Source organism: Oncorhynchus kisutch, linkage group LG6 (assembly GCF_002021735.2).
Source record: "Oncorhynchus kisutch isolate 150728-3 linkage group LG6, Okis_V2, whole genome shotgun sequence".
Lineage (NCBI taxonomy): Eukaryota > Metazoa > Chordata > Actinopteri > Salmoniformes > Salmonidae > Oncorhynchus > Oncorhynchus kisutch.
In genome coordinates this window covers 61,536,730-61,679,885 of record NC_034179.2, presented here as the reverse complement: position 1 = coordinate 61,679,885, position 143,156 = coordinate 61,536,730, and the positions used below count along the sequence as shown (strand labels likewise).

General features: G+C 42.2%; 7 protein-coding genes across 25 annotated transcripts; 6 read left to right on the top strand and 1 right to left on the bottom strand.

Moving 5' to 3' along the window:
- The first annotated feature begins 24,755 nt into the window (after positions 1-24,755).
- srrm2 (serine/arginine repetitive matrix 2) lies at positions 24,756-38,413 on the top strand. 4 transcript variants are annotated; one of them, XM_031827058.1, is made up of 14 exons: positions 24,756-25,100; positions 26,388-26,655; positions 27,242-27,337; positions 32,168-32,353; positions 32,487-32,573; positions 32,686-32,748; positions 33,167-33,199; positions 33,283-33,396; positions 33,604-33,739; positions 33,871-35,996; positions 36,190-36,909; positions 37,045-37,128; positions 37,334-37,441; positions 37,745-38,413. In XM_031827058.1, exons 2-14 carry the CDS (start codon positions 26,408-26,410, stop codon positions 37,797-37,799), a joined length of 4,056 nt encoding a protein of 1,351 aa, XP_031682918.1. In that variant the 5' UTR covers positions 24,756-25,100; positions 26,388-26,407; the 3' UTR covers positions 37,800-38,413. The 4 variants fall into 4 exon arrangements, with proteins under 4 accessions (XP_031682918.1, XP_031682919.1, XP_031682917.1 ...); XM_031827059.1 differs by having other exon boundaries at positions 25,000-25,223; positions 26,401-26,655; XM_031827057.1 differs by having other exon boundaries at positions 25,000-25,223.
- A 3,902-nt stretch (positions 38,414-42,315) lies between these two features.
- Positions 42,316-47,829, top strand: thoc6 (THO complex 6). The gene is made up of 13 exons (XM_020486163.2): positions 42,316-42,449; positions 42,787-42,878; positions 43,096-43,160; positions 43,368-43,471; positions 43,595-43,632; positions 43,801-43,849; positions 43,940-44,011; positions 44,213-44,315; positions 44,453-44,502; positions 46,373-46,435; positions 46,773-46,883; positions 47,032-47,160; positions 47,581-47,829. Exons 1-13 carry the CDS (start codon positions 42,435-42,437, stop codon positions 47,659-47,661), a joined length of 972 nt encoding a protein of 323 aa, XP_020341752.1. The 5' UTR covers positions 42,316-42,434; the 3' UTR covers positions 47,662-47,829.
- Positions 47,830-48,117: 288 nt separating this feature from the next.
- Positions 48,118-53,950, top strand: si:dkey-16l2.16 (ras-related protein Rab-35). 7 transcript variants are annotated; one of them, XM_031827078.1, is made up of 8 exons: positions 48,122-48,594; positions 49,401-50,155; positions 50,314-50,485; positions 50,966-51,016; positions 51,171-51,294; positions 51,585-51,709; positions 52,871-52,995; positions 53,398-53,950. In XM_031827078.1, exons 3-8 carry the CDS (start codon positions 50,425-50,427, stop codon positions 53,545-53,547), a joined length of 636 nt encoding a protein of 211 aa, XP_031682938.1. In that variant the 5' UTR covers positions 48,122-48,594; positions 49,401-50,155; positions 50,314-50,424; the 3' UTR covers positions 53,548-53,950. The 7 variants fall into 7 exon arrangements, with proteins under 7 accessions (XP_031682944.1, XP_031682943.1, XP_031682938.1 ...); XM_031827081.1 differs by having other exon boundaries at positions 48,138-48,594; positions 49,386-50,155; XM_020486182.2 differs by having other exon boundaries at positions 48,138-48,598.
- Positions 53,951-61,061: 7,111 nt separating this feature from the next.
- rnf25 (ring finger protein 25) lies at positions 61,062-67,597 on the top strand. 2 transcript variants are annotated; one of them, XM_020486140.2, is made up of 10 exons: positions 61,062-61,158; positions 63,916-63,984; positions 64,580-64,676; positions 65,073-65,140; positions 65,267-65,336; positions 65,574-65,645; positions 65,851-65,997; positions 66,181-66,270; positions 66,440-66,577; positions 66,692-67,597. In XM_020486140.2, the coding sequence occupies exons 1-10, from the start codon at positions 61,085-61,087 to the stop codon at positions 67,493-67,495; spliced, it is 1,629 nt and encodes a 542-aa protein (XP_020341729.2). In that variant the 5' UTR covers positions 61,062-61,084; the 3' UTR covers positions 67,496-67,597. The 2 variants fall into 2 exon arrangements, with proteins under 2 accessions (XP_020341729.2, XP_020341730.1); XM_020486141.2 differs by lacking the exon at positions 63,916-63,984 and having other exon boundaries at positions 61,120-61,158.
- A 106-nt stretch (positions 67,598-67,703) lies between these two features.
- Positions 67,704-77,047, bottom strand: LOC109891872 (carbonic anhydrase 4). The gene is made up of 9 exons (XM_020484348.2): positions 77,033-77,047; positions 76,856-76,901; positions 76,732-76,758; positions 76,440-76,616; positions 76,094-76,245; positions 71,607-71,696; positions 71,234-71,306; positions 70,863-71,026; positions 67,704-68,055 (listed from the first exon to the last, which is right to left on the bottom strand). Exons 1-9 carry the CDS (start codon positions 77,045-77,047, stop codon positions 67,864-67,866), a joined length of 936 nt encoding a protein of 311 aa, XP_020339937.1. The 3' UTR covers positions 67,704-67,863.
- A 1,950-nt stretch (positions 77,048-78,997) lies between these two features.
- kat8 (K(lysine) acetyltransferase 8) lies at positions 78,998-92,711 on the top strand. Of its 2 annotated transcripts, XM_031827068.1 has the most exons (12): positions 78,998-79,060; positions 80,939-81,196; positions 81,533-81,607; positions 81,738-81,916; positions 82,081-82,134; positions 83,754-83,918; positions 84,119-84,208; positions 84,465-84,605; positions 85,286-85,379; positions 85,761-85,911; positions 90,001-90,155; positions 92,440-92,711. In XM_031827068.1, the coding sequence occupies exons 2-12, from the start codon at positions 80,947-80,949 to the stop codon at positions 92,502-92,504; spliced, it is 1,419 nt and encodes a 472-aa protein (XP_031682928.1). In that variant the 5' UTR covers positions 78,998-79,060; positions 80,939-80,946; the 3' UTR covers positions 92,505-92,711. The 2 variants fall into 2 exon arrangements, with proteins under 2 accessions (XP_031682928.1, XP_020341734.1); XM_020486145.2 differs by lacking the exon at positions 78,998-79,060 and having other exon boundaries at positions 80,806-81,196.
- An 18,286-nt stretch (positions 92,712-110,997) lies between these two features.
- fus (FUS RNA binding protein) lies at positions 110,998-132,871 on the top strand. 8 transcript variants are annotated; one of them, XM_031827063.1, is made up of 15 exons: positions 110,998-111,161; positions 115,903-115,927; positions 116,244-116,407; positions 116,651-116,816; positions 116,990-117,228; positions 117,350-117,533; positions 122,160-122,194; positions 128,404-128,439; positions 128,720-128,829; positions 129,157-129,286; positions 129,439-129,543; positions 130,378-130,495; positions 130,688-130,791; positions 131,077-131,215; positions 132,482-132,871. In XM_031827063.1, the coding sequence occupies exons 1-15, from the start codon at positions 111,149-111,151 to the stop codon at positions 132,519-132,521; spliced, it is 1,608 nt and encodes a 535-aa protein (XP_031682923.1). In that variant the 5' UTR covers positions 110,998-111,148; the 3' UTR covers positions 132,522-132,871. The 8 variants fall into 8 exon arrangements, with proteins under 8 accessions (XP_031682923.1, XP_020341726.1, XP_031682927.1 ...); XM_020486137.2 differs by having other exon boundaries at positions 129,439-129,561; XM_020486138.2 differs by having other exon boundaries at positions 110,999-111,161; positions 116,987-117,228.
- The last annotated feature ends 10,285 nt before the right edge of the window (positions 132,872-143,156 follow it).

Sequence of the window (143,156 nt, the reverse complement as noted above, 5' to 3'; positions counted from 1 at the left end):
ACTATATATATATTTTTAGTAAGTATCAAATAATATTTTTCAGTAATACACATACCAGCAATACATTAAGATAGAAATAGCAAATGCATAATACCAGAGTCTTTATGAAATAGACAACTATCTCCAGTCCTTACGAATTGTATTCTTAAAGTCTCTTATTAGCTGTTCACAAGGCTAGGACCACCTCCAAACACCTTGACTTGTACTTGCGTGTCTGACTTTCCTGTTAGTCTTGACCTTATGTTGCCTCACGATGCTTCCTTATGTGGAGATTTTCTTCTTAGTTTGCAGGTAGGTGCAAAACTCTTATCTGGCAGATGACAGGGTCTACCAGGATTTGGGAATCTTGTAGACGTTTTACAGCTGGATGAGATTCTTCTTTCTCTCTTGCTCGTGAAGAGCATTGAGTTCTCACTGTAGCTCCCTTCAGTAACCACGAGCACAACCGTTCCTTGATTTTAACTGGCGGCTTTATTCTGTAGTTTTAGTCAGAATTGTCACCTTCCGTGAGAACTATAAAGTAAATGAAAAATACAGTTAAGCACACTCTTACAACCTTATCTTACGAGTAACTTATTAGCTTGGTATAACTCTGAAGTGCTTACATACATAACAGTTTAACCGGCGTTATTACGGGTTCAGATTAAACACATGAATAAAGGAAAAAATACCTCATTGGCTGCTTATTACAGAAGGGAGGAAATCAAACTTCACACTTATTATTCCTGGTATGAATTCACACTTCATCCTAACATACACTCTTCAACCTTTATGAACTACACCCGATGACATGAAAACTTAGCTAACGCAGCGCAGGATTGCCTTCCCTCCAAAAGTGTGTTGCTACAATAAGGATCCCCGTTACAACAGTATTAGCTACTTAGTTCCGATTGTATTATCATTTCCCCCGCACAGCGGATACGTAAACAATTCAAACAAAAGACAACGACATAACCTGTAAGTCTAACTGTCAGTTACATGGTCTGTCTGCCAGAAGTGGTATAGGGCTCGTAGACCTTAACCACCAACTGTTTGGAACTTTTGTAGAAGATTTTCTGGTATTGCACATCTCCTGGAAAGACATGGTTGTGGTGTTACCATTTGACACTTTTTGTGGAAGGGAGGTATTGACACCTATTTGGCATAGGTGTCAACCGATTGGGACCTAAGTGTTTAGAGACAGACTATTGTATTTGGAGCTGCTTTTGAGAGAAGAGCAGTCAACAAAGTGAATGGGCTGGGGGGCTGCAGAGGGTTTGAAACGTCTTAGAAGTGCAGTATGTATTTCTGTGTGTTGGAGATTGAGGAGAAATGGCACCTTCAATCGTTCTCAAACACAACAATACATGTATTGTCTCTAAGCACAATCCTGCACAATCAAAAAAAATTACTTCCTTATCTCAAAGACCTATCTGTAAAACTCTCCCAGCCCATTGACATTGACAAATCATTCTTGTCAATAGTAGCCCTTTGCAGGGGATTTTTGCAGACATGTCTTTCTATTGTGTTTTGAGAATCTGCAGAGAAAAGAATGAGGTGATTGTGGCTTATTCTTTTAAGAATAATGTGCAAATATTGTACAATCCATGTGTGCAAAGCTTGCCCAGACTTTCCACGAAAGACTCACAGCTGTAATTGCTGCCCAATAGATTTTCAAAATTTTTAAAAACACGTTTCTACTTTGTCATTTTGCTGTGTTGTGTGTAGATGGAAAATGAATCAGTTTATCTCATTTGAATTCAGGCTGTAAAAAAACAAAATGTGGAATAAGTCAAGGGTTTTGAATACTTTCTGAAGGCACTGTACCAAGAGTATTCTTCCAAATACATTTCATAGGTGTCAATTTACCACCACAAACTGATGCTGGCACTAAGACAGCACTCAATGAGCTGTATAGGGTCATAAGCAAACAAGAAAATACACATCTAAAGGCGGCGCTCCTAGTGGCCGGTCGTTTTAATGCAGGGAAACTGAAACAAGTTCTACCTCATTTTTACCAGCATGTCACCTCATTACTCCACACATAGAAACCCATGCAAAGCAGTTTCCAAAACTGTTAAAAACACATTCAAAAACAGAATGATTGCAAATGTCATGCATTTCTGCCGTAACCAGATTGAAACATAGAAAATCTCAGCAGAATATTTAATCATTCCAATTGTAATTTCAGCTGAAAGCCGACCCAAGTGTCCTGTTTTTAGTCTCGTTACCAAACAGACAAAAGAGGACGGCTTCGGAATGGTTTAGTTTGGAAACATGGATCAAGGAAGACAGGTTGGTGGGGAAAGAAGAGTGGCAGGGAGAGGGAGAACGCATGGAGGACAAAGGAGAGGAAGACCAAGAGCAGTGGTCTCTGATGAGATAAGGGCCACAATTATTGACCATGTTGTAAACCATGGTCTCTCTTTGAGCATTTGAAAGGGCACAACCAAATCTGCGGCGTTCAACAGTTGCATCAATAGTAAGCATTTTCTGGCCAAACAACAGCTGTGATGTGCATCCTTCAATGATAATTGAACTACATATTACAGTACAATACATTATGTTCACATTTTTACATGTACTGACATTTTGAAATATATTGATTGTTTTGTGTTTTTCAGTAGGATCCAAAGTTTGCCTCCCACAGGAGGGAGAGACAGAATATTATCAGATGCGCAGGAAATTGCCATTGTTGACACGGTAATTGGCAACAATGCAATAAAACTGTGGGAAATTCAGGACAGAGTGGTGGCAGACAATATCACTTTTGGGAATGTGAGTCCTAGAGAAACATAAAATAAGGATGAAGCAGTGGTACGCTGTACCCTTTGAGAGGAATGTGTGAATGAACTCCGGTATCAATATGTCCAGGTAAGATGTCTGTTCAATAACCAAACAGGGTACATACACAGCTATGCATAATGTAAAGTACTGTAAAACTGTGGATTTACTGTATTTTAGAGTAATGGAGATGGAAGCCAGGCAAACTGCACATACATTCCTCTTTGTGGAAGAAGCTGGATTCAACCTGGCAAAAACATGCTGCGGGGGGAAAAAATGTGATTGGACAGAGAGCAACCGTGGAGGTCACAGGCCAGAGGAGCTAACATCACCATGTGTGCAGCACTGTCCAATGATGGTTTGCTGTTAGAGAAACCACTCATTGGCCCCGAAAATACAGAGAGGCTCATTTATTTGCTGGATGACCTGCATAATCGACTTGTGCCGGCATAGGGGAGAGGGGCAAGAAACTTCCATACCTTCATTGTTGTGTGGGATAATGTGGCATTCCTCCACTCTGCTGCAGTCACAGACTGGTTTTGCTGCAGTCACAGACTGGTTTCCCACACATCCCAGGATGTCAGTACTATTCCTGCATCCATACTCCCCCCTTCCTAAACCCCATAGAGGAGGTTTTTTCTCTCCATGGAGGTGGAAGGTTTATGACTGCCATCCACATGACCAGATGTCCTTACTGGATGCCATGAATGCGGGGTGTGGAGACACTTCTCCTGAAGACTGCCAGGGTTGGATTAGGCACTCCAGAAGACACTTTCCAAGATGCATCACCAGAGAAGACACAAGATGTGATGTTGATGAGAACTTGTGGCCAGATGCAGGAGAGTGGGAGAACTAGAACCATCATGGTACTATACAGTATGAGTGATTATACTATACATGTAATTATTATTGCAGCCCTGGAATTTCAGGATTATAATTTTTTTCCCAACTTTTTATTTTTCACAAGTAAATGAGTTTCCCCAATTGTTTACACACTAAAATTGGAAGTTGAAATTGCAATCACCGAAACCTGAAACTCATGTACCAAATCCCGAAACCACGTCTGCAAAATTGCAGGCACAATTCCCGCTTTACAACTCAGTTTTCAATTTTATATCACACTTTTTGCAAAACACTACATACAGTTCTCTACATTAGGCACAACATTCAAAATTAAAATCTCCTTTGGAAAGCAACGCCAATCACAATGCCAAGCTCTACACCAATTGGCAGTTGTCTCCGATGCGATCAGGGAGTATGAGTTGAGGGAATAACACCATGTGCGCAGCCGTTAGCCAGCAAGGCATCCTCCATCACCATGCCAACCGCGGTCCCTACAACACGCCCTTCTCATCACATTGTCACGCCCTGACCTCAGAGATCCTTTTTATGTCTCTATTTTGGTTTGGTCAGGGCGTGAGTTGGGGTGGGCATTCTATGTTTTGGGGTGGGCATTCTATTTCTAAACGCATTGTATCCACATTTGTAGTTGTATTGTGTTATTAAATATTCAAATAAAATCAATCAATCAAGGAATACTAGTGCAGAGTATTGTATTCTACATTATACTACAACATTTTATAGTAAGCACGACACGATCGAGGGGGAACCTCGGCATGAGCTCCCCATGGACAGCACGTTCGAATCAAAACAGCATTGACAAAGCTAGCAACTAGCAGGAAAGCTAGCTAGAAGTTCAATTGATCTAAAAAATCTCAATGTGATCAAGGCATACTACAGTCTAGTATAGTATTCTCCAGTGTACCACAACATTCTATAGTAAGCACTACATAATCGAGGGATACTACAGTGCGTAGTATAGTATACTACACAATTCTAGTTCAAGTGCAAATTCGATTTTCACATCTGCAATTCACATGTGAGGTAAAAACATGTGTTAAAGGTGGTCTTAACATGAACTCTATATTAAATACATGTGAACATATGGTTTCACAAGTGAACAATGTCTCTTTTTGTTTTCACATGAAAATGTGAAAATGTCAGCTCAACATGTGAAAACGGTTATTTGTATTTTGTAAGGGAAGTAATTACATGGTATGGGGGTAGCAGGAAACACGTGAACCAAGAGGTTGTGAGTTCAAATCCCAGGTGAGGACATGTTGAATAATGATTACTGTATAAATTAACATACACATTGTAATCGTGTGTGTCAAATATGTAAGTGGAGAACACTGCGGCTATTTCGTGATGTTCCGGGGACATCCTAACATCTTTTGTTTGCAGGGCAACATGTAAAAATGTTCATCCACATGTGAAAGGTTATGTGATCACGTGACAATCTACGTGTGAAATATCATCACATGTGAATTGTTCCAAAACCACATGATTTCACATGTGCAAAACATGGAAATTCACGTGAAATCATGTTTTTTCCCCCGTAAGGGATAGTCATAGTCCCAAATGGCAACTTATTCCCTATATAAAATATACATTGTGTGTATATATAATGTATACCATTTATCAGACACTTTTATCCAAAGTGACTTACATTCAAGCATGCATAAACCTTTGCATAAGTGGTCCCAGCGGGAAACAAACCCACAGTCCTGGCAATGGTAAATCTAAGCGCTGGTGGTGGCGCCATAGACACGCTCAGGTATGGCAGAGATATTTTAGCTATTTTCACTGCTGGAATTATGGTCTTAGTAGCTGGTTGCGGCACGAAAGGGCTCGGGTTTGATGAATAAATACATTATAGGCGTGTTGAGGCTTGACCCATCACTGGACAATCAGAACATGCTCCATGGCGAAATATGTAGTTGTTGTGTCACGGATCCTCCCCGGTGCTGCTGCTCATTCCTTTCACCAGCTCCGGAGGTCTATGTCAAAGGCCTTCTATTCGTCACAGGCCTTCTACGCACACCTGGTTCCCATTCCCCCTGATTAGTGTGTGTATATATGTGCCCTCTGTTTCCAATTCTCGTTGTCGATTATTGTCCCCATGTCCTTTGGTCTTGTGAGTACCTGTGCTCTGTTGTATCGGCTTTCGTGTTATTGTGCACTTGTTATTACCGGTCTCGTCCCATGTATTATTTAGAGGTTTTACATCTCACTCTTTTGTTTGGATTACATCCCTGTGTTATATATTTACGTGTCTGTTTTGGGCTTCGTCCCTATCGTTTTCATGACATACTTTATTTTGGGGAGAAATAAAAGCCCCTATTACGTATTCCTGTGCCTGTCTCTTATCGTAATACAGCGTGACATTGCTTCAAGTTGTGTGTTTTATGTATTGCGTTGTCATCAACTCCAATTCGAATGTTAGTCCGTTATAGCCAAGCTGGTTGAATCAACATTGTTTCAGCATAATTTGTCAACGTATTGTGACGTGGGGTCTACATGTAAAACACATTTGGATTTGCAAAAAGTCATCAACCAGCATCAGGGGCAGACTGGGACAAAAATTCAGCCCTGACATTTAAGCCACATCAGCCCACATCACTGCACCCGCACACTTGAGCTCCTCTGTCACTCTGTCTGTGATTCTCCTTGTTGTCCTCTGACTTTTCTGGGGCATTTGCCTCTCTTTCCTCAACTTGATGATGGGCTTGAGCATCAACATTATCTGGTTCAATGTCTGTTAGGACTAGCATCATCGTGGTTGTGAATTAATAAATAATCCTTTTAGTCAATTATAGGGAACACACTTTATAAACTAATGTGCAGTTTTCAGGCTCTCCTTAACAGTGCCATACACATGCAGTGCATTCGGAAAGTATTCAGACCCGTTCCCGTTTTCCACATTTTGCTACGTTACAGCCTTGTTCTAAAATGGAATAAACTATTTTTTCCATCATTGACAAAGCGAAAACCGTTAAAAAAAAAAATCTTTGCAGATTTCTTAAACAGAAATACCTTATTTAAATAAGTGTGAGACACGAAATTGAGCTCAGGTGCATCCTGTTTCCATTGGTTATACCTGAGATGTTTCTACAACTGGATGGGAGTCAAAATTCTATTGACTGGACATGATTTGGAAAGGCACACACATGTCTATATAAGGTCCCACAGTTGATAGTGCATGTCAGAGCAAAAACCAAGCAATGAGGTCAAGGGAATTGTCCATAGAGCTCCGAGACAGGATTGCGTCAAGGCACAGATCTGGGGAAAGGTACCAAAAAATGTCTGCAGCATTGGATGGTCCCCAAGAACACAGTGGCCTCCATAATTCTTAAATGGAAGAAGTTTGGAACCACCAAGACTCTTCCTAGAGCTGGTTGCCCAGCCAAACTGAGCAATCAGGGGAGAAGGGCCTTGGTCAGGGAGGTGTGAGTTCGTCTGTGTAGATGGGAGAACCTTCCAGAAGGGTAACAATCTCTGCAGCACTCCAATCAGGCCTTTATGGTAGAGTGACCAGACAGAAGCCACTCCTCAGTAAAAGGCATATGACAGCCTGATTGGAGTTTGCCAAAAAGCACATAAAGGACTCTCAGACCATGAGAAGCAAGATAATCTTGTCTGATGAAACCAAGATTGAACTCTTTGGCCTTAATGCCAAGCGTTACATCTGGAGGAAACCTGGTAACATCCCTACGGTGAAGCATGGTAGTGCCAGCATCATGCTGTGGGGATGTTTTTCAGTGGTAGGGATTGGGAGACTAGTCAGGATCGAGGGAAAGATGAACGGTGCAAAGTACAGAGAGATCCTTGATGAAAACCTGCTCCAGAGCACTCAGGACTTCAGACTGGGGCGAAGGTTCATCTTCATCTTAAGCACACAGCCAAGACAACACAGGAGTGAAGAAACCTGAAAATAGCTGAGCAGTGACGCTCCCCTTCCAACCTGACAGAGCTTGAGAGGATCTGCAGATAAGAATGGGAGAAACTCCCCAAATACAGGTATGCCAAGCTTCTAGCATCATACCCAAGAAGACTCGAGGCTGTAATCACTGCCAAAGGTGCTTCAACAAAGTACAGAGTAAAGGGTCTGAATACTTACACTACTGTTCAAAAGTTTGGGGTCACTTAGAAATGTCCTTGTTGTCCATAAAAACATACATGAAATGAGTTGCAAGATGAATAGGAAATATAGTCAAGACGTTGACAAGGTTATAAATAAGGATTTTTAATTTAAATAATAATTGTGTCCTTCAAACTTTGCTTTCGTCAAATAATCCTCCATTTGCAGCAATTACAGCCTTGCAGACCTTTGGCATTCTAGTTGTCTATTTGTTAAGGTAATCTGAAGAGATTTCACCCCATGCTTAATTTTTTCTGCGTTTCACGAATGTTCTTCTTTGTGATCCGAACACCTCAAACTTAGATTTGTCTGTCCATAACACTTTTTTCCAATCTTCCTCTGTCCAGTGCCTGTATTCTTTTGCCCATCTTAATCTTTTTTTTTATTGGCCAGTCTGAGATTCGGCTTTTTCTTTACAACTCTGCCTAGAAGGCCAGAATGCCAGAGTCGCCTCTTCACTGTTGACGTTGAGACTGGTGTTTTGCGGGTACTATTTAATGAAGCTGCCAGTTGAGGACTTGTGAGGCGTCTGTTTTTCAAAGCTAGACACTCTAATGCACTTGTTCTCTTGCTCAGTTGTGTGTTCTGTGAAGGGAGTAGTACGAAGCGCTGTATGCAATCTTCAGTTTCTTGGCAATTTCTCATGGAAGAGCCTTCATTTCTCAGAACAAGAATAGACTGACGAGTTTCAGAAGAAAGTTCTTTGTTTCTGGCCATTTTGAGCCTGTAATCAAACCCACAAATGCTGATGCGCCAGATACTCAACTAGTCTATAGAAGGCCAGTTTTATTGTTGCTTTAATCAGAACAACAGTTTTCAACTGTGCTAACATAATTGCAAAATGTTTTTCTAATGATCAATTAGCCTTTTAAAATGATAACATTGGATTAGCTAACACAACGTGCCATTGGAACACAGGAGTGATGGTTGCTGATAATGGGCCTCTGTACACCTATGTAGATATTCCATAAAAAAATCTGCCGTTTCCAACTACAATAGTCATTTACAACATTAACAATGTCTACACTGTATTTCTGATAATTTTTATGTTATTTTAATGGGCAAAAATGTTTATTTTCTTTCAAGAACAAGGACATTTCTAAGTGACCACAAACCTTTGAACGGGGGTGTATGTAAATGTGATATTTCAGTTGTTGTTTTTTTATAAATATGCTAACATTTATAAAAATCTGTTTTTGCTTTGTCATTATGGGGTATTGTGTGAAGATTGATGAGGGGAAAAAACTATTTTATCACTTTTTGAATAAGGCTGTATTGTAACAAAATTTGAAAAAAGTCAAGGGATCTGAATACTTTACGAATGCACTGTGTCTATATACAAAAATGTCATGCCCTGATCTGTTTCACCTGTCGCTGTGACTGTCTTCACCCCCTCCAGGTGTTGCTTATTTTCCCCAGTGTTTTGTCCCTGTGTTTCCTGTATCTCTGTGCCAGTTCATCTTGAATATTTAGTCAAGTTTGTTTTTCCCCGTACCCCTTTTCTATTCTCTTCCCAATTTTGACCACTGCCCGACTCTGAACTACTTTCCTCCTGCCTGATCATTCTGCCTGCCCTGACCTTGAATCTGCCTGCCCTTCGGTACCTCTTGGACTTTGAACTGGTTTTGACCTTTTGCCTGTACACGACAATTCTCTTGCCTACCCCTTTTTGGATTAATAAACATTGTAAGACTCCAACCATCTGCCTCCTGTGTCTGCATCTGGGTCTCACCTTGTGCCTTGATACAAAAATACAACCAAGTAATAGACAAATCATGTTTTAAAGAAGAAGCAGGAAGGGTAATAGTAATATATACACAATGAATATGTTGAATATTTAAGTGGTAATGCCCGAGAAGCCGGTGTTTGGAGGGGTGTTGTGCCAATATATCCTCCATCACCGGCTTTGAGGGCATCATCATTTTTATACAACGGGTAGCATTTTCAAATAATGATTGACATATTTGAATGAAAAACGTTATTTTGAGAAATATTCATACTATTTCTTCCTTCCACAAGATATAGTCCCGGCAGGCTTGTCATTCCTTGTTCCAAGATGGCATAGCAGTTCAGACGTCTTTTGTCCTCGTCTTGTCGTGTCCCGTATATATATATATATATATATATATATAACTTTTTTCGCATACCTTTGTATATATATTTTTTAAATTTTCCATAAACTCATCTTCAAACCACTCTCCTGCAATCCGCCTCACCAATTTATATTTATATAAAAAATAAAAGTATTACCTCAAATCTGTAATCCTCCACAGAAGCTAACGAGAAGCTAATCCAGAAGCTAATCCAGAAGCTAGCCAGAAGCTAGCCAGAAGCTAATCAGAAGCTAATCAGAAGCTAGTTAGCTTCTTTACTGGTTAATCGTTAGTATTCAGCTAACCACGGTTTGTGGTCATCAGCTATCCTTTAACTCGAAAATCTATCACCAGTTTTGAACGGCGCGGCTCGGACTGGAACATACCGGACCTATTTTTCTCTCCATGTCCCTGGATTTCAACAGCTAACTCTGGACATTCATACCTGGATCTCGCAGCTAGCTAGCTGCTATCCGTGTGACGATCGGCTTTCATCGATTCCGGAGCAAACATCAATTATTCCGGAGCATCAAACATCAATTATCAATCACCTCTCCGGACCCAACGCGGAGCCCCACCGGGCCTTCACAACTGGACTTCCGACATTATCTACCCGAAGGAGTTATCCGGCTGGCTCCTCCATCGCGACGTTACCTGAACGCCCATCTGCGGTCCGCTAACCGTTAGCTGTCTTATCGGCTGCTATCTGAATAGACCTATCGGACAATTTATTTATTTTAATTTAATTTTTTCTTGGGCCTCTATAACTATATCTTTTGTTTTTTTGTGTGTGTGATTTGGATTCATCCCCTCTACCACTCGGAACACCACTAATCCTACCGACGGAAACGCACGAGGTGGCTAATAACAGACCTCCATCCTATGCTAGCTTGCTACTGATGGCCCGACAAGCTGTCTAAATCCCCAACCAACCTCTCTACTCACTGGACCCTTTTGATCACTCGACTAAGCTTGCCTCTCCTTAATGTCAATATGCCTTGTCCATTGCTGTTCTGGTTAGTGTTTATTGGCTTATTTCACTGTAGAGCTTCTAGTCCTGCTCACTATACCTTATCCAACCTATTAGTTCCACCTCCCACACATATAATGACCACTCCTGGTTTCAATGATGTTTCTAGAGACAATATCTCTCTCTTCATCACTCAATACCTAGGTTTACCTCCACTGTATTCACATCCTACCATACCTTTGTCTGTACATTATACCTTGAAGCTATTTTATCGCCCACAGAAAACGTCCTTTTACTCTCTGTTCCAGACATTCTAGACGACCAATTCTTATTGCTTTTAGCCGTACCCTTATCCTACTCCTCCTCTGTTCCTCTGGCGATGTAGAGGTGAATCCAGGCCCTGCAGTGCCTAGCTCCACTCCTATTCCCCAGGCGCTCTCTTTTGATGACTTCTGTAACCGTAATAGCCTTGGTTTCATGCATGTTAACATTAGAAGGCTCCTCCCTAAGTTTGTTCTATTCACTGCTTTAGCACACTCTGCCAACCCAGATGTTCTAGCTGTGTCTGAATCCTGGCTTAGGAAGACCACCAAAAATTCTGAAATTTTCATCCCAAACTACAACATTTTCAGACAAGATAGAACTACCAAAGGGGGCGGTGTTGCAATCTACTGCAAAGATAGCCTGCAGAGTTCTGTCCTACTATCCAGGTCTGTACCCAAACAATTTGAACTTCTACTTTTAAAAATCCACCCCTCTAAAAACAAGTCTCTCGTTGCCGCCTGCTATATAGACCACCCTCTGCCCCCAGCTGTGCTCTGGACACCATATGTGAACTGATTGCACCCCATCTATCTTCAGAGCTCGTGCTGCTAGGCGACCTAAACTGGAACATGATTAACACCCCAGCCATTCTACAATCTAAACTTGATGCCCTCAATCTCACACAAATTATCAATGAACCTACCAGGTACCTCCCCAAAGCCTTAAACACGGGCACCCTCATAGATATCATCCTAACCAACTTGCCCTCTAAATACACCTCTGCTGTCTTCAACCAAGATCTCAGCGATCACTGCCTCACTGCCTGCATCCGTAATGGGTCAGCGGTCAAACGACCTCCACTCATCACTGTCAAACGCTCCCTGAAACACTTCAGCGAGCAGGCCTTTCTAATCGACATGGCCGGGGTATCCTGGAAGGATATTGATCTCATCCCGTCAGTAGAGGATGCCTGGGTATTTTTTTTAAATGCCCTCCTAACCATCTTAAATAAGCATGCCCCATTCAAGAAATTTAGAACCAGGAACAGATATAGTCCTTGGTTCTCCCCAGACCTGACTGCCCTTAACCAACACAAAAACATCCTATGGCGTTCTGCATTAGCATCGAACAGCCCCCGTGATATGGAGCTGTTCAGGGAAGCTAGAAACCATTATACACAGGCAGTTAGAAAAGGCAAGGCTAGCTTTTTCAAGCAGAAATTTGCTTCCTGCAACACTAACTCAAAAAAGTTCTGGGACACTGTAAAGTCCATGGAGAATAAGAACACCTCCTCCCAGCTGCCCACTGCACTGAAGATAGGAAACACTGTCACCACTGATAAATCCACCATAATTGAGAATTTCAATAAGCATTTTTCTACGGCTGGCCATGCTTTCCACCTGGCTAATCCTACCCCGGTCAACAGCACTGCACCCCCCACAGCAACTCGCCCAAGCCTTCCCCATTTCTCCTTCTCACAAATCCAGTCAGCTGATGTTCTGAAAGAGCTGCAAAATCTGGACTCCTACAAATCAGCCGGGTTAGACAATCTGGACCCTTTCTCTCTAAAATTATCTGCCGAAATTGTTGCCACCCCTATTACTAGCCTGTTCAACCTCTCTTTCCAATCCCAAAGATTGGAAAGCAGCTGCGGTCATCCCCCTCTTCAAAGGGGGGGACACTCTTGACCCAAACTGCTACAGACCTATATCTATCCTACCCTGCCTTTCTAAGATCTTCGAAAGCCAAGTCAACAAACAGATTACCGACCATTTCGAATCTCACCATACCTTCTCTGCTTTTGCAATCTGGTTTCAGAGCTGGTCATGGGTGCACCTCAGCCACGCTCAAGGTCCTAAACGATATCTTAACCGCCATCGATAAGAAACATTACTGTGCAGCCGTATTCATTGATCTGGCCAAGGCTTTCGACTCTGTCAATCACCACGTCCTCATCGGCAGACTCGACAGCCTTGGTTTCTCAAATGATTGACTCGCCTGGTTCACCAACTACTTCTCTGATAGAGTTCAGTGTGTCAAATCGGAGGGTCTGCTGTCCGGACCTCTGGCAGTCTCTATGGGGGTGCCACAGGGTTAAATTCTTGGACCGACTCTCTTCTCTGTATACATCAATGATGTCACTCTTGCTGCTGGTGAGTCTCTGATCCACCTCTACGCAGACGACACCATTCTGTATACTTCTGTCACTTCTTTGGACACTGTGTTAACAACCCTCCAGGCATGCTTCAATGCCATACAACTCTCCTTCCGTGGCCTCCAATTGCTCTTAAATACAAGTAAAACTAAATGCATGCTCTTCAACCGATCGCTGCCTGCACCTGCCCGCCTGTCCAACATCACTACTCTGGACGGCTCTGACTTAGAATACGTGGACAACTACAAATACCTAGGTGTCTGGTTAGACTGTAAACTCTCCTTCCAGACTCACATCAAACATCTCCAATCCAAAGTTAAATCTAGAATTGGCTTCCTATTTCGCAACAAAGCATCCTTCACTCATGCTGCCAAACATACCCTTGTAAATCTGACCATCCTACCAATCCTCGACTTCGGCGATGTCATTTACAAAATAGCCTCCAATACCCTACTCAACAAATTGGATGCAGTCTATCACAGTGCAATCCGTTTTGTCACCAAAGCCCCATATACTACCCACCATTGCGACCTGTACGCTCTCGTTGGCTGGCCCTTGCTTCATACTCGTCGCCAAACCCACTGGCTCCATGTCATCTACAAGACCCAGCTAGGTAAAGTCCCCCCTTATCTCAGCTTGCTGGTCACCATAGCATCTCCCACCTGTAGCACACGCTCCAGCAGTTATATCTCTCTAGTCACCCCCAAAACCAATTCTTTTTTTTGGCCGCTTCTCCTTCCAGTTCTCTGCTGCCAATGACTGGAACGAACTACAAAAATCTCTGAAACTGGAAACACTTATCTCCCTCACTAGCTTTAAGCACCAACTGTCAGAGCAGCTCACAGATTACTGCACCTGTACATAGCCCACCTATAATTTAGACCAAACAACTACCTCTTTCCCTACTGTATTTATTTTATTTATTTATTTTGCTCATTTGCACCCCATTATCTTTATTTCTACTTTGCACATTCTTCCACTGCAAATCTACCATTCCAGTGTTGTACTTGCTATATTGTATTTACTTTCCACCATGGCCTTTTTTTTGCCTTTACCTCCCTTATCTCACCTCATTTGCTCACATCGTATATAGACTTGTTTATACTGTATTATTGACTGTATGTTTGTTTTACTCCATGTGTAACTCTGTGTCGTTGTATGTGTCGAACTGCTTTGCTTTATCTTGGCCAGGTCGCAATTGTAAATGAGAACTTGTTCTCAACTTGCCTACCTGGTTAAATAAAGGTGAAATAAAATAAATAAATACATTTGTTCTACTGGTTCAGTTGCTAGAGACGCGACCCAGTCGTTTAGTCTTTTTGTTCTGTATCTATGGATGCGACCCAATCATTCGTTCTAAATGTTCCACTGCCATACTGGCTGGCAATGTTCTTATCCCTTCCTTGCTAGCTAGCCAACTACGGCTAACTTACAGTCACGTCAAAAAGTGCAGCCAGAACAGCAAAGTAGCTGCATTTGCATTTGTTTAAGCTGTTTTCTAGTGACATTTATTTGCATACATCCATAAAAATTTGCTAATGATTTTGCCTGGCATATAAAATGTGCTCACTCGTCAGGACACTGTTGTTCAGAGGAGCTAGCCAACAACACAGCTAACACAATCACTTCAAACTGAAGCTGGAAAGACTGCAAAACTTTCACCTTTTTCTAATTTACATTTCTTTGTATATATACTAAAACTTATGCCAGCTGATTCAGGATTTCGATTGGCTGAGAAACACTGCCTGTCTGTCTCGTCCCGACTCCCGACACATTCATTACTATGGGACAGCTGGAGATGGAATTTGAATATTGAAACAATGTTGCAAATGTCGGAGAGACAGACAGCAAGGTTTATACAAATCTCCGCTGTCGAAAAAACTAAATGTTAGTCTAAAAGAAATGTGAGATACTGTCTGGATGCTTTTTACAGTGGACGTCAAGTTTATAAATTGCTTGGCTGGGCTGATGAGACAGTGGATTGCGCAGTCCGATGGAACAGAGTAAATAGTCATTTTATGGTCTAGATTTAGCCTGTGCTAACTTGTGGAATAGACACCTGCTGTAATGCAGTTTTAACCAATCAGCATTCAGGATTAGACCCACCCGTTATATAAACTATGAATATACTATGAATACTACAGAATATGGTGGTATGTGCAATAAAGTAAATATTAGCAGCAGTATTGACCGCGTGTGTGTGTCAGTGTGTGTGTCTCTCTCTGTTTAGTCTTCCTACCTCCACTGCACTTGACTCTGCTGCAGCAGCTGAGCTGTCTGTGCATCGTCTACCGTCACTGGGACCAGAAGATGAGGGGATCACACTGCCTGTACTGGGCCCAGCAACATCCTAGTGGTGAATGAATAAACACATACAGATTAGACAAATAAGAAAATCACTGAATAAATGCCTCATAGATCAGTGGTTCTCAAAGTGGGGTTTGGGGTGTCACACGTGAAACTCAGCAGCATTGCAGTTCTTGACACAAACCGGTGCGCCTCGTACCTACTATCATACCTGTTCAAAGGCACTTAAATATTTTGTCTTGCCCATTCACCCTCTGAATGGCACACACAAAATCCATGTCTCAATTGTCTCAAGGCTTAAAAAGCTTCTTCTTTTTACCTTTATTTAACCAGGTAAGTCAGTTAAGAACCAATTCTTATTTTCAATGACAGCCGAGGAACAGTGGGTTAACTTCAAGGGCAGAATGACAGATTTGTATCTCGTCAGCACGGGGGTTTGAACTTGCAACCTTCCGGTTACTAGTCCAACGCTCTAACCACTAGGCTACCCTGCCACTCCCCTTCATCTACACTGAATGAAGTGGACATCAATAAGGCATCATAGCTTTCACCTGGATTCACCTGGTCAGTCTCCGTCATGGAAAGAACTGTTCCTTATGTTTTGTACACTCAGTGTATATCTACTATATACTGTATCTACTGCTGATTAGGAGTTTGACTGAAGTGCCTATATCTGTGCAGCTTACAATGAGGAACCCTGTTGTGTCTGCCTGAGGGGAGAAGCTGAAATTCTAGGTGGAGTACATGGGAGGGTTAGTGTCATGATTGTTTGTTCATAAACACAGTCTGCAATGCAGAGCTACCTCACACCTACTGTATCACCTGCATGGCTGTCTGGACCAGGCAATTGATTTGTTATTTTAAAGTAACTGACAAGTTGCCAAACCAGGCTGAAATGCCATAGAATACTCTATATTTAATAGCCTGGTAGAATAGAATACTCTATATGGCAGCCTGGTAGAATAGGAGCATGCCCTTCTGTTTGACTCCAAAAACCCTGAACCTACGCAGAAAATAAAGGCATTGTTGGACACTAGAGCATTTGTAAGAGTGGACCTGAGTTTTGTCCACGTTATGGACCACCACAGGTGAGTGGTCACCAATTTGGGGTCAAAAAACATTGCCACAGTTTGCTGGACATTTAGGATGAGGTGGTGGTCATCACATCACTACACAAACCTTTGCATCTCTGACATATACATAGTAGTGTCAGTGACTATACATTAGACTGAGAATTGAAATATCAGAAAACTGGACAACATAGTCTACTTGTACATTAATTTGTATACTGTGTGAATAAGATGGGTGAACTCTCAGCCTGGGGGCACCTCAATGACCTTTGGCTCCTGTTGGTCAGAAATTAGTGATACCACCTGATGGTATAGGGTTTGACTGATATCTGTTTGAGTTTACTGAGGAGGATGTGTGGCTGCAAGATGTTAAATGCTGAACTAAAATTCACAAATAGCAGTCGAGCATAAGCCTTGGGGTTCTCCAGATGTTGCAGGATGAGATGCACTATGCTGAAGATTGCTTCATCAGTGCCACGCTTGTATTCTTAAGCAAACTGATGCAGGTAAAACAGTGTGTTGAGTCTGAGTGAAGCTTAAACACCATGATCTTTTCAAGACAATTGATTACAATGTAGGACAGAGCAACAGGTATACAGTCTTTGTTTTCTTTGGGAGAAGGCTTTAAGGGAAGAGGGGTGATGATTGCTTTCTTCTACAAAGGTGGAACCGTGTGGGAATGTACAGACCTCTGAAAGACCAGGACCCAGGCTGGTGTAACTAAGGGAATGGCATCGGCAAGTATAGCGGCCGTTTTACGGGCTCCTGACCAATGATGCTTTTTTGTTTTTGCATTGATCATAACTTTTTTTTGTACATAATGCTTCCGTCATAATTTCCTATGACTGAAAATAGCTTCTGGACATCAGAACAATTATCACTAACCTCGATTTGGATGAAGAATTCTACTTCAATGACATCTGTTCAACCGGGACCAGGTCCTAATCCCTGACACTGAGACAATGAAAAGATGAGCTCCGTTCGAGATTATTCTATTAACGGGACCTGGATTACCAAGACTCATGAGCTGACCAGCTGGCAAATGTCTTCACAGGCATTTTCAAACTCTCCCTGACCCTTTCTAAAGGACTATCGCACCGTAGCACTCACATCTGTAGCCATGAAATGCTTTGAAAGGTGGGTCAATGCTCACATTAGGCAACAACACATCCGCCACGCTGACCCTCAACACGGGGGCCCCTCAGGGGTGTATGCTTAGTTCCCTCCTGTACTCCCTGGTCACCCATGACTAAGTGGTCATGCACGACTCAGACGCCATCATTAAGTTTGCCGACAATGATGAGATTGCCTACAGGGATTAAGTCAGACACCTGGCAGTGTGGTGCCAGGACAACAACCTCTCCCTCAACGTCAGTAAGACAAAGGAGCTGATCGTGGACTACAGGAAACGGAGGGCCGAGCACGGCCCCATTCACATCAATGTTGATGTAGTGGATTGAGTAGAGAGCTTCAAGTTCCTCTGTGTCCATATCTGTCACGAACCGGTTCAAAGTTCATAACAAAAAGGTAGACAAATTGGAGATAAGGAATAACAAAATATATTTATTAACTGGAGTAAACTAAATACAATTAACAATGGTGTGTGTAATAAGTAATCAGTAGTGTAAGTGAGTGTTTGCGTGCATAAATGTGATAATGAGGGGTGTTGAAAGGTGCCAAAGCAAGCACACAAACAAACAAACAAACAAACAAACAAACAAACAAACAAACAAACAAACAAACAAACAAACAAAACAGCCACAAAAATGACACAACCAAACTCTATCAATGTGTCTACATGGAGAGTCTCCTCAATAAATGGGGAAGAGGTGTATTTATCCCAGGACACACCCGAGCCAAGGTGTGTCCCATTTCGCTGACGACCCTCCTGGCTCCGCCCACTGACATCCTATTAAGGAAAACAAGAGCAAAGAGAAATAATTTGGCAGACAGAGTGAGAGGGTCATCACACATCATTAAGGGTCTATCATGGTCCAAACACACCAACACAGTTGCGAAGAGGGCACGACAACGCCTCTTCCCCCTCCAGGAGGCTGAAAAGATTTTTCATGGGACCTCAGATTCTCAAAAAGTTCTACAGCTGCACCCTCGAGAGGATCTTGAGTGGCTGCATCACCACTTGGTATGGCAACAATTTGACATCCATAGTGGGTAGTGCGTACGGCCCAGTACATCATTGAGGCCAAGCTCCCTGCCATCCAGGACCTCTATACCAGTCGGTGTCAGAGGAAGGCCCAAAAAATTGTCAAACACTCCAGCCACCCAAGCTACAGACGGTTCGCTCTGCTACTGCACAGCAAGCAGTACCAATGCACCAAGTCTGGAACCAACAGGACCATGAACAGCTTCTACCCCCAGGCCATAAGACTTCTAAACAAAACTGCTAAATAGCTAATCAAATGACTTCCCGGACTACCTGCATTGACCCTTTTTGCACAAACTCTCTTGCACTGACTCTATGTACACATACTGGACCCTACCCACACACTCACACATACTTACACTGACACCCCAACACAGACATACACACACTGCATAAGCCCACAAAAACATAACATGCACACACATGTAAACTGATGCCACACACTCTAACACACACACACTTTCACACTCAGTGTAACCGATGTGAAATGGCTAGCTAGTTAGCGGTGGTGCGCGCTAATAGCATTTCGATCGGTGACGTCACTGGCTCTTGAAGTAGTGGTTCCCCTTGCTCTGCAAGGGCCATGGCTTTTGTGGAGCGATGGGTAACGATGCTTCGTGGGTGTCTGTTGTTGATGTGTGCAGAGGGTCCCTGGTTCGCGCCCGGGGCGAGGGGACGGACTAAAGTTATACTGTTACATTGATGCTGCTCATTGACACGTTACTGGTACTCGCTGTACAGTATATGGCCATGTTATTTTTACTCATTATTTGTATTCGTTATTCACTATGTATTTCTTTTCCATGTGTCACTATTTATGTGTTTTATCTTATCTTTAACTCTGTATTGTTGAAAATGGACCCGTAAGTAAGCAATTCACTGTTCGTCTACACCTGTTGTCTACAAAGCACGTGACAAATAACATTTTATTTTATTGGAAAGTTCCTCTGCACAAAGCAGAGACGCCATCGGGGCCTGTTTGTCAGGTTGCTTAAAGAGTCTTGTGGCCTCTCTAGGGTTACATTTTAACTTGAGGTCACAGCCATCATTAACAAAGGTGTTGAGCAATGAAGTATGCAGAAGTCATGACTTTAATTTGCCATTGTCTCTTTTTTCATCTGTTGAGTATACTGGCTTTCTGGTAGGACTCGTATAAGTGATGGATTTTTATTGTTAACCCTTGTCCTTGAATACTGTTCATTCTGGGCTGGTATGCTGCCAAATTCTACAATAGTGATTGCTGTATATTGAGCCAAACACAATTGTATTGTCATTATCTGATGATAATCAAATAGATGCCATGAGTTATAATAGTCAAACATTGATTTGTTGTTAAATAAAAAACAGTTGCCCATACTTGGAAAATAGAGCCCAAAGTGTCTTAATCGGGCATTGGGCCACCATTCGCTGCCAGAACATCTTTAATGCGCCTAGGCATAGATTCAACAAGTGTCTGGAACTCTATTGGAGGGATGCGACACCATTCTTCCGCGAGAAATTCCATAATTTGGTGGTTTGTTGATGGTGGTGGAAAGCGCTGCCTCAGGCACCGCTCCAAAATCTCCTAGAATTGTTCAATTGGGTTGAAATCTGGTGGCTGAGACAGCCATGGCATATGGCTCACATAATTGTCATGCTCATCAAACCATGCAGTGACCACTTGTGTGCTGTGGATGGGGGCATTGTCATCCTGGAAGAGACCACTCCCATCAGGATGGAAATGATTCACCATAGGTTGAAGGTGTTCACTCCGGATGGCTGTGTATTTATCGGGATTGAGTAGACCTAAACCATGGCATGAAAATGCACCCCACATACCATAACCGATCCGCCAGAACCCTCATTTACACAAGTGTTTCCTTTATTTTGCCAGTTGCCTGTAGCTATTACTACTCTGACTTTGGGGCGAAGCAGTATATACCGTCATCTTTGCTATATCACACTTACTCAAGTCTCCCCTGTTTGCGCTAGCAGGGTCTAGCCTAATCAAAAGTCAAATTTCCCCTCTTGCATTGCTGGAAGCTATTATTACTGTGACTTGTACTGTATATGGATAATATTCTAGAATAGAAATTATAGGAGGCCGTCTGCTCTCTTTAAACGTCCTTTATTTCAAATAGTGATGTTCCAGATGCGTATCAAAATAAAGAATAGTGGAAGAGAGTGTGCTGGTCCCCATATCTTCTAATATTCTGTAATAATAACATGTAAGAACATGGACTGTTGCACATCATTGCAAATGAAAATGTGTCGTTAGGATGTCCCCGGAACATCAGTAGGTTGTGTTATGGTCGCCGGGATGTCCTTAAGACGTCCACTTGTTTGCTTATATGTTTTTATACTTTTCTACTGGATATTTATTGCACTTAAAGACGAAAAACCTGTCAACTTTACCATGCTGCCTTTTTCTATATCTCTGAAAGCTTGTACATTTAATCCCACCAACAGAGGTAGTGATGATTTCAGTATTTCATTTCATCCCGCCATACACCTCTGTGTAAACCGAGCCATAAAAACATTTCCAGGCTTTGGGACGATGCTCACTTGTGAGCCAATCAGAAAGATTCACAGAAATGCTTTTATTCATTTATTCTCTCCATTTAAATGTATACAGTTCCGTCCTTGAGCTGTTCTTGTCTATTGTCGCAGAAATGCCTTGGCATTTAGCCTGGAGGAACGCACACAGTGCATCTGCCATTTCATCTGGTGGCTACATTCAGCCAGCTTCATCTCATTCTTGATACCATGTCTTGTTTTGAGATGTTTTGACTGACGTCACGTCTATGCTAATATTGGTTAAAAATTCGCTAGCTATTCAACAAGTGTAATGATGTGTTTAAGAGACAGGTGCTCATTGTGCAAACATATATATGTTTTCAATAAACATTGGAGACAAAATATAGTTTACATGTTGTCAAGAATCGTAGGCCAACGCTGTCTGTTTTGCTACATAGTTGCGCACACGTTGGTTTTGTTGCTAAACAATGCAGGCAAAGATATTTCTAACTAACCCAAGATAGTTAATTGATGTCATTTACGGTGGGAGCAAATTAATTGCATTAGCGGGCAGAATACGCGAGAAGGTGGACAAAGCCACACACGAGCTGTTGCAGCATATATTTCAATTCAAATCAAATTTGATCAGTCATATGCCCTGAATACAACAGGTGTGGACCTTACAGTGAAATGCTTACTTACGAGCCACTAACCAACAATGCAGTTTAAAAAAAATGAATCAGAATAAGAAATAAAAGTAATAAGTAATTAAAGAGAAGCAGTAAAATAACAATAGCGAGACTATATACAGGGGGGTACCGGTACAGTCAATGTGCGGGGCACCTGTTAGTTGAGATAATATGTACATGTAGGGAAATATATTAAAGTGACTATGTATAGATGATAACAACAGAGAGTAGCAGCGGTGTAAAGGGGTGGGGGGGGCAATGCAAATAGTCTGGGTGGCCATTTGAATAGATGTTCAGGAGTCTTATGGCTTGGGGTAGGAGCTGTTAAGAAGCCTCTTGGACCTAGACTTGGCGCTCCGGTAACATTGTTGTGCAGTAGCAGAGAGAACAGTCTATGACTAGAGTGGCTAGAGCTTTGACAATTTTTAGGGCCTTCTTCTGACACCACCTGGTATAGAGGTCCTGGATGGCAGGAAGCTTGGCCGCAGTGATGTAATGGGCCGTACGCACTACCCTCTGGCATCCTCCCTATATATAAGTCGTGCCTGGCCGTGCAGTCATGAGTGAACAGGGAGTACAGGAGGGGACTGAGCACGCACCCCTGAGGGGCCCCGGTGTTGTGATCAGCGTGGCGGATGTGTTGTTACCTACCCTTACCACCTGGGGGCAGCCCGTCAGGAATTCCAGGATCCAGTTGTGAGGGAGGTGTTTAGTCCAAGGGTCCTTAGCTTATTGATGAGCTTTGAGGGCACTATGCTGTTGAATGTTGAGCTGTAGTCATTGAATAGCATTCTCACATAGGTGTTCCTTTTGTCCAGGTGGGAAAGGGAAATGTGGAGTGCAATAGAGATTGCATAATCTGTGGATCTGTTAGGGCGGTATGCACATTGGAGTGGGTCTTAGGTTTCTGGGATAATGGTGTTGATGTGAGCCATGACCAGCCTTTCAAAGCACTTCATGGCTACAGACATGAGTGCTACTGGTCGGTAGTCATTTAGGCAGGTTACCATAGTGTTCTTGGGCACAGGGACTATGGTGGTCTGCTTAAAACATGTATGTATTACAGACAGGGAGAGGTTGAAAATGTCAGTGAAGACACTTGCCAGTTGGTCAGTGCATGCTCGCAGTACACGTCCTGGTAATCCGTCTGACCCTGCTGCCATGTGAATGTTGAACTGTTTAAAGATCTTACTCACATCGGCTGCGGAGAGCGTGATCACACAGTCTTCCGAAACAGCTGGTGCTCTCATGCATGTTGCAGTGTTATTTGCCTCGAAGTGAGCATAGAAGTAGTTTAGCTCATTTGCTAGACTTGTGTCACTAGGCAGCTCTCAGCTGTGCTTCCCTTTGTAGTCTGTAATGGTTTGCCACATCCGACGAGCATCGGAGCCGGTGTAGTACGATTCGATCTTAGTCCCATATTGACGCTTTGCCTGTTGATGGTTCGTCAGAGGGCACAGCGGGATTTCTTATACGCTTCCGGGTTAGAGTCCCGCTCCTTGAAAGCGGCAGCTCTAGACTTTAGCTCAGTGCGGATGTTGCCTGTAATCCATGGCTTCTGGTTGGGGTATGTACGTACAGTCACTGTGGGGAGGATGTTATCGATGCACTTATTGATGAAGCCAATGACTTATGTGGTGTACTCCTCAATGCCATCGGAGGAATCCCGGAACATATTCCAGACTGTGCTTGCAAAACAGTCCTGTAGTTTAGCATCTTTTTTTATTGATCGAGTCACTGGTGCTTCCTGCTTTAATTTTTTAATGTAAGCAGAAATCAGGAGGATAGAATTATGGTCAGATTTGTCAAATGGAGGGTGAAGGAGAGCTTTGTATGCATCTCTGTGTGTGAAGTCAAGGTGGTCCAGAGTTTCTTTTCCCTCTGGTTGCATCTTTAACATGCTGAAAGAAATTTGGTATGACAGATTTAAGTTTCCCTGCCTTAAAGTCCCCAGCTTCTAGGAGCGCAGCCTCTGGGTGAGCGTTTTCCTATTTGCTGATGGCGGAATACAGCTCATTCAGTGCGGTCTTAGTGCCAGCATCGGTCTGTGGTGATATGTAGACAGCTACAAAAATATTCAGATGAAAACTCTCTAGGTAGATAGTGTGGTCTACAGCTTATCGTGAGATACAAAAATGATTCAACGTGGATCAAACAAGCTCCCTTTTCAGAAAGAGATTTCTAAAGCACATACAAGTTTCTACGGTTTCTAAAGCACATACAAGTTTCTAAGGTTTCTAAAGCACATACAAGCACCTTGTTCCCACAAAATTCAAGTTGTTTGGGGAAAATATTATTAACATTTTATTCTATTATATTCTTATTATACAATATATGTGTTGACTGTTATCAGGGCAGGGGGATGTACGTGTGTCTTATCTGTTAAAGTAACAAAATAACAAACTATTGATTGTATTTGTATGGTATAGCCAAGTAGTCTATAGGCTGCACGGACCAGTAACATAATTAAACTCAAAATGACTATTATGTTATTTTGAAATAACATAACAAGAAATAGAGGAAAATGGGACTGTTTGAAAAGGGTTCATATAAACATTGCCTGTTTTTCTTTTACTGGCAAAAGGCTGTGAATTGTGTGTCAATTAGGTATTATATGGATAATCATGTTGATTCATGGGTGTCAGTAATATGAAAATAATTGTCCACTTATGAATTTGACAGTATAGGTGTAATTTCCCCAGCCCCATCATTTACCTTATTGTAAACAAGGTGGCAGGAATGCTGAAATTACAGATCGTGTCTTTAAATTAACTAGATAACCGGAAGATACAAGGGGGCTGTCATTCATGGCATGGACAATATGTCTTCACATTAGGCCACTCATACAGCAGATAAACTCATACGAAGGGTTGTTGTTCCTTGTGGCATCAAGTCAACAAGGTGAAAAGTTTATTCACCGATAGGTGTGTCGTCGGCCAGAAAACTTTGAAGAGGAAGAAGGAAAGTGTTAACGGGAAACATGGGAAATGTAGGGCGGTAACGCATCAAATTGAATGCCCACCGCCGTTAAACCTCATAGAAGAAGAAGATGGGAAATGTAGTTTAGATGCGGAGTCTGGGGTCGCCATCATCATCACGCGTGGTTTTCCCCCGATGTTCAACCAGTGACGATATCCGCAGGCATTAGGTGTTTGTTTTACGAATAAGTACTTGAAGTAGATTTGCTTTTGTTTCGATTGTCATTTTATTTAGTTTTTTTTGCCAGTGTATTTGCTTCCATTCATCGTCTCCGTTCGCGGGGAACTCAGAGGTAACGTTAGCTAGCTGGGTAGCATGTTAAATTGACTTGCAAATTATGAAACGTTACGTTAGCCACGGTAGTTGCTAGCTACCATGCGGGGTTAAACTATTTCGATATCTAGCTACTATAGCTGACAAAAAAATATAATGACCTGACTGCTGTCCAAATAACGTTAGATACCTATATTATTTTGATGCATTCCACAAGTGTATAGCGCACTGTAGCTGCCTACGTTAATTGCTAGCTAGCCTAGATAAAGGCCTATTTGGGCCAAAGTTTGGCCCGTAAGGCAGGGGGCTCGTTCCAAGCCTCGGTTCGATCCTTGTGGTTACTGGGGGAGATGACGCTCACAAATAGTGTGTTTGTCAAAACGTTGTCTTTATAAGTGCATTAACTAGCTAGTCAGGTAACGTTAACAACTGATTTCGACGTATTGCCCGCTAGTTCGCCAACATTAGTTATTTCGCTAGCTAGATATCCACGATTCATTGTAGCCGGCCATTTGCTCCTACTACTAGTTTAGTGCGTAACGTTAGCTAAATAAGTTAGCTAGCTAGCTATCTCAGTTTCTGACCAATCTCATACTACTAACGTTAGCTAGCTAGGCTTGTTTGTCTCTTTCCTGTTGCAAAGTGTTGTGGTATGGTACAGCAGTAGCTAGTTAGTTGGTTACCTAGAGATTGGTGGGTTCAAAAGCGGGTCACTGTTTTTTAAATAATTTTTTGGCTAGCTATCGGTGACTATTATTACGCTCTACTAAGCTAACTGTTGTATTCAGGAAGTAAACAGAATTTCAAATACCAAATGTTTATCATACTTCCTGAATTAAATCATTATTGACCCCAACTAGGTGTTTGGCGTTTATTACAGTGTAGCCTAGTTTGGAATCTCTTCTATATCATCAATATGGTTTATAGGGGAGGATTTTTATAGTTAACTATTTGTGCATTGCACCTACCCAATCCACTCCCATTTAGTCTTTATTGGCATGCCTAACTCCATAGTGCAGAGCGGATTGCTTATGGTACTATGACCAACATTTATTTTACAATAGTGTACTTCCTGATTTTTAGGCTGTCAATTCTGTTCTGTTCGGGACTGACAAATAGGCCTACCCTCTATCATTCCAGTCCCCATCATTTTAATACTCTCACTTATCTGACCATTGTCCAGTCTCTCTCCACAGAGGAGCCATGTACAACGGCATTGGCCTGACCACGCCACGAGGCAGCGGCACCAACGGCTATGTGCAGCGCAACCTGTCGAGTGTGCGGGCAAAGCGTCCACGGGACGAGCGCGGCGGCGAGCGAGACGAGAAGGACCGTGAGAGGCTGGAGAGCCAGCTGAACCGTCAGCCCAACGCCGAGATCCTGGAACACCAGAGAAAGAGGCAACTGGAGGTCAAGTGTGCAGAGCTGCAGGACATGATGGAAGAGCAGGGGTAAGAAAGAGGGATGGGTGGATAGGTGAGGGATGGGTGGATAGGTGAGGGAGGGATGGGCAGGGGTGGGGGGAGAGTAAGAGTGAGAGAGGGGATTTAATTAAGCTGGCCAGTGTTGCACTGGGCTATGGTCCGTCACGTGACCGGATGAAGCCGCTGAGGAAGGCGTTCCCTGGTCAAATTGAACGGTAATCTGCACCGCTCTGTCATATTGTCAACTATGCCGCGTGTTGTTCAATAAAATGTATATGTTTACATTTTCAGGCTAGTTTCCATTGGGAAGGCAGATGAAGCAATCACTTTCATATGTGGACACAGAATCCTACTCATTACTCCACATGCTTAACCAACATCACTTTTTTGGGGGGAGGCAATGTCGGCCAGAGCGGGGGCCCTGGTTCACGCCGGGGAAGCAGTCCGGTTCCAAAATGAATGCAGTCACTTTTCACCCAGTGCGAACTCCAGGCAGCCGGACCATTTTAATCAATTCCCCTCCGAGAGGAATGGGAGGGACTGAAATATTTGGAGAGAAAAGGGTGCAGAAGGGGAGAGTTATCTGCTGATCTGTGTGTGTGTTGGATGACAGGTATTCCGCTGAGGAAATTGAAGAGAAGGTGAACAGCTTCCGCATGATGCTGCAGGAGAAGCAGGAGCCGCCTTCGGCCCCCACCGAGAGACCATTGTAAGTACACTCCTCCACAGATCACTGTAGAGTAATGAAACCACCACAGATCTGGCCATCACTACGGACTAGTGACATTTCTACTGCAGACTACTACAGACCAGCATGGCTGCACAAACTTTAAATCAACTCAAATCTGGCTTTATTTATGCAGCACATTTCAGACATGGAAAAATCTAAGAAAATAAAAACTGAAATATTTACTCAACAAAGAGGATTAAAAAAAGAACAATTAACAAAAAAAACTGAATGACTAAAAAGCACCCTAAGGAAAAGTGAAGCTAAAAGGGTGTCTGTCTTTTTTTTTTTTAAGATCTCTTAATAAAATGTCAAAAGTTTCAGTCCCCTTCAGGTTCTCAGGCTGGGGGCATAGTAACGCTAGGCTGCCTGGCCATGCCTCTTGGTCCTAGTCTTTGGTATAGTTAAACGGCAAGTGCCAGGGGACCTACTGGGTACATACCTTAAAAACATGTCTAACATGTATTGGGGTGCACAGTTGTGGATTGATGATAAAACAACAGAAGAATCTTAATGTATTTTGAAACTCACAGGCAGCCAGTGCAGAGCCCTGAAACTGGTGTAATGTGTGCTCTCTGTCTGGTCTTGGTCAGTACCCGTGCTGCAGCATCCTGTATGTTTTGCAGTTGACCAATGGCATCCTTGGGTCGACCAGACAGGAGAACATTACAGTTGTCAATCCTGCTTGTAATAAAAGCGTGGATGATGAGTCTCTGTATCAGCCTGAGAGAGAAATGGCTGCACTGTGGCAATGTTCCTCAGGTGTTAAGTCTGTTTTGGTCACATAAATTATTATTATTGTTATTTTATTTCATTTACCTTTATTTAACTAGGCAAGTCAGTTTAGAACAAATTCTTATTTTCAATGACGGCCTAGGAACAGTGGGTTAACTGCCTGTTCAGTGGCAGAACGACAGATTTGTACCTTGTCAGCTCAGGGGTTTGAACTTTTAACCTTCCGGTTACTAGTCCAACACTCTGACCAGTAGGCTACCCTGCCGCCCCGAATCACACACTCCTAATGTGTGATTTGAAATTGAGTTCACAATCTAATAAACCACCTTGGTTTTTTACCTGGTGTTTGGTCTTTATTGCCTGTGAATTAAAATGTGCGGCCAGATACACTCTGTGCTTTGGCTCCAGAAATAAGTACCTCGGTCTTCTTGTCTTGGAGCTAAAATCCTCTTGTGACTGAAATGTAAAGTTGTGTATAGTCTGCTTAGCAGTGAAAATCAATGCTGTGCTTTCTGATAAAGCTGCCAAGGGGTGAAATATACAGTTGAAGTTTACATGTACCTTAGTCAAAAACATTTGAACTCAGTTTTTCACAATTCCTGACATTTAATCCTAGTAAAAAAATTCCACAATAAGGTGGGTCAATTTTGAACCATTCCTCCTGACAGAGCTGGTGTAACTGAGTCAAGTTTGTGGGCCTCCTTGCTTGCACACATATTTTTAGTTCTGCCCTCAAATTTTCTATGGGATTGAGATGGCCACTCCAATACCTTGACTTTGTGGTACTTAAGCCTTTTTGCCACAACTTTGGAAGTATGCTTGGGGTCATTGTCCATTTGGAAGACCCATTTGCGACCAAGCTTTAACTTCCTGACTGATGTCTTGAGATGTTGCTTTAATATATCCACATAATTTTCCTACCTCATGACACCATCTATTTTGTGAAGTGCACCAGACCCTCCTGCAGCAAAGCACCCCCGCAACATGATGCTGCCACCGTGCTTCATGGTTGGGATGGTGTTCTTCGGCTTGCAAGCCCCCCCCCCCCCCCTTTTTCCTCCAAACACAACGATGGTCATTATGGCCAAACAGTTAGATTTTTGTTTCATCGGACCAGAGAACATTTCTCCAAAAAGTACAATCTTTGTCCCCATGTGCAGTTGCAAACCGTAGTTGGCTGTTATATGGCGGTTTTGGAGCAGTGGCTTCTTCCTTGAGCGGCCTTTCAAGTTATGTCGATATACCACTCGTTTTACTGTGGATGTAGATACTTTTATACCTGTTTCCTCCAGCATTTTCACAAGGGGCTTTGCTGTTCTGGTATTCATTTACACTTTTTGCACCAAAGTACGTTCATCTCTAGGAGACAGAACGCATCTCCTTCCTGGGCAGTATGACAGCTGCGTGGTCCCACGGTGTTTATACTTGCATACTAGTGTTTGTATAGAATAGCATTGTACCTTCAGGCATTTGGAAATTGCTCCCAAGGATGAACCAATTTTTTTTCCTGAGGTCTTGGCTGATTTCTTTTGATTTTCCCATGATGTCAAGCAAAGAGGCACTGAGTTTCAAGGTAGGCCTTGAAATACATCCACAGGTACACCTCCAATTTACTCAAATTATGTCAATTAGCGTATCAGAAGCTTTTAAAGCCATGATATCATTTTCTGGAATTTTCCAAGCTGTTTAAAGGCGTAGGCAACTTAATGTATGTAAACGTCTAACCCACTGGAGTTATGATACAGTGAAATAATGTCTGTAAACAATTGTTGTAAAAATGACTTGTCATGCACAAAGTAGATGTCCTAACCGACCTGCCAAAACTATAGTTTGTGAACAAGAAATTTGTGGAGTGGTTGAAAAGTGAGTTTTTTTTTTTAATGACTCCAACCTAAGTGTATGTAAACCTCTGACTTCAACTGTATAAACTGAACAGTACCAGACCCAAAATTGAACTATGTGGAACCCCGCGCCGTGATAAGTATTTATGTTCACCAAGGGTGACAAACTCTCGACCGGTTAAATGGGTCCTAAACCAATTTAGAACTGGACCAGAGAGGCCAACCAACCTCTCCAATCTGTCCACAGTCTCGGTCAACAGTCTCCAAATGCACCACTTAAATCCAAGGACAGAATGGAGAGGGGGGTTGGTTTCGCCCTTGGTGTAATCGGTAAAGCAGTGCTTTGGTGGCCTTATACAGGGTTTTGGCCAACACTGGTGGCTGAAATTGAAACACTATAGCATGCTGCTTGAAAGACCCAACGTCACCAAATGAAATGTCCTTACAGCTGAGACCATAAATAGAAATAGATGCTGTCCCCACCCTTTTTCTTTTTAATGATGGTGTGAAAAGCTGTAGTCTGAGGGGAGAGTCTCTACTGTCAGCCATGTGTCAGTGTGAAACATGAAATCTACTTTGTGCTCAGTAATGAGGTCATTCACGAGAGAGGTTTTACTAGTGATTGCATTTAAGAGTGTCATATTCAATGTGTGGGCCACTCTTCACCTGGGGCATCTGCCTAGAGGTAACCAATGGAATAACAACCAAATTATTAACGTTACAGCCACGTTTTCTGACAGTCTCCAACCTATCAGAATGGTACGAGGTGAGTTTGTATAAACTCACTAGAAAGCAGAGTTAAAGGAACATAAAATTAGGTTACTTTGCAATAACCAAAGTGCCATTGTTGTCGGAGTTGATATTATTTCCTCTTCTGCTTATTCTGACAGGGAGAACTGGAGCACTACCAGACCCTGTCTGTCAGTCTGTAAAACAGTTTGATGTTGCTGGGACTGGAGCTCTACCAGAACCTGTCTGTCAGTCTCTAAAACAGTTTGATGTTGCTGGAAATTGGAACCCCTGCGGTTAGGGGGAATCTCATCTCTTTAAAAAAAAGTTCTGGTTGACATTCCTGTTGTTGCAAAGTTTCTTCAGGTACTCGTTTTGGGCAAAGAGTCAGCTGAAACGTTCCGAACCCCTTCGGTAGCACGGGAGAGGGCCAGGGATAATAATTATCTTCCCTCTGCTAGCAAGGGTCTTTAAAAAAAATATGTGTAATTCTCCCTCAGATCGCCTAAAACTAAGGTTGTTTAAACCTATGTGAGTGACGATGGTGTCTATTGGAGTAGTTGACCAGAACCGTGGGCAGGAGAGTTGATGTCATGGACACGGGCTCCTGGGTGACAGTGGACCTTAGTCGGTCTGTCAGACCAACATCTCTCACCATCGAGCTGCCCACAAGGATTGTGGTAGTGATGGAATCCGATGGGGAAACAACCTGCTGAACTGTGATGGCTATCAGGCTGTTGGTATACACCCATGCTCCGTGCGGATTCCGGGGGCTGCTAGGTCCATCTCAAGCGGTGCGAAGCTGTTTGATAGCTGGATCGGATCTTCTCGGCTAGATGGGTGACCTAACTGCCTCCCCGATCTCCTACGCCTATGTCCAGTCTCCCATGGGGCCGCGGAGTTGCGCTTCACATCTGTCCGTTGGATTGGGAGAGATCAACGCTGCCCGACTCATCAACAGCTTTGCTCTAGCAGCCATTTAAAACAGAGATTTGGGTTGCCTGGGTTACAGCAAGGTCAGTGTACATAGAAAGCAGGGTTTTCTTTTCTCGCAGCCAAGCTAACAGCCGGAGGATCTCTTCCCTAAGCTGCTTGATGCTGGTGCATTTAGGGCAGACTAATCCTTGTCCGTTTTCCACTTCCACCTTGTGATTGTGTGGAAATCATCTCACACCTGAAGCATTTGTGCCCAGCCTGGGATGGAAACACTGGTGGGCTAACACTGCTGATGTTCGCCTGCTCCACATGGCTAGCAGCTAACTGGAATCCGGGACACAAACTTGCAGTCCAAGGCGCAAAGACAGACCACGTTGCAGAATCAATAGCAATAAAAACAGCAAACCGAGTGTGGGCAGTGAAGTGTTCTGTTGCTTGGTGACGTGGCGCTTCCTACAGTTGCTGACCATTGAACAAGGTGGCGAAACACCACTGTTCCACTCTTTGGGGAGTAACCTAGCGTGACAATAATAGGACCTATTGAACAATGCCCCGCACATTTCTCTCTCAGGGCGACAGAGACTCACGCCCTGGCTGCAGCCAATCAGCAGAAGAACGACCGGCTGAAGGAGGCGTTCGGCATCGCGACAGACTACGTAGATGGCTCCTCCTTCCATCCGGAGCGCAAGGAGCGAGAGAAGGAGAAGAGGGAGCAGGAGAGGCTGGAGAGGGAGAAGCAACAGCATCAGAAATATGCGTAAGTCGGGGGGGGGGGGGGGGGTCTCGTAGCTAGCTAGCCTTTCTCGTGTAACTCTGATTTTCCTTTGTTTATCCCCTCTGTTACTTACCATCTCTTTATTTCTCTCTCTTCCTCGCCGTCTCTCTCTCAGGCTGGTAGAAGAGTCAGAGGACTCTGACTCCCCGGCCCGAAAACAGAGCCGCAAGAAGAAAAGGAAGAAAAACAAGAACAGAGACAGGTGAGAGAAGAGGGAGAAAGAATGGAATGAGACGGTCCTATTTTGTGTGCGTGCGTAAAAAATAATGCACAGCGTGTTTGATCGACATGTCACTTTACTCTCTTCTCTTCAGCTCAGAGAGCCCTTCCCCCTCTCCTAGACGGGTGAAAAAAACGAGAAAGAAGAAGAAGAAAAGGTTTACCGGTCGTTCTTTTTTCTTCATTTTGCAGTCAGTGAATGGACTTCATGTCCAGCGTAGTGTCACAATGCTAGTTATTTCAGAACATCTCAATTGCAGTGGATCAGAACCTCTTGTGTAAGAGATGTGTGCGCTTACAGCTTGACGATCACCTGTGCTCGCGAGGACTCCTTAGGGCTCAGACACACCAATACAATTTGCTGGCCCAGAGTACTTAGCACCTCTAAACGTAATTTGCGCACTGTGTGCGTACCGGTTTTACATGTGGAATCACGTACAGCGGGTGTTCCCTGAAAAAACGAAGCATGCTGAACGATTGACAGACAAACGCTAGATTCACGTTCGGGGTGATGTGTGTGAGCCTTTACCCTTTTTTTCAGCTTAATGAACAAAGACTCTGTGTTCTCTGTTCTAGGGATGGGTCGGAAGAAAAGGATGACAAAGATAGGTGGGTCCTACAGAACTTGGGTCCTACAGAACGTGGTTCATAGTGTGTGTGTACTAAAATACTTTCTTTGTTCCCCATCTCAGCTCCTCAGACGAGAAGCAGGCATCTAAGAAAAAACGCAAGAGAAGTGAAAATGAGACTCCACCCCAGAGTAAGACACGGCGCCATAGGAGTGGGTCCTCCAGCTCTGCTCACAGGTACTTCCGGGTCACCAGAACAATTGGGGGTTGTAACTTACTCTAAATTCCTAGGTTTTCCACAAATCCCCGCGAAGGTAGCGAAAATTTGCAATCCTACTCGCATCAATTCTAGTCATTCAATTCAGTAACTTAAAAGTCAAGGCAGTTTTGAGTTGCACCCCATGCTGTTATTCTATCTCTCATGCTATATCTCCATTTTATCAGCCAATCCCCTGCCCCGCTGAGAGAGAGGCAGAAGAACCAGCCTGTCAAGAGAGCAGAGGGGAGAAAGGGGCTATCTCCTGACAGGAGGGGGCGTGGTCGCGAGGACGGGAGTCCACAGCGTTCGGGAGGCAGAGCGGTAAGACCACATGTGATTGGTCTGGTGATCAGCTACCATTTCAAAACCTGCTTTGTGCTAATTGGGCATAATAAATGGCCTCCAGCACTCGCTAATTCTCTATTTTCTGCTTACCTCCTTTTCCCTCTCAGAGATCTCCCAGGTATCCCAGCTCCCCTGAACGCCGACCGAGGGCAGACAAGGAACGGGAGAAGGAGCGACTGAAGGACAAAGAGAAAGGAAGAGAGAAGGAGCGTGAGAAAGTGAAGCCTACCAGAACGAGACACGACTCCTCTTCCCCCTCTCCTCCTCGACTGGAACGAGAGAAAGGCAGGCGCTCCAGAAGTGGAGAGAGGGAGAGAGGAAAGGAGAGAACAATGCTGCAGAGGAGCAGACACGACTCTTCTTCATCCCCCTCTCCACCCCCGAAACAACTGGACACCAGGAAACAGAGGAGCGGAAAGGACAAACCACAAAGACGAGACTCCTCGTCTCCCTCTCCAGAAAGAGAGGGAGCAAGGAGAGGAAGGAGCGGAGAGGGGGAGCGAGGAAAGGAAAGAAATGCCCGAGCCCCAGCTGACAGAGAGAGGGGGAGGGAGAAAGAAGGATCTCCCCCTAGTCGGAAAAGTGATGGCGGGAGAGGTAGAAACTCATCCCGCGACTCCACATCCCCTGTCCCTCAGTCACCTCTCACCAATGGACGACAGAAAGAAAGGGAGCACGAGGGAAGGAGAGGGAAAGAGAGGAAACCGGAGGAGAGGGGGAAAGAGAGGAAACCGGAGGAGAGGGGGAAAGAGAGGAAACCGGAGGAGAGGGGGAAAGAGAGGAAACCGGAGGAGAGGGGGAAAGAGAGGAAACCGGAGGAGAGGGGGAAAGAGAGGGAGAGGGAATTGAGCAAAGAGAGGGAGAAACAAGAGGAGCAGAGGAAGCGGGAGATCGAAAGGGAAAAAGAGAGGGAGCGAAACCGAGATGGAGGGAGAGAGCGCGAGAGGTCCGGCAGACTGTCTTCTACCCAACAGCCATCTACCTGTTTGACTGAAGACCTCCGTGCAGAGGGTGAGGGGGAGAGGAGGGACAGAGAGAGGGGGGCAGGAGAGAAGGAGAGAAAAAGACAAGCAGAGGAGGACGACAGGCGGGAGAACCGAGACCGAAGCCTGCAGGAAAAGGAGCGAGAGAAGGAGTTGAAGGCAAAGGAAAGAGAGAAGGAGTTGAAGGCAAAGGAAAGAGAGAAGGAGTTGAAGGCAAAGGAAAGAGAGAAGGAGTTGAAGGCAAAGGAAAGAGAGAAGGAGTTGAAGGCAAAGGAAAGAGAGAAGGAGAAAGTGAATGAGAGCAGCAGTAGCAGCGGGAGTGACAGTGACAGCTCTTCCTCATCCTCCGACTCATCATCATCATCATCATCATCATCATCCTCCTCTTCTTCCTCGTCCTCCGAGGGAGAGAAGAAAAAGGGAACCGTGGTGAAGAGCAGCCCAGTGAAAAAAGCCCTCCCCGCTCTCATCTCCCCTCCCACTGTAGGTGCTGCCTTCCAGGGGTATCTGGCCAATGGGGGCAGAGAGAGCGCTTCAGAGAGTGACGGACAGAGAGCTACCGGGAGAGAGAAGGAACGTGAGAGAACAGGAGGGGACAGGTTCATGCTCTCTGAAAGGGAAAACCCGCCTCCTGCTCCCCAAAAAGCTCCTGTTTCCCAACTCCCCTCTGCTGCAGAGCGCTACCCCCTCACAGACAGAGAGAAGGAGCGAGGGAAGGGACAGGAGAGGTACAGCCCCACCGAGGTAGAGAGCTCCAGCCCTCCACCCTCTCCTCCCAGAAGAGGAGCACCCCAAGGCGGAGGCGAGAGGTACTCCCCCACTGAAGTGGAAAGAGAGAAGGAGCGAGAGAAGGAGAGAGAGGGAGGGGTGAAGAGCCAGGCCAGGAGGGCAGAGCAGTACAGCCCCTCTGAGCAGGAGAGAGAGTGGGAGAGGAGGAGGGCGCCCTCCCCAAAAGCGCCCGCAGCAGCAGTTGTCCCGCGGCCCTCTCCCCCTCGCCGCACCCCCCCACGGCAGTACCAGGACCCCCCCACTTGCTCCCCCAGCCCCCGACGACAAGCCGCCACCCGGAGAGCCTCCCCTCCGTCCCGCTCCCCGACTCGCCACTACGCCCCACGGCGGAGCCGCAGCCGGGAGGCAGAGCACAACCGAGAGAGGCAGAGAGCGAGGGATAGAGGGAGGGACCGTTCCAGAGACAGAGGAGCCAGAAGGAGCAGGTCGAGGAGTCCCAGAAGACGCAGTCCCTTCTACAGGTAGGACCAGGACCTATTCACACCAAATCAAACGCAACTCAACTATACACCCATCAATCAAACATCACACACAGTGGGGCAACTTCCTGTGTACATAAATCAATAATAACTCAATTCAAATCTGCCAAGACCTCAGATTGCCAAACCAGATTCTGAATTGTTTATTTAATTTATATTTTGTATTTGTTTTCAGGTCCCGGCGATCCCCCTCTCCCGTTCGACAAAGGAGAAGCAGTCACTCGCTATCCAGAGAAAGGCAGAGACACCAGGAAAGAGAGAAGAATAGAGAGCTGGAGAGAGCGAGGGAAAAAGAGCGGCAACGTGAAAAAGAGCAAGAGAGGCGAGAGCGCCAACCTCTTAAAGAGGTCCCCCCACCCCGTCGCTCACCCTCTTCATCTTCTCGTTCTTCTTCTTCCTCATCCCCATCCCCCTCTCCGGCCCGAGAGAGAAAGGAGCCGCCTGTAGAAAAGGTGATGAAACCAGCGGTAGAGAAAGACCGAAGAGGTGATAGAGAGGAGCGAGAGAAAGGGGAAGACAGAGGAAGGAAGGCTTGTTCCATCTCCTCACCGCTCCCCTCCAAGGAGACCAGTCCCCTTCCCAGCCAATCAGAAATCAGAGCCCACCCCAAAGAAACACGGCACTCTGACCCGCCCCGCTCCAGGTCGCCACAGGCCCTCAGCCTACGAGATACCTCGAGGACCCAATCACCTGCGGTGCTCCCCTCAAAAGGCTCTGCCCACCCCACAGACCGACCAGTCAGGACTGAAAACGGTGTGAGCGAGAAGGGGGTCAAAGAGAAAAAGAAAGGAAAGATGGGCAGCCCCAGCTCATCATCATCATCTTCCTCCTCCTCGTCATCTTCCTCTTCATCTTCATCAGACAGTTCTGACTCTGATGCAGAGCAAGGAAAAGCGTAAGGAGTGTTAAATGACTGACATGTTTTTACATTTGGATCATAATATATTGAACATTGCCGATAGAGATGTCCTAAATAGAGCTGACATGATTCCTCTCTTTACAATGTCCCCCACCTCTCTCTCTCTCCCAGAGGTGCCAGGATAGCGGCTGCCCATAGCTCTTCCTCCTCCTCCTCATCCTCTTCTGAAAGCGAGAAGGAAGACAAGAAAAAGAGGTAATGGTGCTGACATAATGTTAACTACTTGTTACAGATCTATTATTTCCATTGATTCGTGACCAGAACAACTCCTATACTTTAATGCTTCTAGTTATGATTCATGGAAATGACAATGTTATTTATTGTTATTCAAAAAGTCTGGAATATTTCTGTAACATACAGGAACCAGTTGATCTTTGACATTTGACATCATCTCTTCCAGCCCGGCGCGACCTCACAGAGTGCCAGCTGATTCGCTGAGAGACTCGCGCTCCCTCAGCTACTCTCCACCCAGACAGAGGCGACCTGCACATTCCCCACCCACCCGCAGGTCAGTAGCCAACTAGCCAATTTGAAGGCAAACATATTTCTGTGTTCCTATTGGTCAAAACAGACTCATATTTAAAATGATTGACTCCAACAGAAGGTACAGGTTTCGAGAAATAAGTACATGTTAATGTTTTACGGAGGGAAAATTGACATGTGATTCTTGCCTAGCCATCTTAAGATGAATGCACTAGTTGTATATGGTCTGCTAAGTGACTAAAATGTAAATAAACTACTCTGTATGTCAATCGTGATTGTGGAGTTGTCTGTATTGATTTATTTGGTTATTCTTCCTCTTTTTTTCTAGGAGTGGCAGCAGGCAGTCCCCAAGCCGATCTCCAAGCAGTCGGAGAGGAAAATGACCCTTCACTCTGAAATGTAACTAACTTTCCCTCCCCCTCAATCCTCAGATTTTTCCTAAACACTTCTGGGCTGGTTTGAACTGGAACTGTACCATTGGATATTATAGGGAGGGGGAAGTTAAGGACATTTGATCTGTGAATGACCGAGTGAATTAAGCATTGTTGTTGATTCTGTGGCATGAGGATAGCACCACAGGAAGAGAGAGGCAGAATTTGAAACCCAACAGAGGCCAAGAGGTCTGCTTTTAGTCAAGGGGTTTCTGTACATTTTGTTTTATGCTGTACTGTAAGGAAGAAATGTAACTGTAAATGGTAGGTGAGAGTCCGTGATAGGAAAGTAACCTCTGTGCAGACCCATACAGACTGGAGTGAAGCATTCCAGTATCAAAACACACACACACGCACACACAGTCCTATTAAATTATCTCACAACAACAAAGTAAAGTTCACTGCGCTTTTTCTGCCCCTCTGTATTTGCGCATTCTACATGTAGATATGACTCATCTGTATTTTGGTTATCGCCGAATGGATTACGTGCTGTTTCCATATATGTTGACTAGAAACTGCAACTCTTGGTTTGTTTCTCTTTGTGAAAATAAAAAGTTGTATCTTCATTTGTGTTGGCAGTGATTGATTTTAAACCATGCAACCATTTGTGAGTAATTTCTGCAACCTAGAACTAAAATCTCGTTCCATTTTATGTTAAATACGTCTGTCCACAACGGATTCGTTTGTAAGTAAACAGTGCAATTACTAACCAGGTTTCCATCCACACTTTTTATGCGAAGAAAGTGCTGTAATCTGGTTGCTCTTCTTTGAGAAACTTTCTGATTTGATTTAATTTTGTTCAGTTCATTTGTACTTAAGTTACTATGTTGATGGAAACAGAACATTTGTAGGTAAACTTTCCAAATGTCGACAACATGCAAGACAAGGTGGCATCTTTTTGAGTCAGTAAAATTAATTATGCGAGAATTGTAGGCGGAAATGAATTTCTGCACATATCGCTATAATATATGTACAATTGGAGTAACGAACGTGTTGTCCTCGCTATTAATCGAAAGTGTCTCGAAGGGTGCAATTGCGGCCTGCAATTCAGTACATTCCTGCGTGCGCAGGAACACTTTTTATACTTATTTTGTTCCATTTTTAATCTATGACAGATAGGGGCAGTACAATAGGTGGCGTTAATGCACAAGAACGTTGGATGCCAGCCACCGCTGAACTCCACAGAAGGGGCGGGTACAGTTTCCCCGCAGCAGTTCTGCGAATGGCAGGTGTTAGGCAGACAGGCGCGAAGGACACTGCTAGTTTAGCCAGCTAGTACGGTACACAGCAGGCAAGAGGTGGAGGCGTTCATGCAGAAAACAAGGTGGTGCTTGGGGGGGGGGGGGGGGAGATTATTAGGCTACAGATTAAATAAATGAATTTCACAGGGTGATGAAAGTGCAAGGTGATGATCTCAATTGATGCTCCTTTCCAATAAATATTGAAGGTCTAATTCTGGTCACCTAAAACCTTGACAAACTTTTACAGATGCACAATTGAGAGCATCCTGTCCTGCTGTATCACCACCTGGTACTGCACTGCCCACAACAGTAAGGCTCTCCAGAGGGTGGTGCAGTCTGCACAACACATCAACCTGGGGCAAACTACCTACCCTCCAGGACACCTACAGCACCCGATGTCACAGGAAGGCCAAAAAGATCAAGGACAACAACCTGAGCCACTACCTGTTCAAAGCGGGGCCGAGTGACTCGAAAAACAGCTTCTATCTCAAGGACATCACACTGCTAAACAGCCATCACTAGCACTGAGAAGCTGCTGCCTACATACAGACTCGAAATCATTGGCCACTCTAAATGGATCACTAGTCACTATAATGCCACTTTAATGTTTACATATTTTACATACTCATCTCATATGTATATACTGTATTTTATACCATTATTGCATCTTGATTATAGCTGCTTGGTCATCGCTCATCCGTATATTTATATGTACATATTCTTATTCCATCCCTTTAGATTTGTGTGTATTAGGTAGTTGTTGTGAAATTGTTAAATTACTTGTTATATATTACTGCACTGTCGGGAGTAGAAGGACAAGCATTTCGCTACACTCGCACTAACATCTGCTAACCATGTAAATGTGACCAATACAATTTTATTTGATCATCGATGCTTTGCTGTCGTTTGACGAATAAAAATAAATGAGCTCTTTTGTCCATAATCTCATGTAGGCTGGCCTACCCGCATTTATCTGTGAGCTGTTAGCTAGAGCCCACGTTCCAATACCAGAGTGGGCAGACTTGCTATATAACGCAACATTTTTTACGACAAAACCATCAGTTGAAAATGCGATGAACCCCCATTTCACTTGTATTGTTTATTCGGTACATGGGAATTTCACCGGGGAAAGTACTTTTATGTGCACTCTAATCACGCACATATTTGTATCTGCAACAAGTCAATTTGATGGAAACATCTCTTCTGGGAAAATGTGCATATTGTTTTTATGCAGATTTGAGCACATTCGCATGAAAATGTTCTAAATTGGATGGAAACCTAGCTACTGATGGTAAAATGCAACTTCTTATAGTTTTCCCGGTGCAATCACAGCCTCGACAAATATGTTCTATCCAAGATAGACCAGAGCCTGTCATTTCCACTTGCACTCCTGTCATCACCATATGTGGTAGTGAATGGAAACGCCAACAGGATGCTTCACATTAATACATCCGGTGAAATATCTGTCTCATTCTCCTTTCTTTAATTTTTCCTTCATTTTTTAAATTAACATCAAATCAATACAGGAAGTGTTGTGTGTGTGTACATGTGTGTTGTGTGAAGTACATGTGTGAACACAAGTATATATCAATAATATACAAAGGACAATTGGGCTAGGGGGTACAATATCACATTATACAAGGACTTAAGGGACATACATCCACTTATAATTCTAACAGTATGTCTTAAAAAAACAGTTCATTTTATTTTTGTAAGGTAAGAAAATGTGTTGTTTGTAAATTTACATTTGTCAATCTGAAATTTGGCCAAAAGAATAATGAAATTAATTACATCAAATTGTTTCAGCTTATTTCTATTGTAGGTAAAGAATCCAAGCAGTACATCTCTCCACAATAGTGTAAAATCTTCAGAAATGTGTTCAATTATAAATCTACTGATGTCTTGCCACAGTTTTCTTACATGAATACAATGTCAAAAAAGATGCAACACTGTTTCTGGGTGGTCATTACAAAAGGTACAATTTGAGTTGATGTTTTCCTTAAACTTTTTCATATGGTGGTTGGCAGGATAATATTCATGAATAATTTTAAAGGAGACTTATTTAATTTTGTTAACAAGTAGGAATGTGTGTGGCAACATCCAAACTTTTTTCCAACAGATATTATCAATAAATCCATTCCAATAAGGCATGACATAAGGTATAGGTACAACATCCTGCTGAAACAAGGTTCGTATTGCTCTGCTGTTGAATGGACCAAAAGAGAAACAAATCTTTCCTACAGATGAGTCAACAGGGGTAATGGAAGGCAGGCTCTGAGGGTCTGGTCTTGACATGTTCATGAATAAAAAGCAACACCTGAGGGAATGGCATCTAAAACAATTGCAAAAATGTTAGGTGTTACAGGGACCGTGTAAAGTGATAAGAATTCCTTATAACTAAGTAAAAGACCCTCTGCATTTACCAGTTGGCTCACCAATAGGATATTTCGGAACCAATATTCTAAAAACAAATACGTATTTTTATACAATATATCCCATTTATTCCATATATAATATCTGTCTGGAGAAAAATTGTGCTTAGAAATTAAGGACCATGACAAGAAAACCTGTCGATGAAAAGCAGAAAGTATCACTGGAACTTTGTCAATATTATAATTGCAAACCAACATAAGTTAAGGCCACATGATGAGAAGAAAAAAAATCCGCATAGAAGTGCATCTTCATAGGAATTGTTTTATCCAATTGATCTTAAAATGATTATTTAAAGTAGTAGTCCAGAAAACCATTCTCATAAGTGTTCATTACAACAGTTTTCCTAATGTGATGGGTACAGTTTCTCCAAAGAAAGTTGAGAAGCATCTGGTCTATCTCCTTGCTTATTTTACTGTCAAGATATAAAGATAGAGCACCATGTTAGTCTAGAGATACCTTCAGCCTTGGTTATTAGGACTCTACCTTTTAAAAATAAGTCCCTCTGTAGACATTGATTTAGCTTCTTCTGTTTTTTTTATAAGAGGGTTAAAATTTAGTAAGCCTCTAGACTTCTGATCCTTTGTAATGGTTATGCCTAAATATGTAAGTTCTTCTTTTACTGGAATACCATAATATGATGGTGTCACACAATCTTTGACAGCTATGAGTTCACATGTAATAATGTTAAGATATAGACCAGTCGTTTTGGAAAAAAGAGTATTATCTGTCTCATTCTCATTGTTCTATCTGTGGCTTCTATCACATCCGCGATTTCATGTCCCAGAATGCTTGTAAAATGTGCTCTGACGTCATCTTTTGGCGACTGGTTTAAATGGGAAACGCGACATTCTCAAACATTAGTTCAACAATATTTAGATTTTCTGACCCTTAAAACTGTATATTCGTCTGCGCAATGGGTCCTGTCGAGGTAACAGTTTCTACCGTTTATGTATTTACACTGTTTTCTTCTGGCCATATCAGGAATAGTTATGCAATCAACGGAAATCAAGTCGCCTGTTCCGATAACACGATCGCTAGCAATGTGATCGTAGCTAAGTTAGTTTGCACTAGCTACATGAACGCTTACAGACATGTTATTAGTCATCTAGCTATCTACATTAGTTAGCTAATGTTACTGTAACGTTAAACATCTAGCTAGCACTATTTGTATCATACCCATTCAATATGTTTTAAAATGTTGCTATTGTTTAAAAAAAATCTGATATCTTAATTACATTAACTATGTGTCACTGTTCTTCGTCCAGCACCTCCACATGTCCGTGTTCTCCCAGAGTTTCTCTCCCTGTGGGCGCTTCCTGGCCGCCGGCAACAACTACGGCGAGATAGCGGTGTTCAGGTGAGACCGAGCGAAGTCGAGGACATGTCGTTTACTGGCTGCTTGCACTTCAATGATATGAACAGAGATCATGTAATCAGCCTGTCTCTGCAATAAACATGTATAATTTAAATGTTTGAATGGATAAAGCACATTATTATCTGAGACGCCCACGTCCAATGTATCCTATTTACTTGGGTTCTTTACAGTAAATTGCTATTTTAATCATTTTCCCCAGTCTCTCCTCAGCGCTTAGCCCAGATGCTACAGATCTGAGCCAGACACCCATCCTCACATTTACTGGTCAGTCTCTCTTTCCTTTGATGTGTTGAAACATTCTCTACTTGCTACTTTATGGTTGAACACCAGTGTGAAATAGCTTTCAAGACATGCTGTATCTCACCCTTCATCCCTAGATTGTGACACCTGTCTCTCTGTCTGCTCCTCTTACCCCTCTTCTATTTCTTAATTTTCTGTATTTCTCCCCCTCACTCGTTTATTCTCTCTCAGCTCACGAGGGGCCCGTCTTCTCTCTGTTCTCCACGGACTCTCACCTCCTGAGTGCCGGCAATGGAGAGATCAGTGCATGGAGCTGGGCGGAGCTTATCAAGCGGGTAAGGCCGTTACAAGATAAAGCAAGCCTACCAAAATGAATGGCTGTTTAGTGTGAACAGTATGTATTTCTATACAGTCTATGAGTGTATGTGAGATGGACCCTGTGTCTCTCTCTCTCCCAGAATACCAAGGCTGCTTGGACAAGGAGGCCAAATTACAAGTAAAGGCACCACTCGGCCGTACATTTGTTTTGAGAAAACACATGAAAGTTTGTCTGTGTGTGGACTGTGTACATTTGTGTTGGTTATTTTATCTCCAGATGATTGTCTTTGCTGTCTGATGCTTGTAGCCAACAAGTGAGTATGTTCATAAATGATCCACTTTGCAGATCCAGCCTGGAGATCCCAGAGATCAATGCCATGACTGTCAATCCCACAGTGAGTACGCAGACACTTTTCAGATTCATTAAGTACCTCACTGTACTGAGACAAGTTCTCTATTTAATTATCTCTCTCTCTCGCTCTCAGGAGAACAGTCTAGTAATTGGTGGAGGGGACAATAACATCCACATAATGGATCTGGAAAGTGGTGTCTTTAAGGTTTGAGAGAAATTCATTTCTTCGATTGTGTTTCAAGATTCAGCAATGTGATGTTGAACATTTATATAAATATTATTTGTTGCTACATCTCTTTTAATTTCTTTCTTTCTTCCAATTATTTCTCTCTTCATCCTTCTCTCTCGCTATCCCACACTTAACCTTTATGTTCAATCTCTTTATTGCTCTCCCTCCCTTCCCCAGTCAGTTTTGCAGGGTCATACAGACTACATCCACTGTCTAAGTGTGAGAGAGAGGGAGGGGGAGATCCTCTCTGGGGGTGAGGACGGCGCTGTCAGGATATGGGGTGAGTGACGGATGAAGCAACCTATTACTGCTTCAGGTTCCCTTGTCAGTCACTGACACATCTGGAATCAATGCATGGCTGTATTACATTATACTGTAGTGTTGTCATGTATCTCATTCTCTGAGCTCCGCCTACAGACCACAGGACCGGCCAATCCGTGCACTGCATTGAAGTCTACAAATATGAGGTAAGATATTGGGATGGATGGGTGCCTGCCCCTACCCTCCATATGTACAGAAGTTATAATGTAGCATTTCTTACATACAAAAGTATATTTCAGTTATTTTTTTCTTCACCAAAAACATGTTTATGTGTTTATAACATGTCTATAACCTGTTTTGGTGATTTCTGGTATATCATCAAAATAAATCAATCTCCACCTATTTTTGTACTAATTAAGCAGTTGTTACCCGATTTAAGTACAATACCATTGGAAATTAATGTTGAAAGTTCCATTTAAATATTCCTCAAACTAAGTTGAAAATGATGCTGTTGCTTTCTGTTGACCAGACATATTGATACGTGTGCAACAATGGTAATCAAGGAGCACCTTATAAACTGCACATGCACCAAAAACCCTGTATTTTGTCAAGTGACATTAAATCACTCATCGATGGGGCGGGGAGTATATGCACAGTTGAAACAACCATGGCTCAAAATACACATGGAAACTGGATGTATTTTTACATCACTGGTTAAAGGAAAACATGCAGAACAGTCAGCTACATTTTGTAATGTAGAATTTTGGTACAGGGGTCACCAAAACAGAAAGACAAACTCAACACTGTTTTTGTCAGTCACTCCTATCGATTATCACGTTGAAATCAATTGTTGCACGAGAGGAGGGAGATGAGGTTGTTGGTAAAGCATGACGCTTGCAACGCCAGTGTTGTGCGTTCAATTCCCACAGGGGACCAGTACGAAAAAGTAAGAAAACGTATGCACTCACTATTGTACGTCATTCTGGATAAGAGCATCTGCTCAATGACTAAAATGTAATAATGTTGCATGTCCTGTTAAAACTAACACAGCTCAAAAACCACACGGAATCTGGGAATAATGTATACACCACTGGTTAAAGGACAATTTGTAGAAGACAGGTAGCTACATTTTGAAGTTGTATTTTGATTCAAGTGGGTCGCCAACGCGGTAAGTATAACGCCATACTTTTTTTTGTTAATCAATTCCATCGATATCACGCTGGAATCAATAGAACGGGGCGAACGTTTGGGGTGTCGCGCTGTTTTGATCTAACACTATTGGCCACATGGAAACTTGGAATAACCTATACATTGTTGTTTAGATGAGAATGTGTAGAAGGCTTCTATCTATATTTTGGAATGTTGATTTCAGGAGGCTGCCATCATGGAAAGGGGGGGGGGGGGGGGCTTTCTGTTAACTTCAACTAATCACAACCCTCCATAGGATATGATATCAACAGTGACAACGGTTGGCTGCTATTTAAGTGATAGTTTGACTGTCAAATTTGTGCATTGGTGTGTGGTTAGCGTCTTTTATAGAGAACTTCCATTTCAGAAAGGAAATTATGGCTGCCTAAGTCCTGCGAACCCCAGCGCGTATGACAAAATCAGCAGTACAAAACCAAACATATTGATATGTTTTAAGCAATTGATATTTTGTCATCGTGTTGACTATACATTTTTTATAATAACATCACCAATCTAAGGTAAAAGGATGTGTAACCCCCCCCCCCCCCCAATTTCATGTGGTCAAAACATTAGCTTGTGTAGTTGGGTAATATACATTTAATTAGATATGGCAAAATAATTATCTTAATTTAGGATGATAGTAAATCAAGAAAACCCATTTTTTTTTCAATTATCACTTGTTTAACGGTTTAGTGATGACAAAATGCTCCTTAACACAATTTAACCAGACAGGTGGTCTTCACTAGAGCCTGCATAGGGCCTGTGCAACAGGCTGAATGTTTGACATCCATATTATATGGCACCTTTCTGCAGATTGCTGAACAAAATACACATCAAACTACAAACAAAATCTTTCTCCCTTCTGTCTCACTCCCCCTCTCTTCCTAGGAATGCGCCCGCCCCCAATATGGCAAGTGGATCAGCTGCCTGACGACAGAGTCTGATTGGATGGTGAGGAAAGGGCAGCCCTTGCAATTAGTCAACAGTCCCTTCCCCATAGGATGAGCTCTCTCTCTTTCTAGAAATTGTAATGACTTGTTCAGTATCTCAGTCTGAAATGTGGCACTTATGTTATCAGTGTGGCTGCCGTGGCGATGCGTTAGAACAGTCGCCAAGGTCAACTCCACCTGTGGAATGCCTCGCGCTGTTGTCGTTTACTCCTTCAGGATGAAATTATTTGCAATGCAGATACTGTAACATTACTCAGCATTTTCCTCCTGTAATTTGATCTCCTTTAATGTAATTAAATAATTCTCCCATACCCCTGTCCCTTATTTTCCCTCACCAGCTCTGTGGAGGAGGCCCATCCCTCTCTCTATGGCACCTCCGCTCCATGTCACCCACCTCCATCTTCCCTCTCTCCGGATGCCAGCGACAAGCCAACTTTTACCAGGACATGGTGAGACGTGTGTGTGTAATCTTCAGGGTGTGTGTGGGTCAGACTGTGTGTGAAGGGAGAAATAGTTTATTGGTTTGTCTTTTTCCAACTGTAGACACTAGTCCATCTGTTTGTGTGTGTGTATTTGTGACCTCTCTCCCGCCTGTAGATCTTGTCGGTGGGCGAGGGCCAGTGTGTGTCCCACTGTCTCCTGGGGGGAGAGGTAAAGGCTCAGATCCCCTGCACCCCCCACTCCCTCAACACGCTGGCACTGAACCTCAACAGCACTGATAACAGGGTGAGAGTCGGTTTAGACAAACCATCTGAACACTACATTACTCATCCAACCCCTCAGGTTAAATTTCCTTCTTTGCTTGTCCCGCTTGTGGTCTACCTGTTCTCGTTCACAAATCCTGTGTGGCTCAGTTGGTAGACCATGGCGCTTGCAACGCCAGGGTTGTAGGTTCGATTCCCATGGGGTACCAGTACGAAAAAGTAAAGTTATTATGCACTCACTACTGTAAGGCACTGTGGTATGGAGCGTCTACTAATGACTACAATGTAATAAATAGTTTTGTCCACATCAAAGCTTCAGTACATGGTATAATTGATATGGTCTGTCGATATGGTTGAGTTTTGTTAAGCAGGGACAGTAGTGGCTTTCAGTGTATGAAGGACGTGGTTGTCATGTTGTGTTCTGTTGTCTTTGCTGTTCCAGGTGCTCACAGTAGGTGGAAGCAGTCACCAGATAGACGTATTCACCAACCTGTCCTACAGAACCTTCTCGTTGTCTTTCTGAGGACACACACACACACCTACACAACCCCATTTAAGCTCATAATGTGCTGTCTTGGATACTTGTATTTCACTATTCTGTACCTTTGCTCATGCCTCTCTTGTTCTAAGGACTCCCATTCCAGGATTCATGTTTTTTATGATAATAAAATATTTTGATCACTTTTCCAAATCTGTGCTTCAGTCTTGATAAATTTGTCCCGGTTTTATGCTCTGAAGGAATAAATTGTCTGAAATATCTGTATGTATTGTCTACATAAAGTCTTGGATTATTCCATTTAGAATTCTAGAATATTGGGTTCCCTCCCCAGTTTTCCTATTTCATATTTGCAGCGAGTGTAAGTAACCCTGCCAAATACTACAATAATCCCATTAAACAAGTATAGTACAAACAGCCCTATTTCGTTTTTTGTATGTATTGATGAGACAAGATAAAGCACATTGAGCAAGAAGGGAGATGGGATGAACAGAGAGGAGGGAGAAGCACATGATTTGGATGAAAGTAACTCAACAACACTCAGGTGTGGCCTGAAGACGTCGGGCCGTGGACCAGTCTAAGGCTCCGAACTTTCCTGAGTCATCCCCCCCCGGAACCAAGACGTCTGGAACGGTCAACAGATCCTGGCATTTCTTCTTCGGACTGACCAATTGCACAAGTCATCGTTTTGGTGATCGCAATTGATCATTTTGTAGCACGACGCGTTTGAAATACGCATAGAAATTTAGCTACGCTAGAGGAATTATTCCTATACCCGTTATCTAGCCGAGTTGTGTTTTGCGTTTATCAAATTTCCACGATAAAGTAACTTTTAACTTCGTCTGTGGGCGAGCGGCTTGCTCATGGCAATCCCCAAAGATCCCGGATACAAACGAATCTAGCCTCTGCTCAGACAGTCACTGCTGATCATAGCTGCTGATAATGCCCCCTGGTTACATGGTAGGTAAGTGTGTTAAACCCACATTTCTATTGTTTAAACTAAATCAAACGTTGTGGTTTGTGTCATCAACTGTTTTTGAATTGTTTGCGATTGTACCTAATTTACGACGAGTGTTATTGTTGAGTCCTAGCCAACTTGTTTTTCTCAGACAGCTGACGATTGTAGGGATAGGGAGGGACACTTTCCCAGGATTTTCAGTAATGTTTTCATTGTTAATCACGATGAAGGAGAAGCCCTAGCAAGTATTTTAACTATGTACCAATGTGTCAGGATTCAATTTCAAGAACTAACTTGCTCGCCCCCTGTACTCTTTCCTGTTTTTATTATGGAACAAAAAACTGTCCTCAGTCTTTTTTATTCTTTCGCCCTAAATCGGCGACGCGGACAGACATGAGCGATTCTTGAGTTGTCCCTGAAAATACTTTGCTCACTAAGTGAATATCAAAGAAAAAGTATGTTTCTATGATACCTATATCCTCTCTACTATTTAACCATATAACATTACCCCCAACGTTTGTTTTAACTTCTTCCCAATCCAGCTCACCTTCAACCATACATGCAAGCTGATGTTTCATGTGGTTAATATAGGCCTATATTTAATGAGTGTGTGGAGAGAGGGCAAACGGTTGGAAACGTTAAATTTAGAGACAGCTGTTCTAGTGAACAGGAAAGGGAGGGTGCATACAGGGACCGGGTTGGCATACAGTCAGGGAAGTTTTGACAATGACAGACTACAGACTGTCTCCTCACTCTGTCTCTGTATATTGTCATTGATAAATGTTCCATACAGATGGTTCTTTTTCAGGGTATGGTCCAAAGAAGGGAGCTGAGGAAAGCCTGAAACAAACCAAATACGCCCACCATTTCTCCGCCCATAGCTCAGAGAGGAAGTGAAACCAAGGGATTGAGACCGAAGCAGTTCAATGGATGAAAACGTTGCATGGACTGTAGATTGAAAGAGGAAGAACTTCATCCTCTCAGATTTTTGCTTTTGTTCTCTGCTTGTTCTCTGCTTGGCCCCTCTGCCTGTTATTTTGTTTCTTGTAAGAGGTGCGTGATAACTTGACGCAGAGATGACAGTGAGACTGTGGGATAAGCAAGAGTGGTAACTGAGAAGAGCAGTGACGTGAATCCTTACATCCGTATGCTACCCACTGGAATATCTAAGTATTAGCTAATCGAGCAACAACAATCCATCTACCTTGGACACAGACTAACAACTGAGCACTTTCAGACGCTCATGGATGTAGTGACTGACTGCCAGAACGCAATTTGACGAGGATAGTCTCTTTGCCCATGTGTAGAGTTTAACGTGTCAGAAGTCCTTCACCGTCTGTCACTGCAGCCCAACTTTAAGGGGGAAAAACACTTTACCGGACTGATGGAAAGAGAACTTAGGTAAACCTGTGATGAGTCGGAATGTGGTGCTGCAAATAACTGGGAATCCCCTACTGGAGTTAGTGGGAGGAACTGGAACTGAGGTGGAACCAGAACCAACCGAGGCCTAAGCACGACAACTGAATGCCATGTACTAAACTGGAAATACGCTTGATTTAACTGGTAATTATTGCACTTGTGAGGTAACAGGAATAGTTTGTAATATTGAATAATAATTCTGGACTGGAACTGATCTGGGAAATCAACTGGAAATGAAATTGCAATGTAAGTGTTTTGTGGATGTTTTCTGTACAAAATCTTCTTCCATTCTGAACTGGTAGCGTTGGGGGGGAGACTGTTTCATCCTGGGATTTGGGAAGACTGGAATCTGTTCCTGTGGAACTGCATTTATTGGGAGAGGATTACTGAAACCAACAGCACTGTCTGCAGAAATGGCGGGGCCGGGAAAGGACTACAACCATCTCTTCAAACTGCTCATCATTGGAGACTCCAGTCAGTGCATCTTAACTTCCATTTTCATACAAAGTTCCTGTGGTCCCTTAGTGCTTACTCTGTCTGTGTTAAAATAGTAGTGTAATTCAAGTGTGCCGTGCTGTTACACTGATGTTCAGCAGGCAGCTCATATTGTGCGAGTTGTGATTTAAAGAATTTTGCTAATAATACGGCTTAATCTCCTTAGTAACACAGCAAATATCAGTCAATCTGCTTGTCATTGGGTGATTATGATGAACATGCCTCACTTACTCACCAAGCTTACAGCTCTGATGACTTACAAAGGAGACTTATTTGTCGCTAACTCTTCAGACAATATGATAGATTTGAAAACATTTACCCATGCTCTAGTGATGTGGCTTGCCATATGTAGGCTACTAGTAATGGGACAGTAAGTAGCCTGATACTGTCTACTCAGAAGTGAATGAAGAAAGGCCTAATCACCTAACCTCTCATCCCTGTCTGACCTCTCTGTTCTAGATGTAGGGAAGAGCAGTCTACTACTACGATTTGCAGATAACTCCTTCTCTGGTGAGTTGCTGTTCTCTATCTGGTCAATATATACTATTAAACCATTTGAATGCGAGTGGTTAGGAACTGTGTTTTTAAAAATATTTTCATCAAGATTGTGAATGTGTGCTTAGCATGTTGTGTGTGTTTCTAACCTTGCTGCTTTGGCCTGCAGGTAGCTACATCACTACGATCGGCGTGGACTTTAAGATCCGTACGGTGGACATCGACGGGGAGCGAGTCAAACTGCAGATCTGGGACACGGCGGGCCAGGAGCGCTTCAGGACCATCACCTCAACGTAATCTATCATCTATATCAATGATCTATCTACACGTATAGAAGCTATACATCAATACGAACGCTGTTTATCACCATAGTTGGTTTGAATTTACTCTCAATTTCAGTTAGTTTCATTCTTTCAGTTTTATAGTCATTAACTCAGTGAAGTGCTATTGATACCAGCCCGGGACAAAGTGCCAGCCAACAATAACTATCACCCGAAAAACAATGCAGTGATTTCCTGTTTTTATACAGTACTCTTTTACAATCCTTTGCTATTTTCCACTTTCTCCCTGTTTCTCCTACCAGGTATTATAGAAATACCCACGGTGTGATTATTGTTTACGATGTCACCAACCCAGAGTCGTTTGTGAACGTGAAGAGGTGGCTTAATGAGATCACTCAGAACTGTGACAACGTCTGTAAGATCCTAGGTGAGTTTGGTGTGCTGAGGTGATGGATGGATGAAGAGTAAAATAGATAGAAAATTAGGAATGAAGAAAATTCACTGAGGAATGACTTAGACTTCCAGTCCAATGTGGTAGTGTTATGCCTGATTGTGAACTGATAAACATACTTGTGTGTATATATAGTGTATGTGGACACCCTTTCAAATGAGTGGATTCAGCTATTTCAGCCACACCCGTTGCTGACAGGTGTATAAAATTAAGCACTCCGCCATGCAATCTCCATAGACGAACATTGGCAGTAGAATGGTCTTACTGAAGAGCTTAGTGACTTTCAACATAGCACGGTCATGTCATAGGATGCCACCTTTCCAACAATCATGTCCAAGTGCTGTTATTGTGAAGTGGAAACGTCTAGGAGCAACAACGGCTCAGCCGTGAAGTGGTAGGCCACACAAGCTCACAGAATGGGACTGCCGAGTTCTGAAGTGCGTAAAAATAATCTGTCCTCAGTTGCAACACTCACTACTGAGTTCCAAATTGCCTCTGGAAGCAACGTCAGCACAAGAACTGTTCGTCGGGAGCTTCATGAAATGGATTTCCATGGCTGAGCAGCCGGGGCTGCTCAGCCATGGAACTCAGGCCCCTTAGTTCCAGTGAAGGGAAATCTTAACGCTACAGCATACAATGACATTCTAGATGATTCTGTGTTTCCAACTTTGTGGCGACAGTTTGGGGAAGGCCCTTTCCTGTTTCAGCATGACAATGCCCCCATGCACAATGCAAGGTCCATACAGAAATGGTTTGTCCAGATTGTTGTGTAAGAACTTGACTGGCCTGCACAGAGCCCTGACCTCAACCCCATCGAACTCCCTTGGGATGAATTGGAACGCCGACTACGAGCCAGGCCTAATCGCCCAACATCAGTGCCTGACCTCACTAATGCTCTTGTGGCTGAATGGATTCTTGTTAGAAGATTGCTGCAAGGACATCTAGTGGAATGCCTTCTCAGAAGAGTGGAGGCTGTTACAGCAGCAAAGGGGGGAACCAACTCCATTAATTAATGCCCATGATTTTGTAATGAGATGTTCAACGAGCAGGTGTCCACATACTTTTGGTCATGTAGTGTACTATGCTGTCCAAAACATCTTTCATTCATCCCCACTTCTTTCTCTCGCCCTCCCTCAGTGGGGAACAAGAATGACGACCCCTCCAAGAAGCAGGTGGACTCCCAGGATGCAATGCGTTTCGGGGAGTCGGTTGGCGTCCGGGTATTTGAGACGAGCGCCAAAGAAAACATCAACGTGGAAGAGGTGACCCTAGTAGCCATGTTCTAAACTCAGGGTGTACCTCATTCACTTCCTCAGTAATAATAATAAAAATCAAACTAAGCCTCAAATATCCCAGATGTCTTTGGGAAAGCTGAGCTTGAGACCTGATATGGCTCTCACAGGGAATTATCAGTTTATTATGCTTTTTTTAATGACAAAAAATATATAATAATTACAATGCCAATAAATTGTCCACACCAGTGTGACCATGGTCATCTCTTATATCTCTAAAACAGTTACAACTTATTTCAACTTAGTCCTGGTGGCTAATTCCCTTTCCAAGGAATAGCACTTCCGTGTGTACTGGTATGTATCTGGGTGTGTATGTATTTCACAGTCATTGCCCTGTTTCTTTCCTTCTCCCCATCTCTCCTTCCCTCTCAGATGTTTATGGCTTTCACTCACATGGTCCTTCGGACAAAGAAGCAGAGTCAGAGTCGTGCAGAGAGAGAGCGGGAACGAGAGAAGGAAACGGTCGACATCAATTCTCACAGACACAGAGAGAGGAGGAAGAGGGGGAAGAAGTGTTGCTGAGGGAGAGAAAGGAAGGCGATTTTCTAAGAACAGGACAGACCAATGGAGAGTCAAGCATCCAAAGTCTGTCTGCACTCATGGGGAAAGAGCCAGGACATTACATGTTGACATTGCACTGAGGCAAGATTACAAGAGGGTAAGGACAGAGAACCACTATTATGTGCCGAATTTTTACCTTAGCAGTTATTTTTTATGAATGCATAATAATGTCATTTTATCATTAAAAGGGAAACTGGATCCCCACTGTGTCAAACTGTCATTAAAACCCCTAATTTAGGAAATACACTAATGACTTCAAAAGTGACTAGAGTGATGTATCTGTCTTATTTGTAATGAAAAAGACTGTCGTGAAAAATGTAACATGTCTAAATAAACTGAGCAATAAAGTCAATGTGTACCTTTATATGCAATATAGGCGACGTTGTTGCCGGTGATGTCTGGTGAGGACCTGCCTTACAACAGGCCTACAAACCCTCAGTGCAGCCTCTCAGCCTATTGCGGACAGTCTGAGCACTGATGGGAGGGATTGTGCGTTCCTGCATGGTGTAACTCAGGCAGTTGATGTTACTATCTTGTACCTGTCCTGCAGGTGTGATTTCTGGATGCCACTGTAAGGACAATCAGCTGTCCGTCCTGTCTCCCTGTAGCGCTGTCTTAGGGGTCTCACAGTACGGACATTGCAATTTATTGCCCTGGCCACATCTGCAGTCCTCATGCCTCCTTGCAGTATGCCTAAGGCACATTCACACAGATGAGCAGGGACCCTGGGCATCTTTCGTTTGGTGTTTTTCAGAGTTAGTAGAAAGGCCTCTTTAGTGTCCTAAGTTTTCATAACTGTGACCTGTCTTAGCGACCGTTCTACAGGTGCATGTTCATTAATTGTTTATGGTTCATTGAACGAGCATGGGAAACGGTGTTTAAACCAACGTCATACATCTGCCCAATACAATTGAAACTGGGATTAATCCGTGAAGAGCACACTTCTCCAGCGTGCCAGTGGCCATCAAATGTGAGCATTTGCCCACTGAAGTCGGTTACGACGCAGAACTCCAGTCACGTCAAGACCCTGGTGAGGATGACGAGCACACAAATGAGCTTCCCTGAGATGGTTTCTGACAGTTTGTGTAGAAATTCTTTGCTTGTGCAAACCCAGAACTTCTTCAGCTGTCCGGATGATGAGGTGAAAAGTTGTGTTTATACAGCAAAGCCCAGCACATTAAAACCTGCTTGTGAAAAGCTGCCAATTTCACATGAAGTTTACCCACAATATAGGGACATTTTAGTAAAAAAGTAAGCCTTCCGAGCTTCTGAAAAACAAAGTGAGGTACAATATTCCAGAAACTGAGGTTTTTTGAAATACCTTTTAACCCAGTTGACTTATATCTAATTAAAGAAAGTGAAGTCTAAGACATTTAGACCGCCATCACAAACCCTGTTGGTGATAACATCTTTTTTTATCTTATATGGCTTGTTTTTCCATGTGAAGTTGTACAATAACCTTTCTATCTACAGTAAGTGGATTTGGGAATGTCAATAGATGAAAAAAGATCAGATGCACAAGATAGCCCCTCAGTTTTGGATAAAAGCACCCTCTTTTGAAGACTTAAATCCCTCTCTAACCATGAGGATAATACATTTTTTTATAGATTCAGTTACAGGATTCAAATAATTAAGATTATTCTCAGCCTTAAGATTTTTGGTTATCTTTACACCAAGGCAGGTTACAGTATCTTTTTCCAGAGATGTTACAATCTGCTGGATTGACAGCTCCTTTCAGAACAAACATCTCACATTTGGAAAGATTTAAATCCAAACCTGAGATTTTGGAGAACAGCTTCACGATATCCAATGCTAATCTAGCTTGTGACATCTTTCAAAAACAAAGTGAGGTGTCATCCGCCAGTTGGGATATCTTGATCTCTCTGGCCTGGAATGTAAATACCTTCAAATTGACTTTGATAAACTAATGAGCATAAGGTTGTCGTATTCCTTTGTAAATGTTAAACATGGAGGATATTCCATGACAGAGTTTGACACAGCTATTGCCACCATTATACAGAGTTAGCATCAACAATGACCAAACTGCAAATGTTTAAGGTAATCAAAGATAAAATTGTAACTTACCGTATCAAATGCTTTCTGAAAATTTAAAAATCAGGTAACAGGAAAGTCATCTAATACATCACAATTCTCAATCTAACACTAGCCTCAGATTATTAGATATATGGTGCCCTTTCATACATCCTGATTGACATTCATCAATCAGATCATTCAAGCATATTCAATCAAACCTTTTCACAAAGATTTAGTCTATAATTTTGTAATCGTCATTTAGGAGTGTGATTGGACAGCAATTATCAATAATTAAGAGATCCTTGTGTGGTTTATGTATGAGAGTAATAACCCCTTGCTTCAGAGAGGCAGGTAGTTCTCCCTTCTTTATAGCCTCCTTAAAGGCTTCAAGTAAAAATGTTGCTATTTCTTCAGAGAATGTTTTGTCAAATTCAGAGGTTAATCCATCACAATTTTGAGATTTGTTATTTTTTAGTCGAGCAACCCCATATCGGATGTCCATAATGATAAATCTTGACAACAAGACCGATTTGAATTCTTCACTAACCGAGTTAACATTCTCTATTGAATAAAGGAGAACCTTAGAGTCACTCAAACTGTTATCTAAGGAGTAAAGATTCTCATAAAACTTAGTGGTAAAGTCTGATAACAACTCTCTATCCTCAGAGGTTACCCCATTAATCGTAAATTATTAGAAGTATGTTGAGTTCCCCTCTCCTCTTTTCAAAATTAAAAAGTTTTTACTGTTCTTTTTGCCTTTTTCAAGCCATTGTTTTCTGGATTTTATGAAGGCTCCTCTAGCCTTTTCCTCATAAAATGTATCTACGGTAGTTGATTCTTTCTCATGAAGTGTGATATCAGCTATTTTCTCAGAGAGCTTAGCTACCTCGCATCTTCTTAAAGCAAGCCATTTCCCATAAGTAATACAGGCTGAGTGGATTTTAAATTTCAGCAGTTCCCAATATTTCCCCTATTCTGCATTAGAGGTAGCTAAATTTCAGTAAACAGAAATTAGATTCTTAATCACAGTTTTTCAATCACCATGCAATAACAATGAGTTATTCAATTTCCAATAACCACCAGAGTATTTCTTATCATCATTACTGCACATTCTTACAGTCAGCCATATGACTTTGATCATCAGGACTGCAGGCAGTATTTTTACCTCTACAGTGTTGGGCTCAAGACTAGAGGTTATCACCCACAAGTCCATTCTTGATTGTAGTGAAGATCTCTCTCACTCCATGTGTATTGTTTCTCTCCAGGATTTTTAACTTTCCATATGTCAATAAAGTCCAGGATTTGACAGAAAGTCACCAATTTGTTCACACCAATGTTAGGCCTATGGGGCAATCTATCAGTCTCATTATAATAAACCATATTAAAATATTAAAATCCCCACCAACTATAATCTGACTGGATGGATATTTTCTCGTAAAAATGTAAAACATTTCCTCAATTTCCTCTAGAGTAAATAATTTGGAGGACTAGAACAGTATCTATATACAGTATATTACACAACACAAATAATCTGTCCATGTGGTTGATGACCGCTACTAGCAAATGTCCATTGGTGTCTATTTGAGTAAACAAAAATGTCCCTTTGAAATTGTCTGCTAAAATGTGGCGGGCCAGGCGCATGTACGCTGACACGGTCGCAAGGGGTACGGTGTTTCCTCCGACACATTGGTGTGGCTGGCTTCCGGGTTAAGCGGGCATTGTGTCAAGAAGCAGTGTGGCTTGGTTGGGTCGTGTTTCGGAGGACGCGTGGCTCTCGACCTTCGCCTCTCCCGAGTCCGTACAGGAGTTGCAGCGATGAGACAAGACTGTAACTACCAATTGGATACCACGTACAAGGGGTAAAAGTTACAAATATAAATAAATTGCAACCCTAGCTGAATGATTAGTCCCGTGGGCCAAGATAATGTCACTGCCCCACTGATTTAAAAAAAATATATAGTCCTCTTTGCATGAATGTGTCTCTATAAAAAGGTGCTTCATAATTGTATTAACAGAAGTCTTAACTTGTAAACCATAACACCACAATTCAAAACTAGAATGCTCAGTTTGTTGTGGGGAAGGGGCTACCTCTAAAAAAAAAAAAAAAGTACCGTACTCTTATGTACAAATCAAAAACAGTCCAAACAAATGTATTGCTTCTTCCAACCTTGCAGCTCAGACACTAATCTGCAACCATTGACGCATATGACTAGCATTTAGTTTTACATTCTAGAAATATTGTACTCGATGAAGACCTCTGCAGTTGTATAGGCTGTACGTGTATTTTTAAATGATCAAATCAATTCTAGGAATCAATTAGTTTTGCTTCTAAGGATAAGGATAAGGTGGAGCAAATCTAATCAAAGTCTAATTTATTTTTTGTCAGCGAAAAAGGCTCTGATTCCCCTGTAGTACCCACCCTTTCCTTGATTTCGGGCCTGTTGGACGAGAGGCCACTACTTTGCCTTTGCTGCCTTGTGTGCTGCAGTCAGGTCCTCACCGAATCAACATTTTCTCTCTTTCAGAAAGGTGCTTTCCGTTGCTTTCTTTCAAACGGCATCTCTCGCTGTGCGGAAAGCAAACTGAATGATGATCGAGCGGCTGCCGATGGCATCTTGCTTTGTCCCAATACGATGAACGGCATCCACAGCCATATATCCTTCGTGGAAGTCCGGAACCACATGGTTACAGATGTCTCTTACTATGTGCTTCACATTCTCACCCTGGTCCTCGGGGACACCACAAAGCCGTAGCCACCGCCGTATACGGTATCACTCTGCTTCCGACAAGCGCTCTTGCATATCGGCGATGGTCTTCTCCTTTGCAGTACATTTATCAGAGGTTGCAGTGGTTGCACGTTTAAGCTCTCCGATACTCTCATATGCATGATTCAGGGTCATCTTGAGGTCAACAATTATTTATGTGTTTTCGTGTATAATTTTTTTGTTTATCTTTATAGTGACAGCATCAATTATGTTGACCTAGAGTTCACGCTAAGACAATTCTGTCTCTGTCTTTTTGGGTGCAGGACTATTGACTAGAGTTCCTGAATCAACCGAATGTCCAGATTCCTCCATTTCTTCTCCTGAGGAGTCGGGTGGTGTTTTCTCCCTGGTGTATGAGTGGTCAGTTAGCAACTGCCTTCTTTTTTGCCAAGTTTCCGATCCAGTTAACGGTTTACTGAGCGTTGCTCTCTGTTGTGTTTACTATAAACCAAGTTTTGTTACATTTAAATAAGTTTGAGAGGGATAAAAGTTACTCAGAGCAAGATAAAATCCCATCTGCACTCGCCGCCATCTTTCTGGAACCCCCTCAGGATGAAGTTGGTGAAGAGCAACTTTAGAAACATGCAGTCGACTGCAGCAGAGAGGAAGAGAGAGGCTGATCTTGGCGTAAAATCTGTCTCCCTCCAGTTGGTGGCGTTTTTTTCATTGTTTCACCCACCAAGCAAAGAGATTTTTGTATGGAGGTCAATGAGAGTGTTGAATTTGGTCACCAAAATAATGTATGGCATATTTGCTGAATTAGGTTTATTTGATCCAATAGAAGTTTTGTAATGCTTAAGTTATGAGTGCACTGATATAAGCAGGAGACGTGACATCCCGGCAACTTTGAGAAAAAATCAAATCAAATCAAACTTTATTTGTTACATGCGCCGAATACAACAAGTGTAGACCTTACCGTGAAATGCTTACTTACAAGCCCTTAACCAACAGTGCAGTTCAAGAAGAGTTAAGAAAATATTTACCAAATAAACGAAAGTAAAAAATAATAAAAAGTAACACAATACAATAACGACGCTATATACAGGGGGTACCGGTACTGAGTCAGTGTGCGGGGGTACAGGTTAGAGGTCATTTGTACATGTAGGTAGGGGTATTAGTGACTGCATAGATAATAACCAGTGAGTAGCAGCAGTGTGGTGGGGTCAATGTAATAGTCTGGATTAATTATCCAGCAGTCTTATGGCTTGGGGGTAGAAGCTGTTAATGAACCTTTTGGTCCTAGACTTGGCGCTCTGGTACCACTTGCCGTGCGGTGTAGCAGAGAAAACAGTCTATGACTTGGGTGACTGGGGACTCTGACAATTTATTGGTTTTCCTCTGACACCGCCTATTATATAGGTCCTGGATTACAGGAAGCTTGGTCCCAGTGAAGTACTGGGCTGTACGCACTACCCTCTGTAGCGCCTTACAGTCGGATGCCGAGCAGTTGCCATACCAGGCGGTGATGCAATCGGTCAGGATGCTCTTGATGGTGCAGCTGTAGAACTTTTTGAGGATCTGGGGATCCATACCAAATCTCTTCAGCCTCCTGAGGGGAAAAATGATTTGTCGTGCCCTCTTCACGACTGTCTTGGTGTGTTTGGACAATGATAGTTTTCTGGTGATGTGGACACCAAGGAACTTGAAACTCTCTACCCGCTCCGCTCCAGCCCCGTTGATGTTAACGGGGGCCTGTTCGGCCCACCTTTTCCTATAGTCCACGATCAGCACCTTTGTCTTTCTCACATTGAGAGAGAGATTGTTGTCCTGGCACCACACTGCCAGTTCTCTGACCTCCTCCCTATAGGCTGTCTCATTGCTGTCGGTGATCAGACCTACCACTGTGGTGTCGTCAGAAAACATCATGATGGTGTTGGAGTTGTTTGGCCACGCAGTCGTGGGTGAACAGGGAGTACAGGATGGGACACACCCCTGAGGGGCACCAGTGTTGAGGATCAGCGTGGCAGATGTGTTGTTGCCTACCCTTACCAGGAAGCCCAGGATCCACTTACAGAGGGAGGTGTTTAGTCCCAGGGTCCTTAGCTTAGTGATGAGCTTCATGGGCACTATGGTGTTGAACTCTGAGATGTAGTCAATGAACAGCATTCTCACATAGGTGTTCCTTTTGTCCAGGTGGGAAAGGGCAGTGTTCCTGGAGTGCTCTGTAAGGGTGAAGGAGATTGAGGTGGCAAAAGTTAGAGCAGTAATTTGAATCTCCTATGCGGAGGCAATTAAAATAATTGAGAAAACAAGTGATGCTAGTGAAAATATGGTAGTGGATGCACCACAGCCTGTAGTAAATGTTTGCTGCCAGTCAAAAGACACCCTGTTATGTAAAAAAAAAGTGGGTTTTGTGGTGTTTCATTGCCACAGTTATAAACTGTATGGCACAAGTCTCAAAGAAGTCTAAGAAACTGGACATTTTTCTGGCTGTGGCAGAAAAGTTTGGGGGATTTAAGGATTTTACATCTGAAGACTTGCAAGGGGTACTGGTGCCGGAAGACCCGCCCTCCCAGGTTCCCCTTGAGCCTTTGTAGGGATCAGATCTGTTTTTTTTCAAGAAATGTTGTTTGATTTTGTTTAGTTTATGAATAGATTTTTTGGGTCATTTGGAAGTTTTTTATGGGGGGGGTATTTAGTTCCATTTTTGGTCATCCTGTTTCCATCCCACACAGTAGGTGGCGGGATACACATTTAAAATGTGCGATCGCCAATATACCATAGAAGAAGAAGTAGTCCCGGTCGGCAGAACGAAGATGGCAGCTGAAAGCGAGTGAGTTTGTTGATGATAGCGTGTAGGTGGAGAGAATGTGGCAAATGCCTGTATAATACGTTCATTCATATTCAATACAATTTAATTGAATATGTATCTTCAAATGATATGTACGTTGTAGATTGTGGTTAGCTAGCTATGTGTCGCTAGCTTGCTAGCTCAGGCAGCTAGCTGGCTAGCTACATACACCCTGTTAACTAATCGACACTGCTGAGTGCAGGGTTTGATGCGTGTTGTGATCATACGAAAAGGCTCTTGCAGGCAAGCTGTTTGTTCAGCATTGTAATGTACCAAAGAGATTACATTACATACAGTGCTAGTTAGCTGACATCCATTTAGGAAAATACACAACGTTTATATCGGCTTGAACCAGAATCTGGCCTTAAAGGAGACGTTGAACGTGGCGAGGAGAATCGACCAGAATCTGGTTCAGTGCTACGTCGTTCCATGTCATTTCAGCAAGCCATGACACCCACCATCTCAGATTGTTCTGAAATAATTTCCGTAGTTAGAAACCGATAACATTAGCAGTCCTGACACATTGTTTTGCTGAAATGTAATTGATCTGAGAAATTAATAAGATTGATTACACCCAAATGGGCAATTTTACATGTATGGAATTCATAATATCCAATAAATATAGTACCTAACATCCGGTTTTGACCCTACTTTTTTCTAACAATGAGTAAGTCATGAAGAATCCAAGGAAATGGTCAAACGCCAGCCATGGACCCCTCGCACCAAACTCACCGCAACGAGTGACAAGTAGTATGGCGCTGCGGCTCTGAGTATTGTTTCTTTGTCTTATGTAATGTATTCTCGTAGAATTAGTTGATTTTTATTTTTCTCCTCCTGTTCAGAGAATTTTTGAAATTGTTAGGTTTATGTCCTATCCTGAATTCTGATATTACCAGGTTCTGACCACTAGATGGTGTTCCTGCTAGTATGTGATGATTATTTATTTATTTTTAAACAGCCCCTCAATGTTAAAGGGATAGTTAATCAAAATCACAATTACATTGGTTTCCTTACCCTGTATGTGGTTTATGGACAAGGTATGACAGCAACCCATGCTTTTGGTTTTGTTTCCCTGGCCACTGTTTCAAATGCTAACGTTTTAGCATTTGTGACACAATTCCAATGCAAGTCAATGGGACAGTGCCTAACAGAAAGTCTACACCCCCTTGGATTTCTTCACATTTTATTTTGTTACAAAGTGGGATTAAAATTGTTTAATTGTCATTTTGTCAACGATCTACGCAAAGTACTCTGTCAAAGTGGAAGAAAAATGTAATTTATTGTTAAAGATTAATGAAACACTTACACCTTAATTAAATAGGTATTCACCCCCCTGAGTCAATGTTGGAAACAACTTACGATTACACCTGTGAGTCTTCTTGGGTTAGTCTCATAAGAGCTTTGCAGGCTGTGTCACATCTGGCTGTGATTGGGCGTTTCATAGGGTATAGCACAATTGGCCCAGCATCGTCCGGATTTTGCTGGAGTAGGTCGTCATTCTAAATATGAATTTGTTCTTAACAGACTTGCCTAGTTAAATCAAAATTCTTCATGCTCTGTCAAGATGTTGGTTATCATGGCTTGACAGCGATTTTCAAGTCTTGCCATAGATTTTCAAGCCTGGCCATAGATTTTCAAGCAACTACTGAGTATTCTCAGTTCAGAAGTATGACTGCATCTTTGTGTCTGGGTAGTTTAATACATCATCCACAGCATAATTATTAACTTGACCATGCTTAAGGATATATTCACTGTCTGATTTATCTACCAATCACTGCCCTTAATTATGAGGCTTTCGAAAAGCTCCCTGTTCTTTAGTTGAATCTGTGCTTGAAATTCAATACTTGACTGAGGGAGATGTTGTGTATGGGGGACAGAGGAAGGGGGAGTTATTCAAAAATCATGTCAACACCTATTTCACACACACTGAGTCCATCTAACTTGTGTTATTTGTTAAGCCAAATTTGACTTCAGAATGAATTTAGGCTTGTATAAACAAATTGGGGGAATACTTCTGCAATGACAATTTTAGTTATTACATTTTGTCTTTTCACTTTGACTTTATGGAGTATTTTACGTAGATCAATGACAAATGCTAAGTTAGTGGACGACAACCAAAGCATGGTGGGGTTCTTATAAAACACCTCGAGCCGCACCGTCTAGTGGTCAGAACCTGATGTAGTATGAAACATAAACCTAATAACTTTAATTACTCATTTCTCTGAACAGGGTTTTGAAAACATCACCAAATTCACTGGGAATACATTACATAGGCTGAAGAAACAATACCCTGAACCGCAGCAAAATACCACTTGTCAGACAGAGAACTAATACTATATACTCATTGTTGGAAAAAAGTTTGGTCCAAATCAGGTGTTTGATTATTATATGAATCCTATATATTAAAATAGCCAATTTGGGTGCAATCAATTACTTTGGTTTTTCAGAGATCAAATTATATTTCGAACAAAATAATTTCTGAACAGTCTGAGATGGTGGGTGTCAATCCTCTTTCGTGTGCTTTGAGGTTAAACGACCTTGCTGTCATTTTATAGCTAGCTTGACCATTTACCACGCATGATTAACTGAGCTATGCAGGGTCTACATTCTTACATTTGGTTTCGCTAGTTAATGATCCTGCTCTGCAGTAAGTTAATGCGTTACAGTTCAAGCCATTTCTGCTGTAACATCCAGATTGTTGCATCATTCATTGACATTGGCTACATCTCCTCTCTACAGTGTGCTGTCTGAGATTGAGGTTCTCCAGTCCATCTATCTGGATGAGCTGCAGATTAACAGGAGAGATGGGTGAGCCACTCAGTTTGATGATAACCCATGCCCCAGAACACCACTAAGACCTCACTTTGATGGTAGCAGTATTTTGCTGACTCATGAATCTATATAAATACCAGCTGTAGTCTGGTTGCAGATCTGTTTGTGCCCTGGTGTGGCATAGCAACAAATGACAAAGTAACTTGGTTCACCTTAAGCACATACAGTATAGATCTGTGACCAGACTATAATACTATACACAAACACCACATGCCATTGTATCAGAGGTACGGTGTGCTAGTTAGCTATGTTTTTTTTGTCGCGTCACGAGGCTGGACCAGATAGAGGGATATTGCAGGTCTGTTGCATCATACTCAGCTGATTGTTGCGTTCCCTCCTCTGTATTCAACATCCTGTCCTCCCAACTGCTCTCTGAAGAGGTCTGTCAGCCTTCACACTTAAACAGACATCTCTTTCTGCCCACTCTTCTATCCCTGGGTGTTTTACTATAATGTATGAGTGATTAGCCTCCCCCGGCCAATGGATAAGACTAGATGAATAGCTGATGGACTTCGGGCTTTGAAGTGGGTGTGTGTGTTTAATTGACATTCTCTGTTGCTCTCTCTTATAGGGGATGGGAGGTGAGTCTGGTTCTATATCCCTCCACGGGTGAAGATTCCCTCTCTCAGTTTGTGCGACTCACCCTAACTTTGACTCTCGACTTGCAGGTATGCTCATATTCCCTGCTACCTTGTCCTTTGTATTCCATTTGATTGTAAAAAAATATATATATTCCCTGTCCCCTGGCTTAGGTCATGCATTTAGATTACTTGTGTAAAAAAAAAATATATAATAATAATTGTGTACCCCCTAAATATACTGGCCTTCCCTTCTCCTGGAGAGCTACCTACAAGGTGTGTACACTTTTTTTGTGTATTGGTGCAGGGATGTAACAAACGCCTGCTTACCCAGTAGTTTTCCAGGACTGGAGTTGACACTTCCTGTCATTGTGAAAGTTTTTCCTCATGCTTTCATAATTTCCTTTCCTTAGAACCCTGTCCTTTTCATTCTCCGGACATGCCACTTTCAAATGTTATACACTGATCTCTCTTTCTCTTCCCAAGTATCCCTCCTCTCCTCCCTCCATTTCCATCCACAACCCTCGGGGTCTTTCTGATGACAAGCTGTGCAGGTAACGAGAGTAAATCTGTTGTCCTCCATCTTAGGTTCATTGTAGTCTGCTCTGATGAAGGGTAGTTTAATTTAGTTTATGTCCCATGTTGCTTGTATTGCTCCAAGATTTCTCTCTCTCTCCCAGTGTGCAGAAATGTCTGCAGACAGAGGCGGAGTCCTGCCTGGGTTCCCCTGTGTTGTACCAGCTCATTGAGGCCAGTTCTCTTTCTTTCTCCCCGTTTCTCTCATTCTCTCTGTTCTTATTTGAAATCTCTTAGTTGAAGACTACAGTAATTTAAGAACTGTATTTGTGATATTATAATTAGAACTGTGGATCAAGGATGCCCTTTGTCCTGATAAAAAAAAAAAAGAGTTTTTAAAATTTAGGAATGTATAAATAGAGATGAATATCAAGTACCTGACTCGGTCCCTCTTTTCTCTGTGTCTCTCAGAAAGCCAAAGAGATCCTGACGGAGAGCAATATTCCCCATGGGAACTGCGTCATCTGCCTTTACGGGTTTAAGGTGATCTGTTTTAATTAGTATTTCCATTAGTCCACACAAGATGAGAATTTAAACTAGTCTTCCTGTTTGAAACTCTCTGTAGCCCATGTTAACACCAATCCAATGCTTTTGAAATTCGTGAGGGGGAGTGAGCAAGTGGACACAAAATGGAACCGCAGCATAGTGTGTGATGTAAACCTTGTCCTCCCTTTCTGGTCTGTCCCAGGATGGGGAGGCGTTCACCAAGACCAGATGCTACCACTACTTCCACTCCCACTGCCTAGGCCGCTACATCACCCACTCTGAGACTGAGCTCCAGGAGAGGGAGAAGGAGCTGGAGCAGGACAAGACACGGGAGAGGACCGACGATGATGTGAGATCAAGTATCCATATGCAGCAGTAGAATTGACTGGGAGTTGCTGAAGTGAAACTGCATTTTTTTGGGGGGGGGCAAAGTATTTATTTTCTATATTTTTTTGCTATATTCCTGGAGATTTTAGTGATGATTCATTTAGTGGTCATTTTGACTGGCGGTTCTTTCTCCCTCCCCCTGTAGGAGCTAACCGTTGTGTGTCCCGTGTGTAGAGAACCTCTGACTTACAACGTTGCCCAGCTCCTGTCCAATCCCGCCCCTAGCTTTCCAAAGGTAAAGACACAACTGCACACACTGATGACACACTGTACTGCTATGTTGCTTCTTGTAGCTGTTCTTTTTTCCTCTACAGTACTGTCATAATTTGGCTTGCAATTTCAACTACACCACTTGTGGTACACCACACCTTACATCCATTTGTGCTGACCTCTACTTCACTCAGCTGGAGGGAGCGGTGATAGGGGTGGAGTTCCGGCAGAAGTGGGCTGAGCTCCAGAACCTTTTGGAGCGTCAGAAAGCAAAAGGTGGGATTATTGACACAGAGGCGGAGTCTAACCGCTTCCTCATACATATTAATGAGGTAAGGAACAAGGAGGGGCTTAGCAAACAATATTAGCTGAAGTGTGTGTGTGTGAGCGTACACTTTCCTGATGATGTATCTTAATTAAACAACGTTGCGACTTGTTTTTCACAGCCGCCTCCCGACTTTGACAACGTCACCACTGACGGGAATGCCTCTCCCAGCCAATCACTGCTCTCCCTTCCCCCTGCCTCCACCAATCAGATCACAGCACCAAAGCTGCAGCACACTGGCCACTCGCATCGCAGGGGAAGGCCAGGTCACCAGTACTGGCACCAAGGGCCACAGGGCCACTTCAGGGGCCTGAGGAGGGGAGGGAGAGGCAGGCCCCACACCCACCCAGGGGCACCTGTCCCCCCCACTGACCATCTGGACAAACTCTCCCTGTCCTCAGAGAAACATGACAACTTCCACAGTGCTCCTCCTGCCAACTCTCACGACGCACCGATCAAAGCCAGACTTCAGGAGAACTCTAGCCACCCAGAACTGGGACAAGCACAATTAAGCCAATTGGAGAAGGAAGAAGGGGAGGGACGTACGGAGCTAGGCCAACAAGAGGCTCCAGTTCCTAAAGACGGTCAGCCAATAAGCAAATCAAGCCTGGACACTCCTAAAATGGACATCCCACCTAGCAACGGCATGGAAATGGAGCCTGGGCGAGGCCATAGGGAGAGGGGAAGGAGGAGAGGCCCTCGCGGTTCAGCGCAACAGCCTGACCAATGGCAAGAGCGGTATTTCAGAGGAACTGACCAATGGGATGCTCGGGGGGGCAGGCACCATCGCTACTGGGACGGGCGAGGTCAGCGAAGCAGGGGAGGTGCCAACTACCCCCGTGGCAGAGCTCACATGGCTGGTGGGAGGGGCTTCCATCAGAGTGTGGTAGAGGGAGAGGTGGAGAGAGAGGGTGCTGCTCTATGACAAAGGGACAAAGGAGGAACTAAGAACAGCTATGTCTGTACCTCCATTTACATTCTCGATACACCTAAAATAAAGCTTTGCATTGTCTGGCACCTAAGTGAACCGGTGTGTCCTGCCCTCTTTCCTATTGCCGTTTGAATTGTTGTTGTTTAGTTTATGCTGAAGCATTCTTTTTGCTGCATAAGATACTAATGACAGGGTACAGTTGTCCTGAGGGAACATACAGCACATTTATTATTGACAGAAATCGGCTGAAATTGACTTCCCTTGAGTATCAAACACTTATTTTCCCCACCCTCTTCTTTTTTCCTCCTGCTTTCCCTCCACCCCTTATTTCTGCATACCTCCCCTCCCCTGGGCTTCCAGCCTCACCCCCAGCCCAGTAGTAGCAGTAGTAATAGGCCGGGTGAGAGAGCCCCTCTGCTGGAAGTCTGGCCGCTGCTAACGCGGCCCAGTGGGGACACTGACACCCCGGGGGAAGCGTAGACGGGGCGCCCGTTGAGGCGCTGCACTGGCCGGTAGATGTTTCTGTACTTCAGGGTTTTAGGAAACTGCTCCACCTGAGAGTGGGACAGGGGTATGAAAGGATTAGCTTAGGCACTGTACATTTATTTATGAGGGATACCTGTGGAAAATCAGATGTCTGAAATAAAAATGGATGGCCCTCACTTCAGTAAAATATATTTTTACCTGACCCTCCCTTAATGCTTGAAAAAAGTGACCTTCTCCTACACCCCAAATAATAATTAGAAGGTGCACTATGTAGAAATCGCTCTGCCATTTCCTGGTTGCAAACATTCTAATAGTTGCTTAATTTCAGTGACAAAAAAAGCAATGTAGACAATCATAGTACCATCTAAACCCCTGTGAAATATACACTACATGACCAAAAGTATGTGGACATCTGCTTGTCAAACATCATTCCAAAATCATGGGCATTAATATGGAGTTGGTACCCCTCCCGCCTTTGCTGCTGTAACAGCCTCTCTTCTAGGAAGGCTTTCCACTAGATGTTGGAACATTGCTGCGGGGACTTGCTTCAATTTAGCCACGAGCATTAGTGAGGGCACTGATGTTGGGCAATTAGGCCTGGCTCACTGTCGGAATTTCAATTCATCCCAAACGTATTCGATGGGGTTGAGTTCGGGGCTCTGCAGGTCAGTCAAGTTCTTCCACACCGATCTCGACAAACCATTTCTGTATGGACATCGCTTTGTGCACAGGGGCATTGTCATGCTGAAACAGGGAAGGGCCTTCCCCAAACTGTTGCCACAAAGTTGGAAGCACAGAATTACATTGTATGCTGTAGCGTTAAGATTTCCCTTCACTGGAACTAAGGGGCCTAGCCCAAACCATGAAAAACAGCCCCAGACCATTATTCCTCCACCAAATTTTAGTTGGCACTATGCATTGGGTTAGGTAGTGTTCTCCTGGCATCCCAGATTTGTCTGTCGGGCTGCCAAATGATGAAGTGTGATTCATCACTCCAAAGAATGCATTTCCACTGCTCCAGAGTCCAATGGTGGCGAGATTTACACCAATCCAGCCGACGCTCAGCATTGTGCATGGTGATCTTAGGCTTGTGTGTGGCTGCTCGGCCATGGAAATCCCTTTCATGAAGTTCCCGACAAACAGTTCAGAGGCAGTTTGGAACTTGGCCGTGAGTGTTGCAACCAAGGACAGACGATTTTTTCGTGCTACGAGCTCAGCACTCTGTGGTCCCGTTCTGTGAGCTTGTGTGGCCTACCACTTAGCGGCTGAGCCATTGTTGCTCCTGGATGTTTCCACTTCACAATAACAGCACCTACAGTTGACCCGGGCAGCTCAAGCAGGGCAGGAATTTGACGAACTGACTTGTTGGAAAGGTGGCATCCTATGACGGTGCCACGTTGAAAGTCACTGAGCTCTTCAGTAAGGCCATTCTACTGCCAATGTTTGACTATGGAGATTGCATGGCGGTGTGCTTGATTTTATACACCTGTCAGCAACGGGTGATGCTGATATAGCCGAATCCACTAATCTGAATGGGTGTCCACATACAGCGTATTTCCCATAACCAAAAGTATTGTATTGTCAGCTGTTTGAAGCTGGTGTACCAAACCTAATGTATAAGACGCAAAGATTACATTTAAGAACAGGAAGCATAGAAATAGCGAACAGAACAGATCTACTGCTTCTTAGACTTGCTTTCACTGAGAATGACATATCTATAACTCACATTTCTACGTGAATTTTGTTGGTCGCCCAAAATGTAACATATTGCAGTGGATAGCAGAGAACATGCCTACATTCACCACTGCAGACAGGGGTGAAAAGATCTCCATTTCAGTAAAAGCACTACATGAATACAGTATATCTTCTTATTTGCGGCCCAATAAAAAAATTGCCTTGTATAAACGCATTTCATGCAGTTCTATGTCATTTTACATGATTGGAGACGAGCAGAATCTTTTTAAATTCCACAACAGAGCATGACAACGAATGAATGCACGCTGCATCATCTGAGATGTTTTGATTTCTATACAGGCTAATATAAAAAAAAAAATATAGGATTAAGTCCTCATCTTCACACTCTCCCTCTCTCTCAAACTGAACAGGACAGCAGTAGGCCTAGTCCGCACGCACAGATATTGAATTTTTGGGACAAATACAATTTATTTTGCAGAAGAAGCCTTTGACTATCTTCCTGAAGGGCCACAGTATACTTAGACATCAGCAAGAGCAGGCCAAGGCTCATGATTGTGGTAGGTCGTTTTATATACACACTCCAAGTACATTTTCCCCAGGAGCAGCAACGCTGGCCTAGGTCTATAGTATAGGCTATGGGTCACTTGATTGAGACCACACTAGGCGCACCTGATATTGCACGCCCAGCAAAAAAATCAGGGATGAAGGGGCAGCAATGGGCACACATCGAGATATAGGCAACTAGCTCTCAAACACTGAGCAATATGACATTTAATCTATTATAAATGACATGACCCTCCCCTGGACGAAATTTAGAAAAATACAACACTCCCCCTGACTGAACTTGAAAAAGCACGAACCTCCCCCTTTTTCCTCTAGGTAACAATTGTGTAAATTTCAACCGCTGCCTTAGGCTTCTTCAATGGCTCAGGCAAATAAAGCTGCATACTCCTCTTTCATTTGGCATACAGTTTACTAAGAAGAACGCTTGTTGGAGTGTAAATCCAACCAATCGACAAGTCAGCCCACCACCACTCACTCACCCTCAGCGGGGTTGAAAGAAACCGTAAGCATACGGTTTTCAGGAAGTGGAGGTGAAGACTCAAACCGGATGCTTCCCGTTTCTTCCAGCTCCGCTCAGGCTTTTCTTTTACGCCTGCTATGTTAGGTTACCACTGACTAGATCTCTCCGTAACTTGATTGGCTCTTCGAACACGGTCCATACCACCACTTCATCGCAGGTGGGGGTGGTCAGAGAACCCTGGTAGCGGTAGAACTTGGTGAGGTCCACACTTCCTAGCAGATCACTGATGGATAGTGGCTGCACTATGTCAACTGATGAACCTGAGACATAAGGAGAAGGCTGTAGTATTAAAAATACTAGAAACATCACCACCAAAGGGAGGAAGCTCTCCCTTTGTTAGTGCCCTAAAAGCAATGGAGGTTTCACTTTGCTCTTGCTCTCTCTCTCTGCAAATTCAAATGAGATACATTGGCATAAAAATAAAGAACATAAGTACTTTAAAGCTAGCAGGCACCACTGCTCCTCACCCTTCTCTGTTATATTCAGCAGATATGATGTCAAAGTCCTCCAGGATTCCACATGCCGTTGGTCACCTGTCACCTGGAATCCATGGAATGTGTTGATGATAGCACAAATAACAAGCAGTGGAGGCTGGTGGGAGGAGCTATAGGAGGACGGGCTCATTATAACGGCTGGAACGCATCAAACACATGGTAACAGCGTGTTTGATTCCGTTCCACTGATTCCATTCCAGCCATTACAATGATCCCGTCCTCCTATAGCTCCTCCCACTGGCCTCCTCTGATAACAAGGTATTCTGCCATAACTCCGATTACTAAGTCAAGAATCATAACTCTGTCATAGTATTGTCATCATCAGTGTAAAACTGTTGTGACGTACATCGATGAAGAATCCAAACACTGCTATCCTCTCCGGGTCAGTCTTAGCCTGCTCCATTGTCCAGCCTTCCTTCAGTGTCACAAGGTGGATCTGAAATCCAACAGAGAGTCACATCATATAGGACACAACACACACACACACAGAGTGATGTATATTCATGGATGCCAAGGGAAACTAGGCTTCCCAAAAAACTTGACCAAGAAAAAAATAAATAAAGCATAACATCATTTTTTATTAATTTTTTATTTCACCTTTATTTAACCAGGTAGGCTAGTTGAGAACAAGTTCTAATTTGCAACTGCGACCTGGCCAAGATAAAGCATAGCAGTGTGAACAGACAACACAGAGATACACATGGAGTAAACAATTAACAAGTCAATAACACAGTAGAAAAAAGAGTCTATATACATTGTGTGCAAAAGGCATGAGGAGGTAGGTGAATAATTACAATTTTGCAGATTAACACTGGAGTGATAAATGATCAGATGGTCATGTACAGGTAGAGATATTGGTGTACAAAAGAGCAGAAAAGTAAATAAATAAAAACAGTATGGGGATGAGGTAGGTAAAAATGGGTGGGCTATTTACCGATAGACTATGTACAGCTGCAGCGATCGGTTAGCTGCTCAGATAGCAGAAGTTTGAAGTTGATGAGGGAGATAAAAGTCTCCAACTTCAGCGATTTTTGCAATTTGTTCCAGTCACAGGCAGTAGAGAACTGGAACGAAAGGCGGCCAAATGAGGTGTTGGCTTTAGGGATGATCAGTGAGATACACCTGCTGGAGTGCGTGCTACGGGTGGGTGTTGCTATCGTGACCAGTGAACTGAGATAAGGCGGAGCTTTACCTAGCATGGACTTGTAGATGACCTGGAGCCAGTGGGTCTGGCGACGAATATGTAGCGAGGGCCAGCCGACTAGAGCATACAGGTCACAGTGGTGGGTGGTATAAGGTGCTTTAGTGACAAAATGGATGGCACTGTGATAAATTGCATCCAGTTTGCTGAGTAGAGTGTTGGAAGCTATTTTGTAGATGACATCGCCGAAGTCGAGGATCGGTAGGATAGTCAGTTTTACTAGGGTAAGTTTGGCGGCGTGAGTGAAGGAGGCTTTGTTGCGGAATAGAAAGCCGACTCTAGATTTGATTTTTGATTGGAGATGTTTGATATGAGTCTGGAAGGAGAGTTTACAGTCTAGCCAGACACCTAGGTACTTATAGATGTCCACATATTCAAGGTCGGAACCATCCAGGGTGGTGATGCTAGTCAGGCGTGCGGGTGCAGGCAGCGAATGGTTGAAAAGCATGCATTTGGTTTTACTAGCGTTTAAGAGCAGTTGGAGGCCACGGAAGGAGTGTTGTATGGCATTGAAGCTCGTTTGGAGGTTAGATAGCACACTGTCCAAGGACGAGCCGGAAGTATATAGAATGGTGTCGTCTGCGTAGAGGTGGATCAGGGAATCGCCCGCAGCAAGAGCAACATCATTGATATATACAGAGAAAAGAGTCGGCCCGAGAATTGAACCCTGTGGCACCCCCATAGAGACTGCCAGAGGACCGGACAGCATGCCCTCTGATTTGACACACTGAACTCTGTCTGCAAAGTAGTTGGTGAACCAGGCACAGCAGTCATCAGAAAAACCGAGGCTACTGAGTCTGCCGATAAGAATATGGTGATTGACAGAGTCGAAAGCCTTGGCAAGGTCGATGAAGACGGCTGCACAGTACTGTCTTTTATCGATGGCGGTTATGACATCGTTTAGTACCTTGAGCGTGGCTGAGGTGCACCCGTGACCGGCTCGGAAACCAGATTGCACAGCGGAGAAGGTACGGTGGGATTCGAGATGGTCAGTGACCTGCTTGTTGACTTGGCTTTCGAAGACCTTAGATTGGCAGGGCAGAATGGATATAGGTCTGTAACAGTTTGGGTCCAGGGTGTCTCCCCCTTTGAAGAGGGGGATGACTGCGGCAGCTTTCCAATCCTTGGGGATCTCAGACGATATGAAAGAGAGGTTGAACAGGCTGGTAATAGGGGTTGCGACAATGGCGGCGGATAGTTTCAGAAATAGAGGGTCCAGATTGTCAAGCCCAGCTGATTTGTACGGGTCCAGGTTTTGCAGCTCTTTCAGACCATCTGCTATCTGGATTTGGGTAAAGGAGAAGCTGGAGAGGCTTGGGCGAGTAGCTGCGGGGGGGGGCGGAGCTGTTGGCCGAGGTTGGAGTAGCCAGGCGGAAGGCATGGCCAGCCGTTGAGAAATGCTTGTTGAAGTTTTCGATAATCATGGATTTATCGGTGGTGACCGTGTTACCTAGCCTCAGTGCAGTGGGCAGCTGGGAGGAGGTGCTCTTGTTCTCCATGGACTTCACAGTGTCCCAGAACTGTTTGGAGTTGGAGCTACAGGATGCAAATTTCTGCCTGAAGAAGCTGGCCTTAGCTTTCTTGACTGACTGCGTGTATTGGTTCCTGACTTCCCTGAACAGTTGCATATCGCGGGGACTATTCGATGCTATTGCAGTCCGCCACAGGATGTTTTTGTGCTGGTCGAGGGCAGTCAGGTCTGGAGTGAACCAGGGGCTATATTTGTTCTTAGTTCTGCATTTTTTGAACGGAGCATGCTTTTCTAAAATGGTGAGGAAGTTACTTTTAAAGAATGACCAGGCATCCTCAACTGACGGGATGAGGTCAATGTCCTTCCAGGATACCCGGGCCAGGTCGATTAGAAAGGCCTGCTCACAGAAGTGTTTTAGGGAGCGTTTGAAAATGATGAGGGGTGGTCGTTTGACTGCGGCTCCGTAGCGAATACAGGCAATGAGGCAGTGATCGCTGAGATCCTGGTTGAAGACAGCGGAGGTGTATTTGGAGGGCCAGTTGGTCAGGATGACGTCTATGAGGGTGCCCTTGTTTACAGATTTAGGGTTGTACCTGGTGGGTTCCTTGATGATTTGTGTGAGATTGAGGGCATCTAGCTTAGATTGTAGGACTGCCGGGGTGTTAAGCATATCCCAGTTTAGGTCACCTAACAGAACAAACTCTAAAGCTAGATGGGGGGCGATCAATTCACAAATGGTGTCCAGGGCACAGCTGGGAGCTGAGGGGGGTCGGTAGCAGGCGGCAACAGTGAGAGACTTATTTCTGGAGAGAGTAATTTTTTAAATTAGTAGTTCGAACTGTTTGGGTATGGACCTGGAAAGTATGACATTACTTTGCAGGCTATCTCTGCAGTAGACTGCAACTCCTCCCCCTTTGGCAGTTCTATCTTGACGGAAAATGTTATAGTTGGGTATGGAAATCTCAGAATTTTTGGTGGCCTTCCTGAGCCAGGATTCAGACACGGCAAGGACATCAGGGTTAGCAGAGTGTGCTAAAGCAGTGAGTAAAACAAACTTAGGGAGGAGGCTTCTGATGTTGACATGCATGAAACCAAGGCTTTTCGATCACAGAAGTCAACAAATTAGGGTGCCTGGGGACATGTAGGGCCTGGGTTTACCTCCACATCATTTAGCTTTCGTCTCTGTGTTTCAACATTTTCCTTCAATTCGCAAAAGGCTGATTGTATCTCAGAGGAGAAAGCTAAATTAGCCATGGATGGAGATAGGGATTTGGACTTGTGGTTTTACTTAATTCTCTGTACTGGCCAATGATTATCATGGCGATTCTGGTCCAACCATTAATTCATACCTTGTGCCCCTAGCCTGAGAGGATGGAAGTTCAATATGTAGCTAGATGTAGAAAGCTAATGTTAACTAGCCAACGTTGCACAAGAATGGAAGTTAGGCTAGCGAGCAGGCATTTTAGCCAGGTAGCCTAGGACAACAAAAAATGTAAGTGTGTACTGTATGACAGAGATATAGACCATTTCGTCAACATGAAAGAAAGGAGGATGGCATTGGTGTTTCTCTACAAGTAGGATGAGTCAACATGTTTTTCTACTTGCACAAACGCGCACGCAAACACACACGCACACAGAAATCCGAACCATGGGCAGCCACATCATATTTAGCCTACATTGATTAGACTAAATTGTTTTTGGTATATTTTAGTTGTCACTGTATTAGAGGTGATTTGTTGATGATGTTGACATGTTGAAGTTTAAATGGTGCTGGAATAGTGGAGGCAGCTCTTGTTTTCTTTCTGACTTGCGATAACTCTCTATGGTAAAAAATCAATAGTTGTTTTGTGGTCCAAAAATTTCAGAAATATTAACTTGCTTGACCAAGCTGTAGGTCATGTAACTGTCTTACTGTACATGCAATATGCTTTGTGGACTTCACTGAACAGAGGTTGCTATCAGGTTTTGTGATAAAACAAAGGTGTGGCTGAATTTATTCAGACATATGAATTAACAGGCTATAGAGCAAACAACACAGTTATCACAACACAGGTTGTAATATGGCTTTTTGGGGGGGGGGGGGGGGGCCTTGGCTTCCCCAGTGATTTTACCCACGCACCGCTACTGCACACACTCTCTCTCTTCTAGTACAGTATCTCACCTCCATGGGGTATCTGACTGAATCCACTGTGTGCTCAGAGCCTGGGTGGCACAGTGAGTCGCCTCCCCAGTGGAAATGCATCATGACGGCCGTGTAACCATGAGGGAGCCCCCCTCCTCTCACCTCCATCAGGCCCTCTAACACACAGCTCACTGGAAGGACGAAAATAAGTTGTGGTTTCCCCATAGTATACGTTAATATTGTATTGTGTATTCACTAACAACTGTTAATGAGTAAATGATACCTGTGTCCTGAGCTACTGAGATTACTTTAAAGAACACTAGACAACACATGTCCTACAGACACACTATAAGGACAGGACCAAGGAGATTCACCACAAGAGTACCTGTGTGTCCATTGTTGGTGAGGAACTTGATGCTGTGTGGATTAGTGATGTCACTGAAGGTGAGGTTGCGGAGACTGGGGTCAAAGGTCAGCTGGTTAGTATCAATGTTGATCGGCGACTGTCTGACCCCCCCACACTGAGAGTTGGGAAGGGAGGGCCAGAAAGAGGGGCTGTTCTCTAAAAGAGAAGAGAGAGAAAAAGAAAGCCTCTGTCAGTTTAAATGTTTGCTCTTCTGAACTGTGTTTGTGTAGCACAATGGACGGAGGTGAAGACAGAACTAGTGAAGTCTTACCACAGCCATTGTGACACCAGGGCTGGTCTAAAAGAAACACATTTGAAAATACATATAATTCATAGAAAATATATTAATATTCATGAAACTTTAAAAAAAAAAGTTGTTTTGGTAGCCTACGCACCTGCTATAGCTCGTGAACAGAGATAGAGGATAATACACACAGATGTCTGAAAAGCAAATATAAATACAATGTAGCATAATGATGCATGAAACTATCTTTGTTATCTACATGATTAGATGCCTGTCCAAATGTAGCCATATCAAGATCCCTAAATGTATGATTTTAAAAATGTCTTACCCACTTGTACAACATAGTTTCATGAGTTGAATTAATTAACCACATTAATATTGAAAATACATGTTCTTATATGCCTAGCTACAGCCTGCATTGCCCAACCGCCAAAACGACTTTTCAAGGCTATGTGGAACGTTATAACAAGTGTGTAGTGCTGGGGGAGCACGAGCCTCACCTTTTTCAATTTGAAAAAACATGGACAATTTATTCTGATCAATTCTAAATCAATTATATTGAATTACGACAAAAAAAAATCAATTAAAAAACTATAGAATGACAAACCAAATAAATATGTAGCCTACAGCAGCCTAGAGGTAGGTCTGGCGGAGGCGAGAATGATGAAGAACTGTAGGCTACATGTGGGCATTGCGGAAGCCCTTTGGAGGCTTGACAAATTTGGCCAATCAGAAGGTAAAACAAAAACAAAATCTAAGTTCATCATGTCTGTCTTGATGTTCATAAAACTTCACCGACCCCATCTTGCGCAGTGGAACGGAAAAAGATATGTGACCACTTGGTTACGGTGACGTTCTGCCGAGGACACCCAAACCAGTGGCCACCTGCAAAGCCTGACCCTCTCTGGAAGTTGCTGTCGCCTAGCTTGGGAAATGTAGCGAACAGTATTGTAATGAAACAGCAGGGAGCAGGTCTCGAACCCTCGACCTTCTATTCTAGCCCGAAGTCCTGCGCGCTATCGACTGTGCCGCAAAACCATGCTCAAGCAGCAGAGTCTATTTCCGCGCTTAAAAACCCAGGGTCGTTACACTATATTGGCTACTGGTTGAGACACAGGGCCGGTTAGCTTGGTATGTCAGGATATTGGACATTTTGAATTGGGCCAAATTGGAAGTAATAATGAATTTAGGTTATAGTTTATTGAGATGCATTAATACACCACACTAAAAGCTTGATTTTATGGCTGTTTTACAGCTAATTTCCTGCAGTTCTATGTAGTCTAGTAATGATTTATGTTCACTACTTGGTCAATTGATTTGATGATCAAATCTATGCAAATTCATTATATGAATTGGTAGTTCACCTGTTTTATTTCAATCTGTAATAGGGTATACTGCAACCATGTGTTCAAGCTAATCAAATCAACGTGTATTTAGCGCTGTCCTTTAACAACTACGAAGGGCGCCCTAATCATTTAAAATAATACTCATCACGATCTGTTGCCTACGCCTAATAGTGCTTCCCACTCATCATGTATTATTATGACAAATGGTAGATGATCACTTCTCACAAAATGTTGCTCGTTTAGTAAAGTTAGATCAAAGCTTAATCAATGTCTCGCAAGATCACATAACGATTACATAACGGAAGCGAATATAATAGCATAGTATAGTAGGCCTATAACGTTACTGTTCAACTCTGTTACGCCAAAGGTCCTCATTTCTAAGGAGATTTTTAGCTGAAACTGAATAACCATCTAATGAGATGGTTAGCTGAAACTGAATAGTAAAACAAAAGCAAAAAAACATTATTGCGCCCAAACTCAACAGGATATATGCTGATTGAAACAAAATACAGGTAAGGCTAATAATTTAATAACACCATCTGCTCTAATTCGCTCATGAAAACAGTATTTCAAGAAGATCAAAATGCATTGGCTATTCCCATGAAACTGATTGAGATCAATTAAAATATTGGCATGCAGATGCGGTTTCACTGGCAAAACATGAATAGGCCTAATTAGCATTCACGATTGACAGTGATGATGGCCTATTTTGAAATTAAGTATGCCTAACTTGAGGATATTAAAAATACAACATTTTCTTCAGACAATATGTGGGCATTGGCAGACGTTGCAATTGGAGTATGCACTTGATGCATATCCTTTAGTAGAGCTCTCCAACCCTGTTCCCGGAGAGCTAACATCCTGTAGGTTTTCATTCCAACCCTAATCTAGCGCACCTGATTCTAATAATTAGCTGGTTTATAAAATGAATCAATGAATCCAATTGCGGTTGGAGTGAAAGCCTACAGGAGAGTAGCGTGTCAGGAACAGGGTTGGAGAGCCCAGTAATGGTAGGCTACATCTGTCGTACGAACTTTGACTGAGGAAATGATGACGTCTTTACATATGTCGTCTACGGCGATACGGATATCACTTATTATTGATATCAACATCGTTTGAGTTTAGTTGAATTTTTACAAGGACAGTGCACATTAATCAACGTTTCAGTAAAAGTGCCGGTTTTAGCCAGCCGGCTAATTTTCAAACGCAGTCCCTGGGCAGGTTATTAAAAACAGTTACAATAACAATACAGACAATCAATGACCAGTGAGCACACCCAGAGCAACATAGGACAAACAACACGCAACATGCGCATTGTGAATCACACTGTTGCTCTCTCGTTTATCTATTTGCGTCTTGCGGATTGTGGTTGTTGTGGATGGCTGTTCACCTATCTAAATGTGTATTTGAACCCAATAATGGTTGAATTCAAGAAGTTTAAGCTACCTATCAATCATTGTTTTTGAAACCAGTGGACAGCCAGTGAAAAATGCACTCTTGCAACAGCTGCATAGTGCGGATCCAAGCCTATGGAATAAACGCTGAGCTTTTATTGCTCAATCTAATGCTGATAAAATAAATAAATCCATAGGCCTAATGGACACATGCTCAAGCTTGTACACTTTTGATAGACTTAAAGGGGCAATCTGTAGTTTCTACATCAATTTGACTTATAAATTATATATATCCATTGATTCTTGAAGAATATAACTTATAAATCCCTCATGAGCTTAGTTCATCTGTCACACTCCATGAGAACCCAAAATATAAGCTTGTTTTATTCCAATGTTTGTAAACATTGTAAATGTTAACAAACACTGTATAGCCCCATAACATGGTTAAAACAATAATTTTATATCATGGATGGCCAGTTCTTACATCCATATTAATCTGAGAGTGGTTACATTTCTCCAGGCCCATCCCTCAGCTTTTAACCAAAACGGAGGTGGGGTGTCTGTTTTGTTATTGTTTCATCTGTGGATTTGCCCTTTAAACAGCTGCATATTATCAAGATATCAAAGTGTCCCCAACAAAAAGGTAAACAATAGGCCTATAGCAAATGCAGCCTATGGCATTAATTTTTCACATGTAAATAGCACTTCTGTAGTGCTCAAAGCATACCATTCCACGAGAGCAGCATTTAGTTTTCAACTCGAATCAATGAGCCCAATCAGTCCTCCGTGACAACACAATCATAAATAATGAGGGGTGGCTAATAAATCCTTAGTTTTGAGGTCATGCTCAGGTAAAACAATTTGGCTAATCTGTACTTCCATATTTCCAAGTCCTATTCTTGAAGATCAAGAGGTATAACATTTATTGGAATGACTGGAATGCTGATAGACTTTGGTTTTTAATGTAAAGATATAATTTAATCATATTATTATATGTAGTAGAAAGCAATGGGTTAAGAAGAAGCCAACATAACCAACCCATAAAGTAAAATGTAATATCCATATATGGCCAGCTATATACACTTTAACATTGATTTATCCTGCAGTAGATGTCGTTCAATTGGTAACATACATTTTTGTCTTCTTCTAATGCCTCTTTTAGGGAAAGTAATCTAAAAGTAACGGAATGTAGTCAGATTATGTTATTGAGTTTGGGTAATCCCAAAATTACGTTACTGATTACAATTTTGGACAGGTAACTGTAACGGATTACATTAAGAAAGTAACCTACCCAACCCTGGAGGTAGATAATCTGACGCTAGATCTGTTTGAAGAGCAATTTGCTAAGAAGTGTCGTGTACGCCCCCCTCTGCACTACGCAAACTCACATCGTCCGGGGCAGTGTTTTGAAATAAGACAAGATGTCTGCCGGAGCAGTGCTAATGACGAGCGAGCGTCATATTCGAGACAATAACTATAACAACAATCTTCCAGAGGACCGAATGGACGTTGAAATTGACCCAGGACACAACCTAACGGACCGGGAAGACTTGGACGCCGGAATACAAGCCCCTTGTTCATCTAACGGCAGTGGCGGGGAGGAGGATGAGTCGGAGGCCATTGATCGGGAAAGAGAAGCCGGGGGCTCGATTCCTCAGCGCAACGGGGAAGGAGTGTTGTTGGGCAGGGAGCAAGAGGTGTCGGTCGAAATCGGAGAGACGTATTTATGTCAGCGAGCCGACAAGACATGGCGTAAGTATTTGTTTATAAACCAATACTAGTTAGCTACGTTTGAAAAGGCTGTGAGGCAGAGCACTATTTATCAGTGCGTCCCGACTTGTTCTGCGTGCATCTAAAGACTGATAGTCACGAAATGTTTCTCTAACTGCAGTTTTTTTTTATCGACGTTGTTGGTGATCTCAAGATCAAGTTTGCTTCTTGACCATTAGATATGTTCAATTGTGGTTTTGTTTATTGTTTACATTCAAGCCCATCAAGCTCTATGAGGTGTAAGTTATAGTTGGCAAGCTAGATGTGCTTTTTACAGAGATGGCTACAGTTAATTCAGTAAAACTCAACCTCTTTCAGATTCTGCTGAGGTTATCCAGTCCCGGCTGAACGAACAGGAGGGCAGAGAGGAGTTCTACGTACACTATGTTGGATGTGAGTGGGGCACACAGAGCATGGAAGTGCTGTGTATCTTTTCATACACCTCTCCTACTTTCCTCCACCTCCCTTTATCATTTTTTCCTTCTCCTCCAATGTCCTCTCTACCTCTCCCCTGGAACTGTAGTTAACAGACGTCTGGATGAGTGGGTGGGCAAGGCTCGCCTGGCACTGACCAAGACGGCGAAGGACGCAGTGACAAAAATCGCTGAGGGTGGAGGAGGGGGCGAGCTGGGGGAGCAGCCCGAGAGGAAGATCACCCGCAACCAGAAACGCAAACATGATGAGATCAACCACGTGCAGAAGGTAGGCTAGTGCAGGAGGTTCTAGACTACATACCCCCACAGCGGGGGATCAGGTCCCCTTTGTCAATTTCTAAATTGTTCTTCTGTCAGTCAGATGAGTTAGATTCAGATGTTAAATGGGCTCCCTCTGTTCTGTTTTCTAATGGAACTCCTCTTTCCCTCCAGACGTACGCAGAGATGGACCCCACCACAGCTGCCCTGGAGAAGGAGCATGAGGCGGTAAGTGTGTGTAGCTATAATGTTATGCACCTTTTGATATACAGAACCTGTCAAAAGTTTGGACGCCTATTCATTCCAGGATTTTTGTTGAATTTTTATTATTTTCTACATTGTAGAAGAATAGTGAAGACATCAAAACTATGAACTATGTTAAACAAATCCAAAATATATTTGAGATTCTTCAAAGTAGCCACCTTTTTCCTTGATGACGGCTTTGCACACTCTTGGCATTCTCTCAACCAGCTTTATGAGGTAGTCACCTGGAATGCATTTCAATTAACAGGTGTGCCTTGTTAATTTGTGGAATTCCTTTCCTTAATGGGTTTGAGCCAATCAGTTGTGTTGTGACAAGGTAGGGGTGGTATACAGAAGATGGCCCTATTTGGTAAAATACAAAGTACATATTATGGCAAGAACAGCTCAAATAAGCAAAGAGAAATGGCAGCTCATTACTTTAAGACATGTAGGTCATTCAATCTGGATTTTTAAGAACTTTGAAAGTTTCTTCAAGTGCAGTCACAAAAACCATCAAGCGCTATGATGAAACTGGCTCTCATGAGGACCACCACAGGAATGAAACACCCAGTTACCTCTGCTGCAGAGGATAAGTTCATTAGAGTTACTAGCCTCAGAAATTGCAGCCCAAAGAAATGCTTCAGAGTTCAAGTAACAGACACATCTCAACATCAACTGTTCAGAGGAGACTGCGTGAATCAGTCCTTCATGGTTGAATTTCTGAAAAGAAACCACTACTAAAGAACACCAATAAGAAGAAACAACTTGCTTGGGCCAAGAAACACGAGCAATGGACATTAGACCGGTGGAAATCTGTCCTTTGGTCTGATTAGTCCAAATGTGAGATTTTTGGTTCCCACCGATGTGTCTTTGTGAGACTCAAAGTAGGTGAACGGATTATCTCCATGTGTAGTTCCCACCGTGAAGCATGGAGGAGGTGTGATGTTGTGGTGGTGCATTGCTGGTGACACTGGCAGTGATTTATTTATAATTCAAGGCACAGTTAACCAGCATGGCTACCACACCATTTTGCAGCGATACGCCATCCCATCTGGTTTGCGGTTAGTGGGACTATAAATTGTTTTCAACAGGACAATGACCCAAAACACACCTCCAGGCTGTGTAAGGGTGGTGGTGGAGTGCTGCATCAGATGACCTGGCATACACAATCACCCCACCTCAACCCAATTGAGAGGGTTTGGGATGAGTTGGACCGCAGAGTGAAGGAAAAGCAGCCAACAAGTGCTCAGCATAATGTGGGAACTCCTTGAAACGGTTGGAAAAGCATTCCAGGTGAAGTTGATTGAGAAAATGCTAAGAATGTGCAAAGGTGTCAGGGTGGCTATTTGAAGAATCTCAAATATAAAATATATTTTGATTTGTTTAACACTTTTTTTGGTTCCTACATGATTCCATATGTGTTATTTCATAATGTTGTCGTCACTATTATTCTACAATGTAGAAAATAGTACAAATAAAGAAAAGTCCTTGAATAAATAGGTGTGTACAAACTTTTGACCCGTACTGTATGTAGTAGTAAAACAATGCAATTCCTAGAGAAGGAGGGAGGAAAGTATAAATGTGTCCTTGCCTCTCTCTCCCAGATTACTAAAGTGAAGTACGTGGACAAGATCCAGATTGGTAACTTTGAGATTGACGCCTGGTACTTCTCCCCATTCCCAGAGGACTACGGCAAACAGCCCAAGCTGTGGATCTGCGAGTACTGCCTCAAGTACATGAAGTACGAGAAGACCTTCAGATACCACCTGGTCAGTGACTGTCAGCTTCATCAGTTCAAAAGCACTGTTAGCTTCAACATTGCTGTTGTCTTTTTATTACCACCTAGCATTTGAGACTAGCACTTCTATTTGACCAATATACAGTTGAAAAGCTTTGAACCACATACTTATGTCTCATCCTTCTCCACCTCTATTTCCTCTCTCTACCTTTCCTCTATCTGTTCCTCCAGTCCCAATGTCAGTGGAGGCAGCCTCCTGGGAAAGAGATCTACAGGCGGAGCAACATCTCTGTATACGAAGTGGACGGTCGCGACCACAAGGTAAGGACACGAGGCAGGACCAGACCACAGAGAATTACCCCAAACTGTGTCCTTGAAAGCAATATAAACAGGTGTTAGTTAACTGGGAACAAGAACAACCTTGACCATTCAACTTAGGTCTTGGGGGTACCCCTGATTTGCATATGTTTGTTCTAGCCCAGCACTCACACCTGACTCAACATCATTGAGCAAAGTGTATTAAAACAAAACAAACAAACCCGCTGATGATAATACTGACCCATGTTTCTTTCTGTAGATTTACTGTCAGAACCTGTGTCTACTGGCCAAGCTCTTCCTGGACCACAAGACGCTGTACTTTGACGTGGAGCCTTTTGTCTTTTACATCCTGACTGAAGTCAACAGGCAGGGAGCACACATAGTGGGTTACTTCTCCAAAGTAAGTACTGGTCCCAGTACTTTGGCCAGGTCGCAGTTGCAAATGAGAACTTGTTCTCAACTAGCCTACCTGGTTAAATAAAGGTGAAATAAATAAAAAATATCGGTAGCTACTTGTCCAAATAAAAAATGTATATCTGTAATGTAGCTGGTTTCTTTTGGGCATGGGTTAGTAACAGATTTCATTAATGATTGCCATTCAAATCAAAATAAAATTGTATTTGTCACATGCGCGGAATACAACGAACACAGTGAAATGCTTACTTACAAACCCTTAACCAACAATGCAGGAAAAAAATAAGTGTTAAGAAAATATTTACTAAATAAACTGAAGTAAACAATAAATACATAAAATAGAAAAATAACAAATAATTAAAGAGTAACAATAAAATAACAGTGAAGAGGCTATATACAGGGGGGTACCGTTACAGAATCAATGTGTGGGGGCACAGGTTAGTCGAGGTAATGTGTACATGTAATGCAAATAGTCCGGGTAGCCATTTGGTTAGCTGTTCAGGCGTCTTGGGGATAGAAGCTGTTAAGAAGCCTTTTGGACCTAAAAATGTCTTATGTCTTGAAGAAAGTCTCAAATCTGAAGGAAAGTGTTCATCGTTTTAGGAGAATGGATAACTGGTATAGTGTTGGCCTACAAAAGCTGAGCCTGTTTTGTGTGTTCCACAGGAGAAAGAGTCGCCAGATGGGAATAACGTGGCGTGTATCCTCACCCTCCCGCCCTACCAGCGCAGAGGATACGGAAAGTTCCTCATAGCCTTCAGTGAGTGGGATACACACACACACACGAGCTGGGCAGTATGGACAAAAATCCATATTACGATAAATTGAGTGAATTATTAGGTTAATGATAAATTGTGAGAAGTTAATACAATTATTAAGCATTAATTTAAGCACTTTATTTATACCCCTTAAACAACAACTACTACTACATTGAATGTTAGCAATTTCCCAATTAGCAATAGCTCATATTAGCCTGCTTAGGCCTATTCCATTTCAAACTTCACATTTCTAGTAAAGGCTACTTATCATTATTGTCGATCAGTAAGATGTTGTTGATAAATGGCCGGTTTGGTTGGTGACGATGATTTTTGGTTTATCGTCCCAGCTCTAACACACACTATCACATGTGCTCTCTCTCTAGGTTATGAGCTGTCTAAATTGGAGAGTACAGTAGGTTCTCCAGAGAAGCCCCTGTCAGACCTGGGCAAGCTGAGCTACAGGAGCTACTGGTCCTGGGTGCTGCTGGAGATCCTCAGGGACTTCAGGGGCACGCTCTCCATCAAGGACCTCAGGTACGTACACACACACGTAACCTCTTCCACCTCACCATAAATATATTCTCGTGTACAGTTCCAGTCAAAAGTCTGGACGCACTTACTCATTCCAGGGTTTTTCTCAGTTTTTACTATTTTCTACATTGTAGAATAGCAGTGAAGACATCAACACTATGAAATAACACGTATGGAATCATGTAGTAAACAAAAGTGTTTATATTTGAGGTTCTTCAAAGTAGCCACCCTTTGCCTTGATGACAGCTTTGCAAACTGTTGGCATTCTCTCAACCAGCTTCATGAGGTAGTCACCTGTGATGCATTTCAATTAACAGGTGTGCCTTGTTTAAAATTGTACATGTGGAATTTCTTTCATTCTTAATGCGTTTGAGCCAATCAATTGTGTTGTGACAAGGTGGGAGGGGGTATACAGAAGATGGCCCTATTTGGCAAAAGACCAAGTCCATATTATGGCAAGAACAGCTCAAATAAGCAATGAGAAATTACAGTCCCATTACTTTAAGACATGAAGGTCAGTCAATTTGGAAAATTTCAAGAACTTCGAAAGTTTCTTCAAGTGCTGTCGCTATAGTGAAACTGGCTCTCATGAGGACTGCCACAGGAAAGGAAGACCTAGAGTTACCTCTGCTGCAGTGGACCAATTAATTTGTGTGACCTGCCTCAGAAATTGCAGCCCAAATAAATGCTTCACGGAGTTCAAGTAACACACATCTCAATATCAACTGTTCAGAGGAGAATGTGTGAATCAGGCCTCCATGGTCAAACTGCTGCAAAGAAACCACTACTAAAGGACACCAATAAGAATTGACTTGCTTGGGCCAAGAAACACGAGCAATGAACATCAGACTAGTAGAAATCTGTCCTGATGAGTCCAAATTTTGCATTTTTGGTTCCAACCTCCGTGTCTTTGTGAGATGCGGAGTAGGTGAACGGATGATCTCCATGTGTGGTTCCCACTGTGAAGCATGGAGGAGGATGTGTGGGGGTGCTTTGCTGGTGACACTGTGATTTTTATTTAGAATTCAATGCACACTTAACCAGCATGGATACCACAGCATTCTGCAGCGATACGCCATACCATCTGGTTTACGCTTAGTGGAACTATCATTTGATATTTTTGATTTGAAAACACACCTCCTGGCTATGTAAGGGCTAGTTGACCAAGAAGGAGAGTGATGGAGTGCTGCATCAGATGACCTGGCCTCCACAATCACCTGACCTCAACCCAATTGAGAGGGTTTGGGATGAGTAGGACTGCAGAGTGAAGGAAAAGCAGCCCAAAAGTTCTCAGCATATGTGGGAACTCCTTCAAGACAGTTGGCAAAGCATTCCATGAGACTACCTCATGAAGTTGGTTGAGAGAATGCCAAAAGTGTGCAAAGCTGTCATCAATACTTCTTTTGGTTATTACCTGATTCCATAAGTTATTTCATAGTTTTGATGTCTTCACTATTATTCAACAATGTAGAAAATAGTAAAAACAAATAAAAATGGAATGATTAGGTGTCAAAATTTTAGATTGGTACTGTATGTGAATATCCATCCACTTGCAAATCCACAACATAGGTACACCTGCGTTCACTTGTACATACACTACCGTTCAAAAGTTTGGGGTCACTTAGAGATGTCCTTGTTTTTTAAAGTAAAGCAAAAAAAATTTGGTCCATTAAATAACAAATTAATCAGAAATCAAGTGTAGACATTGTTAATGATGTAAATGACTATTGTAGCTGGAAAATAGTTTTATGGAATATTTACTATGGAATATTTTACATAGGCGTACAGAGGCCTATTATCAGCAACCATCATTCCTGTGTTCCAATGGCATGTTGTGAAGAGGCAACTCCGGGATGCTGACCTTCTAGGCAGACTTGCAAAGAAAAAGCCATATCTCAGACTGACTAATAAAAAGAAAAGATTAAGATGGGCAAAAGAACACAGACACTGGACAGAGGAACTCTATCTAAAAAGCCAGCATCCCAGAGTCGCCTCTTCACTGTTGACGTTGAGACTGGTGTTTTGCCCGTACTATTTAATGATGCTTCCAGTTGAGGACTTGTGAGGTGTCTGTTTCTCAAACTAGACACTCTAATGTACTTGTCCTCTTGCTCAGTTGGGTACCGGGCCTCCCACTCCTCTTTCTATTCTGGTTAGAGACAGTTTGCGCTGTTCTGTGAAGGGAGTAGTACACAGCATTGTACCAGATCTTCAGTTTCTTGGCAATTTCTCGCATGGAATAGCCTTCATTTCTCAGAACAAGAATAGACTGATGAGTTTCTAGTCCTCTGTTTCTGGACATTTTGAGCCTGTAATCGAACCCACAAATGCTGAGGCTCCAGATACTCAACAAGTCTAAAGAAGGCCAGTTTTATTGCTGCTTTAATCAGCACAACAGTTTTCAGCTGTGCTAACATAATTCCAAAAGGGTTTTCTCAGTGACCCAAAAATGTTTTAAGGTAGTGTATGTCAAGTACTCCCACGTCATAGTGTATGTAAACTTCCGACTTCAACTGTATACAACTACGGTTGGAGTCATTAAAACTCATTTTTCAATCACTTCACAAATTTCTTGTTAACAAACTATAGTATAAGTTTTTTTTCACTTATAATTCACCGTATAACAGTTCCAGTGGGTCAGAAGTTTACATACACTAAGTTGACTATGCCTTTTAAACCGCTTGGAAAATTCCAGAAAATTATGTCATGACTTTAGAAGCTTCTGATAGGCTAATTGACATCATTTGAGTCAATTGGAGGTGTACCTGTGGATGTATTTCAAGGCCTACCTTCATGATGCACATGATGCCTCTTTGCTTGACATCATGTGAAAATCAAAAGAAATCAGACAAGAAAAAAATTGGTTCATCCTTGGGAGCAATTTCCAAATGCCTGAAAGTACCATGCTATTCTATACAAACACTGGTATGCAAGTACAAACACCGTGGGACCACGCAGCTGTCATACTGCTCAGGAAGGAGATGCATTCTGTCTCCTAGAAATTAACGTACTTTGGTGTGAAAAGTGCAAATCAATACCAGAACAACAGCAAAGCCCCTTGTGAAGATGCTGGAGGAAATCGGTACAAAAGTATCTATATCCACAGTAAAACGAGTCCTATGTCGACAACTTGAAAGGCCGCTCAGCAAGGAAGAAGCCACTGCTCCAAAACCGCCATATAAAAGCCAGACTACGGTTTGCAACTGCACATGGGGACAAAGATTGTACTTTTTGGAGATATGTCCTCTGGTCTGATGAAACAAAAATATAACTGTTTGGCCATATTGACCATCGTTATGTTTGGAGGAAAACGTGGGAGGCTTGCAAGCTGAAGCACACCATCCCAACCATGAAGCAAGGTGGCAGCATCATGTTCCGGGGGTGCTTTGCTGCAGGACGGTCTGGTGCACTTCACAAAATAGATGGCAGGAAGGAGAATTATGTGGATATATTGAAGCAACATCTCAAGACAGTCAGGAAGTTAAAGCTTGGTTGCAAATGGGTCTTCCAAATGGACAATGACCCCAAGCATACTTCCAAAGTTGTGGCAAAATGGCTTAAGGACAACGAAGTCGAGGTATTGGAGTGGCCATCACAAAGCCCTGACCTCAATCCTATAGACAATTTGTGGGCAGAAGTGAAAAAGCGTGTGCGAGCAAGGAGGCCTTCAAACCTGACTCAGTTACACCTGCTCTGTCAGGAGGAATGGGCCAAAATTCACCCACCTTATTATGGGAAGTTTGTGGAAGGCTACCTGAAATGTTTGACCCAAGTTAAACAATTTAAAGGCAATGCTACCAAATACTAATTGAGTGTATGTAAACTTTTGACCCACTGGGATTGTGATGAAAGAAATAAAAGCTGAAATAAATAATTCTCTCTACTATTATTCTGACATTTCACATTCTTAAAATAAAGTGGTGATCCTAACTGACCTAAGACAGGGAAGTTTTACTAGGATTAAATGTCAGGAATTGTGAAACTGAGTTTAAATGTATTTGGCTAAGGTGTATGAACACTTCCGACTTCATCTGTACATTTGACCACACACACACCCAACCCCAGATTCTCATTGCTCTCCTCCCTCCACAGTCAGATGACCAGTATTACCCAGGGTGACATCATCAGTACGCTACAGTCCCTCAACATGGTGAAATACTGGAAGGGCCAGCATGTCATATGTGTCACTCCCAAACTGGTTGAGGAACACCTCAAGAGCGCCCAGTACAAGAAGCCGCCAATCACAGGTAGACATGTTTCCTTTTCACTTCTCCTTTTCATGTTTCATAGCCCCCCCCCCCCGGGGCTGCAGGTAAGGTTAAGAACGTTGGGCAAGTAATTGAAAGGTCGCTGGTTCGAATCCCTGAGCCGACTACATGAAAAATGTCTGTGCCTTTTGAGCAAGGCACTAGTTGACCTCTCAGTGTTCCTGACAGTGTTTCAGGGATATGCAAAAATTCAGATTGACTTGCATATCATATACACAACATGTGTGAAATAGAACAAATGTAAGCACCCACTTTTTCATTATTCCCTATATAAGGAATAGGGTGCCATTTGGGACAAGCCCCTAGTCCCCTCATTTGTAAGTACTTATCAGAAAGGACTGAATACTTTTTTTGTGGCCTTGATTCCATCTGAAATATACAGCAAAATGATTGAATACTTTTATAGAGTTTACCTCAGATATGAAAAATTTGTTTTGCTATTGTGTATAAAAAACTAAAGTTTCATGTAAGTACTTATCAGAAAGGACTGAATACTTTTTTTGTGGCCTTGATTCCATCTGAAATATACAGCAAAATGATTGAATACTTTTATAGAGTTTACCTCAGATTTGAAAAATTTGTTTTGCTATTGTGTATAAAAAAACTAAAGTATTCAGACCCCTTGACTTTTTCCATATTCTGTTACATGACATCCTTATTGTAAAATGCATTAAATAAATACAAATCCTCAGCAATCTACACACAATACCCCATAATGACAAAGCGAAAACAGGTTTTTGGAAATTTTTGCAAATGTATTCAAAATAAAAAACTGAAATGCCTGTAATTAAAACAGGTAAAATGTTGAAGGATTAATGTTCTCTCTCATAGAAAATAGTCCTGATCATATAAGTCTAAACCTAGACAATAAAAAAATAAAAAATTATAATACCCAGAATTCATACATTTCCTTAATTTTAAATTGTAAAGTCATGTCTTCCTACACAATAACAAAACACATTTTTCAAATCTTGGAGGTAAACTATAAAGTATTCAATCATTTTGCTCTCTATTTGATGGAGTCAAGGCCACAAAAATGGTTCATTTTTGCAAAAACAAATCTTACCTGTGGGGGTTTCATCAGACCAGAGAATCCTTATTGGCAAACTCCAAGCGGGCTGTCATGTGCTTCCGTCTGCCTACTCTACCATAAAGGCCTGATTGGTGGAGTGCTGCAAAGACTGTTGTCCTTCTGGAAGGTTCTCCCATCTCCACAGAGGAACTCTGGAGCTCTGTCAGAGTGACCATTGGGTTCTTGGTCACCTCCCTGACCAAGGCCCTTCTCTCCCTATTGCTCAATTTGGACAGGCGGACAGCTCTAGGAAGAGTCTCTTGGTCGTTCCAAACTTCTTCCATTTAAGAATGATGGAAGCCACTGTGTTCTTGGGGACCTTCAATGCTACAGAAATGTTTTGGTACCCTTCCCCACAATCCCGTCTTGGAGCTCTACAGACAATTCTTTCAACCTCATTGCTTGGTTTTTGCTCTGATATGCACTGTCAACTGTGGGACAGTATATAGACAAGTGTGTGCCTTTCCAAATCATGTCCAATCAATAGAATTTACCACAAGTGGACTCTCATCAAGTTGTAGAGATGTCTCAAGGATGATAATTGGAAACCGGATGCACCTGACCTAAATTTCGAGTCCCATAGCAAAGGTTCTGAATACTTATGTAAATAAGGTATTTCTGTTATTTTAATAAATTTGCTTTAAAAAAACGTTTAGCTTTGTTTTTATGGGGTTGTGTGTAGATTGCTGAGGATTTTATTTAATACAGTTTTGAATTAGTCTAATGTAGCAAAATGTGGAAAGTCCAGGGGGTCTGAATACACTGTACTTTGAAGAACTGCTAAAATGGTTTATTAATTAATTTTTTCCCCTCCCAGACAGCATAGGCAGCAGCTCTTTAGAGATGATGACTTGGAATTAAATGATAGTTATAAAACAAATGTAATATACACAATTGAAATATTTGATTGAAGTAAAGTAATGCGAATAAATTGTGTGTGTGAGAAGCGGTAATGGGCCGTGACTACCATCATGAGACTTTTTATTAATTGTTTTATTCTGTGTTACAGCATTCAATGTTTAAACAAATACTTTTTTTTTGTACCAAAACCAAACCAACCTCAAAGCAGTAATTGCTCAGCACTAGTATACAGTATGCAGTTGTCTCGTGAGGATGACATCATAGTAACACTGTCACAATATATCTGTGAGTGTGAGCGTGAGCCTGACCAGAGTGTTTCTGTCTCCTCAGTTGACACCGTGTGTCTGAAGTGGGCCCCGCCCAAACATAAGCAAGCCAAGTTCTCCAAGAAGTGAGGGGAGGTGCTACTGACATCATGCCAGACCACCCAACCAACCCACACACGCATGGTATTCGTTCTCAAAGTGCCTCCTTCCCTCCCCTTGTTCTTTGTCCCCAGTTTAAGCTATTTGTTGTAAAGAGGAACCAACATGTACATTACTAGCGTCTTTCAGTTTTTATTTTTTTTATTTTTAAATAAACAAGAATAGTGATTCACTTGAGTGATATTTTTTCTTTCATTTAACTTTGATTTGTACTGATAATTTCTACTTGACTCAATAGCAGTGTTTCTTAGTTATTTTTTTTCCCTTCGGAGGCAAAGGCACCTGAAGCAACTACTATGAAGACTACTTTATGCTTTGAAAATACTGGTAATAACAATCATGGATGATTTTTTTTTTTTAAGTAAGTATTGTTTTAAAAAAAAATGTTTTAAAGACAATGGTATTATATGGCGCACAGTTGTTACTCATTTGTGTAAAGTGAAATATGACATTAAGTGAGAGACAGCAATTGGTATTAGATTTTTCACATGGAGGCATTAGGTATTTTCTCAACAAATTCCTGTAAGACTTTGTCTGTATTGTCATGGGGATAATACGTTTTTAAATGAATTGAATGGGAAAACAGGGGTGTACGACACTCTTCCCAGAGTGTTAAATTTGCAGGCTTTTGCTCTACCCCTGCTCTAACTCACCTGAATACCGGTACACTTACTTTTCCTGGCAACTCATCCACGTCGCTCTGGCCAACTGACGCTTCTTCTCCATGAGTCTGGATTTGCCTTCTCGACGATTTCTGGAATGCGAGCACATTCTGATTGGTCCCAGAAACAGATATAATGATGCTATCAACTTTAATACTCTTATTGGTTAGATTTGTTCTACGATCCAATAGCTGATGAATTTGTTTTGTACAACGCCCCTCATTTTGAACTCAGTTTCAGATTGACTGAATGTATGTAACGATCTATAGAGCAGCAGCATTAAAGTCCGGGTGAGTCATCAGGCAAACACTTGCTGAGCTGCACTGTTTCAGGACTGCCTTAAAGGAATACTTTGCCAAAATCACAACAAGGCCCTTTATCAACTTCCCCAGAGTCAGATGAACTTGTGGATACCATTTTTATGTCTCTGTGTCCAGTATGAAGGAAGTTAAGAGGTATTTTTACAAGCCAATGCTAACTACATTGGCCTCAAAGTATTCATACCCCTCGACTTATTCCACATTTTGTGTTTTTTATTTATTTAACTAGGCAAGTCAGTTAAGAACAAATTCAAATTTACAATGACGGCCTACCAAAAGGTAAAAGGCCTCCTGTGGGGATGGGGGCCTAGGATCTTTAAAAATATATATATATAAATATAGGACAAAACACACGAGACAACACTACATAAAGAGAGACCTAAAGACAACATAGCAAGGCAGCAACATATGAGAACAACATGGTAACAACACAACATGATAGCAGCACAAAACATGGTACAAACATTATTGGGCACAGACAACATAAACGGCAAGAAGGTAGACAATAATACATCACACAAAGCAGCCAGTCAGTAAGAGTGTATGTGATTGAGTCTTTGAATGAAGAGATTGAGATAAAACTGTCCAGTCTTGAGTTTGTTGCAGCTTGTTCCAGTCGCTAGCTGCAGCGAACTGAAAAGAGCGACCCAGAGATGTGTGCTTTGGGGACTTTTAACAGAACGTGACGAGGATGAGGGCTGCAGTAGATCTCTCAGATATGGGAGAGTGAGGCCGAAGAGGGTTTTATAAATAAGCATCAACCAGTGGGTCTTGCGACAGGTATACAGATATTACCAGTTTACAGAAGAGTATAGAGTGCAGTGATGTGTCCTTTACGGAGCATTGGTGGCAAATCTGATGGCCGAATGGTAAAGAACATCGAGCCGCTCGAGAGCACCCTTACCTACCGATCTATAAATTATGTCTCAGTAATCTAGCATGGGTAGGATGGTCATCTGAATCAGGGTTAGTTTGGCAGCTGGGGTGAAAGCGGAGCAATTACGATAGAGGAAACCAAGTCTAGATTTAACTTTTAGCCTTCAGCTTTGATATGTGCTGAGAGAAGGACAGTCTAGCCATACTCCCAAGTACTTATATGAGGTGACTACCTCAAGCTCTAAACCCTCAGAGCTAATAATAACACCTGTGGGGCATTCTTCTTACCAAACCACATGACCTTTGTTTTGGAGATGAACAAGGTTACGGGTAGTGAAAGCTTGTGGAACACTAAGAAAGCTTTGTTGTAGAGGATTTAACACAACATCTGGGGAGGGGCCAGCTGAGTATTTTAGAATATCATCTGCATATAAATGGATGAGCTTCCTACTGCCTGAGCTATGTTGTTGATGTAAATTGAGAAGAGTGTGGGGCTTAGAATCAAGCCTTGGGGTACTCCCTTGAATGACAGGCAGAGATAGCAAATCTTTGGACTTTATACACCGCACTCTTTGAGAGAATTAGCTAGCAAACTAAAGACCCCTCAGAAACACCAATATTCCTTAGCCGGCCCACAAGAATTGAATGGTCTACCGTATCAAAATCTTTGGCCAAGTCAATAAAATAGCAGCACAATATTGCTTAGAATCAAGGGCAATGGTGACATTATTGAGGACCTTTTTAAGGTTGCAGTGTCACATCCATAACCTGAGTGGAAACCAGATTGCATACCCGAGATAATACTATAGACATCATAAAGCCAGTCAGTTGATTATTGACAAGTTTTTCCAACACTTTTGATATTCAGGGCAAAGTAGAAATAGGCCTATAACAGTTCGGATCAGTTTTATCTCCCCCTTTTAAATAAAGGACGAACTGTAGCTGCCTTCCATGCAATGTGAACCTCCCCAGAAAGGAGAGGCCTGTTAAAAATGTTGGAGATGGGCTTGGCGATGATAGGGGCAGCAACCTTAAAGACGAAAGGGTCTGAACCATCTGACCCAGATGTTATTTGGGGTCAAGTTTAAGGAGCTCCTTTAGTACCTCGGACTCAGTGACCGCCTGTAGGGAGAAACTTTGTAGCGGTGCAGGGGATAGTAGCATTAGAAGGGGTGGGAGATGAGGAAATGTTGGATGGGCAAGGAGGCATGGCTGAGTCAAATAGGAATCCTGACTTAACGAAGAGGTTTTTAAAGAGCTCCGCCATGTGCTTCTTGTCAGTGACACCCACATCATTAACATTAAAGGACATGGGCAGCGTTGAGGAGCAGAGTTTATTCTCCAGGTCATTAACCGTTTTCCAGAACTTCTTGGGGTTAGACCCACAGAGAGAGAACTGCTCCTTAAAGTAACTAACTTTGGCCTTCCGGATAGTCCGAGCGCACTTATTTCTCATTTGCCTGAACAATAGCCAGTCAGCCTGAGTATGCGTGCGCCGAGCCTTTTGCCAAATGCAATTCTTGAGGTGGAGTGACTCTGCAAGATCACGGTTGAACCAGGGGCTGAACCTTTTAAATTCTAATTTTCTTTATGGAGGCGTGTTTGTTAACAATACCACTGAAAATATCAAAAAAGAAGGTCCAAGCAATCTTCAACAGAGGGGATCAAGCTGATTCTATACCATTTTACAGAGGCCAGTTCATGAAGGAAGGCCTGCTCATGAAAGTTTTTTAGCAAGTGTGTATGACAAATCAGGACAGGTCGTTTCACTGAGCAGCCATCACGAACACGAGCTGTAAAAGAGTGATCGCTAAGGTCATTACAGAAAACACCAGACTGATACCTATCAGGATTATTTGTGAAGATAACATCAAGGAGAGTAGCCTTTTCTGGGTGTTTGGAGTCATACCTTGTGGGATTGGTAATAATCTGAGAAAGATTTAGGCAGTCCCATTGTTATAGCCCAAATAAATAAATCATTTTTTAAATGCATTTTCATACTACCCTTTCATGACAAAGTGAAAACATGATTTAAGAAATGTTTGTAAATTTATTGAAAATGAAATCTGGAAATATCTCATTTACATAAGTATTCACACCCCTGAGTGTGAATGTTAGAATCACCATTGGCAATTTAAGGGGGTTCACCTAAGAGTCATGATAGGGGCTGTACCAAATGTTTGATGTATTATAATAATTGATTATGCTTATGTTGTATAAATAGAAGGGGAGGGGTTATAAGACCTGTCTGAGAAATGTGTGACTGTGAAGACAGAACTCTGCAGGGGAGTATAAGAGATTAGTTAGACATTCCACTATAAATCTACTTGGACATTTTACTGCAAAGCTTTTAGGTAGCTATATAAAAAAGAGTTGTAGTGTTAAGTAGGTATGGTTTTGTATCATGGGTAAAAGATAATGACATAGGCAGTGGCATCACTAGGGCTGGACTTCGGGTTTAATAAAATAACATGGGACCTTTTCTTTGATGCAGAACTTACTTGGAAACATGTGTTATGTTCCTGTTGTCAACTTCTGTCTGCAATTGCATTAATAAAGGTTTTTTAATGATTTAATTAAAGATATTGTCATAATGCTAATTTCACCAATGAGCCAATGATTGACAAGGAAACGAGGTCTCTAAATCTCTAAGAGCTTTGCACACCTGGATTGTACTATATTTGCATGTGATTATATATTTTTTAATTCTTCAATTGGCTGTTGATCATAGCTAGACAGACATTTTCAAGTCTTGCCATATACTTAAGTCGAAAGTGTAACTAGACCACTTAGGAACATTCAATGTCGTCTTGGTAAGCAACGCCAGTGTATATTTGGCTTTGTGTTTTAGGTTATTGTCCTGCTGAAAGGTGAATTTGTCTCAGTGTCTGTTGGAAAGCAGACTAAACTAGGTTTCCCTCTGATTTTTCCTGTGCTTAGCTCTTTTCCGTTTCTTATTATCCCTAAAGAAAACTCTGTAGTCCTTGCCAGTGACAAGCATACTGTTAGGAAATTATGATTAATATGACTGAACAAATCATTTTAAATGGAACTGTAACTAAGTAAACTTATACTCGGTTTTATTATATCTAGTTAATGAACACCATTCCAACTAGGAAGAAACAAATGGGTTGTGGACTGTGAAAACAGATAAGGTCGTTAGCCTATAGTTGACCCTACAGAAACTTAGCTCTGGGGTTTTTAGATAAGGCAGTGAGTGCATTCCTAGGTTTTCTGTTAATTAAAACTGTCAGTTCAGTGGTGATAATCGATAATGTTGAGGGGTCAAAAGTTATCTGGGAGTGTGTTAGTAAGTTAGAATGAACTTTTCACCTTACTTTGTCCCGGTCGAGAGGAGGGGATTCTGTTAAAGCAATGAAATGACGTCATGATCTGTATATAAACTGCTGCTCGTAATTAAGTGGGAGCGCGCTCCGAGAATAAATTCTATGACCTATTATTGAAAGACTGGTCTGCGTCTATTTTATGCAAACAAGAAATCTTACAAATTCTCATAAAATAGATTAAGGGCTTTCAATTGATGAAAGCACATTGGCATAATTAAATTACAGTAACACATACCCATAACATTATGCAGCCACAACCATGCTTGAACATATGAAGTGGTACTACTGTAAGTAGAATTTGCCCCAAACAACGCTTTGTATTCAGGACTTAAAGTTCATTTCTTTTACACTTTTTTGCAGTTTTAATTTAGTGCCTTGTTGCAAACAGGATGCATGTTTTGGAATATTACTATTCTGTACAGGATTCCTTCTTTTCACTCTGTCAATTAGGTTAGAATTGTGGAGTAACTACAATGTTATTGATCCATCCTAATTTTTCTTACATCACAGCCATTAAACGCTAACTGTTTTAAAGTCATGGTGAAATCGCTGAGTGGTTTCCTTTCTCTCCTGCAACTTAAGTTAGGAAGGACACCTATATATTTTGTAGTGACTGGGTGCATTGATACAAAGTGTAATGAATAACTTCACCATGCTCAAAGGGATATTCAGTGTCTGCTTTTTAAAAATGTTTTATCTACCAATAGGTGCTCTTCTTTGCGAGGCATTGGCAAACCTCCGTGGTCTTTGTGGTTGGATCCATGTTTGACATTCACTGCTCAACTGGGGACCTTACAATTATCTGTATGTGTTGGGTACAGAGATGAGGTAGTCATTCAAAACCCATGTTAAACTCTATTATTGCACACAGAGTCCATGCAACTTATTTTTTACTCCTGAACTTATTTAGGCTTGCCAAAAGACAGGGCTGAAGAAATATTAACTCAAAACTTTTCAGCTTTGAATTTTCTATTAATTTGTAAACGTTTCAAAAAATATAATTCCACTTTGACATTATGGGGTATTTTGTGTAGGCCATTGACACAAAATCTAAATTAATACAGTTTATTTTCAGGCTGTAAAAACAATGTGTAATAAAGTAAAGGGGTCTGAATACTTTCTGAAGGCAGTGTTAGCACAATGACTGTAAGTCTATGGGTATTCGAAGTATCCCTTTAATTAGGGCTAGGCGTGCCGCTTGCGGGCCAACTCCCGGTGAAGCTGGAGGGCGCGCAATTCAAATAAATAATGATAAAAATTATGGATATTAAACATTTAGGTACATACAAGTGTCTTATCGTTTGAAAGCTTAAGGTATTGTTAATCTAACTGCACTGTCTGATTTACAGTAGCTCTTACAGCGAAAGCATGCCATGCGATTGTTTGATGACGGCGCCCCACATCAAAATATTTTTCCTCCGGCACAGGTTTCATAAATTCACAAATAGCGATTAAATATCCACTTACTTTTTGAAGATCTTCCTTTGATTTGTCATACAAAGAGTCCCAGCTATAACATGTAGTGTCATTTTGTTAAATAAAATCCTTCTTTATATCCCAAAAAGTCTGTTTAGTTGGCGCCATTGATTTGAGTAATCCACTCGTTCAACGTTAGACTGCTGACACCCTGTGGAAGCCATAGGAATTGCAACCTGGGAGCTAGAATTCAGTATGCCCCTATACTTTCCATTGTAAGAGCATGGTCTCTCAAAAATAACTATTAACCCTGTTACAGGGGCTGAGTCACTGGCTTACTGGTGCTCTTCCATGCTCCCCCTAAGAGGGGTGCGTCACTGAGTGGGATGAGTCACTGAAGTGATCTTCCTGTCTGGGTTGGCGCCCCCCTCGGGTTCGTGCCATGGGGGAGATCTTTGTGGGCTATATTCGGCCTTGTCTCATGGTAGTAAATTGGTGTTTTGAAGATATCCCTCTAGTGGTGTGGGGGCTGTGCTTTGGCAAAGTGGGTGGGGTTATATTCTGCCTGGTTGGCCCTGTCCGAGGGTATCGCCGGACGGGGCCACAGTGTCTCCCAACCCCTTCTATCGCAGCCTCCAGTCGGGGGGCTAGGATCAGTCTGTTATATCTGGAGTATTTCTCCTGTCTTATCTGGTATCATGTGTGAATTTAAGTATGCTCCCTCTAATTCTCTTTCTCTCTGAGAACCTGAGCCCTAGGACCATGCCTCAGGAGTACCTGGCCTGATGACTCCTTGCTGTCCCCAGTCCACGTGGTTGTGCTGCTGCTCTAGTTTCAACTGTTCTGCCTGCGGCTATGGAACCCAGACCTGTTCACCGGATGTGCTACCTTGTCCCGGAACTGCTGTTTTCGACACTCTCTCTCTCTACCGCACCTGCCGTCTCTAACTCTGAATGATCGGCTATGAAAAGCCAACTGACAGTTACTCCTGAGGTGCTGACCTGTTTCACCCTCTACAGCCATATTATTATTATTTGACCCTGCTGGTCATCTATGAATGTTTGAACATCTTGGCCATGTACTGTTATAATCTCCACCAGGCACAGCCAGAAGAGGACTGGCCACCCCTCAGAGCCTGGTTCCTCTAGATTTCTTCCTAGGCTCCTGCCTTTCTAGGGAGTTTTTCCTAGCCACCGTGCTTCTACATCTGCATTGCTTGCCGTTTTGGGTTTTAGGCTGGGTTTCTGTATAGCACTTTGTGACATCAGCTGATGTAAAAAGGGCTTTGTAAATAAATGTGATTGATTGATTCAGCGTGTGGACAGCCTCCCCTGGGGAATCGCATTGTGGGAGGAAGTGCAGCTCGAGAAGGAGCATGGCCGTGGCAGGTGGACATTCAGATTGGGGCCAGTGGACATGTATGTGGGGGTTCCCTCATCACCAGGGACTGGGAGCTGTGTGCCGTTCACTGCTTCACCAAGTAAGACTACTTACTGCCTGTGGGATTGGTGGGGATCCAACCTGGGTTGTCTCAGCAGTTTATCCAGGTTGAATCGCCTATTTAAGAAATATTGTCTGAAATATACAAAATTGTTACCTGGAATACTTCACATACACTACATGACCGAACATCTCATTCCAAAATCATGAGCATTAATATGGAGTTGATACCCCAACTTTCTAACCCCAGGGCACATTTAAACAACGCCAAAAACGTCAGTGATTACAGTGAACATTTAGGCTAGTTCTTGTATAGGATGGAGTGATGCTGAAGGGAGGAGTATTGTTGAGAAAGGGCTTTGTAGAGGAACAGAGGAGTGAATGAAAGATCAACTTAGTGGGGGGTTACTTGTTCCTATTAAGCTACAGATCAGTAATGGGAGTAATCCTGAACCTGTCTAGAACCTGTCAATGCAAAACAGCCGGCATGCAAAGTTGACCTCAAGCAAATCACATCAAGGTTGTTGGTTTCTGGGCCAGTTGGGAGAGGGTAATTTACATTTAAGTCATTTTAGTCATTAAGCAGACACTTATCCAGTGCGACAAAGCCCCTATCAACATTCACAGTGAATACTTTTGTTCATATGCTACATTTGGTTCCAATTAATTATAGTTAAATCTGCAATAAAGTGTTGTGCCTAGGCATAGTCCTATTTAATTCAACCCTAGCTGTTGATGTAGGCAATAGATTAAAAAAAGCAGGGCTGCTATATCTAGCTTAGCTGTGGAAGAGCACACGTCTGCACGGTTTCACATTGTAAACCATAATAACTGCACAGTACGACGTACAGTACACCCTTAAACAACAGTTCAGTTCATTAACCTGTTGTGTTAGCTAAGAAGCCTAACGGAGCCTAAGTGTGAAAAGAGGTTATGTATTCGTCCAAATGAGCAGGGTGAATCCGTGCCCGCACAGGCCTATCTTTAGCCACCACTGCTTGTGTCTTTGGCCCTTGGGGAGCCCACAGAGGCTTGGGCTCGGGTGGTAGTGGTGGAGGAGGGGCATCAGGTGGTTTCTCTGTATGTCTGTGTTGTACTTGCCCATGAGAGATGAGTGGGCATTTACATACCATGAGGGGCAGGGACTTTCCTGATGTGGCTGGTGTGCCAACGTGATCGATTGCTCGGCATAAAGGTGGTGGGCCCCAGTTGTCAAGCAACCTGGAAGGGTTCTGACCAGATTGAGGCCATTTTGTTGCACCGCTGAGGCAGACTGATGTGATGAGAGATGCCGGTGAAACCTGTGTGGTGTTTTTGCTTGCTCTATAGTGCATTAGCGTTTGGTTCAGGAACCGCACTAGCGGTTTGGAACATGCACCCATGGACTAGGTGTGCTCTGATGCCGTTCTTCAGCTTTTTGTAGACACTTTCCACCCCTCCGTTAGCTTGTTGGTTGTAGTAGGCCATGCGGATGTGTTTGATTCCCTTGTTGCTGAGGTAGGAGGAGAACTCGGCAGAGGTTAGCTGGGACCCTTTGTCCGTGGTGAGGGGCAGAACCCACCTTGGGGCAGAACCCACCAGGAAGCGCTGGTGGTGAGGGACTGCTTTCCCATGGATCTCACCACAGATGTCCAAATGGATGTCCTTTCCAGGGGCGGGACGGCCATGCGAGAGGCTACAGGGGCGGTGGGGAGGCACACAGTACACTCCCTGACCAGGGCTTCAATGTCGTGGTCGAAGCCTTGTCACCACACGAGGTCTCGACATCGCTGCTTGACCTTCACTATTCCCAAGTGACCTTTGTGATCGCTGTAGTGCACTTGCGCGGGCTGAAGCTGCTGTGTGAGAATGGCTGGGGGATGAGTGTATGCTGCAGAGCTGTCTGTTAGCATAGTGAGCCAAAGACCGTACAGTATGGAGATAAGTAGAAACTGCTTCTCCAATAGAAATCCCCAATCACGCTTGTAGGCGATGTCATGGCAACGTTGGCTAGCTAAACTCATGCACAGAAACGCGCCACCGGGTCTAACGGTCGTCTTGCGCCGAACTGCACATGTGCAGGCCGTCAACTCAAAGGCACGCCTTTGATATAAAGTTGTTTCTGACGAAAATGTCACTTTCACGAGGTTGGAGTACTAACATCTTCAACTACTTAAGACATTGGCTCGAATCTAGGTTGTGCCTGTTGATTTTGAGAAAACTAACAACTAAAGGAGGAATGTTTCACTTCTCTCATTGACTTCTCTAACCCCAAACCCCAGCCTGGTCTGCTTTGCAAGAAGTTGTTCTACGTTGCGCCTCTGCGTTTACAAACTCTGTAGTAGACCATTCAAAAGACGCTTTCAACCTGGAGTGCTATTTTAATAGCTAAAAGTTGTAAATTGCCCAATCCCAAAAGCAGTTTCACCCTTGTCTTTTTGCATAACATCCCCTCTATCAGCTGATCCCTGATGATCTCATCTTGAAGTGCCCCCTAGTTACAAGAGCTAGCCAAGTCCCTCAGATTAGCCATGTAGCTTTGATTTGACTCACCGGCCTTTGGTGTCTTTTCCACAGCCGGTAACGTCAGAAGAGCACTCCTTGTTTCCTGGCAAAGTGGTTCCGTAGGAGGCTGACTGCAGCGGTGAATGTAGGAGCCGATCCAAGCGCTCTGAAAATCCTCTGTACCTCCATACCGAGGCAGTCAAGGAACAGTGCTGTCCTCCGCTTGTCGGAGATTGTGGAAAAGTCCTTAGCTTTGAGAAAAAGTGGTAACTTTCGAGCCAGTTATTCCACGGGATTGGTGGTTCACCAGGCACAGCAAGAAATGGTGTCGGTGGATGTAAACTTAATTCAGCCAATGTTATGTCTATCTTAGCTGTCCAAAAATGCGCGTCTGCATGGATTCGCATTGTACATCACTCTGACATTTAATAACGTGCCACTCATTCCGACAACCTATTCGTACATAATGCAGCACACTGTCATAAACCATAACAAACACACAGAAGATGTACAGTTAAACTTTTTTGGAAATGGCAAGTTCACTTTCTCATCCATAAACACATCTCAAGTGCAAGTGCGCTGTTCAGCAGTTCACATCAGCAGGATGGGGGGCATTTTCATTAGGGAGGATGTCTACTGTGGATCGCTAAAATAATGATTATGATCACACTTCCTCAGTTGTATTTTTATGGGGACACCTATACATTTGGCAGCCAAGCATAGTTGTAAGAGTAGCCTTTATCGTGTACACATGAATTTGAAATATCTTCAGTCTGGAATAAAAAAAGACAGGCTTCCATCAAGAATCAATTGAATTAAAAAAAAGTAATTACAGGGGGCAGTTTGGAAAAATGAATCCTGTATGAATCATGTTCTGGAATAACGCATATGTCGCAATAGCATCTGATAAACACGTATGTGACCAATAAAATTGTATTTGATTTATGTGATTTGATATGCTGTGGTAATAATTACATAACCAACATCTCTACAGTGGTGGAAAAAGTACTCAATTGTCATACTTGAGTAAAAGTAAAGATACCTTAATAGAAAATGGCTAAAGTAAATGTGAAAGTCACCCATTAAAATACTACTTGAGTAAAAGTCTTAAGTATTTGATATGGTTTTAAATATACTTAAGTATCAAAATTAAATGGAATTGCTCAAATGTACTTATGTATCAAAAGTATAAATAATTTCAAATTCCTTATTATAAACAAACCAGCACAATGTTATTTTTATTGAAGGATAGCCAGAGGCACACTCCAACACTGAGACAAAATTTACAAACAAAGAATGTGTGTTTTAATGCATTTAACAGATCAGAGGCAGTAGGGATGACCCAGGAATGTTTTCTAGATAAGTTTGTGAATTGGACCATTTTCCTGTCAAAATGTAACGAGAATTTTGGGTGTCAGGGAAAATGTATGGAGTAAAACGTATTTTCTTTTCTTTAGGAATATAGTCAAGTAAAAGTTGCCGTCAATAGTAAAGTACAAATAACCAAAAAAACTACTTAATAAGTACTGTAAAGTACTTTACGCCACTGCTTCTCTAGTAAAACCAGTCCTGTCTGAATAGGGTTTAATATTGGCTTTCAGTTTGGAGAAAGTCAAAATAATATCACCATGCAGACAGTTAATTAACTGACTTATTTGGCAATTTATTAGTTAATTGGCACAATATCATCCCCCTTAATCTTTTAAAATTGAAATAGGCACTGGGAATTTCTGCATAGGGCATCTTTAAACTGAAGTGCTATACACTAGCCTACAAATGAATGATCTGTGTTGTCATTTATCACATTTCCCAGTACCTATTTCTCTTTTAAAAGATTATGTGGATGATATTGCCCCAATTAATTTATACATTTACAAATATGTCAGTTACTTAAATGTCTGTATATTATTTTGACTTTCTCTGAACTGGAAGCCAATATTATATCTATTCCTAGTTGAAATTGTAACGATCGTCCTCTTCTTCTGACGAGGAGTAAGAGAGGTCAGACCAATGTGCAGCATGGTAAGTGTCCATTTTAGTTGATTAAACTGAACACTAAAGAATACAAAATAACAAACTGAATGATACAAACGAAAACCGAAACAGTCCTGAAATGTGAAGCAAACATTACAACAGGAAACAAATCACCCACAACTCAAAAGTGAAACCAGGCTAGCTAAATATGGTTCTCAATCAGGGACAACGATAAACAGCTGCCTCTGATTGAGAACCATACCAGGCCAAACACAGAAATCCCCAAAACATAGAAAAAGGAACATAGACAACCCACTCAACTCACGCCCTGACCATACTTAAACAAAGACAGAATAAAAGAACTAAGGTCAGAACTTGACAGAAATAGAGATTTTATAGGCACTAACCCCACCATGGTTCGTTGGAAAGATTAATGCATTTTTGTATGGGGTTTGGATAAATACCGAAAATAAGATCTGTGGGAAACACAGGCTAAGGAGATCTTAATATGTTTGTTCTGTGAGAATCTTAAATCAGCTAAATTCACTTATTGTGAATTAGGTTGTTTGATTTAATCAAGATACTGACACCTTCAGAATGGTTTCACTGTAACATGAAGAGGTGGAGCAATGCTGGCCTAGACAGATCCAATAAACATTTCATAACACATACTGTCATGTCTTTACTATCATGAATGTGATGGTGATTATTTCATATCCAATCAATTAACTATGCTTAATTATTACGATGATTAAATTAATCCTGTAACAATTAACTCATTAGCAATCTTGGGGCACCACAGAAAAGGTTTATTTAACGAGTTACCGTTTTCCGAATGAACTCTTAAAGATAAAGATCTCTTACATTTCAGTCATTAATTAATTGTTACCTTCTATCAGTCTTATTCTGAATGTCCCAAAACTCCTGGATATTTGCACGAACCCAAGCATAAATGATGAATCGGCAATTTACAAATTGGCTTAATGATTTATTTACTAACTAAATAATCACACAGAATTACATAAATACACAAACAGAATCGCTTACACATTGATTACTACATAATGCAATGAAAAGTCCCTAGTGGACTACACCGATAAGGCTTGTAACACCAAATGATGGATTCAAAAGAGAGGGAACGGTGATACCTGTTACCAGCATAAACTACCAAGCTAAGTTCTGCAGCAGTTTGGCACCACAGCAGCATATAGCTTTAAGGCCACTCCATCCTCTTCTGCTGGTTCCAGCTCCGTGACAATGCAGTTGGATGAAGTGAAGATGAAGATGAAGAGGATTTCCTTGCCAATCAATGATTCATCATATTTACAGTACGTATGCAAAGAGTGGACTTTCTGGAACTGGTGGAGACACACAGCTGATGGTGGCAGTGTGCACCTCAGTGTGAGTGAGATCAGTGGCAAAATCTGGAGGAAACCATTGAGCAGCTAGCCAGCCAAGCAGCACAACAACCTGGAGAGAGATGCCTAGCGCACACATCATTATTTGAGTTAAGTTGCTTGTTCAATCAGATAGCATATATACCTTGATATTATCTTGTACCTACAATTGTTGATCAATTAGGTAGCATGTTAGATACCAAAACACCGCTTAAAACTATAATTGTTAAGAATGTGTAGGTTTACTAGTTAAAAATAAAATGTAATTGTTCAATAATTCAGTGTTGTGTTTAAAAATATCTGATCATATAAAATCTGTTGTGTTTATATTACTTTTACAAATAAAAGTGTGATAAACAAATCTAAACGAACAAATGTCAAATCATATTTTTCGCCGAGATGGCCAGTCAATTTGAGTAACGTTATTGTGTATTCTACGTAATGATGCAGTTTTACATTAATACGTAATGACATCATCACGCAATGACATCACAACGTCATTTAGCAACAAATCGACCTGCCTCTAGCAGCTTCCCCTGAAAATTAGTTGGCAACACTGAATGCGAGGGGCATGTAGGAAAGAGAGGGAGAAAAAGTTAAAGGACTTCATTAAACATACATACAGCTGAGAACTATGCTCATGGAAATGCGAATATCTTGCACATGAATGGCAACTCATTCGAAAGAATTGCAATGTACATATTTACGTGTGTATGTCTTTGCTGTCTTTATGTTGAAAACATTCAATCCATCTACGGGGAGTAATTCAACAGAAAGTCTCTTGTTGTCCAGCAGAGATCAAAGTCTTTCATAGTTTTAGCGTGTTCAGTGGGCTCTGTTATTATGTATATGTCAGACGTACCAATGGTCGTTTGATAGGGGAATTTTCTTTGAATGGATCTTTCAGAGTACCAACCAATGGTTCTCGGTCAAGTTTACTAGACTAAAGTTCTTAAACAGCTGCAGAATGAATGTTCCTGTGTAGTCTGCATCTTCTTCACTTGAGAAAGTTTCAGAGTTTCTAACTATATTATACCTTTCAGCTCACGCTGTCCGGGTGAAATGTTAATTCTTCACGAGAGGTTTTATGCACTCTGGAAAAAGGGGTGTTCCGTGAAGTTCGGCATAATGTCTGTGCTCACGTGGGCGTGGTTACTGACTGGATAAACATATGATTTTTTTTCTCATTTAGAAGGCTAAGTTCGCAATTCATCTTCTCACAAATAGTTTCATATTTAATCATATAATTTCCACAACATCTGGATGTGAACCTGACAACTGGGAAATATACACATTGAGATACAGTGATGTTGTTATACTGTCCTTAGTTACACCACAAATTAGCCCAAGTACCCTTCCAACTGCTTGGATTAAAGAAATATTGTTTCATTATCCTATCTTGGATGTCATAGTACTACTAACTCCCTGTCGGGTGAAGGAACTCTACAGGAAGTGGCAGTGCCCATCGTGGAGCAGATTATTTGTTGTCACAGGATGTATCAGAAGATCCAGTCTTACGACTGAGACGGTAGACGTCCTGTGGACACACAACCAGACACACCAAGCTAAACATTCCAATTCCATTGGCAAACACACATCTTTGAGTCTCTAAACATGTTTTTGTTCTCTGTCTCTGGAGGCCCTCTTCCATAGGAAATGGGACATGGATCCAGGCTGGGGTGGTGAGTTTTGGACTGGGCTGTGCTCAGCGGAACTGGTCTGGAGTCTACGCCATGATGTTTGCCTTTGATGATTTCATAAGAGCCAGAGACCCAGCTTGTGGGTGGGACCACACAGAGAGCAGCCAGTGGGGCTTGTATACACCCTGGCTTCACTACGGCTGGCCATATAGGCCGCAAAACATCCCAGCCTACAGAAACATGTAGATACAGTGCCTTGTGAAAGTATTCGGCCCCCTTGAACTTTGCGACCTTTTGCCACATTTCAGGCTTCAAACATAAAGATATAAAACTGTATTTTTTTGTGAAGAATCAACAACAAGTGGGACACAATCATGAAGTGGAACGACATTTATTGGATATTTCAAACCTTTTTAACAAATCAAAAACTTAAAAATTGGGCGTGCAAAATTATTCAGCCCCTTTACTTTCAGTGCAGCAAACTCTCTCCAGAAGTTCAGTGAGGATCTCTGAATGATCCAATGTTGACCTAAATGACTAATGATGATAAATACAATCCACCTGTGTGTAATCAAGTCTCCGTATAAATGCACCTGCACTGTGATAGTCTCAGAGGTCCGTTAAAAGCGCAGAGAGAATCATGAAGAACAAGGAACACACCAGGCAGGTCCGAGATACTGTTGTGAAGAAGTTTAAAGCCGGATTTGGATACAAAAAGATTTCCCAAGCTTTAAACATCCCAAGGAGCACTGTGCAAGCGATAATATTGAAATGGAAGGAGTATCAGACCACTGAAAATCTACCAAGACCTGGCCGTCCCTCTAAACTTTCAGCTCATACAAGGAGAAGACTGATCAGAGATGCAGCCAAGAGGCCCATGATCACTCTGGATGAACTGCAGAGATCTACAGCTGAGGTGGGAGACTCTGTCCATAGGACAACAATCAGTCATATATTGCACAAATCTGGCCTTTATGGAAGAGTGGCGAGAAGAAAGCCATTTCTTAAAGATATCCATAAAAAGTGTTGTTTAAAGTTTGCCACAAGCCACCTGGGAGACACACCAAACATGTGGAAGAAGGTGCTCTGGTCAGATGAAACCAAAATTGAACTTTTTGGCAACAATGCAAAACGCAACACAGCTCATCACCCTGAACACACCATCCCCACTGTCAAACATGGTGGTGGCAGCATCATGGTTTGGGCCTGCTTTTCTTGAGCAGGGACAGGGAAGATGGTTAAAATTGATGGGAAGATGGATGGAGCCAAATACAGGACCATTCTGGAAGAAAACCTGATGGAGTCTGCAAAAGACCTGAGACGGAGATTTGTCTTCCAACAAGACAATGATCCAAAACATAAAGCAAAATCTACAATGGAATGGTTCAAAAATAAACATATCCAGGTGTTAGAATGGCCAAGTCAAAGTCCAGACCTGAATCCAATTGAGAATCTGTGGAAAGAACTGAAAACTGCTGTTCACAAATGCTCTCCATCCAACCTCACTGAGCTCGAGCTGTTTTGCAAGGAGGAATGGGAAAAAATGTCAGTCTCTCGATGTGCAAAACTGATAGAGACATACCCCAAGCGACATACAGCTGTAAGCGACATACAGCTGTAATCGCAGCAAAAGGTGGCGCTACAAAGTATTAACTTAAGGGGGCTGAATAATTTTGCACGCCCAATTTTTCAGTTTTTGATTTGTTAAAAAAGTTTGAAATATCCAATAAATGTCGTTCCACTTCATGATTGTGTCCCACTTGTTGTTGATTCTCCACAAAAAAAATAGTTTTATATCTTTATGTTTGAAGCCTGAAATGTGTCAAAAGGTCGCAAAGTTCAAGGGGGCCGAATACTTTCGCAAGGCACTGTATACTAGACTTCAGACATCCAGTGCATGTGCATACAATGGTGTTTGACAACCATAAACATCATCTGTACAAGCACTAAACATCCAAATTGATATAAACAAGATGCATACCATGTAGGCATAAGTGAAACAATGTGTAAAACATGAAATGTTTGAAGTAGGATGTAATTTAGCCTTCCATAGTCTACCGTGTCATTATGGTGTCAAACAGCTCATAATATGAAGATTATTACATGAAGAAGCCATGAAGAAACTCCATGTTCTGGTTCAGTGCCATTAGCCTAAATGTTGGTCTTGTTAAACAATAACGGTTTAAACATGCCTGACAAACACCCACTTAACCAAGATGGTCCTAAAGCCAATACCAAAAATGGCAAATAGACTTGACCGACATACTGAATTTCCACCTGAAACATAACATGTGAGAATGTATTTTTATCTTGGTGTGTAAAACTTGTTTTGAATGAGATCATTTCAAACTCATGAGAAATTGACACCCCTCCATTCAGCATGACTCAAGAAAAACACCCTATTACACCCCTGCCCTACCAAAACCATTTTGTATGTTACCTGGTGGCGGTCTGTGATTGTTTGAGTCTTGAGTGTGAAAATGATTTTTCCTTGTTACCAATTCCATAGTATACACAATTGCCTAGAATTATTCTTTTTTTTTATACCATACAAGACATTTTATGATTCTGTACCATTTCTAATAAAGGAGAAAATGTGTTTAATATAATTAGTGTTCTATTAAAATTTCTGTCTACTGTTGTGGCAACTCAAGTATTTGACACATGGTCTTCTGAGCAGATGGAAATCCTAATTTCTTGATTCATTGATAGATGAGAATGAAATCAGACAAACCTTGGGCTATGGATAAATTTGGCCCTTGATGACGCTTGCATTACACTGTCGTCATCTGACATGCATATTGCTGCATTCATGTACTATTTGGAACAAGGAAACTCGGACTGTTCCGACTTAACTGGTGGAACGCTGCACGTGTCCAACTTACAACCAGTTAGCGAGGCTGACATTTTCGAATAGCCCTTGAACGCGGCATATGACTGGAGGCTGAGAGAACAATTATCTGCCTTTAGCAGCTAGTGTGACCTGCGGTCTTGAAGAATAGCCCAACGTTAGCGAAATAATCAACATCTGACAAGTTTGAGGGTTTTAAACGAGGAGATGGCGTCGAATGGTAAGATACATTAGACAAGACGTTATATCTGAAGGGGCCATTAAAAATAAAACATTGGCTAACGTCTGAAAAGGAGCTAGCTTGCAAGCTAACTATAACGTTATATAGTATACATATGTTGTATTTTAGCTAGATAAATGAAACATTTACCATGTTTGTAACTGTTGGCAAGTGAACTAGTCAAGTCAAACAAAAGTTAGCCAGCCAAAGCAAAGACGGCTAACGTTAGCTAGTTAGATTCGACAACCACCATTTTGTTTAGCTAGCTGCTAACGTTACAACAACCAACTGAACCAAGCAAGGAGACCGGTTTGTGCTAGCAACTGACCTAGTTTTGTAGAGGTCATCTTATTAGCTTGGTCGTTTAGTTAACATATTCGAAATAGTCCGTGGAATAAGATTACTTACTAGGCAGGGGTGATAGTAAATGTAATATCTTATCGGCACGGGACACCAAGTGCGCGCACGCATTTATTTTTCTTTCAGAGGTGTAATCATCGAATTGCAAGTAGAAGCCATATTCATTTCATACAGTGCATTCGGAAAGTATTCAGACCCCTTGACATTTTCCACATTTTTGTTACGCTACAGCCTTATTCAAAAATGAATTAAATCGTTTCCCCCCCATCAATCTACACACAATACCCCATAATGAAAGCAAAAACTTTTTTTAGAAATGTATATATTTTTTTATAATCACTAAACATTTACGTAAGTATTCAGACCCCTTTACTCAGTACTTTGTTGAAGCATATTTGGCAGCGATTACAGCCTCGAGTCTTCTTGGGTATGACGCAGCAAGCTTGGCACACCTATTTGGGGAGTTTCTCCACTCTTCTCTGCAGATCCTCCGCTTACCTCCCTTTCCAAGGCCCATCTCCCCAGATTGCTCAGTTTTGCCAGGCGCCAAACTCTAGGAAGGGTCTTGGTGGCTCCAAATTTCTTCCATTTAAATAATGATGGACGCCACTGTGTTCTTGGACCTTCAATGCTGCAGAAATTTTTGGGTACCCTTCCCCAGATCTCTCTCGACAAAAACATTTCTTGGGCTCTATGGACAATTCCTTTGACTTCATGGCTTGGTTTTTGCTCTGACATGCACTGTCAACTGTGGGACTTTATATAGACAGGTGTGTGCCTTTCCAAAATCATGTTCAATCAATTAATTTATCACAGGTGGACTCCATTTAAGTTGTAGAAACATCTCAAGGATTATCAATCTAAACAAGATGCACCTGAGCTCAATTTTGTGTCTCATAGCAAAGGGTCTGAATACTTATGTAAATAAGATATTTCTGTTATTTTTAATACATTTGCCAAAATTTCTAAAACCAATTTTCACTATCATTATTGGGTATTGTGTTTAGATTAATGAGGATTCTTAATAAAAAAAAAAATCAATTTTAGAATAAGCCTGTAACATAACAAAATGTGGAAAAGGGAAGGGGTCAGAATACTTTCCGAATGCACTGTATATAATGTCTGTATGCCTAGTTGCCTAGCCTTAGTAAATACTTGTCATATCACTTTTAACATATGTGGCGCAAAGCTATTTTTCACCATAAACATGCACCCTTATAATAAAGCATTCCATGCATCCTCGCGTTTGCAGACTTATGTAAAACAGCCTACTATTACTAATGTGAGGATTAGATTGGATAGTCATAATTTAAGCTGAAAAAATATAACTCAATCACTGATTGCAAAAAAGACTGTAAAATGCAGTGCAGGCTTAGGCTATAGGCCTATCAGATACATTTCTTGTTGGCATTTTATAAACACATTTCATGCAATTCTACTGCACTTTATATGAATGTGGACATTAGTATAATATTTTTTAATCCTATAAAAATTATAGAGTAGACTACTCTGCTGACTGACAAACAGATCGATAAAAATGTTGTCTGTTCCATGTAATTGGCATACGAAAAGGGAAGGCGCATACAATATGAAGTCCATCTACCATGGAAGAGGAAATGATTGTCCAAAAACAAACAAAAGCGGCACTGACCCAATGATGAAGACAGTGAATATGCACACTCACCGGGGATATGACCGATGTTCTCCGCTGGTGCCAATAAGATACTAGGCTACTGGTCGCTCAATTAAGTTGAGAATTTTGTTAATGAAATTAGATTGGATTATTTTCATTGTACTCTCTTTACGGCAATAGCCATTTGCTTTCCAAACTGTTTTTCCGCAATTGTTTATTTAAATATTGTGATATGCCTGGATCTCTGCTTTTCATTGACAGTTTCAACTCAACTATCATCTAGGCCTATTTGGTATTTGCCTGGCACGCTGCCCAAATTGCGGAACCTTCCAACTGTAGGCTATGCGATTTAAAACAATCCACAGGTTTAAAATAAAATTTTACTTAATTGAGCGACCAGTAGCCTAGTATCTTATTGGCACCAGCGGAGAACATCGGTCATATCCCCGGTGAGTGTGCATATTCACTGTCTTCATCATTGGGTCAGTGCCGCTTTTGTTTGTTTTTGGACAATCATTTCCTCTTCCATGGTAGATGGACTTCATATTGTATGCGCCTTCCCTTTTCGTATGCCAATTACATGGAACAGACAACATTTTTATTGATCTTCGGTGGCCAAATCATGCTTTCTGGTGTAGTAGCCTATTTTTAATGATTATTGTAGACAGGAATAAGTTACTTAGACAAAATCATTTTGGCAATTTAATTCAATTGAATCTAGAGGAAAAAGAAACGCACACATGTTTAGGCGAGGTGCTGGCTAGCGGAGTAGAGAACACTTGAAAATGAGAGCCCACTCTAGAAGCTCAGATGCAATAATGTAATAACCTAATAACCAGCGTTTCGACAGACAAGCTGTCTTCATCAGGGTATAATGACAAACACAATGGGTCACTAGTTTACATAGTGTCAAAGGACACACACAGGTGTCTGTAATCATGGCCAGACAGGAATGGAACATATAAAAAACAAATGGATAGCATACAATCATAGATAAAAATTTGGCTACATAGACCTACAAACATTTACATGATTGCAGACACTTGTGTGTATCCTTTGATACTATATAAACTAGTGACCTGTAGTGTTTGTCATTATACCCTGATGAAGATAGCTTGTCTGTCAACGTTGGTTATTCAATTATTGCATCTGAAGCTCCTAGTGTGCAGCTCTCCTTTTCTTTTTCAAATTTAATTCAATTTACCTGCAATTTGATAAATGGAAAGAGACCCCTACGTGTATTGTAATGACATTCTGCGATTGTCATTAGGCCTACACTTGTAGCCTGAATTGATCCATCCACTGTTGTCTGCACACGCTTCGGTCTCACTCAGCCACTCATCTATGCGTTTCTCAGTTTCCGCTCCTCTCCGGGCGAGCGCGCGTGTCTCGGTTGCTCACTCATCTGCCACTCATCTCCGCCTTGACCAAATGTAAGTGTTCTCATTGAACCTCAGCGCAATTTGGGGAGAGTATACCTCCCGGCTGACATGCATTAATGTTAAATAATGTTCTAATAGCCTATAGTTTTTTGGGTTATGTTGTATTAATTGTGATAAGCTCACGTTTTACCGGTAAGGCGCATCCCCGCTATTTATTTTGCCGGCTAGCTCATAGGAACATACAGAGAAGGAACTGCCAGATGTGTCATAATAGCTTGGAAGAAATGCTGCGTTCAAAACCACTGGGAACTCTGAAAAATAAAAGGTAAAATCATGACATCAGTCATCTTCAGGTCAAAGTTGGAGTTCTAGAAAGAGGCCTGAGATTCCGAGTTGGATGACCTTTGAAAAATCGATTTTTTAAAAACTTTTTTTTTGAGAACTCACAATCACCAAAATAAAAGCTAGACTTTTAGGGAGAATCAAAAATTCATAATTAATTCAGAATGATTTTTGTCATGGCATGGGGCACCCATTGATTTTGATATGTTTAAGTCACTCAGATGGCATAAGCCGTGGCAAAATGTTTCGCATTGCAGGAAACTCTCTTTAAAACTGCACTTTTTCTTTAAGCTCCATGGCTTCCCACCACAATTGCAACACTTCACATTCTCCTCACTTCTACAACACATTAGATTATCTCCTCCACAACATGGACATCTCGGTTTTTACCCTCCTGCAGACACTTTCCACACACCCAAAAGCTGTACAGTGATTACACTGCATCACTCTTGGGAGAAACGCTTTTACATGAGAATTCACATATCCGAATCCAGAGGACATAAAACAATATAGAGGTTAGATGGATATCTATTTTGAGACTTAACGTAGTATTTTCATATTTTTGTAAAACTGTTTTTAAGATTTCTTACAAAAACATGCATATCTCTGAAATGTCAATTGATCACTGTGCGTACGGCAAGCCTTTTATTTTCAAAGCCTTTTATATTTAATTAAGTTCGTGTCGTGCTTATTTAGCTTTTTATGACCCGCAGAAGCAAATTTGCAGACGACCACCACAACATGTAAAATCCTCAAGTTACTGCGAGAGAAGCAGCCCTGCTCTGTCAATTATACATTAGGTTACAAAATCTAAATGTTTTCATATAATTTTAATGATCTGTTAGAGAGACCCCACTGAACGGTTCAGAACATGAAGAATCATATGTCTTGGTAAAATTGTTTTTTTTATAACATTTGAGGGAAATTTCATCACCAAAGCGCGTTTTCACCCACTAGGCAGAGCAGGTGGACACCCTACTATTAGGCTACCTCTACTGATCACATCCCTTTTCTTGTTCCTCAGATTACCCTCCGACTGCAGCCCAGGGGTGAGTCAAAATATGTGTTTGGTATCCTCATTAGTGGTAGTTAAATTTATCCCGGATTGCTAAACCCAGAGTCAACTAAAGTTAAATGCATGGCTCTAGCTAAGCCCAGCCTACATTATTTTCTGCAAGCTTAATCAATTTACGAACACTACATCAATGGAAAGGTGTTTTCTGTATGTACGTGAAGTCCTATATAGGTTGTTTCTCACTGAAACCACTTGTCACACCAATTTTGAAGTGACCCATTTCTTATATTGAGATGAGATTTTATGTGCATGTCGCCACTCCATTTAATATCTGTGATTGCTACTTTCAGATATGGGTCTTATGGTGGTGGCCAGGCTAGCCTGATTGGCTACAGTCAATCGTCCACCCAGCAGGGCTACGGCAGCAGTGGCGGCTACAACCAGAGCTCTGAGGGCAACTCCGCCTCCTGCGGCCAGGGAGGCTACGGGTCTAACTACGGCCAGTCGCAGTCAGGTACGTCACCAACTGCACCACAATAAATCTTCATTTAAACCAGCCGCTATAGGCGTTGTGTTCCTCATGTAGTCTGGTCTCTAAGCATTGTCTCCTGATGTATTATCTGGCGATGGAGCTATTTATTGACAGTTTTTTATTTTTTATTTTTGCTTCCAAAATTGGTGCTTGGTAGCTTAAGTCTGCAGATGCATATCCACCTCACGTCCCCTCTCTCTCTCCCTTGCTGTGACCATCCTTCAGGAGGATATGGTTCTCAGCCTCCATCCCAGGGCGGTCAGCCCTACAGCTCTGGGGGCTACAACAACAACAACAACAGTAGTAGTAGTCAGCCACCACAGAGCGGCTACAACCAGCAGTCGCCCTACTCTGGATATGGGCAGTCTGCTGCTGCACAGTCTTCTACCAGGTGAGAGACTATGGAAGACTGTGTTTGTGAGTTCTGCATTGTGGGATGAGCATACAAAATGTGTGGATAAACATTGACATTTTTATGCATATGAATATCCTTAGTGTTCCTAAATGGGAAAGCAGCTGGGCTTAAAATAACATTGTTCCCTTTTTCTCCCTTTTCCACAGTAGCTATGGCAACAATTCCCAGCCCTCTAGCTTCGGGCAGCAGCAGAGTGGGGGCGGGGGCAGCTATGGGAGCCAGAGCGGAAGTGGCTACGGGGGTAGTGGCGTTGGACAGAGTGGGGCTTATGGGGGCAGCGGGGGTCAGCAGCAGCCCGGGGGGGCTCCCTACAGCCAGGCCCCCAGCTACAGCTCACCCCCACCCCAGAGCTACGGCCAGCAGACCAAGTACAGTCAGGGGGGTGGAGGTAAGGATCCCCATCTGATATTAGAGGTCCAGTTGACGTTCATTCAAATGCACCCGCCCTTCTATTTTTGAGCACCCACCTGGAATCTCAACCTCAATTTCCTCCATCTACTACTCCACAGGATACAGAGGCAACTCTCCACCAATGGGAGGAGGGGGTGGAGGAGGGTATGGTGGCTCGGACGGAGGCTACGGAGATAGTGGAGGGCGAGGCCGTGGAGAAAGGGGAGGCGGCTTTAGGGGTCGCGGGGATGGTGACCGAGGATTTGACCGAGGTGGCGGACAAAGAGGCACTGGCGGCATGGGGTAAGGACTCAATAGCTCCGCTCCTCCAGACACTCTCTCACACACACACACACACACTCACACACCCACCTCAGTATTCACTTAGACTTCTTGCATCAGTCCCCCATAACATTTATCTGGACTCACCACATAACAAAAGGACACACACACACACACACACACTCAACTCTTGTATCGATGTTTGGATACATCTACACATCAGTCAGGTAAACACATGAGTAGTGTTGTTGATACTCAATCCAAAGTGTCTGTATTTGGGCTATTACAAGATAGGGAAGGGCATGGTTATTTGAATATCTGAACAGACATTAGTATTCCATTACTTGGGAGAGTATTAGGGCTGTCCCAGACTAAAAACAAATCTTGGTCGATCGAAAGTCTTCTGTCCTTTCGACCAACCAGTTTTTTTCCCATAAATAGACACACCTTTTATATGTTTTAATAAAATCAACTAAATGCATTGAGCTTATGGTTTGATGAAATAAGACAAATGCCTCGAGGGCGCAAAAGATCTTAGATAACCAGAATAGAGAAACTTAACCTGAACCAAACTTCTCCTGCTGGCTTTCTGATTCTGCCATTACGCTCCTGAAGTTGCCTGTAATAGGCTACATGAGGAGTCTGCAATCTTTCTCATGGGGGATGACAATTTCTGACCATTTCTACCGATATGCGTGCCAGTTAGGGTTTTCATATGCACATTTTCATGAAACGGTTGAATTTAATTTATAATAACGTCTTTGTGTCTAAAAATCATTGTCATATAGTTAATCAAAATTCTATACAAATCTAAATTAAATGATACAAACCTAAAAAGTAACTTATTCTATTGTCAACTATGTAAAAATAGCCTACATAAAGCCAACAAATAAAAACATTGCAGCCTGCAGGTAGAAAATATACTGATTTAAAAAATAAAATAAAATGTATAAAAAAAACAACCCTGTAAATCACATTGGCTACACATGGCCTGTCTGCAATGAACTTGAAACATTGTATCAACTATTAACTTGGGTCAGGCCTGAAGCCTGCCCTTGCAAATTTGCAACCTTGTATAAAATATTCTGGGGGCTCAGTTTCCCTCACCAGTGAGCTCGGGACAGACACAGCTGTCGGCTATTTGCGCAATGGATAAGAAGCAGTGGTTGACTTGGGCAGGAACTCTACCGGAGCTGAGTATGGGCACCTCAAATTTTCTACTGTATGAGTTCCTGTTCCTCTTATAAAATATTTGCTTAAAAGTATTGTGGAGCTCCTGCACCTAAATATAAACAGTACCAGCACCCAAAACGAATACCGGAACCTATTTCAGTCCAAGTCAAGCACTGATAAGAAGTAATCAGGTAGAACTATTTTATGACATTTCCACTGGATCAGAGCATGACTTTTTCCCAGTGGTTATCAAAAGGGAGAGAGCTGGAAAGATTTTTCAAATACTTTGAGGAATTATTGTCATTCTCAATGGATGTAAAAACAGACTTTGTTGCTGTTTGAGGTGAAGAAAACATTACTTTGAGAAGCTCCACAGGTCGTTAGTGGTGGTGTGTTAAGCCAATCAGAAATACTATCACATCCCCAAATGGGCACATTTATATGCCTACATTTACTCACAGGCCAGGTAGCCTATAGGACTACTTCTATGCATAACACGTCTTAACTCATCATTGACAGGAGCTCTCCAAACAAAGCCAATGACTAAATTGACTCGTGAATGGAATGAAATGAACCAAAACTTGTTTCTCACAAGTGTAGCATAGGTTGTGCACACTGCAAACAATGTGTCCGTTCCAGCTGGAATAATAGCCTAATATTGAATGCATTAACAGAAATGATAGGAATTAACATTAAATGTACTACTGATATATGTAATGGGGAATTGATATACACTAACAATCAAATGCAAACAATTCACACAATGAAGTTATGAAACAATGAATGTTAACAAACTGGCAGGAGAGAGCACATTCTGGAGAGAGAAGTGCATCTGGGCACATGGTCAATCTGACATCTGCATTGGCCATGCAGCATTTACGGTGATACTGCCTCAGCAGGAGTCAGGGCATTCATACTTCTTGTGTTTCGTGGAGCAGTGCAGAGCTGTTGTCAAGAAAGTGAGTTTGTGTTTTATACAGGATGTACCGCCTCCACCTACCGTCAACCAATCACGTCAATGCGGAGTTCTACAGAGCCCTCCGCATTGTTACAAAATTTGGGAGGCGCATGGCGATGCGGTGAGGAGCTCGATTTGGCTTCTGCATTCCTCTGGAGGCTCCGCAATTGCGCCACACTCTCCATATGGAGCCTCCGACCGCATTTTCGGAACAATAATAAGTTGGCTTTTAGTCTAGGCCTCCAATGGATTAGTTCACTGAGATGGGCGCGCATGTGTGTTACTGCTCGACTAAAACGATCTCGGTCGACCAACAGCCTAACGACTAATTGGGTTCATCCCTAGAGTGTGTGTATTATTATTATTATTTCTGTGATATTGCAACATAGCCTATAAGGATAGAATATTACATTCCACATTTATATATAAAAAATTAAAAAAAAGTTTTTACAAGTGCATCCCATATTTTGTTTTTGTTTTTTTTGAGACTCACTGTCAGCCTAAACACGTTTCATACGTGTAGCTTGTTGTTAACTGTCGGTCAATCAAAGCGCTGCTACAGTCAGAGGCTCCATGTGTAGCAAGTGATGTCAGAGATTTCTAATCAATGCAGAATGGAATTAAAATGAGAATTTAGAGGAGCAGGAGGAGTAGGCTGCAATGATCAACCAACAGGTAGGCTGTTGTTTCACTCACACAGCGTGCTCGAGTCGCGCAAGCAAGTCTCCATTTGGAGTTTTTCTTTAACCTGTATTTCAACTATCCGGATATCCCCCCAAAATACTATCACCGGTCTGATTTGTACAGAAACAACAACAGTGGTGAAATGATTGTCTTGGTGACATTGTCGGTTACCTGGAAATCCAAGGGGGACAAGGAAAGATGTAATTGTCCTCGTGAACTATAGGAAGTGCTTGTCAATTTGATCAATGAAAAATGGATGCACTGGTGTGCTAGTGCAACTATGATAATGGGAAAACTCTAACTCAGTAGGGGTTGAATAGTTTGGAGTTGAATGTGCAAGCGACCCACGAGACATGACAAAGTAACAGTGTTCAGGCTGGTTATAGGTGTTGTTTACAAAGGAAGGAGTTTTTGAATGTGATAAAGACATCGGTCTTAGGTTCTCCCAATGATTTGGTTATTAAATAATTTACTTCAGTCCCCATGTTCTCCTCGCTGCCTGTTATCTATGGAACCTGAACTGAGGGTCATACTAGCGTGGTGCACGTTCACACTGACAAAACTGTCCATGCTCAAACAAAGCAAACACAATCCATGGCTACAGGGAAATGCTGTGTAAAGTGCACATTTGTGTTTGTGGTTGCTTGTGTGCAAATACAGCATCACCAAAGCCGCTGTGATGAAGTAAGACGAATCCTACTAGCATTAACTACCTAGCTGTGCAACTGACTCCTAGTAACAGTTGTGTGGTTCTTTAAAAGCGGAACACTGCTAAACGTCATCCATCTTAACTTTAAACATGCTATGTTGCTGAAATGGTAGCAATAAGCAAGAGATGTAGTCATTAATCACATTTCATCAAGAGTTATCTTCTGCTTACATTGGCAGCCATGTGACGATTTATTTATCTTAGTGAGCTGTCTGAAGGGTCTCACTGGCAAACCTTTGTGCACACTGACACTGTCCACACACAAACACACCACATGACCTTGCCATCCTCTCACTCCACCCTCCTCTTCACCTTTTTATAACGCCACTTTCCCACCCACCCTTTACTGTGTGATATGATGCTTTAATAAATCTCTGAATCTCCTCCTAGGCTCTCACCTCTCCATGGTGGGCTTCTGTTTTTCATTTTGTTTTTTTCTCTTGAGGAAAGGGGGAATGGTAGAAAGAAGGAAGGACAGGCAGGAGAAATTCACAGAGGACTATAGGCAGGGGTTAAAGAATAAGAGTTGCAAGTAGCCTGACCCACTGGCTGATCAGTTAGAACGGATGTCAAAGACCTACCTAGGAAGTGTGCTCTTAAGACAATGTCAAAGTCTCAAGACGGTCACCTATATAGAAAATATCAAGGAAGGTTTCATGAAACTCCTTTTTGTAGGTGCTTAATTTATGTTTACTTGGATTCCGCAGCTGTTCTTGCAGTGTTATAAAACAGTGTACAACACGACACAGCAGTTCTAGGAAACAAGAACATTTGGTCTGAGTTGGTTTCAGAGATCAATGCAAAAGGAGTGTTAAATGATCTCTTGTACAAAGCAAGGAGAAGTGACTGTGGACAATTTTGATCTTCGGATTAGAACCCACTTGCAAACAAGATGCAAAGGTCTTCAAAACTGACCTCCGACTCCTCAGTTGTAGAGGAGAAGGGACAAATCCTAGGGTGGTTCCAAAGAAGAGATAGGGGGTGAACAAAGTAAGAAAGAAGTGAAAAGAGAGTTAAGGGGATGGGGTAAAAAAAAGGTGGGGGGGTGGAAACCCCCACCCTAGAGAGATTTGGCTCCGTCCACACCAGCCTTCAATGCGTCTCGCCTTTCTCTCCTCATCAGAATGGGCGATCGTGGAGGATTCAATAAGTTTGGTGGTAAGTGACAAAACTCTTTTAAATAAGAGATTTGGTGGGTTTAAAGAGTCAAGCTTAAAGGGAGGGGGAAAAACAAGATATAAAAGATTTAGATTATTGGGCCCAAAAAGGAAACTGGCCCTGGACATTAGAACTATTTATTATGTGATGGTTTTTGAACGTGGGAAGAGGAAATTGATGTCGGAAGAACAACCAATATGGGAAGTATTACACAAAGTTGGCTAACAAGGAAAGATTGGTCATGATTTTATCTTAGAAACAAATCTAATATTCAGGAGTTCTGGTTAGAATGGAAAGAAAGCATAGCATATTGAGGTGAAAAAGGGCCATGATAGAAAACCAAAGTGTAATTAGGATTTAAGGTCTTTATTATTAATTAGATGGGTTGCTTTCAACATATCTATTGGTCCTGTTTTGCTCAGTTGACACTAGGATTGTGTGGTTTGATTCCCGCTGGACTCACACCCATACAATAGACCTAAGCACGCGTGACTGTAAGGCTGGAGCTACATTGGGGCGGCAAGCGTTCGGCGCTGGAGAGGCGGGATAATCGATCTCGGTGTAATAAATGGAAGCAGCCACACCCCAGGTTGGTCTGCTTGGTCTGATTTGCAAGCGTACCCCGGAATTCGTGCGACCTTGCGCCTCTGGGTTTAGAAACTCTGGTTGTCTTTCTTAGTTTACTTGATGAATTTACGACAACTGAAAAAGCAATATATTAAATGGGCTACAAAGGAATTAGTTAAATGATTCTTTAAAAAAATATATATATATATCCTTTCCTATATGCAACCTCGGCGTACCCCTTTTCAGCGATGACTCAGCTAATCTTTTGTTATTTAGGGCTGATTGTTATGTGTCATGACTGTGGGTGCTTGAACTTACGCACACTTGATGATTCCTTTCAAATTTCGATTTTGCATCCAAGTGAGCTGATTTTCATTGACTGTATTGCTCTCTGTGAGTGCGTATATGTAGAACCTTACATACTTGGGCAAAATGACGCTGACGCCATGCTTTAATGTAGCTCCAGAATAAGTCACCTTGGATAGAAATCTGCTATTTGTATTATATCTTAGTTGTCTTGTTTTTTTCTTATGTAAAACATCTATAACACCTCAATATGCTATGTAGCACATGATGGATGTACTGCATGTTGTCACCTCAACAGGTAAGAAAAATCAGTGTGTATGTTCCATATCTGAAATTTCACTGTCGTGTTTGGTACTGCGTAGGGTAGTTTACACTGCACTCCAAAATTCTTATCAGCAGAGGGAGCTGTACAGTAACTTCCATCCCTGTTGATTTGAAGTTACCTTGCTTTAATCTTCTGAATTTAAGTCACTGGGCTCTAAGATTATTTGAGTTGAGGCGGAAGGTCCTGGGTGATTGTTCAGATTCAATGGTCAAATAAGGTATTTCTTCTTGCTTGAGAAGATTTTGACAAAAGTGTTGTGTCCAGATAAATAGTCAGGGCTCCACAACGGTGTCAAAAGTGTTGCTAATTTTTTTTTACAAAAGTATCCTCACAATATTCTACAATATGTGTGATGACATCAAATTGCAGGGTGAACTCTAAGGAAAGCAACTGACGTAGGGTGTTTGGTTATGTTTCTCCCTTCTGTAATGCTATGCTCACTGTTGTTTTGTTGGTGTGAGGAATTTGGCTCTCTGCACCTTCTGATTTCTAAATACTGTCGAAGTGTACTGCCTAGACAGTCCACTTAAAAAACCATGGGTGGAAGTACTGATGATGGTAAAGTCTTCAATGGTGGTATTGATGATGGTGCTGGTGTTTTTTTGTTTTGTTACCATCTTGGACATACATGCTGACTACACTGGTGCCATCATGCTCACATGTTGAATATATCCATCCACATCAGACACGATCATAACATGCAGGTTAAAATATCAAAACCAACTGTGAACCATCTATATTAGTTTTGGGGCAAGTCGAAACATGCATTCATGGACATTGGGTTATTTTATTTGACATGCATATGGTCCTCTCTTTAGCTGGTACTTTTGTCGAGTTTTGACCCAGAGCCATACAAAAGTCTGTTTCTCTACTCCGACAGTTAATCCATAGACAACAATGGAAACCTACTTAGTTTTTAGTTTATCTTTAATCTGTCCTCGTTTGTCTTCCAAGCATCAACGTGGGTTTGTATCTTCCTAATATCCAATAAGGGAGAAACTTGCACCATGTGAAGCGTCTTGAATAGAGTTCTATTTTAGCGCTTGGCTACGCAGACACTCGTTCACATGCGAATTGATTGAATAACATGTATGTGTACATTTATTTTGCACTGCTCACGCACAGAATATAGCCAGTGTGGTTTGCATGATAGTCATTCCTCCTTTGACTATGGAACTCAAAGGTCAAGCATAGACAGATTTAATGCATCTCCTGTCCTGTGTAATTTTACAGTATGTATCAAAAGAAAATACTTAACCCTGACTCTGGTTCCGTAAATGCATTGATCAGAGGGAAGGGAACAGAATGGGAAATATGTATGAGGAAAAAACGGTTTGCTCCCAGGTAGGTAGTGAAAGGTAGTGGACAAAACACTAAAGGATTCTTGTGGTGTTGCAAGGGTGCACTAATGACCCCTCTCATCTTGTAACTGTGGTCCACTAAAGAAATTAAGTGTTTGTTCAGCGTACAAATTGTTCTTGTACCTGTTTGACCTGTTTGTGGCAAACAGTGCTCCAGGGGAAAGTCAATTTTTGTCAAACCGGTAAATTAAGTGTTGCTGCACGACTGGAAGGAAATAATGACTGCCATGCAGTCATAGTATTGTCACGATGCTTGTGATATGTCAGAGGTGGGATCCATACACTATCAAATAGTAATGTTAAACTCTTGGTGAGGCCTTGTTTCCTGTTGAATTTCCTCCGTTGTTTGTGTTGATGTAGTTAAGCAGAATATTTGAAACGGCACTAAAGCATGATGCATTCTTGGCCCGCCCCCCCCAAAATAGATATATTTATTACAGTCCACACTCGCCTTATTGTCAAGGTTCTCTCCACACGAGATGAAAACAGAACAATATCACACACAGTGAAATCAACAGACAAGTCATATCTTGGTCTCAGAAATGTTGTACAGTGAGCAAAGTGGGTTATCTTGGCCACAGAGGAAGAGTACAGCTTTTGAAAGTGGCCACGGTGTGGGTAAAATGATAGCAGCAACACAATCGCATGGTAAAAGAGTTGGACCTCTGCGTAAAGTATACTGAACAAAAATATAAACGCAACATGTAAAGTGTTGGTCCTGTGTTTTTATGAGCTTAAATAAAATATCCCCTATATTTTCCATAAGCACAAAGAGCTTATTTCTCATTTTGTGTCGCTATTTGTGACCTTTGCCAAGATAATCCATCCACCTGACCGGTGTGGCATATCAAAAAGCTGATTAAACACCATGATCATCAACACAGGTGAACCTTGTGCTGGGGCCAGTAAAAGGCCACAATGCCATAGCTGTCTCAAGTTGAGGGAGCATGCAATTGGCATGCTGATTACAGGAATGTCCAGCAGAACTGTTGTGAGAGTACATCCAACCCGGCCTCACAACCGCAGACCACGTGTAACCACGCCAGACCAGGACCTCCACACCTGGCTTCTTCACCTGTGAGATGGTCTGAGATCAGACACCTTCTCAGGGAAGCTCATGCTTGTCGTCCTCACTGACTTCAGTGGGCAAATGCTCACCTTCAATGGCCACTGGCATACTGGAGAAGTGTGCTCTTCATGGATTAATCCTGGTTTCAACTGTACCGGGCAGATTCCAGACAGCATGTATGGTGTCGTTTGTTGATTTAAACGTTGAGTGCCCCATTGTGGGGTTATGGTATGGGCAGGCATAAACTATGGACAAAAAACACAATTGCATTTTATCGATGACAATTTGAATGCCCAGAGATATTATGACGAGATCTTGAAACCCATTGTTGTGCCATTCATCGGCTGCCATCACCTCATGTTTCAGCATGATAATGCACAGCCCCATGTCCCTAGGATCTGTACACAATTCCTGAAAGCTGTAAGTGTCCCAGTACTTCCATGGCTTGCATACATGTCACCCATTGAGCATGTTTGGGATGCTCTGGATCTATGTGTACCACAGTGTGTTCCCACCAATATACAGCAGCTTTGCATTGCCAGTGAAGAGGAGTGAGACAACATTCCACAGCCCACAGTCAACAGCCTGCCCAACTCTATGTGAAGGGGATGTGTGGTGCTGCATGAGGCAAATGGTCACACCAGATACTAACTGGTTTTCTGATCCACGCCCCCTACTTTTTTTAATATATATTTTTTAAATATATAGATATATAAATGTACACTACATGACAAAGTATGTACACCTGCTCATCGAACATCTTATTCGAAAACGATGGGCATTAATATGGAATTGATCCCCCCTTTACTGTTAAACAGCCTCCACTCTTCTGGGAAGGCTTTCCACTAGATGTTTGAACATTGCTGCACGAACTTTCTTCCATTCAATCACAAGCAGTAATGAGTTAGGGCACTGATGTTGGGCGATTTTAGGCCTGGCTCGCAGTTGGCGTTCCTATTCATTCCAAAGTTGTTTGATGGGGTTGAGGTCAGGGTTCTGTGCAGGCCAGTCAAGTTCTTCCTCACCAATCTCAACGAACCATTTCTGTATGGACCTCGCTCTGTGCACAGGGGCATTGTCATGCTGAAACAGGAAAGGGCCTTCCCCAAACAGTTGCCACAAAGTTGGACACACAGAATAGTCTAAAGTGTCATATGCTGTAGCATTTAAGATTTCCTCCTCCACCAATCTTTACAGTTGGCACTGCATTTGGGCCTGTAGCGTTCTCCTGGCACCCCCCAGATTTGTCTGTCGGACTGTCAGATGTTAAAGCGGGATTCCTCACTCCAGAGAACACTTTCACTGCTCCAGAGTCCAATAGTGGCGAGTTTTACACCATTCCAGCTGACGCTTGGCATTGTGCATGGTGATCTTAGGCTTGTGTGTGGCTGCTTGGCCATGGAAACCCATTTCATTAAGATCCCGACTAACAGTTTTTGTGCTGACGTTGCTTCCAGAGGCAATTGCAACCGAGGACATACTTTTTTTTTATGCGCTTCAGCACTCAATGGTCCCATTCTGTGAGCTTGTGTGGCCTACCACTCCGCGGCTGAGATGTTGCTCCTAGATGTTTCCACGTCACAACAACAGCACTTACACTTACAGTGACCAGGGCAGAAATGAAGCGGGCGTTGTGTCAAGAAGCAGTGCGGCTGGGTTGTGTTTCGGAGGACGCACAGCTCTCGACCTTCACCTCTCCTGAGTCCGTACGGGAGTTGCAGTGATGGGACAGGACTGTAACTATTAATTTGTTACCACAAAATTGGGGAGAAAAAGGGGTAATAAAAAAAAAACATCAATATCGAGACAGGAGTCGCATTTGTCATGTGAAATCCATAGATTAGGGCCGAATTACTTAATTTAAACTGACTGATTTCCTTATGAACTGTAACCCAGTAAAATCTTTGAAATTGTAGCATGTTGTGTTTTATATTTTTGTTCAGTCTATGTCAGATCAAAGGGTGGGTCTGGTTTTATGTGCAAACTTAGAAATAACATGGAAACTTGAGACAAATGGTGACAAACTGAAGGAATGTGAACGTCCCCAGGCAAACAATCCGTGGCGGTTCCTTGTTCATATCGTCCACTGGGTTCAAAGATCTCTTCGGCCCCTTGTGTTAAATGCATTCATTCCTAGTAATGCTGGTTGGTACATGTGGAATGGATGTATTATCAATAAAAACGGGTGATTTAAAAGTGGAATGAAAGGTTTATTTGATAAAGGTGAGAGAAAAAAACTGTCCAGTTGTAACTCTTCTGATGAAGTGATAGGAAGGTTGTACGACGTACACTATGGGTGTCGTGGGTCATTATTTCACTTCAATAGTGTCTCAAATCTGGAGTCTGGTCTATGGCAAGCATACACTGTAATGGTCCATGTCAGGTATACACTGCACACTACACAAAAGGCATGTAGAACGGTATACCAGTAGGTGTGTTTTGTGTGGGATGAGAGAATCAAAAGAATGCATAGTTATGAATGTGCAGAAGTTGTGGGACTGTAGAATAGTAGTATGTGTGGTACTTTTGTAAGTGTCCACTTACAAAAACAAACATAAATATGTCCTTTTTCTTCCTGAAGGACCGAGAGACCAGGGACCTGTTGGGCCCAGCTCCAGTAAGTACTGACCTCTGACAGTGCAACAATTAGAACTGATTATATTTCTTGCCATCATGTTAAGTTAATTAGTGTGTCACTATACTGTTCTGTAATATCTAGGTCAGCAGCAGTATGCATCTTGCTTTTCTGATCTGCTCCTACCTTTTGTAAATTGTGTATATTAGTTATGTTAAGTATTTGTCTTTTCTGGGAAATAGATCAGAACCACCTTACATAATGAATGAATGTAACTGTCACTGTGTATGAACCCTATGCTTGCCTGACCACCTCCCTACAGTGGAAGACCAGGATAACTCTGACAACAACACCATCTTCGTGCAAGGTATGGGAGATGGCTACACTGTTGATTCTGTGGCTGACTTCTTCAAGCAGATCGGCATCATCAAGGTACCGTCCTGCCTACCTTTATTTATTGATTGATTGATTGAACTCCCTTTTTAACACCTCCCTCCATTGAATTATACCTGACACACCCATCACTGCCCTGACTTTGGTGCATGGGTGGCATCTTTTCCTGAGGCTTTGCTGTAGATTACTAACATGCTATGTTTTGAGTGGTAGGCCATTGTGTTTACCTATGCAATGCCATCTAATGCATTTCTGATTTTCTACTCGTTCTCTCCTTCAATCCCCCTATCTCACTCTCGCTCCCCCTCTCCCACTTTCTCTCTGTCACACTCTCCATCCCTACCTCCCCTTTTCTCCATCTGTCAGATCAATAAGAAGACTGGTCTGCCCATGATCAACCTGTATACAGACCGAGAGACAGGGAAGCTGAAGGGCGAGGCCACCGTGTCCTTTGACGACCCCCCTTCTGCCAAAGCTGCCATCGACTGGTTTGATGGTGAGGGGATTACCTGTGGAGAAACTGCTCTTTACATTGTTTTAGTTTTTCTTATAGGTTTGTTTATTGAAGAAAATGGGTACAGTCAGTGATTTTCACTTGTTGCCCTTCATATTTGTGTTTTGTAAATTATATTGTTTTCTCCGCTGCAGGGAAGGACTTCAAAGGGAACCCCATCAAGGTGTCCTTTGCGACCCGCAGGGCGGACTTCGGAGTAGGCCGGGGTGGGGCTGGCGGCATGAGAGGAGAACGAGGAGGTGAGGCAGAGTTTGGTGGTGAGTTGGTCATTATAGGGTCGGCTCAACTGGGTTAGTCAATTCCACTTCATATTAGTCCACGTAGGATATGAATTGAGGGTTTTTAATTATTTAATTCGAATTTCAGTTAATTTACAAAAATTATTGAATTAAAAGGGAACTTTTCCAGCAAAACTGCTTGCCCCTCCAATGAAAAGGGGCCAAGTATCTGTATAATTTTGTATAGCCCATGGAAAGGAGGGCATGAATGAGAGCACAGTATGATTTAGCCATTATTCAAGACCATTGGACTTCCCTTTTAGCCTCGTGAGGGAAATGCTCAGACGTTCCTCAAATATTCTGTCTAAATGCAATTTTGGAAACATTTGGAACTTAACTTTCATATAAGAGAAATATTTTTTCAAATTCAAAAGATACACTTACTGTATTCAGTTTAGGAAAGTTGTACCCGGCTGTATTTTGAGAAACGTGATCCAGCTATGAAATATGGAATGGTCCAATGGAAATGTGAGCGCAAGGTAAGAGGATGTGTCGTAGCTGAGGTGGTGTGTGAAAACAGCCTGGTGCAACTTTGCTTAACTGTACACAGTAAGTGTATCTTGTGATTATTTCTTGCTTATATGAAAGTTTATTTTCAAAGGTTTCCAAAACCATATCACTAGTGAGGATTAAGGATTCTAAATGTTAAAACCGAGCCTTCGGATTCTAGTTCGTTGACCAGGCTGTGGTCCGGACCTTCAGTTGACAAATCAAGGGCTGGGTATGCCCCCCTCGGGTTCTCGAGAGCTAAGTATGATTGTACCTCTCCTGTATATTATAACCCTCTCTCTGTAGGGCCGATGGGTCGTGGCGGGTTCGGAGGTGGTAGAGGTGGTGGTGGTCTCTCTGGCGACAACGGTGGCCGTGGCAATGGAGGACAGCAGAGAGCTGGAGACTGGAAGTGTTCCAACCCGTAAGTCAGGGCTGAGGTGTGTGTGGACTAGAAGTGTTCCGACCTGTAAGTCGGTGCTAAGGGGTGCGGGTGGGTGGACTGGAAGTGTTTACAACCCATAAGTCGGGGATGAGGTGTGTGTATATTTTGGGGATGGGGGTGAGCTGCTAGTTATGATGGTGTGTGTCTGAGATTCTGTCTTTTTCCTTTCAGGGTGTGTGGGAACCTGAACTTTTCGTGGAGGAACGAGTGTAACCAGTGCAAGTCCTCCAAACCAGAGGGGACCGGAGGTGGCATGTCTCCTATGGATGGAGGCGGTAAGGCTGAAACCAACGTTCTGCACTGGCTTTCAGACTTTAGCCAAAGGTTTTAGTCTTTAGGGAGCAGTTTAATGGCTAAAGGAAGCCTGGTGTACAGATAATGATTTGCTTATTTACTAATGGATGACGTGTAGACTGCCTTTTATACTAGGCCATGTTAGCTAGCCTAGTGGCCAAGGGCATAATTAAACTGGATGCCCGTCGTAGCTCTGTGTTTACTCATTTTAATGACATTTCCCCCCCTTTTTTTTGTCTCTAACTCTCTGTATTTCTGTTTGTCAGGAGGTTTCGGTGGAGACCGAGGGGGTCGTGGGGGTTTTGACCGTGGGGGATTCCGGGGCCGAGGGGGTGACAGAGGTGGGTTCCGAGGCGGACGCGGAGGCGACAGGGGTGGATTCGGACCAGGCAAGATGGATGGAAGGTAAGAAGGTGCATGTGTCCCAACATTGTACATAGACAATGACTTATTCATGTACACTATATATACAAAAGTACGTGGAAACACCTTCAAATGAGTGGATTCAGCTATTTCTGCCACACCCGTTGCTGACAGGTGTATAAAATCGAGCACACATCCATGCAATCTCCATAGACAAACACTGGCAGTAGAATGGCCTAACAGAAGAGCTCAGTCACTTTCGATGTTGCACCGTCATATGATGCCTCCTTTCCATCAAGCCAGTTTGTCAAATGTTTGCGTCGCTAGAGCTGCCCCGGTCAACTGTAAGTGCTGTTATTGTGAAGTGGAAACGTCTAGGAGCAACAACGGCTCAGCCACGAAGTGGTTTGCATACAAACACCCTGGTCCACACACATAAACAAATACCAGATTCAAACTCAAGTGCACATGCATCTGTTTTTTTACTTTTTAAAATGAATGATGTATACCATTGATTCTTGAAGAATATAGCTTAACTATATAAATTCCTCGTGACCTTATTTAAACTGTCATACCCCATTAGAACCCAAAATATAAGCTTGTTTTACAATTTTTTGTTTTACTGCATTGTTTTTACGCATCTCACACACCACATTTCATAATACCCTACAATTGGACACACTAGTGCACGTGTCAAACTCTTTCCACGGAGGGCGGAGTGTCTATAGGTTTTCGCTCCTCTCTTACACTTGATTGATGAATAAAGGTAACTAATTAGTAAAGAACTCCCCTTAACTGGTTGTCTTGGTCTTAATTGAAAGGAAAAACCAAAAACCTGCAGACTCTAGGCCCTCCATGGAATGAGTTTGACAACCCTGCTCTGGTGTCTTTGGTAAATGACCTCTTCCAAGAAGAATGTATGTTTGTTTTATAGTTTTTGTGTTTGTTTCCCACCTTGATTGATGTAATTAACTCCTTATTGTGTCATTTGTATTGCTTGCTGCTTTGTAATGCAAAAGAGACCGTGGTCTCAATGGGACTTCTGCTTAAATAAAGGTTAAATAAAGAAATAAAAACAATAATTGTAAACTGGCACGGTATAGCCACAACACATGGTTAAAAATAGAATGTTGATATTATAGGTCAGTCCTTGTAGCCATAGCGTTGTCTGTGAATTTGAGTGATTACATTTCTCCAGCCTCATCTTTGATTTTTACCTAAACCGTGGTGGGGTGTCCCTTGGTTATTTTTTAAACTGCAGGTTTTTCAAACCCCTTTAACAATGTGACAAATGTCTTTCTGTTGTAGGGGTGAACACAGACAGGACCGCAGAGACAGGCCCTACTAGACCAACGCCTCTCCAAGCTGGGACTAGTTCTCCATCCTGCTCCTCCTTCTACACCTCCTCTTCTACTTTCCTATACGACCCCCCCCCCCCCTCCCTGCCCAACTCCCTCCCAAACCCTCCTTTTATACAGTGTTACAAGTTGTTACTTTGACCATGTTTCTTGACTGTTTTGACAGACCTGAGTATCCCATAAACACTCACACTCCCCATAATCTCCACTCCCTCCAAAGTTTGGTAAACTTGATTTTATTTGTTCTTGAAGAGCTCTTTACATTTGTTGTTGCTGTCTTTTGAGTTGTTTTGGAATCTTAATGTTTTGTTTTTAAAATTAAAGTATTTAAAAAACCAAATGTTTTGGATTTGAGTGGAGGTTCAGGAATCAAACAATACAACTTTTGGTTGTGAGTTGATACACAAGATCTTACACCACTCAAACATTTCTGTGGTAATTCTGAATGTACCACCATCTCACTTGGGTTGACACTGCAGGGGGAAGAAGCTACCACTCACTTTGATGCTTTAATTGCATCCTACTTCCTTTATAGTGCACTACCACTGTAGATATACCAGGGGTGGAGCCAGAGGGGTGTCCAGGGTTGCATTGGACACCCCTGACATCTGATTGGCCACCCCAAAATGTAATTTGCTACTGGCAGTTTGATGCCGATTAACATCTCATTTCACCTTTTGTTTAAAGAAGCATTTAGAATAAGAACAACACACAGAGGAAGAGAGAATATCTCCACAAGCTTTTTTGGGGATTGGTGAAAGCATATTTGAAGTAAATTAAGGTTTAGCATCAGGTTTAGATTTCCTGAACAACCTTTACAAAAGTTGAGTCGCTGTGTAAGTTAACATTAGACCTTTAGCTACATTAACATACAGTTAATCAGATAAGAGATCGGTTCCCAATTTAGTCTAACATGTTTACATCTAATAGCAATGCAAACATGTGCCGTGTCGGAAGTTACAGTATACGAATGTTTAGCAAATGTGGGGTAACTAGTGTGGAAATATTGAATCAAAAATTTCTCAGATACCGGAGCTTGTGAATTCAAATAGACTTTATTACAAAAAGTAACCAAGCCGAGCAATTCCATGGAACAACTATGTAGCCTCCTGCTACAGATACATTTACACGTATCTATAGCCTTATTTAATTACGATCCCTACAGCAACTGCCGTAAGAATAGCTACTACCTGTAATCTGTCAAGTGTTCGCCGGCTGTTAGAAATTGGGAACAATATCAATGAGTTGGAAGAATATCTGTTAGAGGAATTAAATTCCTATATGTTTAATACCCAATTAAATTAATACACTCAACACATTTCTAAGGATTTGTAAGAAACTTATTTGCATAAAATGGGCGGAGACCAGTCTCAAAATCAAGCACTAGCGTTTATTCTCGAGAGTACTGAACATGATACAATTTACAACAGGTTATAAACTGAAAATGACGTCATTAGGTTTCAAACTGTCCCGTCCCTCCTCCACTCCGGTACAATGGCAGTATAGTTCTCAAGCCTTCTTATATCGACCCCCACAGTATAGATAATTTATGACTAGGCCAAAGCCTCCCTGTGTAGATAAGCATTCTAGCCAGTCTGACGATAAGTTCATTCGTTTCTACCAAGGAACAGACAGTCATTGTTCTAATTCTTGATCATAATTACACACATTATATTCAGTATTAGGATTAAAAGAAAATTCATACATCTATACAGTAACATAATAGTATTCTGATTAGTAAGTCCTGATTGAAATGTCATTATTGATAAAAAAATCCCTTAACAATATCCAACCTAACAAAACTCTTGAGTCACAAGTCTCTTAAACATTTACCATGTCTAAAATACCACCACTATCTCTTTTACTTGCAGCATAATCTAGGTATGTGTAATGTTCAATTTACTTATAATTTTCCCTATATTTTACACAGCCAGCTGTCCTCCCTCCTATGAGCTGTCTCCTGTAACAATATATATAGTCTCTGGAAATAACACCCCTCTACCACCACACCCTTAATATATGAGCCCCTCCCCAGATCCCCAATGCAGACACGTTCCATCTAATCCAAAACACACTAGTCACTACTCCTAATGTACTTCCACAGTTATAAACATACTAAAACATTCTCAAATCAATTTAGTCAATATACCTCAGTACCTACTTTCCACAAAACCTAAAAACATATTGACTTAACAAGAAAAGAGAGAAATAACTTAAACTGGGGGGAGAAAACGTCCATCCGTTACGTTCTTTCCCCATGTTATGCTGGTCTCCATGCCGTCTCCTTCATCTCCATCATTGGGTGTTATCTCAAAACACAGACTATAAACCTTACATGCAATTAATTATATATCATCCAGCCATCTCTGTCAATACAATTTAACATTACAATTCTAATTAAATAATAAAACAAAACAAACAGAAAACAGCCTTTATGTTAACCCAAGCTATCATCCAGTATGTTCTAACAAACTCCCTGTCGAAGGATACTTCGAGATAAGCTTTCCAGAGCTTCCCCAGGCCAAATCAATTTAAACAGTGCCCCCAACCTTCACCATTCAAAAGCAACACTTCTGCTATATCCAAATCATAACTAAAACATTTAGTAAATTCTCCAACCCAAATTCAGAATAACAGTCCTTAGTGCTTACTTTAACTCAAAGTCAAACTTCTCAATTTAGCACACATCATCCCTATTAAAATGTACATTTATAAACAAAACCTTTTAGTAACAGCAATAACTATTCTCATCACAGCTGATATTCGGGAGCTGATGCTTGATGGAGGATTTTAAAACCAACCTCCCTGATAGAATTGTAGTTCATTTAAATGAACAGAAAGTGGCGACATTGGCCCAGGCAGCAGTGTTGGCAGATGAGAACGCTTTGACACACAAGACGTCATCAGTGCCTCGTTACGTCATCAGTGCCTCGTTCGGGTCGCTTTTCCAACGACCTTCTAAGCCTTTGCACGATATCCTTGAATGTTTTTACTGTCACCAAAAGGGCCACGTGATTGCGGACTGCCAGGTTTTGAAAAAATTAACCGAAACAGTCACCATCCCCAAAATTAAAAAGCGTGGGTTTAGTCCAGTCTTTGGCTCGTCCTTTGGACCGAGTTATTGATTCAGCATTTGGGAAACCGGATCCTATCTATGCTCTGTTTATCTCTGCCGGTTGTGTTTCCTAAACTGGAGAGAACAAGCGGATCAAAAGCCCATACAAATCTTACGAGACACCGGGGCGGCGCAGTCAGTAATCGTTATTGATGCTTTTCCCTGGTCTCCTGAAACGTATTGTGACTCGCATGTCATATTACAGGGTATAGAGACAGAAACGGTATCTGTACCATTTCACTGGGTCCACTTAGTGTCAGTCTTTGTATAAGGACGTTTCCGTGTTGGTGTAGAGTCTACACTGCCAGTAAAAGGAGTCACATTCCTACTAAGGGAACGATATCGCTGGTGGTAACGTTACTCCTGTGTTAGAGGTAGTTGACAACCCAGAAATCAAAACTACAGATGATAAATTGGTTCAAGCATTTCCCCATGTTTTTCCTGCTTGTGTGTTAACGAGGGCACAATCTCACAAGCTAGGAGATGTGGTGGATTTGTCTAGTTCCATTTTTGAGAATGTTGAGGTAGAAGACAACGCACCTTGTATTCCTTCTGCAAGGCCAACAGTTTTTGTCAAGCGTGTAATGGCACAGACATACATATACAATACAACTACTTGCCATAAAGCCAGTCAGAGGACCAGGCAATGACTTCCCTCAGGCCTATAACAGCACAGGCATACGTTTTCTGCTTACGTTCTGTTTTTACATGTCTAGTGATTAACTCCATGTTGATCCAGCTCTGTTCATTCACCTGGCCTCAGCTTTTATTCTGATTTAACCCTATGTTGATTCTGCTCACTATTTCTGGGGGAGCAGTCTAGATACTGGAAAATCACCCATAATCATGCATTTTCTCCTACACTAGTAGGCTACAGCTGTCAGTGTTCAGCAATTTGAAATCCATTAACTCGGTTAGATTTTCGTGCTTGAACTCAAAACAAACACTTGTTATTATCAATTATCAATGTCACTCAAAATATTACCACAATTTGCAGATAGCAAATAGGCTATCGTAAAGGTGTAAGAAATTATAGCTAGCTTTGTGCCCAAAGAGCACAACATTCTTGAATGAGGAGCCTCTGTTTGCCTTTGCTCAGACCTTTGAGACAGATTTAGAGGACCTCAAGACGACCTGGTTTGATGAGGTTCATCAATGATGAGGTTCATCAAACCACAAGCGGCTTCTTGATAGGAGAGAGAAAAGTGGAAGGGACAGACCGTCTAATCTACTTGACTTTGTTGTGTTTCTAGAACCTTATAAAGAGGTCTTCCATTAGCTATTATCGACTATGTAAGATTTCTGTTGTTACACCAGTCAGCAGTGCTTCTTGCGAGAGAAGCTTCTCAGATTTAAAACGGATTAAAAACCCACCTTAGTACAACAATGGTTGATGACAGGTTGTCACCTCAGAATTCTCAGTGTTGAGTCAAGGAGGGCATGCTCCCTTAACATGGATGCATTTTGCCAGTTCTCACCAGCAACACAGAATTATGCTGTTTTAAATCTACCTATGATAATTTGGCACTTAGGCGTTCCCTCTGGTCATGATTACAGTTTTTCTCAATTGCTAAAACACAATTTCTGAAACCTGCTCCATTTCCCGAAAACATTAAACACAAAACCTCATCTTCAAGCACTATTTACATAACCTCTGACTCCTCTTGCAAAATGAAACATTCGCCTCAAAACAGTTTTACCTGTGTTCAAAATCAAACACTGCTCTCAAATCATAAACAAAGTGATCAAAAATGATATACACTCTCAAGCAGTCAGTAAACAATACACCGAAAAATAGAAAACACATTGTTCAAAACATACAATTCTCAGGGAGAAGTACATTTTTAATCCCAAAAAATATTCATATTTTTCCGTCATTGTCTTTTGATGAACGGAAACATGTTCTATCATAGTAGCTCAAAATTGATCAGAAATTACTACTCTGCTTTGCTCTTTGCAATTTTGTTTTTTGTTCTTCCTCCTCCTTGTACCCCTATTTTTACAGTACTGTACCCTGCATCTCACAAACTTGTCCTTTGTCTCTGTGATACTATAATTCTTGTTCTTTGTTGATACGAACCTGCAACCAGTCAAAATCTTTTGAGCAGTCAGTACTGTTAATAAATGGAAAGCACAATGTTCAGGGCCATACAATTTGTCCATTGTACAGTATACAGCCTACAATGCACTGTACTACAGTATACAATACTAAAAGAGACAAAAATCAAAGAAGTAAACATGTGATCAATGTGCTTCTTCTTGTCTTTGGGCTGGGTCAGGCCAGAGCACTTCGTCGACATCCCAAGCAATATTGTCCCTCCTGAGGCAATGGGGGAAGACGCCTCTTGTGTGCCGTATCCAGCCCTGACATGATTCCTCACCTATATCACCACAGGCTAAATCCATGGCTTGCAGCAGATTTACTCTGGTGTAGGGGTGTCTATCATACACTTTCCATCTCCAAGAGGAGAAAAACTCCTCAATCGGATTCAGGAAAGGGGAGTATGGAGGGAGGTACAAGTTCATAAACTGCCCATTGATATTAAACCATTCCCTTACCTGAGTAGCTCGGTGGAAACTGACATTGTCCCACACTATCACATAGGTGGGAATGGGATTCTCATTTAGCTCTTGACCCTGCTGCTCTTGTACCTGCTGCTCAAATAAAATATCTCTTAGATTGGCAATAAATCTTAGAAGGTGCTGGGTGTTATATGGCCCTAGTGTAACATGGTGATGTAGAACACCATGGTTGCTGATAGCAGCACAGATTGTGACATTGCCACCTCGTTGACCAGGGACTTCAACAATGGCCCGCTGTCCAATCATGTTTCGGCCTCTCCGTCTCCTCTTTGTTAGATTGAAGCCTGCTTCATCGACAAAGATGAACTCATGCGGTCTGTCCAAGGATTCCAAGTTAAATATTGTGTGTAGAAATACAATATACTGTATGTAGGATTTTGTAAGTTGTACAGAGACAGTGCTACACTGTAGAGTACAATTAATTAGGCTTCTGATTCACATACATTGTATGTACTGAAGAGTAATGTCATTCACATAGTATGTTTTAGTACTGTAGACAATCTGGATTACAGTAAATGTTTCTGAATGTACACTTACTTGCACCATACTGAGCTCGCAGTTCTTTCACCCTTGGTTAGTAGCGCTCAAAAGGTACTTTGTATACTTGTTTCATTCGCATTCTGTTACGATGAGGGACACGGTCAATTGTGGAAATGCTCACACTGTCGATTCCCTGGAAGTGTGTGTTGTCTTGTATCACTCGTTCCTGGATTTCTCTGAGTCGTATTGCATTATCTTGAAGGACCATGCCAACTATAACGGCCTCTTGCTCCCGAGTGAATATAGCTGTACTTCCACCTGCATGTGGCAGCCTTGCAATTCTACAAAAAGTAGTTGTGCAGTTACAAAACATATTCATGCAGTACAATACATACAGTGATTAACTTTACACATACAGTGCATACAGTGTATGTGTAATACAGCATACAGTGTATACAGTGCATACAGTGTAGTACAGTAGATTTGCAATTACAAAAATACAGTAGTATACTGTACCTGTTCTCTTCTCTGAATGTCCTTACTATGTTGGACACAGAAAATCGGCTCAAATTGCGTTGCACTCTGAGTCCTGCTTCCCTCATTGTCAGTCCATGGACAAGAACATGGTCTATAACTTCATTTCATCAGATATTTCCACTCTTTGTCTTCCTCTTCCTCTTTGTCCTTCTCTTCCTCTTTCTTTCCCTCCTCCTCCCCTTCCTCCTCGTCGCCCACCTCGCATACGCACTCGCCCTCGTCCTCTCACATTGTTTCTTCTATCCAACAGACTGCATAATTAGCTAAATGAGTCCAGGCAACTGAGAACTTTGTTCAGCCAATGGGTTGTAGTGTTTTAGCAATTGAGAAACTGTATCACCTGCACTGTGTACTAGCTAGTACACTGACATTTTACAATTATAAAGTCTCTCCAATATGTGAGTACAGGTGTGTGAGTGTGACTATATACTTATGTTAAAGAATTGTAGTGAAGTAACTCTTTTGGACCACACTATCTGTCACATTGAAGAACTCCGGGGTAAGTGAATCACTTCTACCTCTAATCAGCAATGATAGGATTCATTCATTTAAAATATATATATTTGTATTTTATTTCACATTTATTTAACCAGGTAGGCCAGTTGAGAACAAGTTCTCATTTATAACTGCGACCTGGCCAAGATAAAGCAAACCAGTGCTCATTCATGCTCCTTAGATGCCAGGTTAGTGTTACACACACATTTTCTGTCATGGTCTATGGACCCCCTGAAGTAGCCATGGCCAGCCCATGTATAAAACTCTAGTTCCGCCACTGTTTGGTACGGAACCCTTCTGTGTATAGTGGGAAGAAAAAGTATGTGAACCCTTTAGAATTACCTGGATTTCTGCATAAATTGGTCATAACATTTTATCTGATCTTCATCTAAGTCACAACAATAGACTAACACAGTCTGCTTAAACTAATAATACACAAACTATTATAATTTTGAATGTATTTTTTTAAACAAACCGTGTAAACATTCACAGTGCAGGTTGGGAAAATGTGAACCCTTGGATTTAATAACAGTTTGACCCGCCTTTGGCAGCAACAACCTCAACCAAATGTTGCAGATCAGACCTGCACAACAGAATTTTGGACCATTCCTCTTCAAAAAAAAACGGTTTCAGTTCCACAATATTTTTGGGTTGTCTGGTGTGAACCACTCTCTTGAGGTCATGCCACATCATCTCAATCGAGTTGAGGTCAGGACTGACTGGGCCTCTCCAGAAGGCGTATTTTCTTCTGTTGAAATCATTCTGTTGTTGATTTACTTCTGTCTTTTGGGTTGTTATCCTGTTGCATCACCTAACTTTTGTTGAGCTTCAATTGGAGGACAGATAGCCTTACATCCTCTTGTAAAATGTCTTGATGAACTTGAGGCTGTCCAGGCCTTGAGGCAGCAAAGCAGCCCCAAACCATGATGCTCCCTCCAGTTGGGATGAGGTTTTGATGTAGGTGTGCTGTGCCTTTTTTTTCTCGACTCATAGTGTTGTATGTTCCTTCCAAACAACACAACTTTAGTTTAATCTGTCCACAGAATATTTTGCCAGTAGCACTGTGGAACATCCATGTGCTCTTTTGCGAACTTCAGACGTGCAGCAATGGGTTTTTTTGGACAGCAGTGGCTTCTTCCATGGTGTCCTTCCATGAACACCATTTTTGTTTTCTTGTTTTACGTATTGTAGACTCATCAACAGAGATGTTAGCATCTTCCAGATATTTCTGTAAGTCTTTAGCTGACACTCTTGGATTCTTCTTCTTAACCTCATTGAGCATTCTGAGCTGTGCTCTTGCAGTCATCTTTGCAGGATGGCTACTCCTAGGGAGAGTAGCAACAGTGCTGAAATGTATCAATTTATAGACAATTTGTCTTAGTGACTTTTAGAGTTACTTTTTGTAACCCTTTCTAGCTTGATGCAAGGCAGCAATTCTTAATCTTCTGTGTTCTGAGAACTCTTTTGTTCGAGGCATGGTTCACATCAGGCAATGCTTCCTGTGAATAGCAAACTGAAATTTTGTGAGTTTTTTTATGGGGCAGGGCAGCTCTAACCAAATCTCCAATCTCGTCTCATTGATTCGACTCCAGGTTAGTTGACTACTGACTCCAATTAGCTTTTGGAGAAGTCATTCGTCTTAGGGTTCACTTACTTTTTCCAACCTACACTGTGAATGTTTAAATCATGTATTCAATATAGACAAGAAAAATACAATTTGTGTATTATTAGTTTCAGCACACTGTGTTTGTCTATTGTTGTGACTTAGATGAAGATCAGATCAAATTTGATGACCAATTTATGCAGAAATCCAGGTCATTCCAAAGGGTTCACATACTTTCTCTTGCCACTGTATGTGGATTATTTTTCAGTTTATGCTTAAAGATGAGCTTTCCCACAGACTGAGTTTTCTTTGCCCAGGAGACTGTTTGACACTTATTATTATTATTATTATTACTAGTGAACATTTCCTGACAGGCATTCGAAGTGAGTTCAGCTAGGCCTCCATGCTACAGTACACAATGAAATTCTAAGAAGCCTGAGCATTAGAAACTTGATTGAAACAGAAGTGACTGGAGCACATTCCATCCTTATTGGTGACAAACAGGTATCACACAACTATGTGTTTAAAAAAAAAATGTGACGATGTTGCTGCAATAGCTTACGCCAGAGCCTTCTATTAGGAATAAAAGGGCTCTCTGGCCTACACAGGTGTGTCCACTCTTCACAGTTGATCTTTGAATACCTAACTTGTTTGTTAACCACAATTGAGGAAATGGGACAAGTTTCCCACCAACTCAAAGCTTGCTAGCAGAAATGAGCAAACTTATAAAACGATGCAACTATTTGAGGGGCTGAATCATGATTATGAGTGCAAAATCATAATCATTGTAATCATCTGTGACCTGAATTACACTGAATGACACACAAATCACTAAAACGGTCTTATCCATCTCTCCATTGTTACAGCCTGGATATACTATGATCAAGCATGACAATGGGATGTGTAATGGAATGAGTATTATACGTGTGTATTGCAACAGTGTATTGCAAACAAGAGAAACTGTCATATATCAAAACCATTTTGGACAAGTTGTTGTGGACAAAACTATATCCGTGCAGTTCTAAATTCACATTTGGGGGGTGTTGGAAAGGCTGTGAATCATTTCTGAGTAAATGTTTGTTAACACACATTCCATTATGTCGATTGCGTCAATTGTTTGTGGCCCAACTCAGTCCCTCATTTCCTTCAAATGCTAGGATGAGTTTGCACTTTCAGGCCCTAATGAGCTGTAACATTCTTATCCTGTGTATTTGTGTCTGTTACTGTCCCCTGGCGTGTACGTATGGAGGATTATTAGAGGCATGGGTAGATAAACCGGTAGGGCCAGTTCACCAAGGCTATGAAAGGTCAGCTTTCCTTCCATTGTCACGGCTTTCATGTGAATATACAGTACTGGATGTACTTGATTCATTTAACCAAGTGGTTTAGAGCGTTGATGAGAACATTACTCTGGAAGTTGGCCATTATGACTTGATGAAGCCACAGGAAGGAGAATAGACAAATATACTAGCATAGGAACATGAAGGAGTTTGTCTCCGGCATAAAGGCCACAGGATCACAGGGTTTGACATTATGTACCTTGGTTGTTGGTGGTGGTGGAACCGCCTACTATCATTGAAAAGTGCTTCATGGTGATTCTTCAAATGATATTGCTAGTGACTTTATTTGCATTTTTATATCACACTGAAGTGTTGTTCCCATGTTTCATGAGCTGAATAAAGGACCCTGAAATTTTTCATATACACAAGTTTATTTCTCTCAAATTTTGTGCACAAATTTGTTTACATCACTGTTAGCGAGCATTTCTCTTATGGCAAGATAATCCATCTACCAGACAGGTGTGACATATCA

Excerpts from the sequence above, each read along its gene's own strand:
- thoc6 (XM_020486163.2), top strand. Across the intron at positions 43,472-43,594 it reads GGGCGGAGCTTATCAAGCGG|AATACCAAGGCTGCTTGGAC; the intron begins GTAAGGCCGTTA and ends TCTCTCTCCCAG. Across the intron at positions 46,884-47,031 it reads CCAACTTTTACCAGGACATG|ATCTTGTCGGTGGGCGAGGG; the intron begins GTGAGACGTGTG and ends TCCCGCCTGTAG.
- fus (XM_020486136.2), top strand. Across the intron at positions 116,817-116,986 it reads GCTGCACAGTCTTCTACCAG|TAGCTATGGCAACAATTCCC; the intron begins GTGAGAGACTAT and ends CCTTTTCCACAG. Across the intron at positions 129,287-129,438 it reads TGCCATCGACTGGTTTGATG|GGAAGGACTTCAAAGGGAAC; the intron begins GTGAGGGGATTA and ends TCTCCGCTGCAG.
- rnf25 (XM_020486140.2), top strand. The coding sequence starts at position 61,085 with ATGTGCGATCGCCAATATACCATAGAAGAAGAAGTAGTCCCGGTCGGC. Across the intron at positions 63,985-64,579 it reads CAGATTAACAGGAGAGATGG|GGGATGGGAGGTGAGTCTGG; the intron begins GTGAGCCACTCA and ends TCTCTCTTATAG. Across the intron at positions 65,998-66,180 it reads GGGAGAGGACCGACGATGAT|GAGCTAACCGTTGTGTGTCC; the intron begins GTGAGATCAAGT and ends CTCCCCCTGTAG.
- kat8 (XM_020486145.2), top strand. The coding sequence starts at position 80,866 with ATGTCTGCCGGAGCAGTGCTAATGACGAGCGAGCGTCATATTCGAGAC. Across the intron at positions 84,209-84,464 it reads TGGACGGTCGCGACCACAAG|ATTTACTGTCAGAACCTGTG; the intron begins GTAAGGACACGA and ends TTCTTTCTGTAG. Across the intron at positions 84,606-85,285 it reads TAGTGGGTTACTTCTCCAAA|GAGAAAGAGTCGCCAGATGG; the intron begins GTAAGTACTGGT and ends TGTGTTCCACAG.
- LOC109891872 (XM_020484348.2), bottom strand. Across the intron at positions 71,697-76,093 it reads CAGTCAGATACCCCATGGAG|ATCCACCTTGTGACACTGAA; the intron begins GTGAGATACTGT and ends GTTGGATTTCAG. Across the intron at positions 71,307-71,606 it reads TGTTTGGATTCTTCATCGAT|GTGACAGGTGACCAACGGCA; the intron begins GTACGTCACAAC and ends CATGGATTCCAG.
- si:dkey-16l2.16 (XM_031827078.1), top strand. The coding sequence starts at position 50,425 with ATGGCGGGGCCGGGAAAGGACTACAACCATCTCTTCAAACTGCTCATC. Across the intron at positions 51,710-52,870 it reads CAACGTCTGTAAGATCCTAG|TGGGGAACAAGAATGACGAC; the intron begins GTGAGTTTGGTG and ends GCCCTCCCTCAG. Across the intron at positions 52,996-53,397 it reads AAAACATCAACGTGGAAGAG|ATGTTTATGGCTTTCACTCA; the intron begins GTGACCCTAGTA and ends CTTCCCTCTCAG.
- srrm2 (XM_031827058.1), top strand. The coding sequence starts at position 26,408 with ATGTACAACGGCATTGGCCTGACCACGCCACGAGGCAGCGGCACCAAC. Across the intron at positions 33,740-33,870 it reads AGCGTTCGGGAGGCAGAGCG|AGATCTCCCAGGTATCCCAG; the intron begins GTAAGACCACAT and ends TTTCCCTCTCAG. Across the intron at positions 37,129-37,333 it reads AAGGAAGACAAGAAAAAGAG|CCCGGCGCGACCTCACAGAG; the intron begins GTAATGGTGCTG and ends CATCTCTTCCAG.